Source organism: Prunus mume, linkage group LG5 (genome assembly GCF_029339155.1).
Source record: "Prunus mume cultivar Tortuosa linkage group LG5, ASM2933915v1, whole genome shotgun sequence".
Classification (NCBI taxonomy): Eukaryota; Viridiplantae; Streptophyta; class Magnoliopsida; order Rosales; family Rosaceae; genus Prunus; species Prunus mume.
The window spans coordinates 23,021,048-23,125,645 of NC_142702.1; the positions used below are offsets into that span (position 1 = coordinate 23,021,048).

Here is a 104,598-nt window from a genome sequence, read left to right on the forward strand (position 1 = left end):
GAGCCTAAAGGAACCTTACCATCACCACCACTTAAAGAGTATCGTCGCGGCCACACTCACCACCGCATTCATAACAGATATGGGGAAAACATGGTTTCCAACGATCTACCTACACATAACAACAAACGAATAAACGAAAACAATTACCTTTATAAAGAACAATTGGGTAATTTGCAGCAACCTCCGTCAAAGACAATGTAGACCCAAATTTAGAGAATATGAGTAGTGTTAGAGAGCGGGTTTTGGGAGAATGATTAATTTGAGAACGACTAAAATGGGTCATGGTGAACTTCAATATGAGCATGCTAAGAATAAATCACCACAAAAGGCTTTTTATTCAAAAAGCCCCAGTAGACTTATTCACTAACTCAGAAGAAAAATGTGAGGAGAGAGGAGGGGAGGAGGGGCAATGACACTTCTTCCTCATCCCCCTTCTATGGAGTTTTTCTTTGGGACTTACAAAAGGAAAGAGTGGCTAGGGTTCCTAAACAAAGACAAACTTTAATTTCATTAGAGCATCCACAATGAAGTCCCTAAATCACCGCCTTAGACGAATTTTAGGAAGAAATTGAAAAAATACAACTCCAACCATGCTTCCTATCCACCTCCTAAAATAAGGATAAGAGCCCCTTAATGTTGCTTTGTTTTATGCATATTTTAAACTTTTGATTAATGCTAACTATTTTATTTTTATATTTGTTATATAGATGGACTAATTATATTGAATTAAAAAATGTAATTATAGTATTTATTACTCTCTAAACTAAATAGTATGATTGAAGTTCAAATTTTATAGAGAGCTCATAAAATAAATTTTGTGTGTTTTAAACTACATTTTAACTAAAAAATAGGGAGCATGATTGTAGATACTCTCAGTATGTATCCTTTACTCTTTATTAATATTAATCTAATAAAATTATATCACTTTTTTATTTTTATTTTTAAAAAGGGATTGATTGACTCTTATTTTGTGTAATAAACAAAATTTGATGTATGCAAAAATCGCTATGCTCCATGCATATAGGGTAGGCATCTCATCTGAAAAATCAGTGTACCAACCGTACCGTATCAACGATTTGGTTTGGTTTGGTTTAGTTTGATTTTTTTTTTTTTTATAATTTATAATTTTTCTGTTCTGATCCATATCGAAGTGTTTTGTTAAAATATCAGGTAACACTCCCTAACTCGACAGAAATCCGTACTAAACCGAACTAATGTATGTGATCTATTTTTGGTTATAATGTTTATGTGCAAAAATATGTGTTAGAATATAAGCCTATAATACTACTATTTTGCATTTGTCATGGTGCTATATTCTATAGACGTTTCATTTGTTTTATTAAGTATCCAAATACAAATATTAATATATACAAGTATACCAAACATAGAGTATATATATTCCTTTAAGACTATATTCCCTGGCTAATATGTTTGTTAATAATAGTACATACATATAGTCAGCTTTGTAGCTATAGATGTTTATCTTTGTTTTTATTATTTAAAGATTGAATTATTATCTAAAATTACTTGTAGGATGACTAATAATGTCTACGGGGGTTGAATAGACCAATTTAAAATTATAATCAATAAATAAAAATAAACTTTAGTAGCAGGATTGATATGACTTATCAATCCTGAAATGTGCAGAATATAAAATAAAAGAACACACATTGAATTATTTTACGTGGTAAAACCTCATATTTGGGGAAAATCCACGGGACTCCTCAGTCCAGAACAAATCTACTATAGAATAATGATTACAAAAAGTACTCACAAATTTATCCTAGACACATTCTAGATAATGTTTACCGACTTCTTCGTAACTCAACTTCTATCAAAGGATGATCTTTCAACACTTTTTATGTTGAATGCAATACTGGTCACGATTGCTTCAAGCTTGTCGCAGTTCTTCCAACTCTCCTTATGTTGAATTCGATAATAGTCACGATCGATTCAAACTCACTGGATAAAAACCGCCACAACAGTCTTAGTGCCCTCAACCATACGAGTCACTGAATATACAAATGAATGCAATATGAATGATAAAAGGGTTTGCTAAATCACCAAGTAAACATGGAATACTTGATGATTTATCTAAACTAAAAACTCAGCCTTCCAAAATTTATGAACTGAAAATATGATCGTGAAAGTTCTACGAAGAAAGAAGACAAAGGTCTAGTTTATAAAAGTTTTTCTTCCTAAGAAGGAAAACCCATGTTTAAAGAAACTCCACGTTTTAACTTTTGACAAAAATCACAAAGATAGTTTTCCTATTTTGGAGTTGAGAAAAATGAAGCCAACTAATTGGAAAAGAGGAATGCTATTCACAATCGCTATGTATTCTCCTTTTTATTTTTTTATTCTTCTCTCTTTCTTTCTCACGGTTGCCTCACGCTCTCTCTTATTCTTCTCTCCGTCTTTCTCCGTCTCTTTCTTCTTCTACTTCTGTCTCTATCTCTACCTTTCTTCTCTCCTCCTCTTGCCTCTTCTCCTTCTTAACAAAGGGGCTTAAGCCCAAAGAACAGCTAAACACAAATCTTCCTCTTTATTTCCTTATCTCTTATCTCTATGTTCTCTTTTTCTTCCGAGTTTCCTCCTTATTCTCTCTCCTCTTTCTTTCTTTCCCTCCGCCAATTTTCTTCTACCATTTTTGGCCATATTCGCACTACCGTCCAAAATTTTTGGGGTTGTGAACCTTTCTGGGTTGTGAAATTTTGGGGGTTTCTATGTTCTCTCCCTCCAGTATCTGGCATTTGGCAGTTAACCAAATTTACACATAGATAGATATGGAGACTGAGAAAAAGAAGAATAAGAATAAAAGAGAGGGAGAGAATAAGAAGAACGAGAAAGAAAATTAAAAGAAGTAATTTTAATCATAAGAAGTATCATGAAAATCTGGGTTGTGTACATGCATCCAGCAAGTATCGTGAAAATCGCTTTAGAGCGATTGTGAATAGCATTCCTCATAGGAAAATAAAAGGGAATCAAGAAAGTAAGACATTGATAATCACACAATTAAAAACTAATTTTTATTCAATAGGATTCTTTCCAATTACCATCGTGATTTTCAATCAAAAATAATTGAGAGACAAAAATGATTTAATAATAAAAGAGAACAAGAAATAAACAAAAAAAAAATTGAAAAATATGCCTAAATGAGATGTATTCCTAAAGGGTTTTTAATTGATTAAAATCATATTAAATTTCAAAAAGCGTTATTATTATGAGTGCATGAAAAATGACATGTTTTACTATTCAGATCAAATGTGTCATACGTATTAAGTCACAATTCTGTAATTCGAGGATTGCTTAGTTGTTTCAATTTTACAGTGTTTGGAAATTATAGATAGCAATTTTGCTTCAACCCTCTAGTTAAATGACACTTCCAAACTTATACTAAGTTTACGGAAATGCAAACATAATTTCATACTAACATTATATCTGGTGAAGAAAGGATTCCTGAATTTGACATATCTTTGTCTATTGGGTTTTTTCTTGCAACTAGCCTTATTAATAAATATATTTTTTCTTCCTCAAGAGTTTTTATTAAACGATACTAGAGTTTTTGTTAAATGATATTACCGGCCTACTAAATTAATCCGAATCAAATAAGTGGTTAACCAATTCGAATAATTAAAAGTTCTAATAGTTAATTAATTAAAAAGAAATTGATCTACCAAAATTTTTAGTTTAATGGACGAAAGAGCCCTCTATCGCTCCAAACCTATCCACGCTGAGGATAATGCATGTAACTTGTAAGAGTGAGACCCGCCAATCAGTCACCGAGCCTCTCCCTTTCATTCCACGTGCTAGTGATACCCAATAGCGACTCTATCCCACAACCCTCCTACGGATATTGCCTATTAGGCTAATTTTTCTAACCAAATTAATTCTAAAATATTTATTTGCCTGGACTAATTGAATTATAAAATATTTTTTGGGCTAATCCAGTTGAAATGAATCTGAACCCCAGCAACACCACCAAACTTAAACCCCACATCACACTCACACTACTCACTCTAAATACTATAAACCCCCCCTCCCACCCCAACCTTTTTCTAACTCCTTTACTCCTCTCTCTCTCTCTCCCCCATGCATACTTTTTCTACCCTCTTCGCTGCCAAACTATTTATTGATTTGTGTCCACTAAATTAGACACTCATTTCCCCACAAACTTTGGTCTCATTACAATCTCTCTCTCTCTCTCTCTCTCTCTCTCTCTCTCAGATATTCATACACATATTCATACATATTCTATGGAAGAGCTAATAATCTCTCCCTCTTCATCCTCTTCTTTAGTATCTTTACCACAAGAAACCTCACCATCCCTACAACAAAGGCTTCAGTTTATTGTCCAGTCTCAGCCGGACTGGTGGTCGTACGCAATTTTTTGGCAACCCTCGAACGACCACCAGGACAATGGCCGTCTCTTTCTGACATGGGGAGACGGCCATTTCCAAGGCTCCAAAGACCCCTCCGCCAAACACCACAACAACCCCTATGGGATTCTTTCAGAAAGAAGGAAAATCCTCAAGGGCATTCAATCTCTCATCAACGACAACAACCCAGATCATCATCAAGACAGCGTCATGGATCACATGGGCTTGGACGCCGACGTCTCCGACGGCGAGTGGTTCTACGTCATGTCGTTGGCTCGATCTTTCTCCATTGGCGAGAGCGCCATTAGCGCTAGTGTTCCCGGCAAGGCCTTCAGCTCCGGCTCTGTGGTGTGGCTCACTGGCGCCCATGAGCTCCAATTCTACAACTGCGACAGAGCCAAAGAGGCCCAAATGCATGGGTTTCAAACCCTGGTCTGCATCCCAACCCCCACCGGAGTTCTCGAAATGGGTTCTTCAGATTCGATCAGAGAAAACTGGAGCCTGGTTCAGCAGGCCAAGTCGTTATTCGGGTCGGACCTCATCTGCTCGGTAGCAGACAAACCCGACCCGGAAACCACATCCCCCATCGACTTCATAAACCGAAACTTCTCTTTCGCCGATATCGGAATCATCGCCGGAGTAGAAGAAGAGGAAGACGACAAGAAGGAAGTGGCGCTGGACTTGACGATGATGAAGAGGAAGGGTGGAAACCCTGGAACGGGTCTGTACCCGGATTCAAACGCGAACCCGAAGCCAGACTACTCGGACTCCGACGGCCCGAAAAGGACACCTAAAAAGCGGGGCCGAAAACCTGGTCTGGGCCGCGACACGCCGTTGAACCACGTGGAGGCGGAGCGGCAGCGGCGGGAGAAACTGAACCACCGGTTCTACGCGCTGCGGGCGGTGGTCCCCAACGTGTCGAGAATGGACAAGGCGTCGCTGCTATCCGACGCCGTTTCTTATATCAACGAGCTGAAGACGAAGGTGGACGAATTGGAGTCGCAGGTACAGAGAGAGTCAAAGAAAGTCAAGGTCGAAACAGGAGATAATCTGGACATCCAGAGCACCACCACGTCCGTGGAGCAGATCGCGAAGCCCCTCAGTTCGTCTGCGAATGGGTCTGGGCTCGAAGTGGAGGTGAAGATTGTGGGCACGGACGCCATGATTAGGGTTCAATCGGAGAATGTGAACTACCCATCCGCCAGATTAATGGCGGCGCTGCGGGACTTGGAGTTGCAGATCCACCATGCGAGCTTGTCTTGCATCAACGAGCTCATGCTTCAAGATATTGTGCTGAAGGTTCCAGAAAACATGAGAAGCGAAGACAGCCTCAAATCTGCCCTTCTTAGAATATTAGATCAGAACTAAAAAGCAGGACCGACGGATCGTCCAAGGCAATGTGTGTGTCCGCTTGTATCGAGTTCAATCTCTCTTCCGGTACATTCTAATTGTCTAAAAACATGTTCGATCGTTCAATTGGGTAAACCTGATTTTCAGTTCGCCAAGTTTGAATTTATTTATTTATCTCTGTATTAATAAATAATTGAAGTTCCTTATTGGTTTTTTTTATTTGTTGTGTTTTGTAAAATATGTAATTAATTATGGAGATAAATATTTTCGTACGAAACGTTGATTTTTTTTCGTTGTTGGAAGCGTCATTACTAGTAACGTGTTCCCCATGTTTATGGCACAGTGGGACTTTAGGAGCAAGATAGTCCAACCATAGTTGGGTGAATCAAATGAATCCAGGGATGACAGATATTTTACGCACGTTCCTAAATGGACTCACAAGTGGGGGTGGGGTGTCTAATAAACGAAGGTGAAGAAAAACTCGTGAAGGGTACATCGTCCCTGTCGGAAAGAACAATTGCTTACGCGCGCAAAATTTATCTTTTAACTGTTGTGCATCACAACATAAACCTCCTCGCATCGCATCAACAGTACCGCTAGTTATGAACGCGCGATCGGACGACTGTTGTTAGCAGTTCTCAGAATTGATTAAAGGACAAAAAAATTCTGGTTTTTGCAGGGTGTGATTAATTTTGATTTGTTGGCCTGAAGTGTACCACTCGTGCCCTTTCTTTTGTGGACGAAATGAAATGGAATATCAACTGCGGATGTGTTTTTGGGGTCCTCGGACATGAGAATCTAGGACCCACCCACCACCACTAGAAAATACCATTAAACAAAGAAAACAAAACACACTAGGAAAATGTGCTTTTCATGCATCTATTATTATTATTATTTTTTAATGGATTTCTTTTTCGGTGGTAACGTGCGATGCAGGTTGAAGCCTAAATAGATTAGAAAAAAAAAGAAGAAGAAAAAAGGGGGGTTGTGGATTGTTATTGGATAGTGTTTGCTTGATTCTTTGCGCATAAAACAAAATGGCAAAGATTCAATCGATGAGACAATGAAGGAAAGCGAGAGCCACCACTATTGCTTTGTATTTTTGTTGTTGTGTGCCTTCTTTATTGGGCTTTGGTTGGTCTTCTGACTTTTTGGTTTTAACCCTAAAGCGGTTTGCTGAAGAGAGTTTCATTTCCTTCAAATATAGGAGGTTAATTGAGAAAGACTACCATCGTTGATTTTCTAGAAGAAGGGGATCCCAATGCTGTATTGCCTAAATGAACTCTAATGCTAACGTCATATAAATTTTTCAGCAGACTTTTCGCTGGTATAAGAAAATTGTGTTTCTCATTGACATGTCTTGATCGGCGGAAAAAACTTGTGTAAAATTTGAATATTATTGTTTTGTTATTTTCGACCAATCACGTTATGCTTAAATGGAAAGATTATCATGCGTGACAGAATGTAATTAGAATAACAAAATAATGCTATCTCCGTTTCACACGAGTGTTTCTTTTTATAGGATGTTAAGTTTGATGAATTTGAGACACCAAAATATTATACCAATTTTTTTTATATAAACACGAGTGATAGTCTAATCTACTCTACATTAATCAATCTACATAAAGAAATTCGAACTAGAATACAAAGAAGCGCCATTGACTACCATGATCAACTTTCATAACTCAAGTTTACATTATCCCAACTTTTTAGATTCCAAAATATGTGGCAACTTATCATTTATTGCTGTCTGGGCCTATGTAAACTTTAACCAAAAGGTGGAATAAATTGTTGCTTACTTTTGGCCATTCTAATTCGTGTAACTTTCAACTTGATTCCTCGATTGGGCTGAATTGGTGTTATAGATTCTAAATGAGTGATATTGGGCCCAGAGTGTTGGTATACCCTTACTTTTGGACTTGGAAAATGATCATTAACTCATGAATAAATATTAGGCTCTTTTGGTAACATTTTTGAAGAAGGTTTTCGGAGAATATTTTATGAGAATGAAAACGAGAAAACGAATTTATATTTTCAGGATTCGAAAATATATCTAGTAGATTAATTGGAAAACATATTCAGAAAATAAAAAATAGTGAAAATGTGTATGGAAGGACAATTTGAGAATAATACTTTGTGAGTTATTTTTCGAGTATATTTAGTTTAACATAAACACGAAATTGAATAATTTATGATGGTTTTATCATAAAATTAATATACACTGGTGTAGCAAAATAAAATAATGAAGTGGAACAAGAAAACTGAAATTTTAAAAAATTGACAAATTTAAAAAAAATTAAAAATGGAAAGAAGAAATAAAAATCAGACCAACAAAAAAGAAAAAGAAAAAAGAAAGCCATTAGACCAATACATTGGGTAGAAAATGAAAACAATAATTTGGTGTTTTCAGTTTTTGTACATGAGGTTGAATTTGTTTTCATAAAACAATTCCAGTGAAAATGAAAACGACATACCAAACGTGTTTTTGGTAGAAAATGAAAACGGGGCCTTAAAAACGTTACCGAACAGCTCCTTATTTATCTCAATTTTTTATACAAAGAGTAGTCTAAGAGGGTGTATCCAATTGGATCCCAAGCCTCTGTATTTAGAGACTACACATTTACCTGTATTTCACTAAATCTAAACCATTATAATAATCTAGCCCTTTAGAATGTGACACAACACATCAAGTTTTCTTTCTTTCACTAAACATACGTTAAGTTTTATTTGTGGTTAACTAAACTCTCGACTAGAGCATGTTTTATTTGTCTTTCTCACTGATTTCTGCTCTCTCTTTTCTCTCCGATTCAATAAACAATTTCCCATGGAATTAATATTCAAATCCAAATGAAATGGAAAAACCTCAAAAATTCTTATCACAATCCAGCCTCTTATGAATAGATAATTTCTTTGAAGACAAAATAAAGACAGATCCATTACAATCTGATTATGAGGGGAAGGGAGGAGATAACCGCATAAAAGAACAACTAAAAAACTATTTCTCCAGAAGATGCATGAATCAACACATGCGTGGTGGAAAAAAACAAAAACAAAAAACTATTTTTTACTTGATTGGGTTTGAAGATCACTCTGTAACTCACTTATCGATTTTGCTCACTAATGCGAAACTCTCAGTGGAAGAAATGTAAAGGGGTTTGAATGAAGAAGAGAGTGAGTGGTTCGCACTCTGTTGGGCATTCTGAAAACTAGGTAGTGAAAAAGACCGAGCCTTTATCGAACACCTCTGGTTCAAGAACTCTGAGGCAGATTGAAACTCGTCTAAACTATGAGGCAAATAAAAAAACTATGGTTCAAGAACTCTGAGGTAGATCAAAAAACTTGATGAGTTGTCGGCTAAGGCAGATCGAAACTCGTCTGCCTTAGCCAAGTAATCATAAAATTACTCGGTTGGGTTTTCCATTGAACCCAAAAAGGGAGGGGCATCAATTAAGCAGGGATAAAAGGAAGATGACCAAAACGTGAAAAAGAAAAAGCAACAAGAGGAGAGGGAAACACGAAAGGAGAAAAAAAAAAAACCACATAACTAACTGCAAAAGCTAACGTCTATTTAGAGAAAGAAAAAAAAAATTGATGATGTGTTATGTTCTAGAGGGTTAGATTATTATAATGGCTTAGATTTAGTGATTTTTTAAAAGTCACAACTGGATACCACCAAATTTTCACCAAAAAAATAAAATAAAAAAAATTAGCCAACAAAATTGAGTTTAAAAGTCATAATGAAATACAACTAGATTTTTATAATTGCGTTAAAATTTTAAATTGGATATATCCAAGACTTTTAAACTCTATAAAAATCTTTAAAAGTTTAAATTGGTTACACTCCTTGAACTTACTTTAAATTAATCTAATATACCAGAAAAGTGCTCCAAACTTGAGTGTAAGAAGACAGGCTCATTGCAAGCTAAATGGTCTAGCCCACATATGCTATTTATCTTATTTTTAGAAAGAATAAAGTTTACAATATCTTTAATTCACCGAACAAAAGATATAAAAGAGTAAATGATAAGAGCATCTCCAACTCATATGTCAAATTCATGTAGGATTTTGATTACTATGTTGGAGCAACTTTACCCTTTAATTTTTGCCATTTCATGTCCATGTGGTAATTTGACATATCGGTTTAAGATGCTCTTATACAAATACCCATATAGAGCTTATTTGAAGAGAAAATTCCAAAATTGGCCACCTGTCATTTTCTAATTGGTTCTTAAAAAATATTAACACACTAAAAAACAATTAAAAAACAACAAATGACTAGTTTTTAATTTTTCCATCAAAATAGACTTTATAAGGACTTTTGTATAATATGTCAATTTTAGCATATTCGATATGTCGATTTGATTGTATAATAGGGTTTAAATTCGATACATACCCATTACGAAAAAATAATAATTATGCAGCAACAGCCACACGAAATAAAACAAAAAATGTCACTCGTTGTTCTTTTCCAAGCAATTAGGTTCTAGTTTGTTTCAATCGCCACACCAATTCATCGAACACAAAAATGCTACTTTCATATTAGTTGTTACACAATCAAACATCAACCCATTAATAAAATATCAATCAAAGTGTCGTTTCCACATTAATTACATTATTAAACATCAAACAACGAGCAAGAAACAAAAATGTCACCTCAAATTTTATTACACTCTAAGATTTGATCATATTTATTTCCACATTGCAAGTAGTCAAACACCATAAGCCTCATCTATAAGATTTAGAATTTATACTAATTGAGTTTAATTAACTCGATTCAATCACCCAATGTTGCCCATCAAGCTTAATCTTGAGTCCGTAAACTCGGGCAAACAAAGTTACCGCCCTCCTCACCCCGTGGTCATCCGCTGCGGTAAAATAATCGTGCCCGAAAATAACCCCGCCGGGCCGCAAAATCCGGTAAGCCCGAATAATATCGGACCAGGCTGAATTAAAATCATGACCCGCATCCACTTCGATCAAATCCCCGTACACGCCCATCTTACAGAGCCAGTCAAGACCCGACCCGGTAGAGAACGGAATGGGCAAGACCGTCTCGGTTGCGTTGACCGAGACGACGTTCTGCATGAACTGGTAGAGCAGCAAAACGTCGCCGTTCAGGAGGCCGATGCCGCCGAACTGGTCACGGAAGCCCGGCCAGCCGCGGAAGTCGTCGACGCAGAGGATCTGGGTGTCCTTGAGGCCGAGCTGGCTGGTCAAGCCGGCCATGTGGATGGCGGAGGCGCCAAGGAAGGTGCCGATTTCGATGATGGTTTTGGGTTGGACTTTTTGGATGAGGTTTTGGAAAACGGGGCCGTTTGAGCCCCAGCCTTTGACGCGGCTGCGGCGGAGAAGGGGGGTGGCGTAGGGAGGGGGGAAGTTGACGAAGGGGGAGGTGGAGTTGAAGAGGCGGTCAAGGATGGTTTGGCGGATGAGGTGAGAAGGGAGTGGGGTGGCGCAGTGGGTGGTGAGTCGGAAGTGGTCGAGTTGAGTTGGGAGGTTGACGAGTTGGGGGAGTTGGGGGGTGGGAGGAGAAAAAGAGGGGGTTGTTGGAGAAGAAGGGGAAGAGAGGTATCCAAGGGTGAAGGAGAGGAGGAGGAGGAGGAGGTAGGCGATGGGTTTGAGTAGTTTGAAGGCGGTGAGTTTCTTTTGGCGGCCTTCTTTCATGGTGGGTGGTTTTGGGTTCATTGTGTTTGTAAGGCTAAAAGCTTAGGTTAGCTTGGCTTGGTTTTGAGAGAGAGAGAGAGACAGAGACAGAGACTGAGAGACAGAGAAAAGAGAATGGAGAAGAGGAAGAGAGGAAGAGAATTAGAGACTGCGTTTCTGTTTGGTTGGGTCATATTTGCGAGCTTAGGATGAGGGTGGTGTAATGAAAACGACTGGAAAACGCCCCAAGGCCTGGTCTTCATCTTTACGTACCTACTCTGAGAGGTTGAAATTACTCAAATCAGGATGCATGAAATCCTCTCTACACGTGTCATAATCGAAATTGTACATTTTTTGGGTGACCCATATGTATCGAATACATCAACAATTTTGATAACAATTAAAATCTTTATGATAATGTGGTTTATATATAGAGTAATGCTACATTTATCAATTTTTATTCCACATTTCTATACCACATGATATGATATGTCCATATTATATGTCACATCAATCAAATCAATGAAGTGTATTTTAATTAAGACAATTAGAAAAACAAATATTGGAATAAATCATAAAAGAAAAGAAAATATAAATAATTTTAATTGATGTGGCTGTCCACCTCAGCTGCCACATAAGATAGTATAGGGATGTGCTAAGAGTAATATTATTATTATATATATGATGTTAGCGAGATCGTAGCTTAATTAGGATATTTATTTCCTAATTTATTATAATTATATTTTTTTCCTTTTTGTACATATATTGTGTAATTAGGTTTTTATCTTGTTTCATAGTTTGACCCTACTAGGGTTACATCCTTGTACTATAAATACTTTCTTTTGGAGAATGAAATGTAACCTGAAAAATATTAGGGAGTTTCACTAAAACACCCAAAATGGGGGCTGAAATTATAAAAAAACCCAACACCCAAAACACTTTATAAACACACCCAAAACCCATCATTACACACACTCAAAACCCATTTATAAACACACCTAAAAAATATACAATTATTGATTTTGGGGTTGATTTTGGGTGTGTTTCTATGTTTAAATAGTGTTTGGATTTTTTTATAAATACATGTCTAGGATTTGGTTTATTTATAAATTTGTAAAAATATTATACCCATATTGTTTGACTTCGCATCATAGCCAACTTTTCTAGTGACCTGTGTGTTGTGCCCACCCGTGTTCTATCCCCACATTTTTTTTTTCTCTACCTGTGCCGTGTGTGCCCTCCTAGGTTTGTGTGTTGTGTTGTAGTATTCGTGCCTCTACTGTGTTCGTGTCATTCATGTGTTTGTGCATCTGTCGTATTTGTGCATTTACTGTGTTCTGCTGTATACTCTGTTGCATTCGTGTTTGTCTTCTTGCATCCTGCCGTATTTGTGCCTCTGCTATGTTTCGTTGTATACTCTGCCGTGATCTGTTGAGTTTCTGCTGCAATCATGGGTGATAACTTCATTGTTGCTTCTGTTGCTTGCCTCTACAAATTTGTGTGTTTCTGATTCTATTCCAGGTACTGGCTCTAATACTTGGATAATTGACACTAGTGCTTCTGATCATATGACTTATAATGCTAAATATTTTGATGAGTTGTCTAGTAACACCCGTGACCTATACATAACTAGTGCTAATGGCTTGCCCTCTCCAATTACTGGTAAGGGCACAATCTCTCTCACTCCTACTCTGTCATTGTCTCTTGCGTTACTAGTTCCCAATATCCATTGTAACTTGTTATCTGTTGGTCGATTACTTGATACACTTAATGTTTCTGCTACTTTCTATCCTACGCATTGCTCTTTTTAGGATCTTAAGACTTACGAGATGATTGGGCATGGTAAACGGATAGGGGGGTTATATTATTTGACATTGCCTTCTGCACCAATTCGTGATCGTGTCGTTAATACTGTTCAAAGTTACAGTGTTAAAGACAAACAACAAATTTGATTATGGCATCGTCGCTTGGGACACCCGTCATTTGGCTACCTTAAGCATCTGTTTCCATCTTTATTCCGCTCTTGTGATGAGTCCAGTTTTAAGTGTGAGACATGTATTTTGGCTAAGAGTTATCGTACTGTGTTTCCTTTGAGTGACAGTAAAGCTGCAAAACCTTTTGATTTAGTGCATTCTGATATGTGGGGTCCGGCTCGCGTTACTTCGAACGGGTTTCGTTGGTTCGTCATATTTATTGATAATTGTACCCGATTCACTGGGGTTTTCTTGTTGAAAAATAAACATGATGTTGCTTCCATCCTTCTAGAGTTCTATACTATGGTGTCTACTCAGTTTCATACTCAGGTCAAAGTATTTCGGACTGATAATGGAGGTGAATATGTGAATAACACTTTGACATCTTTCTTCCTTGCTCAATGTATTATTCACCAAACAACAACCTCATTTACTCCTTAGCAGAATGGTGTGTATGAACGCAAGAATCGTCAGTTACTTGAAGTTGCCTGCTCCCTTATGTTGGATATGTCTGTTCCCCATCATTTTTGGGGGCATGCTGTTTTATCTACTGCATATTTGATTAATCTTACTCCTAGCCGGGTTCTTGATTTCAAGACTCCACATGAGGTGTTTGGTGACCATGTTTCTCCTGTCTCAGTCTTCAAGTTGCCCCTTAAAGTTTTTGGGTGTGTTGCATATGTTCATGTCTACTCTCATCAATGGAGTAAACTTGATCATTGTGCTCTGCGATGTGTCTTTATTGGTTACTCTTCTACTCAGAAAGGTTATAAGTGCTATCATCCACCTACCCAGAAGGTGTATGTTACTTTAGACGTGACTTTCCATGAAGAAGTGTCATATTATGTTTCTCATTCCTCTCCAATTCAGAGGGAGAGGGGGAGTGAATTGGAGAGTCTTGAATTGGAGAATGATATGTTTGAAGATACTGCTCTCAGGAAGGAAATGACCTATCGCACTGAACCAAGTGACCGGCTGCCCATATCTGAAGATGGAACTTGTGGTCCCTGTGAAGAAACGAGTGATCACCCTTTGGAACTCGACCAGTCACCCATATTTGGAGATGAATCAGGTGCTCTCATTGTCAAACGACTGGTCACACTGAAGCAAGTGGACTAGTCGCTGTATCTAAAAACAATGACAGTGATTCTTGTATGGATGAGTTCGATGCAATACCCCCCTCTGCCCTACCAATGCCCCACTCTACTTGTGATAGTAAATCAAGTGAGGTAATTTCTAATGATCTATCTGTGTCAACTTATCAGTTACCCTCACGAACTACCCGTGGGAAACCTAAAGTATAATATTCTCCTGATATACATGCCAAGTCTAAATATCCCATTAGCCATTATGTGTCAACTCATTATTTGTCTAAGTCATACGCATCATATTTGTGTCAATTATCTAGTGTTTGTGTGTCAACTAAGCTGCAAGATACTTTATCTAACCCCAAATGGATGGATGTCATGAATGTTGAAATGGATGCCTTGAACAAGAATAAAACATGGGATTTAGTTCTTTTGCCATGAGGGAAGAAAGCTGTTGGATGCAGATGAGTGTTTACTTTGAAACATAAAGCTGATGGTTCCATTGACCGTTACAAGGCTAGATTGGTAGCAAAGGGTTATACTCAGACCTATGGAGTTGATTATTTGGAGACTTTTGCTTCAGTGGCAAAGCTTAATATTGTGCATGTACTATTGTCTCTGGCTGCTAACCACGACTGACTCTTATTACAGTTCGATGTCAAAAATGCGTTTCTACATGGTGACCTCAAAGAGGAGATTTACATGGATCTCATTCCTGGTATTTCTGTAACCTCTCCGGAAGGTGTTGTGTGTAAGCTGCGGAAGTCTTTATATGGATTGAAGCAGTATTCAAGAGTGTGGTTTGGGAGATTTGTAATATTTATAAACAAATTTGGGTATGTACAGAGTAACTCAGACCATACTTTGTTTTTAAAGCGTCATAAAGGTAAATTGACAGTTTTAATTATTTATGTTGATGATATGATTGTGACTGGAGATGATTAGGCAGAAATGCAAAATCTTCAGAAGTATCGCTTCGAGTTTGAGATGAAGTCATTGGGTGATTTGAAGTACTTTCTTGGGGTTGAAGTTGCCAGATCTAAACATGGTATCTTTCTGTCTTAAAGAAAGTATATTTTGGATTTACTTGCAGAGACTGGAATGTTAGATTGTAAACCAATTGATACTCCTAGTGAACAGAATCATAAGTTGGGGTTGTATCCTGATCAAGTATCTACAGATAAAGAGCTTTATCAACGATTTGTGGGGAAATTGATTTATTTATCTCATACACGTCCTGATATTGCATATGCAGTGAGTGTAGTGAGTCAGTTTATGCATTCTCCTAGTGAAGATCATATGGGTGCTGTGATGTGCATCTTGAGGTATTTAAAAGTAACTCCTGAAAATGGGTTAATGTTTTGCAAGTATGGTCATACAGATGTGGAAGGGTATACGGATGCTGATTGGGCTGGTTCAGTCACTGATAGACATTCTACGTCTGGGTATTTTACAGTTGTTGGTGGTAATCTTGTTACTTGGAGGAGTAAAAAGCAAAAAGTGGTGTCTAGGTCTAGTGCCGAGGCTGAGTACCGTGGGATGGCTCAAGGTGTGTGTGAGTTACTATGGTTGAGAAGATTGTTGAGAGATCTTGGATTTGGACCCTGGAAACCCATGAATTTGTATTGTGATAATAAAACTGCAATTGCAACATGATCGTACAAAGCACGTGGAGGTTGATCGACATTTTATTAAAGATAAGTTAGATGCTGAAATTATTTCTTTTCCGTTTATATCATCCGAGTATCAACTGGCAGATGTTCTTACGAAAGTTGTGTCTATTACGGTCTTTCTCAACTCGCTTGACAAGTTGGGCATGCGTGACATCTTTGCTCCAACTTGAGGGGGAGTGTTAGCGAGATCCTAGCTTAATTAGGATATTTATTTCCTAGTTTATTAGGATTATATTTCTTTCTTTTTGTACAGATATTATGTAATTAGGTTTTTATCATGTTTCCTAGTTTGACCCTACTAGGGTTACATCCTTGTACTATAAATACTTTCTTTTGGAGAATTAAATATAACCTGAAAAATATTCTACCCATATTGTTTGACTTATGAATCACTAAAACAATTTTCAATTAATTTAATTTTTGGAAGAACGATTATTATTATTATTATTATTATTATTATTATTATTATTTAAGAAGTGCATATTTATATAATACTTTTACAACTAGCCAATATATAACACAAATATATATTGACTTTATTATCCATGTGATTCGAACTAGAGGTGTCAAACGGGAGGTGTTGGGCCAGCCAGACCAGTTTAGAGTCGGCCATTTTAATAAACAGGCCATGCTGGACTTGCCCATTTAGGAAAATTATCAATTCCGGTCTAAGTCCATATAGACTCGAGCTGTGCTCATGTCGGGCCACTAAACGAGCCAAGACAAAATTTTAAGGGAGTTTCACTAAAACACCCAAAATGGGGGTTGAAATTATAAAAAAACCCAACCACTATTTAAACATATAAACACACCCAAAACCCATCATTACATACACTCACTCATTTATAAACGAGTTGACTTTGGAGTTAATTTTGGGTGTGTTTCTATGTTTAAATAAGTTTTTTTATAAATACATGTCTAGAATTGGGTTTATTTATAAATTTGTAAAATTTTAATTCGTCAATGATTGTCCTTTTCAAGATTAATTCAATATGTTAGAATTAGTTGACCGGAGAAAAATAAAAAAATTGAATGAAAGCTAGCACTTGGCTGAAACTTAAGGTTAATTGTGTTGTGATTACTTGGCGGAGAAAAATCAATAAGCTTACGTGGAATGTGGACTAGTAGGAGACGAATCGTGTTTTTGACAGGCGATGATCCGAAACTCGTTAATTTCTCATAAGAATTAATTATGATATCCAACAAGAACAACTGGTCCCTTATCAAGCCAGTCAACATAAGTAAGATTTGTGATATTGGGGGGATGAATGTCTTGGAAAATGGGAAATTTGCGAGGTAAGTTTCAAGTACATTTCGACAACATATGACCTATGTTGCACGGACACTCCAAATTGCTGGAGTGTCGGAGTGTCGGACACGCCGACACGTCGACACGGCTCTGACACGCATTGGACATGGTCAATGGTTGGGACACGGTCAAAACACGGCTCCGACACGGTCAAGACACGGTAGGGACCAGTTTGAAAATTTCAAAATAAAATCTGAGGTCTAAACGTGATTTTTGAAACTTTTGGTGGACTGATTTGAAATATTTTTAAAAATAGGGGCATTTTTTTTAAAGAGAAACACAACAAATAATAACAATAACAATGAAGACATAGATGCTTGAAGAAGATTCAGAGTTAGATCATTTATGTTTTATTTTGTGATCTATTAATTATTATGTATGGATGATAAACATGAGTTATTTGTTTTGTTTTATGAAATTATGTGACATTGAAGTATTAAGAATAAATTATTAATTTAATTGCCGTGTCCTAACCGTACCCCTATCCTAATTTTTTGAGATTTTCCGTGTCGTCATGTCCCCGTGTCCCTGTACTCGTGTCCATGCAACATATATGACTAGTATTTCCCCGGAGAAACTTGTGAAGGTGAGGGAGTAATTTCATTGCACGCTGCGGTCAAGTCAATTACAACCTCTTGGTCTTTGGTCTTGACTCAAGTCTACGGCTAGGATTTTTTTTATCCAAAACCCACTTCTCCTCATGCGCGCATCAGGCCTGTCAAATATGCATTTATCAAACACAAGCAGAGCAAGTCTCACCAAAAAATTAAAAAGAGAGTAAGAGAGCTATGATTTAAATGCAAAAACTATAGCCAAAGCTACCCTTTTACTATTATTACTATGTAAGCTTGCCAAGGCAAAATAAATAAGTTCCAATATTTATACTCCAACCTCGGCGGCAGCATTTAACAAGTTCCAAGTATTTGTCCCCTCTTTGGGTCTGAAAGTTCAAACATTTGTCACATGCAGTTTTTTTTTCCCTATTCTTAAAAAAAATAATAATAATAATCCAAAAACGAAGAAAATAAATGCCCACATACGGTACAGGGGGATGCGAGGGCGCTATTTAGCGGTAGGAGTATGACGGACCAGCAAAAGCATAAGGAGATGAAACTGGCGCACGCAGGCAATGCATCAGCCTTGGTTGCCTGGTAGTTTTCTGTCCGGTTATTACCGGATGCAGCATCAGCAGGAGCAGCATGCATTGAGTATAGTCTCTCTCCTTAGCACAGGATCAGTCTCAATCAGGTAGTTCTCTCTCCTACCACCAACAACATGTGTTGAGTATAATCTCTCCACATGATCAGTTTCTCTCCTCACAGGATCAGTTTCAATTAGATGATTCTCTCTCTGGGGTGCCAGATATGGGTCCAATGATGAAGAACCATAATAGGAGTAGCCGTATGGATCCCTTGCATACGCATCTACAGCAATAGCAGAAGTTGCAGGTGGCAACTCATGTCTAGCACTGTGAGTATAAGCGGGTAATCTCTATCATTCAAGTAGAGAGGATCGGAATGAACATTTTCTCGATGTGCAGGAACAGCCTCCCCGTAAATGAGGTTTGGCTGTCTTGCAAGATGCTCTCTTTCATACTCTCTATGAAGAGCTTCCAGAGCTGGAGGAACGATACGAGGAGACACGTTTCTTCTCTCTCCCGAAGACCATAAGCTCGAAATTCCTTTTCAGTAAGGTATAAATCATGAGAAGTTTCCTCTCTCCTTAAAGATGCCATATCTCAGTATGCAACACGCTGGTCCCTTTCATGAGCTAACACTGGATAACTCCTAGCATCACCATTGGCAGAAGGATATCTAGCGTGTGCATTCCTGTGGGCATGTGGCAGCTATTCCCTAGCTCCTTCATGAACTCCCTGATCCTGAACTTTAGCCTGGACTGGAGAATGAGTGGCTAGAGCAGTTGAATGGACTTGAGCTGGTCGGAAAAGTGATGTGAGCTTCCTGACCTGAAAGGAAAATATTGGATATTATTACTTTAGCATATGCAAAGAAACAACGATCGCTTACTCCAAGAAAACTTAATAGAAGGAAGGGAGGCGCATTATCTCACTTGTCGAACTGTAAGTTCTGTTTTGAACTTCTTTTTCTCATTATAGTTTTCTTGTATTGCCTTCTTGAAAACACTCTCGGGTAGAGGAAGACAATCTTTCTCTGCGTTGAACCGCACCTAAAGTTTTCAAGTCATCAGCATACATGTCTGGTTAACTAAACAAAGCAAATAAGGAGAGATAGATCTAAGAAAATGTGACCTGAGCAGGGAAGGCCCCGCCAAATGCTTTTGGCCACCTGAAGAGAAAAAGCTTCAACCCAGTTTTGATACCCAACACAAGGTCTGTTTTACCCATTGAAACACCCTTGATATGCCTTTATAATCACAAATAAGAGTTCCATACAAAAGCTCCCACAGCGTCCAAAGAAAAGTAAATTCAAAGGAGAAAGAAAAACCAATTCAGTCAAGATAAACTTTAACATCAATCCCACTATCAATGAGGGATTGAACAACTGCCCTAATCTTCCCTTCAAACTTGTCCCTGTCCCTGGGAGTATAAGAAGCAGTGTAGACATCAGCTTCTCTTGCCCTATCAGCCAAGATTTGGCCTACGGCCAAACAGGCTGGTATGTCGCACCGAGACTTGAGGACGGCCTTAATGTCTTTGGAGTTGGTACCAGCAACTGCAACCTGCTTGCATGTCACTCGGTGGGTGATTGAGGCCGAAACAAACCGCTTTGAGATGAACACATCAAGTGTAAATGGTTCAATGTAGGCTATGGTGCGCTGTTTGAATGATACATGTTTTTGTGGATTTTTGGATATCTTCTCTTTCTGGTAAGTGTATGGCCGGCTATTGTTATCATCAAGGAAATCCTCTACCCCGAAAAAACTTCTCTGTGCACAATGAACCTATAAATTGCATAATTAGATGGCAGTTGGCTTCATCAAAAAGTTTCGAAAGGAAAAACTAGCAAATCTTCATGGCATCATGCAAGCATAAAAAGATGTTCAAACGTGCTTCTTCAACCCAAATACAATCCAAAGACTTTATGATGTCAAAATTCCAGAACATAAGAAATATGGAAACTGGGAAATTGGGATTTGAAGGGTACCTGTCCACTGTGGAAACCACTGGTGGGCACATACAGGCAAGGCAGAACTCTGTTTCCTCCATACACATGAACCCCTTTGTTCCACACCTTCCCAAAGACATGCTTCAACATTTTTATTTTCCTTTTTACTTGCACGCAAGACACCTTGATGTAGAATGATCCTAGTTCTGTTTAATAAGCTGAAAAAAAAAATTACACAACCACCAAAGAAAGAAGCTTAGAACAACAGGTTACAGTCACTTAGTTGATGCATTACGTCCAAAAGGTGTTAGGCAATGGAAGATATACAAAAACGTCAAAAAGGAAGAAGCTTTGTTTCCAATTTTATTCCCATTTATGTGAAACACGCAAGAACCACTGTTATTACTTATGAGTATCGAGCAGGAGCAGCATGCATTGAGTATAGTCTCTCTCCACGATCAGTTTCTCTCCTTAGCACAGGATCAGTTTCTCTCCATGCGATTAAAATAATATAAATAGAAAAATTGATATTTCATCCATAATAAGTTCATAAAGGAGCATTATCATTCTCCTCATTCTCTCCATCATTATTATTACTAGTATTCCCATCACTAGAACTATAACCCACGCTATTTATTTCCTGTGAATCAAATGAAGTTTGATAAAAAAAAAAATTAATAGATATACAAAACAATTATACAGCCAAACCCACCCCAATTATATACACAGACAGCCATCCCCACCCCAATATTACGGAATACCCATATACCCATTATCTAATTAACAACACAGCAAGAATAAGAGAAAACCTTGAGGAGCGACGGCAGAGGTGGCGACGGCGACGGCGATTGAATCTGAGGTGGCGACGGCCCGACAGCGATTGGTGGTGGTGGGTTCTTCTCTTCCTTCTTCTTCTTCTTCTTTTTTGGTTGCCGTTGAATCCCAAATGACATAGCCAGGCAGGGTCTTTGAATTCTAGGTTTTAAGTTTGCATTTTAACCCCAAATATTCAAGATATCTTCGTTTTTCACCCCTTGACGTATCGCGACTGTATCGGTGGAGTATCGGCTATACTAATTTTTTTTTAAAAGACCCCAGTACAGCCGTGCGGCTATACTATTCCATACAGCCGTGCGGCTATACTAATTTTTTAATAAAAAAATCCTAGTATAGCCGTGCAAAAAAGGGCCTAGCGCTTAGCGATTGGGCGCCACGTATAAAAAACGTATCGCCGCCTGGCTATACTATTTATAAAAAATTAAAAAAAAACCCCAGTAACGCCGGGGGGCTATACTTAATTTTAAAAAATCCCGAGTATAGCCGCGCGGCTATACGCGGAACCTGCCAAGAGAGTTGGTGGCACGAATAGTATAGCCGTTCGGCTATACTATTTATCAACAAAACTAAAATGGAGGCCCCGGTAAAGCCGGTCGGCTATACTCATTTTTTTCACGTGGCGTATCGGTGTCGTATTGTATTGGCGCCGTATTCGATGATACTCGCATACCCCAGAAATCTGGTATATCGGTGCAACAGAGCTCCTTACTGATGGCACATCCCGGTATGCAACACGCTGGTCCCTTTCATGTGCTAACACTGGATAACTCCTAGCATCACCATTGGCATAAGGATCTCTAGCATGTGAATCCCTGTGGGCATGCGGCAGCGATTCCCTAGCTCCTTCATGAACTCCCCGATATCCCGAACTTTAGCTTGGGCTGGAGAGCGAGTGGCTAGAGCAGTTGAATGGAGTTGAGCTGGTCGGAAAAGTACCGTGAACTTCCTGACCTGAAATGGAAAATATTGGATATTATTACTTCAGCATATGCAAAGAAACAATGATCGCTTACTCCAGGAAAACTTAATAAAAGGAAGGGGGCACATAGCATTATCTCACTTGTCGAACTGTAAGTTCTGTTTTGAACTTCTTTTTCCCATTATAGTTTTCTTGTATTGCCTTCTTGAAAACACTCTCATCTCAGGTAGAGGAAGACAATCTTTCTCCACGTTGAACCGCACCTAAAGTTTTCAAGTCATCAGAATACATGTCTGGTTAACTAAACAAAGCAAACAAGGAGAGATAGATCTAAGAAAATGTGACCTGAGCAGGGAAGGCCCCGCCAAATGCTTTTGGCTCGAGTTTTAGTCCACCTTAAGAGGATGCTTTGTAAACCCCATACAAAAGCTTAAGATCAAAATCAAAGAGAAAAAGCTTCAACCCAGGTTTGATACCCAACACAAGGTTTTTTTTTTTACCCATTGAAACACCCATGATACTGTAATGGAAGCAGTCTGGCTTTGTCTTTCCACTGCACATGAAGATCAAACCATCAAGCTTTTCCCTCTTTTCATCATGTTTTTCGCTGTTCCTTTGACTCTTCACACTCTTGTCTGACCCACGTCGTTTTTCTGTACCCTTCTGTTTTTGTCGGCTCTTTTCGGATTTGTCAATCTTTCCTGGATTCTTTTGAGCCTGATGGCTCTTCTCGGCATGCTCTCCATTCGTGATATTCTGATTCTCTTGTTTCTCTCTTTTTGAATTCATCTTCTTGGCATCTTCTTCTCTTTTGTTGCTACTCTCGTTGTTACCCCTATTCCGCCTCCGTTTCCTCCCATTAACCTGTGAGCTAGTTGTACCTTTGCTCGTTTTCAAGCTGTTATGAATGGAGTTTTCTTCACTATTTTAGCTTTGCCCTTCAATGATCTTGGGGTTTTCTTTCCAGAGTTGGATGCTTCTGCAGGAGAGGCAATTTTCTTTTCAGTTACATCAGGTTTATTAGACACTTCTGCAGGAGAAGACATTTTCATTTCAGCTGACTCAGGTCCACTGAACGCTTCAGCAGAAGAGGTCTTCAGTTCAGATGAGTCATGGTTTTTTGGATGCTTCCGCTGGAGAGGGGATTTGTTCGGATGACTCTGTTTGTTGGATGCTTCTGCAGGGGAAGGGAATTACTCAGATGACTCTGAATTATTCAACACTACTGCAAGACTATTTATCTCCTTCCTGTTACCTGTTTCCATATAGTTATCATCTAGTTCCATAGTATATGCCATACGATCAGGATCACAAAGCCAAATGTATCCTGAAAACAATACTTTAAAAAAAAAAAAAAAACAATCACAGTAAAGCCGATCGGCTGTACTAGTTTTTTTTACAAATTCCGCGTATAGCCGGTCGGCTATACTACTTATAAATAATAAAAAAGCTTAAAAAAATAATGTATGTATGGAAACAGTATAACCATTCGGCTATACTATCTATAAAAAAACAAAAATACAGCCAAAAAGAACCCCTAAAGCCCGGCTGGTGTACTTTTCTTTTTAAAACCGAGTATAGCCGTGCAATTGTACTATTTATAAAAAGGCCGCCCGCCTCGCCTAGAGATTCGCGCACGTGTCAATAAGGGACTGGCTGGCGCTAGATTTAGCATGTGTTCAAAAGCGATGCAGCGTCTATACCCTTTAAATATATTATATTTAAAAGACATATAGCCGAACGGCGATACTATTTATGAAAAAAACTCTAAAAAAGGAACCTAGTAAAGCCGATCGGCTAGACTCAGTTTCTATATAAAAAATTCCCAGGTATAGCCGCGCGGCTATACTATTTATTAAAAAAAAAAACCCGTCTAGCTGTTAGCGATTCGGGCGACGTGTCAGAAAAAAGTAAAGCCGGACGGCGATACTATTTATACAAAAAATGTAGTGATTTATTTTGTTTTCTATTAAAAAGAGTAGGATGCAGGAACAACATAACTAGAAAGGAATCAATCAACATGAGAAAGAAAAGGAAAAGAAATGAATGTAAAAGCAGCTTCCATACTTCACTCTGTTCTGGCAATACATAAAAACTTAAAACGGCATTGAAATTATTTCTTTCAAAGGCAATACAGTAAATCCATGGAGGCACTTTAGCTAAGTGGGAAGGTATCAGTTTCAATCCAAGAATCACTGAAATTTAAATCCCCTTTTTAACATTTCGGTGCACAATACAGAAGAGGTTTCTACCTTCATGCCCTTGTCTTTTGTTTTTCAATTAGTTTCAATACTGAAAAAACTCTAACCGTAGAAGTACAAATCCTAGAAGGAAAAATGATGGATGGTCCTTTAGGTTCCAACCAACTGAAAACAAATACAAGTAGACCCAAATGCTAACTGGTTTGCAGGATGATCTTTAAATTGTGATTTAGACAATGAACGGTTCCAATTATGACACGTGCATGGTGAAGATTCGTTAATCGTAATGAGAGGGAAAAGAAATGTGCACTTGTTTGTATATAATAAGGGTTTCTTTTGTTATTCTTCGGCTTCGAAAATAAACAGAATTTGGGTCTAATGGATAGTTTGGGTATGGTTTAGGTCGCATTCATTCCTTGTCTTTGTTTCCTTTTCTGTTCTTAACTATCTATCCATGTCAATGTCAACCCCACAAAATGTGCTTAAGCCCCATTGTTATTCTATTTATTTTACCATGCTAGTTAACCCTAAAACTATCTAAGGGTCTAATTCATTTCAAAATATGTTTTTTTTATTCAGTCCTTGGGTAGTACCAAAATCATTATTGCCCCTCTCCAGAAAAATTCCTGGATCCGCCACTGCACTGTTATTCTATTTATTTTGGGGTTGAAGTTAGTAATTATAATATAAGCATCATGCCTAAGATAAATATGTTGTGCACAGATACATTTCTATCTTCCCAAATTAAAAAGGGCTTAAGTTCTAAATATATAAGCTCAACACTATTCTCTAAGTATATAAATTTGTGAGTTCAACATCTCAATTATAAAAAAGGGAAAGGAAAAGGAAAATCAAGATTTCAATGTCCATCAACTTTATTGTTATTTATCTTTAGTATTCAGACGTGACCACCACCTATATTCACCACCCGAGGGCTTTCTCTGTTTTTGCGAAAGGAAAGGATAAGTATAGAGGAAGAAAAAGAAACCAACGGTCGTAACTCTTCTTCCAAATTCAATATTGTGATTCTCTCTTATATCACAAGACGGCAGAAAACCAAAAAGATGTTGCTAGTGGACTGCCTCTACAATCCTGCATGGGAACAATGCCAAAAATTGTAGGCAATGAGGACTGAGAGAGTAAAACTTGAAAATTGAATTCTAATCGATCCTTTTGGACATTGCAAATGAGAACGCCCAGTTGACAAACCGGCGAGGCAATACAAAACCTTCAACGGCCATCTATGAGTTACAAATTGCTAAGAAGAGTTCATACACATACCAACAGGAAAACAAACTACCAGCAAAACTTGTAATAGGATCAGAATTTGTGGCGCATGCTGCACGCATTTATGAGTTACAAATTGACAGACATCCAAGTACACGTGTTTCCATCTCTAAGAGCCCTTAGAACCAAGTCTGTCTTTTCTTTCACCACCTGTTTCATCTGATGCCAGGATCCATTCCATGCAAAGGAACTTACAACACGACTCACCTACCTAATCACTTTAAAGACTAAGGAGAACTTTCGCTGCTGTTTGCAATCTGTCAAAGATTACTGAGCAAAGCAGCTACTTTAGGAAAACACCTACTATCAACAGGCACATGTTTCCATGTGGAATCATCCATAAGAACATGTCACTTTCCATCTTCTCCATCACCATTGCCATGCCCGCCGGCTGAGCTCCCCTGGCCATCACCACCTGTCCCAGCCTCTGAGTTGTCTTGCTTGCTTCCTCCACGCCCATCGTTTGGACCCCCTCCAGCTGAAGTTGGGCCACCACTACCACCACCTAGTGTGGCTTCAGTATGATGCATGGAAGGCATGCCATTGGCCCCTCCAGCTCTCATTCCCATTTGCCCTTGCATGGCTTGTTGGTGCTGCTGGTGTAGCTGCTGTGCTGCATCATGCATTTGGTGCGGGTTATTGAACTGCAATGGCATCTTTGGGGGGAAAATACCCTGTTGCTGAGCCATTGCTGCTGCCTGAGGATGTTGCATGTAATATCCTGCTTGTTGCATAGCAGGATGTGGGGCCATCTGCCAAGTGTTGAAACAAAGATGATAAACATGGATAAAAAGGTGAACGGCAAACCATCAAGGCATGCTTACTACCCACCTGAGCAGGCACCGTTGGTGCCTGTGGTTGTGCATCAGCAATAGCTGCTAAATACATCAGATTCTTTTGAAGCTGAGCTTGGTACCTAAATCATCAAAAGCGAAAAGTATACATCATACAAATATTGTGGTCTTGCATTAAGGAATAAAAATTTATATCCCGAATTCATAACATGGAGACCAGCATTTGATATTTATAATTGTCCATTAAAAACAAAAACAAGAAGGAGTCAAAACTCAATTAGTTTCTCCACTCAGAGCTGCTGATTGCATGAAATGCCTACCGAGTATCCCCAACTATATAAATAAATATGTAGGACAATCCACTGCCATACCTAATTTAACCATGAATTATTATAATTAATCCAGTAATTACGAGACATCAAACACCTTACAAGTTTTTAAATGGGGAAATATCAAAATAAGTCTGAAAACATTGCATGATAAAAGATACCAATACAAACATGAGGCTAGGTCAACATTCTACCATCTCTAAAAGATCAGACGTAGCATTCTAACCTAAATCAGACAAGTACAATCAATGTGATACAGGCCCAGCAATATAACTCAAGACACAATACAGACATAAAGCATGCGTGTGTGTGTGTGTGTGTGTGTGTGAGAGAGAGAGAGAGAGAGAGAGAGAGAGGACTTACTGGGCACACTCAGCAAGTTTTCCAAGGTTTTGATTATCCAATATTGCCAGAATCAATTTTTTGTTCTCGTCAAGGTACTACATCATAAATTAAGAAAAAAAGACATTAACATTAGATTTATTTTAATTCCCACATATCACATATCAAGTGAGATGTATATTAGACTATCTAGGTGGATATACAAAAATAACACTAGTAAAATAATTGAACAGTACAAAATCTATATCCAAGTTATATCAACTGTGCCAGTAGCCATCCGCCTAATTCACAGGAAAAAAGAAATAAAGTAAAACCATACGTGCATAGACCAACATTGACAATATAAGATACTAACACTTAATACTGGTAAGGATCATCTCATGTATCCTTAATCCTTATCAATTTTAGGTCGACAAAGTATAATTCAACATTTCATAATAGATATCCATTCCTTCAAAAGAGTCTCTGGCTTAGATGGGAATTTCTGCAATGGTGATTGAAAATGTAACCACCTACTCACTAATTTAGTTCAAGACTGATGAGTGTGCCCAAAATTTTGTTTTAAAAAATGATTTGCCATACATATCACCCATAAGCCATCCCACGTAAGACTTCGGCATATTTACCAACATTTAATTGCATTAGTTTGATCAATTTTGACTATACTCCTACTTGTGGCACTACCTTGGCAAGTGGCATTATTGAAATCCTATCCAGTAAATCTTTCTGTCCCGTACCATAAAAAATCCACTTCCATGAAAATGGACAGATGTCGTAGGTGACAAAGGGAAAATATCATGTGTGCCTTTATCTCCAATTCTTAGAGGAGACTGGGAACTGTGGTGGACCAATGGAGTAAAATCTGCACAGCAGTAGAGTAACTAGATGGTTCCCAACATGTAAACCTAGTGGCCTGAATCACCATTAGAAATAGGCTGACACAGGGAAAAATCTTAACAGATTAAGAAAGTACGTCGCGCAGATCAGGAGAATAAACTGCTAGAAAGGAAGAGCATCTCGTATGGTCATGAATTCTACATACTAATCAGATCCCATATTTTGAGTTAACATTTAATTTCCATGTTCTTTACATTATGAACATGTAGACAAACTCCATGGTCTTATTTATTTCATTGTTCTCTTCCTGGTCTTACCCAACACATCCATAGTCTACAAGTGGGCGACATAGTCTTCCAAAATTCTATAAATGACCACCAATTATCATACATCATTCGACCATAAAAGTATAGAACAATGGCTTCCCAGCTTTATTGAATTTCTCCCTTAAAAATTTCAGCTAAAGGGCGTTCTTTTCTATGTGAGGAAGTAAAATCTTACAAATTATAATCAAGTAATCACATATTCCTTAATCACCTCAGTTTAATATAGCCTTGTTTGCATCAAAACTTGTTTGGCTTGCAAAGGTTGTTTCTTTCCCCCACAAAAAAATGGCAAAAACCTCACTTTACACAAAAAGAAAAACCCAACAAACCCAGAGGACCAATTAGTTCCACAATCCATTAAGAGCTCCAAATAACCATAATACTAAAAACAGAGCAAAAAATCCACAAAAAGTAAGACAGAGAGAGAAAGATTGAGCAAAATGGAAAAAAAAGGGTACCTTCTGAATTTGCTCGGTGGTGATGTTAGTGGGTGGAAATGAAGTAGGCATCACAGGGATCATTTGCTGTGGCTGCTGCATCTTTTTCCCCCTTTCTTTGTACTTTCGGAGCACAAACCCTAACCCTAATTAACCCCAAAAGCGAAACAAAATAAAGCAAAATCAATTAGTAGCACACAGATTCAAAAGACAAGGAAATAAATTTAGGAGCTTGAGACAGAGAGAGACAAGGCGGTCGTGTACCTTTTTGAGTAGGTGGTGAGTGTAGGAGGTGGGAACAGAGATTTTTGAAAGCGGATTTAGGGGAACTACGGATCTTTTTGGATGACGACGAGGTTTCTGGATTTTTAAAGACAAAAGCCACCAACAAAAACAAAAACAAAAACAAAAAAGGAAAAAAGAGAAATTGTAAATTATTTATGTTTTCATTAAAAAGAATTTGTATCTATGTGTTCAAATTGTTACTTATCTCGTGTTATTTTCTGCTGTATTTGAAAATGAGGATTCAATTATAGAATCTAAATTTGGAAACCATCATTGTAGTTCAATAAGACTAATAAAAAATGAGATTTTCTATTTAAATCACGCACTTCTCTTTATTCACTCTAATACTTAAATTATTAAGTTATAAGTTTTATTATTGTGTAAAAAGACAAAATATGTTATCCAACTTAATAATTAACCCTAGTACACACATACCCCACTACTCTTCATATTAAATTTTAGAAATCTCCTTCCAACTTCCTGTTTACAAACTCTCTCTCTCTCTCTCTCACTCAAGTTCTCAACTCAAGTGTTAGAATTTAGTTAATCCTCAAGAGAGGTAAAGATGTTCTCTTCCTCTAGATATTAAATTTCGGATTTAGGGTTTCATTTGTTTGTGTTTTTTTTGTTGTTGGGAACAAAGAAAATTGTGAGGTTTAAATAGAAAATCTCTTTTTTTTCTTATTTTTTTAGTTTGGAGTGTATTTAAAGGTAGTTTGGGAAGATAGTGGGATTTTCTTAGAAATTGTAAAAATTTAAATTAAAAGTTGAGGTGAACTAAGAGAAGTGTGTGGTTTAAATAGAAAATCTCAAAAAAATTATGTCTTAACCTAAATCAATTATCTTCAATCTATTATTTGGGTTAAGATTTCCTATATATACCGGAAAGATTTGAAATTTTGAATCATCAATTTCCTAATGAGTCGTTTCATTAAAAGCCTCAACTAAAACAAATAGTGAAGTTATTAAATTTTTGTATAACAAAGAGCTTCTCTTGCGTTTATGAACACATAAAAAACAAAAAATTATGTGAATTTCTCTTTGTACTCCTAATTTTCACATTCATAATTCACAATTCGTGACTTCTCCCATTCTAATTGAGTAAACGTAATTCAACATAATAGAACCTCTAACAATCCATTTTCTTTGAACAAGAAATAATGAATAATAAATAAAAACAAAAGAATGATAAATAAAAACTGAAACGGTGCGCTGAGTTGATTATTGTGGCGCGCCCAAAGTACCAAACTGAGTTGATAACAAGTCCACTTCTCACTTGCACAGTCTCGAATTTATTTGACCCAAAAAAAAAAGAAAAAAAAAAGGAGAACGTCTCAAACTTCAAACGCCAATGAACAAAAACACATGGATCTCCAAATCCAGCAAGACTTCAAATACTTGAATCAATCCCACTCAGCAAGAAGAAGAAAAGCTTAAACCTGGCTCCTGATATCTGGAAACGCCTCTTCCCTCCACGAAGAACCAGAAGGCCAATCTTCCCTCTCAAATTTCCAACCGGGATAGTTCGGCCATTGCCAATCAATTCCAGAATGGAGATAAACCTGTTCAAGTTATGCTCCGGCCTCAAAGTCATCGGCTACTTCATGATCCTCTTGGTTGCCGCCATAATTTCCCTCTCCTACTACGCCGTCGTTGTGGTGACTTGGGGCCCGGAGCTGCTCAGCGGCGGGCTCCACTCTTTTCTAGCCTTCTTCATCATCATTATGTTCCACTTTCTGGTAATTCTCAACTATTGCAGCCATTGATGCTTCAAGTTTTGTTCTTTAATATATGGGTATTTGGGAAATTGGAAAATATAATCAACCCACTTTTTTTTCCCTTGCAAAAAGTTTGCTCTTCCTTCTTATTTGGGTTTTGTTTTTTCTTTGGTGGGTTTGTGTTCATTTTACTATATCATTGGGGTCTAAAAAGTTAAGTTAAAATTGAAGTGGTTAGCTTGCATTTAGTTCAATTAAGTAGATTAATACTGATAGCTGCTGCAATGAGCACAATTTAGAATAATTTGCAGAGGAATGAATAACATCATAACTATGGGGCAAATAGAGTAGTGAACTAAGTCTCATGCTATACACGTGAGTCCAAAGTTAATGGATGAACAAGAATGAAGTTGCCCGCAAATGCTTGACAAGCTAATAGAAGTTGAATTTGAGATGAGACCTGGGATGTAGGGACACAAATCAAAATTTAGGTTCAGATCTGTTGGCTGGTTTAGCACTGTTCTCAAAAACTTCAGTATTTAGGTAGAGAGGTACATTTGATACTTATATTGTACACCCTTGGGATAATTGCCTTTAACAAATATTAAAACGGTGCATGTTGATTTGTGGGTTTGATGACTATTCTTATTGGGTTTCTTTCTGTAACTGATTCAAGATTTTTATAAGAAAATTTATACAGAAAATAGTTTATCTGTGTAACGACATTGAGTAATAAGATTCATTTAGAAGAAAACTAACTCTTGAGTTTTCCCATTGGTTTCAATTTGCATTTGTCTTGCAGCTTATAATGTTATTGTGGAGCTACTTTATGGTTGTCTTTAAAGACCCGGGTTCTGTTCCCGACAATTGGAAACCCCTAACAGAGGAAGAAGTTTTGGAGGCTGGTAGTTCTCTGACTTTGTCAGAAAGTATAGAACCCGAGGCTTTCACTTCCACACACTCTGCAGATGGACGAGAAAGAAGACCACAAGTAGGATATTGTAGTCGATGCCAAAACGGCAAGCCACCACGATGCCATCATTGCTCTGTTTGTAAGCAAGTTGCTTTCTATTGTTGCTTGCGATGTATATTATGCTTGTATCTTGACATGCGTTTCTGTATTATTGCATATTCCCTCGGTGTGTTTCATCATCTTCTTCTTCTTTACTTCCACTTTGTATTTAAGAATTTTTTTCCCTTACTTTTTATATATCTTGGAGATGACATCGATTTGAGTGTAGTTGTGATAGAACGTATCTCCCTAGAAAAATCTTTCAAGGGTGGTACCATATATATGAATTTTCTTTCCATTTCTGTGTTGTTAACCCTAGATTAGAATTTTTATCAGTAGAGCCATCATGTGTCATTTGTAGTAGGATGTTTCCAAGTTTAAATTATTATGGCATGTATTCTTTTTGTGTTTTTGTTTTGTATATAACTCTATATATTGTCTGAAAGTGACACAGTCATAATATTTTCAGATGCACTTCACAACTTTAGAACATTGGTGGCAGCCTTATTTAACATTCGGTGAAATTGTCAGTTAAGTTAGAGAAAGTGATTTTGTTTTCTGCTATTTTCTGTAGGTCAAAGATGTGTACTTAAGATGGATCACCATTGTGTTTGGGTGGTGAATTGTGTTGGTGCACGCAACTACAAGTTTTTTCTTCTTTTCTTGGTAATCCTATATTTCTTTTTTCTTATTATTATAGTTGCAGTTACAAAACAAGAACTTTGTATAGCTTTCCTTAACCCCCCCTGAATTTTTGGTTCAAAGGCTGGGAAAGCCCATAGAAACTAAGGGATGGGAACTGGAGATGTTTGAGTAATTTTTTTATGTGTGTGTTTGTGTTGGGAGGAAGTCATAGGGTAGAGAGAGATGAGTAATAATAATTTATTATAAAATGAATACCTTCTGGTGTGCAAAGAACTTTAAATTTGGACTAATTGGCTAGTTTGTTTTATCTGTTGTTTTCTGCTGACTCTTTCCATTTTCTGTTATTGGCATAAAAGCTGTATACATTTCTGGAGACGACAATGGATACCTTCATTTTGCTACCAAGTTTTATCGATTTTTTCTCTGAAGCCAAGAATCATTCAACATCCCCTGGCAATCTTGCAGTTATTTTTTTGACTTTTGGTAATGTTCCACCTGTACGATCATTTGCACGTCCACATATTGGTTCTGCTTCTGCTTTCATTATTTACTTGTTTCTTACATATTGTGTACTTTGTCGCAGTGCTTAATTTAGCCTTTGCATTGAGTCTTCTTTGTTTCGTGGTTATGCATGTGTCCCTTCTGTCAAGCAACACCACTACCATAGAGGTAATAAAATCAACTCCTACTTTCTGTCTACCAGTTTTGAGATAATATGAATATTTGCATTGCACTAACCATTTGAGACCTGAATTACCTGATATAATTCATTTTGTTCAGTTGGCTACCTGCTGCTCGAGCTGTTATTCCAATTTATGAATTGATTTTTACATGAATTGCAAAATGAGATTTGGCTAAAGTTACCTGAAGTGATCCGGAAATTAGAATAACCTGAGTCTACTAAGAAGTTTATTATGTAGCACGTTTATCTTATATCTTATTAGAGTACAGATACAAGCTCTGCATGGTTTTGGTAGCCAAGCTCAAGGCATTAATTCATTACTGCAGATTTTTTATTGTGTAGTTTTATATAGGTAATTGAAAAATGTTTCAGGTTCATGAGAAGAGAAGAGGAATCAGATGGAAGTATGACTTGGGCAGGAAGAAGAATTTTGAGCAGGTGGTACTCTCTCTCTCTCTCTCTCTCTCTCTCTCTCAAATTGTCTCGTGAAGTTCATATAAACTGACACTTTATGCAAGCCCTTCTTCTGTCGCACCGTTGAGGAGTCTCACTTTTTGCTCTTTTCCCCCTTCCTGAAGGTTTTCGGCACGAAGAAGGCACTATGGTTCTTCCCACTGGTCTCAAAGGAGGATTTAAACAACATACCTGCTCTTCGGGGCCTGGAATTTCCGACACTTTCCGATAGTGAGGGTTGATGCTTGGTGAGGCCATTAATTTTTACCTCCTTCCAGCCATTCAAATACTTTCACGACTCATATATATTGGAAATATTGGGTCTGAAAAGGTGCAGTACTGTGTTTAGTTTAATCCATGTTTGCAATCTTTAGTTTAAGAGGATCTGTATTAGGCTCGAGTTTTTTCCTTTTTTACACACTGGAAATTGGGTTCAGAAGGATCAACCCAACAGGAAACAGATTGCTTGGGTAAAAAACTCAGCTAGCCACACATAAATTTATATAGAGAGTTTTTTCTAGTCCATTTCTTTTCCTTCATCCAAACTTAGAAGTGTACCGCAATTGCTTTGGTATCCAGAAGAAGCTGTTTTTGCAGTAGCTAAGTTAGCTTTACTCCCTCAACATATTCGTTCCCGGATATCTTGACTGCCATTGACTCATTCACACTGTATGGGATGCTAAATGCAGCAAACATGGTTTACTGCTTGTTGCCGTAGGCAACTCCATTTGACTGCCATTGACTCATTCACATTGTATGGGATGCTAAATGCAGCAAACATGGTTTACTGCTTGTTGCCGTAGGCAACTCCATTTTAAGGAGCCTGTGCCCGCCATGTAGACTTGGTGTGATAATTTTGGTTGGCCAGTTGGCCAAGACTTGGGTTTGAGCTTGTAAATCATCAAATACTGCCTAATCATAAATGAAGGCATGGGTGTCCTATAAATAAAGCTAGTTCTAAGATATTTTTTCACAATTTGTTATGTACTTTTCTTACTCTCTTTTTTATTTTCTTTTGTACTTTTCTTCCTTTGTTTCAGTATTTGAATCTTGCCACTTGAATGCCCTAGGTTCCAACTCTTACAGGCATAAAACATCGAAGTTTACATTATACGTGTGGTTTGTGGATGATTGCAGATGATTGTGTGTATTCTAAGTTATATTTTATATTCTTGTACATATAAAAGAAATCTTCATGAAGATTTTCCTTACCCGAAGATTCTGTTAGACTGATAGTTGACCAAATTTCGTGAAAGCAATGATACAGAACGTGGTATGTAAAATAAAAATACTTGTTAAAAGAGAACTAAATCATTATGAGGGCGGAAGACTTTTTTGGCGAAAAAAAGAACTAATGACTTCATATATGATGACATCCATCCGTATTATCTGGAACCATGCATACTGGGGAAGGCAACATTCTTGGCCTGCCTACCCCCATGGTCTTGATTCTAACAGCTTTATCCTTTTTAATATTGTTTAACAATAACAATATCATAATCACACGAATCTGATCCCTATCACAATCTTTTAAACTTGGGAAGAAAACAAACGTTTTTACCAACTGCCTCCTGGTCTATTAGTACTTCTCTTTCCAAAATTAAAAGGATTTCAAGTTCAAATTCTCTCTCCTCGCCGATTTAAAAAAATATATATATCTTTAAATTTATAGCTCAAACTATTAGTGATTAGCAATGGAAAACGAGATGCACTACATCCTATTAAAAACCAAGCCTTACAACCATTAGGCATCAACTAACACTGTAAACAGCTTGATAAATTCCCAAGTGCAATAGCAGGAAAAGACGTTTTTTCTTTCTCTAAATTGCACAGTTGGTTAAGCTTAAGACAATGTGTCCGCCTCTTTGCATCCGAATTTGATTATTCCGCCACATAAATTAGAATAATTTAGAATACCACTTTGTCAGAAAACATATTAGTAGTGTAAAGTTTTATAACAAAATCAAACCACAATCAATCACTCACCTGTAATTAAAACGCCTATGTAACTATGCTCCTTACATAATATATGAATCTTAATCAATTACTTGGAGTCCACATGGCGTTCACATAGTTCTTATAAATAAATAAATAAAACTCCACGTATGTAATTGACTAGATTGGTTGAATTTTTACATAGAATCAATCGTAGGCAATATATTTTAAAATCTATACATCATTCACATGGTTGCTCCATTGCCCATCTTTCTTGGCAGGAACCGAGTTACTGAGTTGACTCACCCTTGTGACATGATCATCATCCTTCAAATTACAGATGTCAGAGGCCATAACAGAGAACCAAACAATGACCGGGGTAGCAAAAAGGATGAGACCAAAGGGCACCATCCACAGTTGCCTATTTGTAGGATGATATTGATATTCCCACCATCCTAACATGAGCCCCCCTGCCACGCTCACCAAAATTGACCAAAAGCAAGCTTTCCTAGTCTTCACAACTCTTTCATGTTCCAGGTAACTTGCATCTTTCTCTTCCTTGTTCGATCCCATCAAACTACAATCAATTAAAAGTAAAAATCTAGTTCCGTCTCTGAATTCTAATTGTTTATAAGAAGAAATAAGAGAAATTGCATCTATAAATTATTGAATCTATAAGTATGATAATGCTCTTTTGCCATCACACGGTCTCATAAGAGAACATTTTCCCTATATCATCTTATATATGTTGGTAGAAAGTCTTACGTTCACAGAGTCTTACAAGAGAACATTTCTCGTACTTGTACGAGTTTCATGAGAACAAAACAACAAAGCATATATAAAGAATGAACATACCTTGGTGTTATTGGTGAAGAGGAACAAGAAGCAGATTGGGAGGCGTGGAATTAAATAAGTGAGATGGGTGGTGAAGATATAGAGGGAGAGGAAGGACAAAGACCCTGAGAACAAGAGTGAGATTGTTGGGAGCTAAGAGGGCAAGAGCCCCATGACTCTGGTGGAGTGGGGTGGTGGGGCAGTGAGGGGCTTTGGATTTTGCAAGTCATATACAATACAAGAACAAGCAAGTCTGATGGATTGAGCTAAACATCAGACGTGCCTTTCTCTCAAAGTGGTTACTTGTTAAAGAGAATAAATATATATAAAAAAATGAGAAAATGATTACGTATATATCAAGAGAAACGCAACGCATTTGTGAAGCTATCTGGGGTAGATTTGATATGAACCCTATTATTATATAATATTTGTATAGGTCATTGTCTTTTTTTTCCTTTGACGAGAGGCTTGTTTGGTTCCAGAAACTTCTGAGGGCAATATTGAAATTTTATTTTTACATATTATTTTATTTTTGCTGGGCATAACTGGCGGGGGGAGCCGAGGTTAATTTCGTCCTCAGATTTTATTTGAGGTGCAATTTCCATGTTAGTACAAAAAGTTAAGTGGTTTTTTAGGGGGAAAAAGAAGGTATAATATAGCATTTTTTATGAAATGACTTTAATATTCCATTTATTTACGATAGTATTTACAGTGAGTTTCTATTGAGAGATTTATCAAATAAGCTTATTTTAGGGACAACTTCATTTTGTATTTCACTAATCCAAACCATCTATTTTGTAGATATTCATTTAAAGATCATTTATACAAAAAATCACTTGAATCCAATATGATTTGACCACTCAATTGAATTATTGAAATTTTAGTACTTTCTTGAAACACCGTGTTCATTGATTTTGTAAGACACAATTAGATGTCAAAACGGTTTTGATTTGTCTAATTTTTTGCAATGATAATCTATGAATGTATACTTAAAAAATAGATGGTTTGAATCGTTGTAAAAAAAATCGTAGAGGACCCAAAAAAATGTCCCTCAAATAAAATTATTTGATAAATCCCTCAATAAAAATGACTATATATATAATATATAATATAGCATATACTAGCAGGTAGCATGCCGTGCAGGATGTTGATGGGAATTTTTAGGTCAACAACATGATAGATATAGATTGTGCAAGGTTTCACCTTCAAATTGGAAATTCAAATTGCAGGGTTTTATCTTGGGATGCATTGTAGTTGGGCAGGGCTTTAAGATAGGACCTATTGAGTGGCTCCCAGCTCTTGCCTTCCTGCTTCTGCATCTTGCACTTTACACTTTTGACCCATTTTCCTTCTTTAAAAATGAAAGAAAGTTTTGTTGTTGCAACCCAAAAGCAGAACTCAACCTGTCAGCCATAACTTGGGTTGGTTTTTTCTGCAATGCCAACAATGTATACCATACAACTATACAGTATAAAATATTACAACAACTTTGCTTTCCAAAAATATTCGTTTCGCCTCTTAAGAAAGTCCGTAACGAGATCATAAGTCTTGACTTAAGTGACATAAAGCTCAAGCTTTCTTATAATAAGTCGATAATCATTTAATTTAATGATATTTAATCTCCACTTTGTTAGAAAAAGTCATGAGAATTATGTCTTGGACAAATAATTATGTCTGGTGTATCACTTGGACATTTTCAGATCCAACAATACATCTGTTATTTTTCAAGCCCAAATGAGATTTTTGTTAGCTAGGGCTTGGTCTTGTAACTTGAGCTTTAAGCATTGTTTTGTTTCTTAAGGCTAAGCAGAAAGGGTTTGTGTTTTGACCCAAAAAGAAAACCTTGGGTGTGTTTGTTAAAGCCCAACCAACGCATGCATAGCATAAGAATTGGTATATGTCGACACCAACCGAATGTTTCAATGGCGATGCTCAAAGGTAATATGTCGTGTTGCAGCTACTGTGGTGCAGTTGGCGAAAAATTACTCAACAAAATATTGTCTTGATCAACCAGCCTAACAAGAAAAACATTTCACGGTTCACAGTCCCACTCAAAACTTGTGGACACAGTTTGGACGGTTACATGATAAGATATATTACATGGAGGAGGCATACATTCGATGAAAAGATAGGAAGCTTCCTAGAAAGCAAAGTAGTCCCCTTGTCAAAACCATTGAATCCATATATATTTGTGTGCTGAAAAACACTTGTATGAAATAAGGATAATATTGTTTTGTTATTTTCAACCAATCACAAGCTGTTATGTAAAAAAGTTATCTCACGTGACGTGTGTCCATAATGAGTATGAAATAACAAAATAATATTATCTCAATTTCACCTTTGCATGTCAATGCGGCTGAGTGAGTGACGCGTTTCTCAATTATTGCACGAGAGACCTCAAGTCTTGCTTATCAACATCTTTTGTCTCTCCTACGTAATTAGCAATCTGGTCTTACTCACAATTACACTATTGCCCTGGTCCAAACAAACTAATGAATTGAACACCAATAAATTGGGTGAGCACCAATACTACAATGAAAGGATGGTTCCCAGATTATACGTATAATTCATCTGATTGATTTGTAAAGTTAGGTTAGCATTTCATGTGGTGTTACGATCACACTCATCAACTTTTTATCTTTTAAATAATTACAATGAATTAATGGTGGATGAAACGTAACACAAACCATAAATAGGTTTAACTTTAATTCAAAGCGTCAGTTACGCTTTCCATTTTTGTTGTGTTTGGATGAAGCGCGAATAACTCTGCGACCAATAAAATAGGGTCCAAATTAACAACGGGCGTAAAAAAAAATTTACAAATTTATAAATAAACCCAATCCTAGACATGTATTTATAAAAAAATTCAAACACTATTTAAACATAGAAACACACCCAAAATCAACCCCAAAGTTAACAATTGTATATTTTTTTGGTGTGTTTATAAATGGGTTTTGAGTGTGTGTAATGATGAATTTTGAGTGTGTTTATAAAGTATTTTGGGTGTTGAGTTTTTTTTATAATTTCAGCTCCTATTTTGGGTGTTTTAGTGAAACTCAAAAAAATTCCTCTAAAGAAGGGTGTTTTTGGGAAAATATGAAAAAATAGACAATTATCTTTGATGAAATGAAGCAGAGAGGACAGCCATGGAAACTTGAGAATATCAGAAACATGTGGCTGATTGGTGGAGTCATGTGGTGGCTTTGCATCATCATCATCGTTATCATTCCCTCTGATGGGCCCCACACGTTCTCAACACGATAACGAAAACACCGTAATCTCCCAATTCCATTTTCATCTCTTCATCATATGCTACTCTCTCTCTCTCTCTCTCTCTCGCGCGCGCGCGCTCTCGTTGCCACCCAAACCAGCCCAACCCAACCCAAAGCCAGCAGACGCTGAAACAAACACCAGCTTATACTAAGTAGACCCCTTAACATTGAATACTCTGTCTCGGGACCGTGTGATCTTGATCGGACGGGGGATGGAGAAGATGAGTGCGGCGGCGAAGTCCCCGAGGATGAGAACCAGGGTTGGGAAGTACGAGCTAGGAAAAACTCTGGGGGAGGGCACCTTTGCCAAGGTCAAGTTTGCTAAGAACATGGAGACTGGAAAGTGCGTGGCCATCAAAATCGTAGACCGTGAGCAAGTCCTCAAGCACAAGATGGTCGAACACGTACGTATCTATGCCTCTCTCTCTCTCTCTCTCTCTCCCTTAAGCATCTCTGCTTATGAATGGGGTGGCAATGGGACCCACTCGAATGCTTTATGGTAAGAGATGGGAATTCAGTTTAGTTGAAGCTGGTGATCATTGTGTTGCGGAATATTGTGGTTGGTGCATGTGAATTTTTCTGGTTTGGTATTTGGTAATTAGACATGTTAATATGGTGGGTTTGATGGGAGGTTACAAGTTTTTTTAGTAGAAATCTGTGTTTGCAATTGCCAAACATGAGTTAGTGAAAGATTAATTTTGTTTTTATTTATTTTTTTATATACTTATTTATAACTTTTTATTGCCTTGGTAGGTGAGGTGATAAAAGAAAAGAATAATGAAATTTGTTCAATAATTTATTTTTTAATATATATATTATTTACCATGTGCTCAGCATGAGAATGAAGACAAGACATCGATCACAAATTGTTTTTTTGGGTCGAAGATCACTAATTGTTGTATTTGTTTTGTATATTGACAGATAAAAAGAGAGATATCAACAATGAAGCTGATCAAACACCCTAATGTTACACAAATGTTTGAGGTACCATCAGCAACAATCCCAATCACTTGTATTTTATTTTTGTTCAAGCAGCATTCTTTTATTGAAATCTTCATTTGGGTTATTATGAATATAGGTCATGGCAAGCAAAACTAGGATCTACATTGTTCTCGAGTTTATTGATGGGGGTGAGCTCTTTGACGAAATAGTAAGCAATTGTTGTTTGAACCTACATTCTTGGGGTTACAAAATACTCTTCTTATTTGAGTAGTTTGTTCTTGCTTTCTTACTTATGTGGTCAGTGGACACAAGTGTTATGTCTCTTTATAAAGCATTCCCTTATTATAAGCCTTTTGTTTGCTAGGCCAAAAATGGGAGACTGAAAGAGGATGATGCCAGAAGATACTTCCAGCAGCTCATCAATGCTGTCGATTACTGCCATAGCAGAGGCGTGTACCATCGAGATTTGAAGCCCGAAAATCTTCTTCTAGATTCGTGTGGCCGCCTTAAAATTTCAGATTTTGGACTGAGTACGTTCGAACAGCAAGTGCGGGTGAGTGAAACTTTTGCGAGAAAGCTTTATGATGTTTAATTCCTTGTTGTTAAGTTGATTAGAGATTTAAGTCAGACATTGTGTTGATACTGTGTAATGTTGTGTTTCATTTATATCATATCTTATTTGTATTTTTGGCAGGAAGATGGGCTGCTTCATACTGCCTGTGGAACTCCAAATTATGTTGCTCCTGAGGTATCTGCTTCTGGCTTTTTCATTGCAGGAAAATAGGTCATTGCAGTGGTGCTTAATTGTTTATAACTATTTCTCACATTTGTCATTTTTGTATTAGGTGCTCAATAACAAAGGTTATGAGGGTACATCATCTGATATTTGGTCTTGTGGGGTCATTCTCTTTGTGCTTATGGCTGGTTACCTGCCTTTTGATGAACCAAATCTTATAGGGCTGTACAGAAAAGTATGTAGCCAAGTTTTGCTTCCTCTGTTTAAATGATGGGAATCTCATATGACTAACTTATGAGTGCATTGCCTACTCTTAATTTCAGATCTGCAAAGCTGAATTTTTATGTCCATCATGGTTTTCATCGGGTGCAAAGAAACTGATACAGCGTATACTTGATCCAAACCCTGTTACAGTGAGCTCCCAAACCTTTTCTCAGTGCTGAAATTCTATAAGTACTAGCTATTTCTGCACATACGTTCTTGAACATCATTATTTGAGGCCATTTTGATATGAGAATGGGCATATAATATATAAATGCATACCATCTTTTACTAAAGATTTGCCTGGCTAGGTGTTCTTTAACTTCTTTTTTTCTGCGTGTGTGCCAGCGGATAACAATTCCCGAGATCTTAGAAAATGAATGGTTTAAGAAAGACTACAAGCCAGCACAGTTTCAAGAGGAAGAGGATGTAAATCTTGATGATGTAGATGCTGTTTTCGACAACTCGAAGGTTAGAATTGGACAGAAGTCAACTTATTCTCTAAACCATGCATTTCTTTAGTTCAATTTATTCAGAAGATTTTTAAAAATTTTGAGTGGTTGATCGCATTATTTTTTAGTTTTCACACTAAAATAGTCTCTCTCTTTTTTCTTTGCTGCAGGAAAAATTTGTAACAGAAAGGAAAGAGAAACCTGTATCAATGAATGCTTTTGAGCTTATTTCTAGGTCAAAGAGTTTCAATCTGGAAAATTTATTTGAGAAGCAAACGGTATGTAGCATAACATTTTCCTAATTTCTTGTTATGAATGTTTTCAATGCGGCGCTATAACTATAGTTGCGAAATACATGTTCTGTTCCAATTTTGCTAGCCAGGCAGAAACTAAGGAACCCTGTAAAAGTTAGGATCATCAGAAAATCAAGGGTGTGGGCAAATGGTGTTTTGGGACTTCTAGGTTTTGTTGAATTAAGAGCATGCTTAGTCTCAATGGGCCTTATAATACTTTATAGTGCCCAAAGTTATTCTGCTAGTGATTTGCTGCATTCTGATCATTTGGAATTCCGTACTATACAGGGTCATGTGAAACGAGAAACCCGTTTTACTTCTCAACGCCCTGCAAATGAAATCATGAATAAAATTGAGGAAGCTGCAAAGCCTTTGGGGTTTAATGTTCACAAGAAAAACTACAAGGTATGTGAATTTTACTCTTTATCGGACTTGACTTAATATGCTAGTCATCTTATCAGAACAAGCTTCCTGTTGTGTTTAGAAGTTCCAAGCAATATCTTTGCTAATTCCAAACAATTGCAGATGAAGTTGCAAGGTGACAAACACGGAAGGAAGGGCCACCTCTCTGTAGCCACTGAGGTGTTCGAAGTTGCACCTTCTGTGCACATGGTAGAGCTTCGCAAAACTGGCGGCGACACACTAGAATTTCACAAGGCAAGCCAACACTTTCGTTTTGACCTTTGTAGTTTGTGGGAAGATATAGGAAAAGAATAGAAACAAAAACCATAAAATGCAACAAATTTGTTATTGTTCTGCTTCAATTTGCCTTCCTTTTTCTCACAAATTTAACAAGACCATTTTAGGCACTCTTTTTATTTATCAAGGGACAAGTTGCCATTGACTGATTCTGTCTTCTAAATGTCTATTGCTGCAGTTCTACAAAAACTTCTCATCAGGTTTACAAGATATAGTATGGAAAACTGAAGAAACTACTGAAGGATCAAGGTTATCACCCCTCTCTTTTCTTTTTCCGTGCGCGTGCTCAAGCGTGTGTATGTGTGTGTGTGCGCGGGCATTTTCACGGAGAGCATGCTTGACTGACTGTTTGATTGTCTGTGCAGGAAATAAAACTCTCCTTTCGGGTTCATCTCTTCATTGTTTCTTCTGATCTGTTTGGCCTATAGTACTTTTAGTTCTGAGCCCTATACGATGTACAGGGAACTGCAGTAAGGAGATATGAAGCCCTCAAAATTGAGGTCTAGATTCTTTTTCCTTTTAACTGCCTCTATGAACTGAAATCCGTCAACGTTTTTGAAGAAGCTGACTACATTCAGTTCATAAGGGTGAAGTGAGAAAACTCTTCATTTGCTGCTGTAATGGGAGGTTGAACATTTTAAGAGACAATCATATGACACTTTGAAGCCAAAACAAAAAAACAAAAAGAGTTGCAATTTTTCCCTTGAATAAAAATAATGTGATTCTTATGCCTTAACCGTTTCATCATTCCATGCCACTTGAGTCAAAGCTCGTAAGCTTCTGTTACTTATTTATTTTATTTATAAATATAAAAAATAAAAAAATAAAAAAAACTTAGACGGTTGGGGAGGGGGACGTAAAGCCAAACACAGGAGCTTCTGTCATGTTGATAGTGGCCACTCGCCAGGCAGGCATTTTACTGATTAGACCTGAAAATGAAGGGTGTTTGGCTTGGAGAGATTTTTGATTGACCAGTTTCTTTGAAGTTGTGCATTTTTTATTTTGTAGGCGGGAGGTGGCCCTGTGTTAATTGAAGTTTTGACAGGAAATTATGTGGTCTCTTTCATGCTTAACACGATTTGAAACCAATAATGTCAACCCAACCACATATATTGTCGAAAGTCATGTTTAAGAACCACATATATTGTCGATAGTTTCATTATTTTTCTCATGTTTAAGAACCGTTCCTTCCATCCAAGGGGTTTGTAGCTAACTGGTTAAGAGTATTTGCTCTTGCACTTGAAGTCTTATGTTTGATTTTCCTCTCTCTCGATATCACTCGCTTATATTAAAACCTTTAACAAATCATGCATTTTAACACATATGGTGTAACATTTCGTGGACAACACGCGACATGTGGAGCCATGTACAATTAATTAACTCTGAATCTAATGATATATTTTCCTATCCATAAATGAAAAAAACTCCTAACCCGCACAACCGATGCCAAACCCTACCAAACTCCCAATTTATTAGATTTCTGCTGCAATTAATTGGGAAATGGCATGCTGTTATCAGGTCACAGTTGGCAATAGATAGTCCCCAAATTTTCCACTTGGTCATTGATTGGATTAGTTTCTAGTTAGCTGCTACAGTGGATAAACTTGTCATATCTCACGCTTGGTTGGTCACCATTAATTTTTGTACCAAAGAAGAAGACATCACCTGCACAAGTTTCTTTTTTTTTTTTTTTTTTGGGGACATTGACCAACCAAATCCAGATTTTGTGCATCTCAGCTCTCTGGCCCAGTATTAAATTTAGAACAAAAGTACCGGGCCATCTTTGCCTACCCAGTAGATTAGGGAAGCTGTTTAGTTTTTGGTCAATGTATATTATAAAACCTAAGCACTTATTACCTTACCTTACTTTGTTGGTTAATCTAGCTTATGGGTTGACTAAGATCAAGTAAACAATCTTGTTAGGAATTTTTTTATGAAATAGGGCCAGTCTATGTGCCATTCACTGAGTGCTACCATAGCTTTTAACAGGAATAATTGTTACAACTTTTTGCTTGTTTATTCTTCTGACTGTGACTGGAAGCAAATAAAAAATAAAAAATCACTTGCCGGCAAGTAATTAACGCTTTGAATTTGTGATATTATATTAATTATTCAACCAAGTAACCTTCGGAAATAATATTTTTTTCTAAATTTTGTGAAAGTGGGTAGGTAAATATAATAGAAAACAGCTAACATCTGGGTTTGATGTGGGATGCTATCTCCTATTCAGATTTGGATTATTACACATGTACGTATATATGCAGGCGATTATAGAATTTATAGTTGAAGTTATGTGGAATAATAGGTTATCATTCATAGTTCTTGGTGTAATGCAATTTATCTTTGTTTTTGTTTTTTGGGTTACGGGGATGGCCGAAGCCAAAAGAAGAAAAAGCAAAAAGTAATTTCTCTTTTCAATATTAGAAGAGATGTCAAAGTTCGAGTCTCTCTTAGAGATCTCCAACCGATGTGTAAAAGTGCCACATAGACATTTAACAGTTAGAAATAACATCTCACATCACTCCAACTAATGTGTCAAAGCTGATGTTGAATGAAGGCCGGAGGTTGAGATGTTATTTTTGACATCCGAAAAGAAAGATGTCAAATGAATATTTTATTATTTATTCTTTTCTTTTATTTTTAATTAAAAATAAATCAATATTAAAATGTAATAAAATATTAATTTAATTTGACATATCAAGTGAAGTGTAAAATTGTGTAAGATATCAAATTGCCACATCAACCATCAAATTTAAATTTGATATTTGATATTTGACATCTCCCTTGGAGATGCTCTTAAAACATAAGCTAATTAAGGAAATTTCTTAACACAATATTGTATGACTCACTTTTTACTATTTTCTTTGGGTTAATTGTTAATTTCTTCTTGTATTCATTACGGTGAAAGGGTCAAAATCTAACTCCATGAAGTTTTACTTGTTTATCAGAAGATAGGCAAATAGGACTGTGATTTTTTATTTTTTATTATCATTATTTTTTTGCTTGTGTTGGTGGTTGCTACTGTACTTTATTTTTGGTTGTGTTCATGAATTTACCATGGTGGAGAGTTTCTTTTCCTTTCAAGTTTTCATGGTTTATCATCAGTGCACCCATCTGTAATTAGTGCTTCCGTCATCAAAGTTGCATTCAATTACAAAAAAAATTATAATATGTGCAAGGGGAGCAAGGGACTTTTATCCACATCCAAAAAAGTGATCTCCACTTATACAAAAATTTCTCAAATTCATAGTAAATTGTGGGGTGCGACTCATTTGATTGAAAAAATGTCACATTAAGAATGAATTATATGACATGACTCAAAGTTCAAGTTAGTCCTTAATTAATCAGCCTCTTTTAATACTCAAACTGCAGTCTAGCATGCCCATAGCGTGCTCGAAGAGCTTTTTAAGTTCACAAAACCTGAAGTCGTCGATGGAAAGAGACAAGACAAACTATAATTGGTTTCTTATAAGAAAGTAGATGTATATCCAATTTATTGAAAACAACTAAAAGGATTTTCTTTTAAAAGAAGCTAGTTATGCAATTTGATCTTCTAAATGTAAGGATTAGGCGAGCTGCTCTGCATCAAGAGTTTAGTCATCAAATTGTCAAAGTAGTCTATCCTTTCAATGGCAAGTCGGAAAAAAAATCCTTGCCTGATATAATACTCCCGTTCTCCTAGGATCATATATGTAAAAACTACTAATTACCATATTCAAACAATACATAAAAAATAAGTAAATTTAGGTTTTAGCAAAAAAAAAAAATTCACTTTTGGAAAAAGCCAAAACTTTTTCAAAAAAGATAGAAAAACCTCTCAACTTTCAAATCAAAGACATGCAAATGTAAAGGATTTTTTAGGAAATCCAAATATAAATAAGGGCAATTTTGTCCATTTTGGCTTCTTTTACAAATTTTCTCTCTCCTTTGTGTTTTTTCAAAGTCTCCCTAAAAAATATCTGATTAATACGAGGGTGTTAATGCCATATATTATCTCATATTTATAGGAAAAAGAAAGTATGGTTTAGCAATTAGCACTAATTCTCCGAGTTGAAGTCCTTGTGGGAAATTGATATATAGTTGTAACTGACCGAAGAAAGAGTATTGTTGTTTAGCTAATTCATGGAAAAACGGAGTAAAAAACACAGCAGACGTGGCGAAGATTGAGACAGTCGTTGTTTGCATTTGCAATGTCTGTTTGGTTCTTCTCGTAGACCGTTTAGCGGCTTCTTGTGCTTGCTTTGACTCTTCCCTCCATTTAATGTTCTTTGATGGCTAGTCAGTCAGCTGCACCCACCGGGTCGCCACCGGCCCATGTGCAACTTCCCCAGAATACCCCTCGATTTGCCCCTTCCACATCTTCCACATTACCAATTATAAAACTAATATAATTTATAGCTTACCCTCCAAGTATTATTGCACAATCAAACAATTGGCCCCCACCAAAAGGCCAAAAGCAGTGCATATTTACATTTGCATAAGTGGAAATGTCAAGAATGTGCAACTTTTCAGAAAAGAAGGGGAAGAAGGACCTTTTAGTCTCCTCTTCCCCTCCTCCTCCTCCTCCTCCTGCTCTCTCTCTCTCTCTCTCTCTCTCTCTCTCTCTCTATTATCTCACATGGGCCGCATAGTAAATTTGCCCCCATCAACATATCCCCCCAACATTAATTTAGTCTAAACCCAAACGGTGGTTGAGCTATCTGCCTATCCTTCTCCTTCTATGAACTACTCACAATTAATTCAACATCATTCCAGCTTTCTTGCAGCACCTTACTATTAATTCCCATTTTCATGCCCCCCCCTTCCCCATTCTTCATCTTCACAACTTCATACCCCCCTCTCCCCCTCTCTAGCAGTGTTCGTTTTCGCTTCTTTTGTTCACACACACACGCAAACGACTGATGCTAGCATAACTCTTCGACTTATTAGAAACAGTGCTTATAATTTGGTGCTTTATAAAACACAGAGAGTGATTGTTTGAGAGAGACAATCAAATTCATTTCATCAATGGATATTGCTCATGCTAGTAGTAATAGTAGTATAGACATGGACAATGAGAGATTGACGGCGGAGATGGCTTTCAAGGACTCGTCCTCCGCCGTCATCAAAATCCGCCAACGCTTGCCGGACTTCCTGCAGTCCGTCAAGCTCAAGTACGTCAAGCTCGGCTACGGTTACTCTTGTAACGCAGCCACCATTCTCTTGTTCCTCTTCATCCTTCCTCTCTTCGTGTCCGTAGTGATACAGCTCACCGGTCTGGAGTTGAACCGGATCACCGAGCTCTGGACCAACCAGGCCGTCCGCCTCGAGAGCATCGACGCCGCCACCCGCCTCGCCGGTTCCGGCGTCCTCCTCTTCTTCCTCGGCCTCTACTGGGCCAAGCGGTCCAGACCGGTCTACCTCGTCGACTTCTCGTGCTACAAACCGGACGACCAACACAAGCTGTCGGTCGACTCGTTTCTAAAAATGACCGAAGACAGCGGCGCATTTGCCCAGGACACGGTTCAATTCCAGACCCGGATTGCGAACCGGTCCGGTCTAGGCGACGAGACGTACTTGCCGCCCGGAATTACATCCAAACCGCCTCAGCTGTCCATGGAGCAAGCCCGGTCCGAGGCCGAGACGGTAATGTTCGGCGCGCTCAACTCGCTCTTTGAAAAAACCGGAGTCAAACCGAGCGAAATCGACATCCTCATCGTAAATTGCAGCCTGTTCAACCCGACGCCGTCGCTCTCCGCCATGATCGTCAACCACTACAAGCTCAAAACCGACATTAAAAGCTACAACCTCGGTGGCATGGGCTGCAGCGCCGGTCTGATCTCCATCGACCTCGCCAAGGACCTCCTCAAAGCAAACCCCAACTCCTACGCCGTCGTAGTGAGCACCGAGAACATCACCTTGAACTGGTACTTCGGAAACGACAAGTCGATGCTGCTCTGCAACTGTATTTTCCGAATGGGCGGCGCCGCGGTTCTACTGTCGAACAAAAGCCGGGACCGAACCCGGTCCAAGTACGAACTCGTCCACACCGTCCGGACCCACAAGGGCGCGGACGACAGGAATTACAATTGCGTTTACCAGCGGGAGGACGACAAGGGTACAATCGGCGTGTCTCTCGCGCGCGAGCTGATGGCGGTTGCCGGCGATTCGTTGAAAACGAACATCACGACGCTGGGCCCACTGGTGCTGCCGTTTTCCGAGCAGGTGCTCTTCTTCATCACGCTGATCCGGAAGAAGGTGTTCAAGGCAAAGGTGAAGCCGTACATACCGGATTTCAAGCTCGCGTTCGAGCATTTCTGCATTCACGCCGGAGGGCGGGCCGTGCTGGACGAGTTGGAGAAGAACCTGCAACTCACTGAGTGGCACATGGAGCCTTCTAGAATGACTCTGCACCGCTTCGGCAACACTTCGAGTAGCTCGTTGTGGTACGAGCTGGCGTACGCGGAGGCCAAGGGCCGGGTCGGGCGGGGTGACAGAGTCTGGCAGATCGCATTCGGGTCGGGTTTCAAGTGTAACAGCGCGGTTTGGCGGGCGCTCCGGCCTATTTCGGTCGGGGACGGGTTGGGTAACCCGTGGATGGACTCGATTGATAGGTACCCGGTTAAAGTTTCAATCCGTTAGGATTTGTCTTTGGCGGCGCCATGCCAACGGATCAGGATGCCCCAGTTCCTCTCATGTGGAATTACATGTGGCTGGGTTTATTTTATTTTATTTTTAGATTTTCGTTTGTATTTGTAATATTTTACTGAATTTCTTATGATGGCACATTATAAAGTGAATTATTTAAAAGTAATTGGAAATTAAGGTCTTCACAAATACACACAGTGTTTTCCCTTTTCTTAATACTTTTTTGTTTTTATTAGCGAATTGCCCACTTGCTGGATTTAGAACATGTGTATTGAAAGGTTTCTTCGTCCAATTCCAATAGATGGGAAAGGGACCAAGATTCCAAATTTCCATGGCATTGACATGTAACTTCAATCCTCCGTTTCGATGCGTGAAAATAACTCAAAATTTAATTACAAATCAAAAATTTAAGATGAGAAATTAAGATAATGTTGTATAATTACAATCAATTTATTTTCTATTTTATCAATATAACTTCTTGTTCATATGTGAAATTCGAACTTAGCATATCTTTCAGATTCGATACTTTATGTGAATATGCATAGGTGTGTCTAGGGTTGGAAAACGCAAGTGGATTGGGTTTTCCCTCTTTTCTGGGTACTTGTTTTGAATCCTTCCCCACTTGACATGGCCATGCAAACTCACATGAGATGGGCATGTATGGACTAAGGATTTGTTGTGGATATTTAATTTGATTGGGAATATTACTTTTTCGTTTTATTGCTGAGCAATTTGATTGGGACATGTAACAATGTTGGTGCCCAAATCAGTGACCAAGAGGGTGGATTGGTTTCGACCAAAAAAAAAAAAAAGAGGGTGGATTGGTTGGTTTTGGGATTATCCACATGGGGCTTCAGTGGACTGAAGCCACAAACATGACTATTCATTATTATTACTTTTCTTTTTTTGAGTCAGTTCAAATTTATTTATTTATTTATGGACATTTTACATTTATTAGGTTTTGTAAGTTGCATCTGCTCGACACTGACTTGCAGGAATTGGGGGACTTGATTTCCTTTTATTTTTTTTTTTGGGTCAAGGGGACTTGATCTCAGTCCCATCCCATCAACAAAAATGACGTGTTTATCTCATCAATTTGCACAATTCAATCATTACTGGTTTGGTCTTGTAGGCCCTTCCCATTTCTCACAAGAACATCCATTGCGTTTCTTTCTTTGTTGCATCAGAATTTTCTGCTTGAATCTTTGCTTGAGTTAAATCTGAGTGTTCACAAATTTTCTTGAATACAAGTGATAGTTTAAACTAAGGGGAGGATGGGTGGTTTCTCACACATACTCACTACTAATGTGCCATAATAGTTGGAATATTAGAGAAACCACTAATTTGAAAATCAATGCCATTTTCATTGAGCGTTGACAAGTGTTCACAAATTTTATTGATTTGGGAAGGTCACGAAAGTTCAAACTAAACCTGCCCCTTCCCCAACAATGGCATTCATTATGATAGAGTTAATGAGTTAGCTTTTTTGAGAGAGGGATTTGTCGTCCGTTCACACTTACACTTTCATTTGTTAAGGAACAAAATCTCTCTCATTTTCAATTCCGCAACCCACTAAACAAACCCTAGGCAAGTGGGTTAGGTGAAGTAAGCCTCTTTACAAGAGTTCTTGCTTCCTTTTTTTCTTTTTTCTTTTTAAATCTAGCTTATTGTGAATGTATGACTCCCTTCACTCATTCTCTCTTTGAGACTTACACTGAGATAATTATGCAAATGGAATGTAAATGTGACTTTATATCCAAAAATTTGCATATGCAATGGGAGATACTCTAATTAGATATTTTAAACTAATAATATATGGAGAGGGGAATTGAACTCAAGTGCAAAGGTAGCAGGCATACTACCTTAGCCAACTATCCTAACTCATACTTGCATTCGTTATTTTGATTCAATGAACAAAACTTAATACTTCGTTAAACTTTATATTTTTAATTTAAGTACTTGTTTATATATTTTGATAATATTTTTCTGTAAACCGTGTATCCCTCTCGTATAGTGAATGGCTTGAATATGGACTAAGGTTAGGGCTTACACCTAATCTCCTGGTTGAGGCACTTACTGGAGGAGACCTGCACACTTCGAACAGTTATCAGAATAGGAGTGAATTGGGGTGTTTTCCAGTTGAACCCCCTCCGATGGTTAAGTAAGAAGTGAGTTATAGGTAGAGAAATGGAGAGACAAAGATATTTAAGGAGGAGATATTTATCTTCCTTCCCCTGGTGGGACTGGACCACATTAAATGACTTCTTCTGATCACCATGTTGTCTGACAGGTATTAGGTGGCAAAGCGACACTTGGCGTTGGATGGGAGGCACATTAATTGATCCCTCTCCACCACTTGGCTAATCATCAGGGAAACATGTGGTAAAGCGACACCTGACTTTGGATGTGAAGTATATTAACTAATCCTTTTCCATCGCTAAGCTATTGTATTAGATGGGTGGAGTGGCTGATTTGACAGGAGTCTTATCGTGCCTTCAGACTAATAGTGCGCCTCTGGGCATACACGGCATCCTAGTGGTTAGGTTGGTACTCGCGTGCCCGATCACTGTTTCACACTCTCCCGTCAGGCTCGGCTTGGAGGGCTTTGATCAACACCCAACAGTAACTCAGGTCGGGTCGGTATACCGGGGACCCAGTCTCTTATGACTACGTGGTGTTCTCTGGTAGGCTCGGTTTACAGTGATGATATGAACCATTAACATTTTCTATTAAAAAAGTCATGGGTTGATCCAACCTGACCCATCGATCAATCAAATAATCCACTTAATAAAGATAACCCAACCCACATTATATGTATGGCTAACATAAAAAGCAAAGCCAACCCATTTAGCAAAGAAGAAAAAAACCCAGAGTACCAAAAACCACACAGCAATGTGGGCAGTGTCGTACCTGCCCCCACCAACACCGCCATGCCACCCTCTCGTACGGAACCTCAACAAACCACCTCTCAATCTCAAGAGCCTCTCCGTCTCCGCCAAGTCTCAGCCACCAGGCCAAGACCTCGGAGGCTTAGGCCATTCAATTCTCACCAAACTCAAATCCAACCACAAACCCACAACCCCAATTCTCTCAAAGCAAAAGCAAAAGCAAAGGCAAAATCAAGAGGGTAAGCAGATGATTAGTGGGTCTGATGTGCTTTTCGCTCTCCAGAAAGCAGCTGATAAGAAAAGCAGAGAGATTGGTAAAAAAAAGAAGAAGGCAAATGTGTCGTCGTCATCATCATCATCCTATCTGGGAAGCCACGGGGAAGAGGAAGGTGTGGATGAGGATGTGAAAGTGAGGCCCTTGTGTGTGAAAAGTGAGTGGGGTGATAGGTTGGATGAATTGGAAAAGCGCTGTCAGGAGCTTTCTTCTAAGGTCGTTTGAGGGTTTGCCCATCTATGCATTCCAATTGTGAATAATATTTTATTTGATTCATGTCAATGTTTTCTTTTTCTTTTTCAACACTGGTCTTGTTATCCTTGCATTGTATAAATGAATCACATTCGGAGAAATGAAACTAATGTCACCTATGGACACTTGGCAATAGAGCAAAGAGGACAATTTTTTTAGTTTTCCATTTCACTTTCACCAGTTCTTCTCTATGCATGACGGTGTTTAAGCACAAGCGATTGGGGGAGAGGGGTTTACACAAATATTCATTGGGTGTTGGGATTTTGAATTTCTTTCCACACGGTGGAGGTGGAATAACCCTACCAACTAAGCTATACGTCATCGGCTCCATGTGCAGGAACGTTAATCTTTGGACATTATCGATACAAAATCCATCTTCTATTAAAGAATGAACGTCTTGTCCAGAAAGTTTCCGAGTCATACTTTAGTTTCCCATTGTAAGTAATATGGTGGCAGTGCCGTGTTTAATTATTTGGCTTCTTGTTTAAGCAGCATTGTCTTTCTTTGATGATCTAAGTTTGGTGTTTTAAAACTTATTTTCCGTGGGTCTTGTTTCTTACTTGCTGTCTTAAGAAAGATGAACCTAGACTCATTTAAATTGCCTTCAATAGGCTATGATTGTTGTGTTTCTTGATCGTTTAAAATATGCACAAGAAGATGTATATAAAATATGCAAACTACATAAGAGCAAATTACAAAGACTTTCTAGGTTTACAAATCTGAATTAATGGATACTCTATGGGACAGGACAGCTACGATTGGTTTCTTATAAGAAAGTAGGTGTTTGGCCAATCAAATTATATGCATATGAAATGCCTTTTCTTGAATTACAGTTTAGATTGATTACAAAGACCAATTGCTGATATTCGACTCTTAACATTTTATCATTTTATAAAGAAGTTGGTATGAAAAAGCGGATTACAGTGAGCAAACTTCCCCGCTTTCAATTTGTTAATTTATTTCCCTTGAATGTCAACTTTCTGGGACACTGATGCATACATAACATTAGTTTACTTGATTCTGTACAAATTTTGTTACGGACTAGGTTTCTTTTCTGATTTTTGTTATTATTCAATGGTTTTGATTTTTAAAATTTATTTTATACAAGCGATGGTCGAAATTATTCCAAATTAATCTAACCTACGGAAGGAGATATTCGAACTTGGGTGCCATAACCAACTGACCTAACTCATTTATGCCTTCATCTTTGACATGGTTCATTGGGATGGATAGATCATAGAACACAGAAGAGCTCTGAGTTTTGAGGGGATTGAGATGACCCTCCATAAAATGAAATTACTGTGAAAAGTTGAACGTCGAAAGAAACAATTTACATGTAGTGTGGGTGGACCGAGTCTAAGACATCCAATATCCATGATCAGTGGCCATACATTTTGTACCTAATAATACGTGTTAAGAATTTCCAGCAACGGAGAAGAATATGCCACGGCATTTGGCTCTGGTTCTGATGCTTACAGGTCCCTCAGAGTACCTGAGCAACCAAATCCATAAATTGGGTAAACCAAGATCCTCCTGTTATGAATTTTGATCCACAATCTGAGTTGTCCTAAAACAACTTTTTCTAGTTGACAAGTGTACAGAACACAAAACGTTAACTGGTCCCCTTGACTGGAAGATCCGAAATTGCGAAACATCATAATTCTACATTAATTGATATTCAGACCTGTTGTTCTACATTAGTTGATTACATAATCAAGCAGCTGATAATACACAGTTAATTAACACACTCAAACTGCCATAAACTAGCAAAATAAAAAAGAAAAAATATGCCACGTCAAAATTCGGATGCAAAATAAACTCTGATTTCTGCTAGATGTCAATGAACAAATGCCAACAAAATGCATTACAAGCTGATAAGTTAATACGTAACAAACAATTCCTAGACTGTCAATTATCTGAAGCATTTTTTTTTGGCCATACATCTAACAGCAATGAGACACCAACATTCAGTTATAAACTTATAATACCTCATTTTCCTAATCCTAGCAGCCTTTTTCTTTTTCTTTTCTTTTTTTGTCCCATCTTTTCCATTGAAAAGAGAAAAAAAGGGAGGGGTAGGTGGCTCTGTTATTTTCGTTTTCTGTCTGATGAAACTCGTCCTCCAACCAGTCACATGTTCCTTGTTTTACCCAAAAAACAACCTTAATCCTCTGCCACTAGTAAGGCCGGTACCTCCTGCCACGGTTACTTTCATCACTGCCACCACCACCTCGTCCAGGCTGTCCACTTGGACCATTGCTCCGATCCACTCTCCTAGGACGAGGAGTTGGGATTTGTGCACCAGGCTGCTGACTGCAAAAAAGCAATCTCTATGAGTCATTATTCCATAATTATTTACTCTCTTTTTTCTTTCTAAAAGAACCTCCCAGAAAACAAATGACAACTTACAGAACATAGCCAATTCGACCATCTGGTAGAACCATAGGCACCATGTGCATTCCTGCAGGCATTGGCCCTCTACCATATATCATTGGCTGTTCATGAATGGAATCCGTTATAAGACATTACTCTGATACAGGATTCATACCAAGACAAAGAGGAACAATATAAATTCGGTGATCTACCTGCTGAAAACCCGCAGGAACACTATATCCAGCCCCTACAGAGCCATATGGATTTCCAGCAAAACCACCACCATAACCTGGGTGTGGAAGGTGGTTTGCATGAGGGCCAGCATTGTAGGGATAAGCCCCATCAGATTTTTTCTCAGTTTGAGGCTTTGCAAGGACAACCTCCAGTGGCTGACCTGTAAAAAAATCGATGGACGAATTATTTTTGGAGACACTATGAGCTCAAAAAAAAAAAAAAAAGGAAGTTTCAGATCAGTGTCTATCGACCAACTCAAAATATTATACAAAATCAGATAAAGAAATATGTAATAGAAAAAACCATCCTCCCCATTGATTAATATTCAAATTAAGTAGCTTTACACAACAGCAGAAACATTTCAATGTAAAGAGGAACTTGCCCTGTGACAATAACCATGATATGTCCCGCAGAAGCTGTTATTTCAAAAAATTTACAATCAAGTTCATAAGGCCACCACCATTTTTCTATGTTCTAACATGTCGGGTTACAGTATAAATAATAGAAATCTAAGTTTGATATCTGACTTAATTGCAACAACTTTATATCACAATGATGAAAAGAATAGACCGTAATTTTTTTTAAGTACATTCCAGCAGCCATCTATTATTTGATGTCTATACCCAAATCATGTAGCATTGCATTCTACATACTGAATCTTGAAACAGAACTCCAAATCTTAAAACATTTTGAAACAGAACTCTATATAATTTGATTTAATTGCCTCATTTCACCTATCCACAGAGAAAATAGTTGTGCCACAGAATGGCTCGCCGCTTGCCAGCTTTGGAATTTCGGTTATAGAATTCAGAGTGCCGCCCCTACAGACATGATTCTTATCGCTTTCGAAGCTATTATTTTTGTCTGCAGGCCTGGGGCTATTTGTGCCCCTTGTAGTCATTTTCCTTGTGTTTGGGCCTTAGGCCCATAATCTACCCAAAGAAAAACAAAATAAGCTTAAACAAAATCAATCTTCCATGTACTTGATTTTAGAGGCACAAACCAACTGACAGAATTTTCACTATTATTTTGGTTTCATTCACTAATTTCTTTAGTTGAGGATTTCAAAAATCAGGGCACTGAAAATTGACCCTCAACTGTATATGCTTAACTTAGAACAAGCTGCATGTATGTTAAAAGATGAATAAGTCCCGTTCCATCAAACTAAAATCAGTAAAAACAACTTCTAAAAGAGAGGTGTATCTCACTGGATCTTAAATTCTCAAAAAGCTCCTGATGAGATGCAAAATACATACCATCAATTTCATATTTCTCAGTATCTTTGACGGCCTTCAGAGCACTTGACCTTTCAGCAAAATGGACGAATCCAAAATCCCGTTTTCCTTGGCCACCTTTTCCAGGTGGCATAACCACTTTTGTTACTTCACCATGGCGCTGAAATAGTTCCTTCAGCTTTTCAGTGCTAGTGTTCTCAGGTATGTTTTTAACATAAAGAGCCTTCACCTGAAAATTGCAAAAGCAAAAACATATAGTCAGTAGATGGGGCAGGGAAACATAAAACATAATTGAACATTTTAAACAGAAGATAAAAGGTCGCAATGAAACTAAACATGAGCTTTTAAATTCTCGTTCTGAGTTTGTCGACAAATTTTAATAAGTTCATATCAAGTCAAGCTATGATTCATATGAATTTAAAGATTTGAAAATATAACTAGAACATATATCTATACTAATATAGAAAGCCAACAGGCAACAATCCATTTAGGTTCTCCACTCTTTAAATTCTGAGAAAAATATCCCTTACTAAACTTAAAAATAAGAAAAAGGGGCAAACAAAATACACTTTCCAATCCACTAAACGTAAAAAGAAGAAAAAGAAGAAAATAAATCCTCAATAAACTTACAAAGAAGAGGAAAAATTCCAATTCACCCCAATATTCTTACAAAACTAATACGTTTCCATTGCGGTTACAAATTTAATTTTAAAAAAATCAACTACTTATCATTTCTTTTAAGATTTTATAGAAGGCCTTATGTGATACTTAAAAGTGTATTTTTAGGAATGATTTACAAGCAGGGTCACTGCAATGCCCCAAAGCTTGTCCCAAAAGCCTAGGCTATTGTATGACAGCTTGTGAGGAGTGTACCACCATGCTAGTGGTCTTCCTCAAGTGCCAGTGGGAAGATGCAGTACAGTGAGATTGACTAACAACCAAGATGCACGCGTATCCCCTGGGATGCAGCCCAGTGGACCATGGTGCAACGTAAAATCCCACAGATTCCTATAAACTAGTTGATCGTTTGCATCGACGTGGTACCAGATGCAGTTCAAACATAATCAGTTAAGCTTCTGATATACTTTTTATAAATAAAAAATCTGCAAACTGATAATTAAGGCCCTGAACCTAGAACTTCCATTCAATTGGAAATTGGAGTTACCTGAGCAGCAGCAGAATGATCTGAAGTACTTTTTGGATCAGCCCAGGTCACAGTTGGTGAATTTCCATCCAGCCTAAAATTTGAATTTGACATTTTCTGTCTTGAATAATCAGCGCAGGCATTATTATAATACAAAACAAAAGCAAAACCACGATTTCTGCTTGGATTTTGGGGATCCTGCAATTAACAAAAGATAATTCTGTAAGAACATTTATCCAAGCTGCCATTAACCTCCAAATTAACATAACAAAAGAAGAGTTTAAAGATCTAACCTTTATTAGCTCAATGTGCTCAACCCCAGGACCAACCTCCTCAATGACTTTTCGAAACTCATCCTCAGTCCAGATTTTCGGAACATTACCAATGAACAATCTATGCTTTGTTTCAGAAAGTGAACATCTTAAGTTTTTACCCTGTAGAGATGAAACACATTATAGATCACAATCAGGCTGGACATATTTTAAAAAAGAACGAAGGCAATCCTACACAGCACTGCAAAAGAGAAACATCACTACCTTGAATGCTTTATTGTGTAATTCTTCAATGGCTTTTTGTGCAACCTCTTTAGTCTTAAATCCTATAAATGCATAACCCTTGCTTTCACCAGTTTCTCTGTCTTGCATTAATCTTATCTGCAAAATAATTAACGAATCAAACCCTCACAGAAAATCAAACTACCACTCCAGACAGCCCCAAACAGAAAGCCAAAATGTCAGAAGAACAAGAGGTTGCAGTTCTGACCTCAATAATTTCGCCTATTTCATCGCATAGATCCCTCAGATCTTCTTCCAAGGTGTCTTTAGGAAGTCCACCAATGAAAACTTCAGACCCATAGGGAGGAAGGGCAAGAAGTTGGGCATGTTTCTCTTTCTCCTCTTCATTGACAGAAGCAGAAGGTTTCTCTTCATCGTCCACAAATTCACCGGCATTATGGCTTTCATCTGGTTCTGGTGATTGGTCTTTCTCACTAGCCTTAGTTGTAGGATCTTCATGTGCTTCTTCAGCATTCTCCTCCACATTTTCATCACTACCTCCATCTACCCCATCCACTCCATCTTCATCTATTTGCTCTTCTACATCATCATCCATCTCTTCCATGTAGTTGTCTTCGTCAAGATCCACCCGCTCCTCAACTTCCGCTCCTTCTGCCATGTCTGGTTCAAGCACCAACTTTTGTCATCCAATAACTAATCCAACTGTCAACTGAATGGGCTGCAGGCTCGTAAAATAATTATGGAAATTGCGCCGACCCCATGAGAATTTGCATGAAAGGCATACATATACACTAGTGAAGAACTAACAAATGTTAAGCTCAGAAGAACTTCCGAAGCAAGAAAAACACCTAATAGTTGTTTCTAAGCAAGAGGCAATGGAAAACCCAATGCCAAGGGAGACTTGTAAGAAATGCAACAAGAGACTGGCCAACTTTCCTGGACGCCCCATGGTTGCTGGTAAACAACACAGAGACCTTATAATTGGCAATCCAATTATAGAACATTTATCAAATCCAAGTTTTCTTTTCTAACCTCGTGAATCCATCAAGCAAATGGAGCACAAGAAGATAGTAGTAAACAATGTCTAAATATAACATAAGGGGTTATGCCTATTTTGTTCATGCACGAGTGTCAGAATAACTATAAAAAAATGTTAAGCCAATAGTTTTTGCATTTAAGGATTACCGCAACCTAAAAACAACTTAGATTAGAAAAAAAACACAATGCTTTCTTTCTAATATAAGTAGATAACAGATACTAGGGCTAACCCCTCTCTGCCTCCACATTACAGTTAGTTCAAAGGGGTAAACAAATTCATCTAAGTGAAATAGACAAAACCATTGATGAAATTGCCGTAGATAAAAAACCCAATAGAGAATACAACTACTTGGCTGAGAAAAACCCCTGCCCAACTGAACAACCCAAGCCAACCAATCCTATGCCTATAACAATGGGGAGAAAGAAAATCAATTAGCACAGAGAGAAGAACTACAGAACTAGACAAAGACAAGGCAACAGAACCCAGAAAAGGAGAGATTTTGTGGATGTGAGAGTTATGAGAACGCTCAAAAGCGAATCAGAAATACATGGGGCAACGCAACTAAGGCATATAAAAAGTCACACCACAACATCAGAAAAATTGAAACAGAGTGAGACTTTGCGTACCAGTGGTTTTGGGAACAAAGATTTGGTTGTTGGGTTTTTGGCGTCTGGGTTTCTCTCTCGTACTTGGGAAGAAGAAGAAGAAGAAGAAGAGAGGCTTCGAAGGGTGTGTTTGTGTTGTTATCCGACGAACCCCAAATGGGTCTTCTTTCCCGAATGCCCCTATTTGGGAAAGAAAGTGAGAGAAAACGCACAATGAATGCGGTTACACCTCATTCTTGTGAGGTTAGATACTTCTACCAATGAAAATACGCCATGACAGCGCCACATCACAATTATGTTTTTCCTCGTCACATTTTTGTTTTTCCACTTGTATTTAGTGTCCACTTGTATTTAGTATAAAAATTATGCTAAGGTAAAGTCGAAGGCATGAAAAAACTAGAGTGCTGCTAAATGATACTAAAATTAACTGAGTACATCATAATGTTTAAATTAAATGATAAATTACTCAAATGGTCCTTAAATTTGTACTCGATTTACATTTTGGTCCATAAATTAAATTATTAGTCCAAATGGTCCATTAACTATATATTAATCGCTCCATTGGTCCTATCGTCTAAGTTTCTGTTAAATGTAACCAAATTTTAGGGACAAATACGACTTTTCATAATTAACAAATAAAATAAATACAAAATTTGAAAAAAATTTGAAGAAAAAGATAAAAAAAATCATGAGACCCAAACCCCCTCCCTTCAATTTCTTCTCCCCCATTCCTATAGACCTCTCCAATTACTGTGTTTGTAAAAAAAAAAAAAAAAGGTTTGTCAATGGCTTTCAACCATCTAGCCCAACAATTAATATTCAAAATAATACTAACAAAGGTTGTTGAAGAGACACAAAGGAAGAAGAAAGCTCCTAAGGAGGTGGGCAATGGCGAAAATGGTGGGAGTGTTGTCCTTGGTATTGATGGCATAAATCCCCCAAACCCTCGTAGCAATTTCGACGTCTTGGCGAATAACTGGTACTTGTACTTGGAGGGTGAGAAATTGACAATTGCTGTGATTTTGGGAGGTGGGGTTGGCGGGTGATGAGGTGGGGAGGAGAGTGGTGGGTGGTGGGTGGTTGTCTCTCAACAACAAAGGGAAATCAAGGGGTAGGGGGAAAGGGTATGGGTGGTTGTTAAGTTGGGGTTCTGGAGGGGGTTTGTGGAAGAATTTTTTTCTTTTCTTTTTTTGTAGTTGCTGGCTTGGGTGGAGGGTGGGGAGGAGTTGGGGTTTTAGGTTTATAGGGCCTAGGATGGAGGGTGGTTGTTGGATGGGTTTGGGTGCAGAGTGGTTGTGGGATGGGTTTAGGGGTTTAGGGGTTGGAGCTTGAGGGTGGTGGCCATAGGGGAATGGGGAGAGAGACATAGAGTTTTTATTTATTTTTAATGTACGAAATAACCAATTTGCCCTCATATTGAACAGCAACATTGAGAATGTAACGATATGACTAATGGAGCGATTAATATATAGTTAATAGACCATTTTGACTAATAATTTAATTGAGGGACCAAAATATAAATCGAATACAAGTTTGAGGACCATCTGAGTAATTTACCCTTAAATTAAAATGTAAAATTAACTAAGTACACCCTATTTAACTATCAAAAATACCCATTGTACACCTTCTTTAATTTTTAATCTTTTAAAGTATTTAAAAAATAAAAAATTACAGTAAAATAATAATTTAACAAAAAACTCTCTCTCTCCTGCTTCTTCTTCTTCTTTTTTCTCTCTCTCCCATGTGGTACCACCACCACCTGGAATTGCAGTTCTCCACCACGACAACCATGGGTTTTTTAAGAAACATCTGAAGTGGGATTGGGATTAGATTGTTGCATTTGAGAATTGGGTTTTAATGAGTTGCCGTTGGAGTTGAAGGAGAAATGGTGACTAGGGTTGTTGAGGGGGGGGCGGCGCAGAGAATAGGGTCTCAAGGGAGTTGATATCTGCCGTCCCAAATTCCCTATCTGCTCCTGTCCTTTATCTAAAATTTTGACACGTGTCTCCACCTTTAACAATACACAAACACTGTTAACTTGCATAGAAAATAATGTAAAATAACAATAGGCATTTTGAACGCATCTTCTCCCTCAACCATGGCAGTCACAGACTCTCCTAGCCTCCAACATCCCAGCGGAAGTAAAATCTGTCACCCATCTCTCCTATCTTCAACCTCGCAGCGAACTCTTTGGGTGTGGGTTTCCAATATTTCAGCATGAACTGGTTTGTGTTATTGATTGTTTAAGTTTTATGCATACAAAAATCAACTTGGATCAAAACACTTCTCCTGGATTCTGTGTTGTTTGTTAAAAATTAAGTCAATTTGTTTGTGAAGGCATGGATTCAAAGCAATAGATACCAATATTATTTTATCTTTTTTGGTCATTTTATATTAGCATAAATTAGTAATTCAATAAATAATTTGGTAGAAATGTGTATTCATTTAATTTTAGGATTCGTTTAGCAACACTCAAAAATTATGAGCCAGTAATTGATATGAGTTTTGTCATAGTCTAACACTAATCAAGGGTTATCACGTTATCGAGCCATTAATTAAGATTAATATCACTACACGCGGGAACTCGTGTGAGGGGGTTTTTGTTTTTGCTTTTTTATCACATCGCGAAGCTTACACTAATCAACGACCATCACCCAGACATATGCGAGGATAAATGACCGTTGTGTTGTATTCTCGGTAATCTTGGTGTATTTGGTATGCTTCTATGGGACTACTGACTAAATTACAAACACCCACTACAAAGAGGTATGGGGATCCAAGTGAAACTTCTGAAAAAAATTTGTGTGAGGATGTGAACTGTAATACAGAGGTCAATTTGTCCACTATGTTTTGCGCATCAATCAGCTGTGCAAAACAAATTTGAATTCTCAAAAAAGCAAAACAAACTCATTATCTAATATTGATATTGTGAATTTTAAATCACCAAATTCCTGGCTACCATTATCAGAAAGGAGTTTGGACATGATAGTTGGAAGGCGAACAGAACCTATCATGCCCTCAACAATCTCCTTGATGAACCGAGAGAACAATTTTCTTAAGATATGAACACCTTTATGGAGCTTTAAGGCATTGCTGAAATGCTCAGTACGTCCAGAACCACTTGACACCAGAGTTCCCATAGCAGTATCAAGCTTGATAAATTTTCCATTGAGGGTGGAAAGTGTAAGTAAAAGAGCACTGCCATCATCACCAACCCTTCCCAACAAGAATGATGCAGCATCTGTTATCCCATATTTCTGGCACAGGCGTAAACAGTGTTCCTTCTACGCGATAGCTATCAAAAGTGTCTAGGAATTTGAGAACTCGATTGCGCTCATACTGACATAACAGCTGAAAAGGTAAAATGTGAAACAGGGTAGCTACGAAACACGCTCACTCAACTCTTACAAGTCTCGTATTTAAAATTTCGCCAAAATGAATATACTGACATGATAAGAACAATATTATCTCCCTCACCCCATTAAGGAAGGAATAATTGTTTAACTGAGCACTTGATTTGAAAATATCCATAAAAGAAATGAATCACAAAGAGAATATGATGCAACTGAAACACAGAAGCATTCAATAAAATCAAATTAAAGAGGAAATAAAAAAACTAGATATAATTGTACAAAGACCTCACCTCCAAATAAAGTTCAATCATATCATCGGTCACATTAACAGGATTGTTACGCAAAAGCTTTGGGAAATCAGAGATCCTTTCCAAGTAAGCCTCAACTGCTTTTGATTGATCCTTAACCCTCACAAGATCATCTTTTCTTAAACTTGAAAAGTCGAGGGCCAGATAAGTGAACCTCAATCACCGAAGAATAGGCTTTTTGGATGGGAACGAAGTTCAGAAAGGATATGCGAGCCTTCTTCACTAGTAAACTTGTTGATAACCAAGACGAACGTGCCTTCTCTGCATAGAATAAGAAAATAATTGAGATTGAATTACTGAGAAGGAAGACCTCCACTGAAGAAAATAACCTACATATTACTTAACATATGAAAGATGAAAAACAAAAGAGAAATTCAAGATAACTAAGGGATAACCAAGAGAAATTCAAGATAACTAAGGGATAACCTATTTAAGTAAAAAAAAACTCTGGAATTTGATAAATTACTTCTGATTGAAAAACAGGGGATTCATTGTCAGTCAGCCACAATAATATTTTGTTAATAAAGGAGAAGGCATGAACGGGTTCATCTATATCTTTCATGTAGCAGTCCAGAGCAGCAAGATACTGATGTCTGCTGGTATGAATTAGGCCACAAACCTAAAATACTCCAAGAGACCTTGTAATGAGTAATCTCAAACTGAATGAATTGTAACAACATGATTCTGAGACAACATTGTAAGATATTGGTAAATTTACATGGTAAAATCACGCTTTCTCATAAAATGAATCCCAATCGGTCTCAGGCACTACCTCAAGAAGGCCAAGAACCTGTTTCTCTCTTCTTTTTGGATTTATGCTATCTCCAGCAACCCATGATGGAAAGTTATTCTTTGACGTCAAATACTCCAAAATTTGAGACAATACACGTTTCGAGACATTAGCTCTTCCACATGCAACATAGTACGCAGTAAACTCAAACAGATGACCAATGTCTTTCTTTGAAGGCCAGTCTGCTATTGATGCAGTGTCATCATTGCCAGGAGATCCATCTATTAGGGAGATACCCTTAATAATAATATGAATGAGAGTATCTACTTTGAACCATTGAATTCTGACTTTGTGCCATTGAATTGTTCCCATCCGGCAGCTCCATATTTGCACTAGCTGAATCATGAGAATAAATGTTGGGTTTTGAGATTTCATCTTCAATGAAAGCGCATCTCAGAACGTCTAAAGTAGCTTCAGTATATAGCTCAAGAGAAAATACAAGTTAAGATATTCTCCTGCTGCTCTTGAATTAGGAGCATCAGAACCCTCCAATAAAAATTGCAGAAGTTCTGTTCTGACTGAGAGATGGCAAGCGTGAGAGAGGAATTGTTCCCTGTCCTGCAAATAGAGATATTTAATTCAAACTCTCTTAATCAGATTATGTAAGTTAACATCCAGCAAGAAATGAAGCTATGCAACTAATTCAAAATGTGTTCCAGTATAAAAGAATGTTAGTCTTCCTTCACCACTTCATATTTATTCTGCACGATTTATATCTCTTTTTCTATGAATAGTATAGTTCAAGACCCACACAACCAATTCTAGATGGGATTATCGCACAGAGGGATATACTGTGATATTCCAATTGAACAACTCCAATAAGTGAAGTCCATACCTAGTGGAAAAACAAGGCCTGAAAAGCAGTACTTCAAATAAACTAGCATCCTGTTACTGTAAACAAGAACAAACTAAAATAAGGCCACTTAAAAGCCTCCTTGGAAAACTGACAAAATGCAGCCAAAACTAACATGAAATGATGTGATACAACTCATTATATTCTCTCAGAAGGATAATAATAAGGGGTAGAGATGATAAAGGATGGAAGGAGAAGCAAACTAAAATACCAAAACACCCATGTCGGTGGAGTTGCAGTTGCTTCAAGCAAGATTGCATTCTTTTGAAAAGCACTTGCCACGTTTATGGCTGGATTAGTGACATACAAAAAAGGTAAAGCCAGTAACTTGACCAAAACCAGGGAGACAAATACTAAGAAGCATCTAATAAGCTCTCCTCGGTTTAGCCCGTATCTTTTTTATCAAGTAATCCTCCAAACCAATAGCTGCCTCCACTATTCTGGTGTTTGGCCTAATTTCCAACTTCATTACCTCTCTCAGAATTTCCTCCAATCTCTCTAGCTCAATCTCTTCGCATATCCCAGGAACTATTGTAAGCCAAGTATCTGTATGAGGAACCTCCCCGTGCTTTAGCACCTCCTCCAAAACTGCAAAGGCTTCCTCAACCCTACCCACATTACAGAATCCTTTAACTAAAGCATGAACAACCGAAAAATGTGGAGAAAACCCCTTTGATATCATTGTCTCCATATAACTCTTTGCCTCATCAAGCATCCCATGATCACATAACCCGCTAACCAAAGTCCGATAGGACACCAAATTTGGCAAGCACCCATTTGATGCCATATCCTCAAGAACCTTACAGGCATCAACTGGACGCCCTTCTCTACAAAATCCTAAAATAACAGTATTGTAATGCACAATATCAGGATTGCACCCCTTAACCTTCATCCTACAAAGCAGCTTATACGCCTCACGAAGCTTCTTCTTCCTACACAAACTATTCAACAAACTAGTGTAACTCAACGAATCCGGAACGAACCCTTTGTTCAACATGTCCTCCAAAAAATCAACCGCCGTATTCACCTGACCCTTCCTACACAAGCCCTGCATCAGAATCCGATACGACTGCACATCTGGAACAAGGTCTCTCTCAAACATTTTGTTGAACAGCTGGTAGGCAATGCTAAGATCCCCATTCAAACAAAAAGCACGCATCAAAATGTTGTAAGACTGAGTATTGGGCATCACCCCATGACGGTGAGCGTCCTTGAAGACGTCGAACGCCGGGCGGAGAAAGTTCCGGTGAGAAACGAGGATTTGAAGAATGCGATTCAGGTGTTTGACGGAAGGGCTGCAGTCAAATTCCACCATGGTGTAAAAGGTTCGGAGGGCTTTCTGTGGCAAATTGGCTTCGCCGTAAATCTTGATCAAGTGGGAAAAGAGAGCCGGGGAGACAGAGTAGTTCGAGGTCTTGAGGCGGATGAGGAGGTCGTCGACGAGAGAGAAGTACTTGGAGCGGCCGAGCTTGAGGATGAGAGTGAAGAAGGAAGAGTAGGAGTGGCGAAAATGGGGTTGGCGGGCGGCCAAGTCGAAGATCTCTTTGGCGAGGAGAGGGTCTGATTGTGAAGCGATGAGATTTTGGATCCTGGAAGGGGAGCCGATTGAGCCGATTTCGTGGTTCTGGTTATGGGGTTGCGATGAGAGGAAGAAGACGAAGGAGGAGGGGAATGGGGGTTTAGGCGGGAGGGCCAGAGAGCGAGTGACCGTTACTGCGGCTTTTGATGACCGCTGAAAGAGCAGATGCATTTTTTCTCTTTGGTTGTTTCGTGTTCTGTCATTCCCAATCCTAGCTACACAAGTCTATATGATATGAGAGTGGAAAATACAGAGGCAAACGACGTCAAGTATTAATACTAAACTAAACTATTTATGATTTTTTTTTTTTTCTGAATACAAACAATAGTCTAAACTACAAAGAGAATGAGTTTTTACATACACACGCTACCAAGGTGTCATGAGCTTTTGAACCTAAAATCATTGATCTACAAATTAATGCCATTTTCTATTAGGCTAGACCTCGTTAACATATCATTTATGATTATAATTCTATGAATTCACAAGTTTTTTGCTTAGTCCAATAATGAACTGATGTTTGTAAATTTGTGACCAAAAATATATTTAACTCAAAAATTAATGTTCAATAATACAATCAAATAAAAATTAAGTCATATCAAAGATTAATTTTACTCCAACCAAGTATTTAATTCGTCCAACTATCAAAGATTACATGAGTAGTAGTAGGATATCTAGTGAGTGAGCTTTTGAATGGACAATGTCAAGTTGCCCTAGCTATAGCTTCAAATTTCAACCGACGGAAGAAGAGCTCGAAGATCCATTTAGATGTAATTTGTGATCTAGACTAGTTAGCGGCACGGTTCTTAGCCACAAAAGTACAAATCCTTGCACCCTCAAAGACTTTCCCAGGTCTACACAAGTATCCCTTGCTAGGGGCACAATGGATGTCCTGTGAGCAAATGCACAACCCTTCTAGTGCACACCCCTCTTTCACTATAGTCACCCCACCCTTAAGACCAAGGACTTGGTCTGTCCATTCACTAGAGAAAAGCCCCATTGGATCATAAACATCTTTAACCCTCAAGAACTCTTTGGCGCGCTTGTACTTTTTCATCACTCCATCAAAGACTATGTTCCTGTTCTTTCCCCAATGTGGCAATGCTCCATACTTGAACACCGCCATCTGCTCTATTTCTTCAAGTATGCCTTGGTAAAGCCTAGGAGCCATGGGGTCTTTGCTTCGATAGTACGTGATATCGAAGTCAATTGCATTTTCTTGCTTGCCAAGGTAAGCGCTTGAGGCTGTAACGTAGCGCAGAAGGATGCCATTGTAGATATCTACTCCACACAGAGCTTTGGGTTCAATCTCCACCAGCTTTTTCACATCTTGAATGAAATTTTTAGCCACAGACAAGCTGATGCTGAATGTTGTTTGATGAAAAAACTCTCCCTTGATCCTGGGGTCCCATGCGCATGCCGTTATCCTTGCATCCTCAAGACTGTCTAGGCAGGTCCCGGATGCTTGAAGGCGGTTCTGATATCCAATAACAGGATAGCCAGTAAAGATCACACCTATAAATTCAGTAATTAATTAGATACTGAACAGAGCAATATGTAGTACAATTTTGATTGATGTTTTTGAAGTTTTTTCTTTTTTGCTTTTAGAAATGAAGTTGAGAATGATTTGGCAAGACAAGCAAGGCAATAATACCAGAAAGAATTAATGCATACCATTGTTTGTTAAACCATAAGCATTGTTTATGAGAGCAGATGTGACCAACTTTGCACCAGAGCATTTCCCATCAGCATCCCTAGTGGATTCTTGATTCTCCTCTATCACAATAACAAGAATTTTATTTTAAATGTAACTTTTAATTAGCTATGATGGCCATGCATATGCAAAACGTGCACTATATAAATAAAGGGTGCCATGTTGGGTTGTCAGACTTTGAATGAGTACATGAAACCATCTACAAGCATACAATTTTGATTCACAATCTGACAACATAAGACGTCAATTGTCAAATAGATCATCTCTCCAATGGACTAGTTTACAATTGATTCATCCTTCATACAAGATCGGTCCTCGTTCTTGCTAATGCAATTTGCTTGAACTGAACTAATTAAGGTAATTAAGCTAGCCAAACCTGTGGTTCTGATAATTGCAAGTTCAAGTGAAGATGTGGCTCGGAAAGGAATGAAGTCAAAGAAGCCATTGCCAGAGGTATTTGAGGAGACACGATCATCCATCCGATAGACTGCCTTGTGCTGGCTGGGGTACCATAACACGTCTGCAAACTCATGTTGCTTGCCAAACCCAACTACTTGATCTCCCAAGTCAGAATCGCTCTTGCGTAAATATGTAATGGATCGCTTAAACATGGGTTGCAAATTTAGAGTAACCTACCAAAGACAAAGTTGGACAAAATTTAGCTTTTGTCTTTGATTGCAAAATAAATCAAATTATAAAAATAAGATTGTAACTTTTTAAAACTCAAGTGAAAATCTAATTATTGAACTACGTGGCCACAAAATGAACATGAATGTGTGATTTGATTTACAGTCTAACAATATTGTTTAGAACCTAATGATTTGTGTTAGATGCCGTAGTACATATGGTACTCGACTATAAATTGTATTAATTTAAATAAATAAAAAAGTACCTGTGAAATTACTCCTAGAACTCCAAGTGAAACTTTGGCTGCATTAAGATCTTTATCACCATCACTGAGCCTCCGAATCTTGACATAACCATCTTCAGGCCCTCCTGGACTCGCAATTCTAAGCCCCACCACATAATCATGCACCGAGCTTCCCTTTCCCCATAATGTGCTGCCATGTGCCCCAGTCCCCAACATGCCTCCAATGGTCAAGCCCCACCAATATGGTGCATAAGGCAAGGCCAGCCCTACCTTGGCAGCCTCACTGATAAGCTGCTTGAGAGTCACCCCACTCTCGAATGTCATGGTCTTTGCTTCAGCATCAATCTCCACCACACGATTGAGGTACTTGGTGCTTATGATCAGCCCATCTGGGCCCCCTGGGCAAACCAGCTTTGGAATGCTATGAGAGAAACGAGTTGCCACCTTCATTTTGGTCTTGCTCTTTGTTGCATAGGCCACAACTGATATTAGTTCTTCCTCTGTAGAAGGGTACGCTACACTGCCTGCCCTACACACCGTTCGATCGGGGAAGATGCCATAGGAGTTTGTGATGGTGCAGTTTGTGTTGCTGGATGATGAACACTTGATGTGCTCTTCTGGAGGAGTTGAAATGCAGACATAGAATGACGATGAGAACAGACAAGTGAAAAAGAGAAGGAGCCCCAGCAAACCTGATTCTGTGTATAACAAAGACATGGTTGATGGGTCTTTTTCTTGATAGTGTGACATTGTAACATATAGTTGTTTGGGCTATATAAAACTTGTGTGTGTGTGTACATATATATACACTTTACAAGAAATGTAAAAGATTTAAGCTTTGGAATGCTTTCAAGTCAATGCATTATTAGTGACCAGCTATCAGTTATGTTTTCTACCAAAAAAACAAGACTAGCAAGTAATGGGTAATGGGATTTGCTATTTGATTGGGTTTAGATCATTCTATCTTTTTTCCCATTATTGATATTGTTGGCTGCTCGTGATCACAAGTTGACAGGTGTGGGGAATGTGGGTCAGTTTATTTTGTTTAACTTGAAATCAAGGAGTGTTTGTTGCTTGCAGGGACTGGTAGCTTCAAAATGAATAAATTTTTTGAAGTAAATAGACAGATAAAGAGTGGAGGAAGGGAAGACATATATAGGTGTTGGTTTTGTATTGTGCCACCCACCTGTTGAAATTCTAAACAAAACTCAACCTAATCCCTATCAAAAGTAACTCACATTTTCAAGCTAGTGGATTATGCCAGCACAAAGACTAGTTGTTTCTATAGTGTGGCACTAGTTAATGGACTGTCCTTTGTGGAAATGGCGGTGAATGTATATACCTATCTCATTTTTGGATACATACCTATCTCATTTTTGGATGCACCTTAAATGATAATCTAAAATAAACTATGGGAGAGAGGGATTCGAACTCGGGTGCAGAATGGAGAGCACATCTACTATAACCAACTTAACTAAACCCATGTATGCTTTCGATACACCTTAGTCACTGAAAAAAGCTCAGAGTTTGGGGTTTCCTAAATGCACCCAACAATTTGCTTAATGCAGTCAGCCCATCCCAGCCATGTCTTTGATTTTTCTTGTTTGATATTTTTAATCCATAGATGGAAAGCCCAATTGCTTGCAGAATCCATACGCAACCCTTTATTTATCTTAACATGAATTATAGTCCAACACCACATATTTTCAGAAACAAACTTATTTTGACAAGTTAAAGCTCGTTTAGAGAAACATTTTCATTTTGGGTTTTTCTGTTTCTTTATCTAAATTTAGGGTATTATCATATGTATATATATTTGTACATAACACCTATTCTATCTATGACCTGATATTAGCAAAACTCCTCTGTGTGTGTATACAGGTCACCCACCACCACACATAACACCTAATCTTCTCAATTTTCTTTTCTTACTATATATGAATACAATGAAGACCCAGAAAAAAAGTTAAAATAAAAAAATGCAGGCTAGAAGAAAATGAAATGCTTGTTCTTCTTCTCTAGCATTTATCCAATTGTAATTTGTATGTGTGTCTTGAAATTCTTCCCTCCACAATCAAGTGTAACCAATATATCAACCAAGAACTAAGAAAAAGAAAAAAGAAATCTATTTTTTTTTTTTTTAAAACTGCTATATTGTATATATTAAGAGTTGGGATAAATTTGTTTGAAGTGGGAGATAAAAAATCAAGGCATCATGCAGTTTCAATTTCCAACGAGTGTTATGCAAAGTCGTCAACTTGAGAGCACATTTGCAGAGACATAATCATACAGTAGGAAAAAGCAAGAGGTCACTTTTCAGAGGCAAGGCTTGTTTGCTGTACTGAGATGCACATGGGCACTGTCACTGGGAGTTGTGGTGAAGTCTAAAGAAAAGACTTTGGATAAGTCATTGCACCTTAGTGGGGTTGGAGTTTAGAAACACATGGGATATCACTGTTTCGTTATTCCAACTAATCAGAGCATGCATTAAGATAACTTCCCCATTAACAGTGCTGGTGTTGAGGAAGAGCTGAACATCATAAACACTTTTTTTTTGGGGTTAATTACCCAAAATAAATAAATAAATAAATAAACAACGCCAGCAGCTTCCAGGAAACACGACGCTTTTCTAATTTGTTAAATGCTTGGAAAAGCATATGCATAGTGATTCAAAACAAGAAGCAAAATCTCATGGGATCTGAGATGACATGATTTTTGTTCAGCTTCAAAAATGACCATTGCACAATGAAAAATGAACAACTTATTGTTCCCACAAAATGCATTGTGCCACGAAGTTTAAGAGTTTGGATATGTGGGTTTGTGGAAATTGAGTAAAAAGTAGAACACTGAAAGCAGGACTAGATTACAGAGTTCTGATGTAATTTCAGTGCAAAGAGAGTAAGAAAATAATCACCAAAGTTACAGAGTTTGTTAATAATGACACACTTACACCTTCAACTACAAGCCAATCATTAGAAAGGAGGAGGAAAAAAAAAACTTCAATCAGATTCATCCTACTATCTATGCAAATACTCACTACACTGCTCTCTAAATTACATCCCAATTGCCTCTAGATCATTATTTAATGGTCAAAACTACATCCTAATCACAATTCAAATCAGACTAACATTGTCACAAAGTTACAGCTCACACTCCCCATCAATTTCAGCCATTAATCACCTCAACCACCTTCTAAGGTCACTAGTTGAAGAAGGGGAAACCTCACCACCATGACTCTCAGTGCAACAAGAAGAATAGTTAGACTGTTGCTCCACTCCAAAATGCGATGCAGCCACACTCTTGAAGCTTGGGCTCCTCAAGCTATGTCCATAACTGCCATACCCCAACGCCACACCGTAAGGATCAGGAGCTGGGAATGAAAGCCTTTTCTTTGCTGATCCAGCTCCCCGTTCCCGGTCTGGTGTCGATGGTCTTTGTCGCGGTGCACTCTGAGAGCGTATCCGAGCTTTGGCAGACTCAGTTGCTGCCATGTAATTAGGCAATGTAGCAACACTATTGCCACTAGTGCTTGTACCACCACCCCTGCTATGTTGGTGCATAGCACCACTGTAGAAATAGTTTGACCTAAGGCTTGGAGTTTGAGATGCATTAGAGCTTCTATCTTCTCTAACACAATGAGGGCTGGCAGACCGGACTTGGATAGGCCGGGTTTTTGATGGGGAGGGTGTGACAGGGGACTGGTGATGAAAGGGTTGGCTTTGGTGGGCTCTATCTCTATGGAGTGGTGAACTAGGTCTTTGTTTTGGTGAACTGGGTCTTTGTTGTTGGTGGTATTGGCTTGAACTTGATCTTCGGAAGTTAGGTGCTAAACTTGAATAAGGCTGAGAGGTGTCGATTTCAACTGTCTTGATGGGGTCTCTATGGTCAGTTGAGGCTCTTCCTCTGCTGTCCCATGGCTTTGGGGCCATCCATCTATCTAACCATTTGGGTCTCTCTTCAAGCTCATCCTCATTTCCGATTGATGGGCTCCTACCATTCCTCCATATCTTTGATTATGCAGAGAAATTGAGACCAATTAGCTCATGAATGCAATAAAACCATTGAGAAAAAAACAGAGCACAAGGACTGAAGTGGATGATAAACCTGTTGAGAGAAGGCGTGGGACAAGGCTTTCTCACGCTTCATTGCAGCATCTTTTCTGTGTTGCAACATAGCTTTTACCTCCTCAATTGTGTGGGGGCGTTCATCCCAATCATCTGCTATGCTACTTCCCTCTCTAGACTGCTACAAACAACACCCAAATGCTTTTAATTTTGGAACTGTTTATTTGGTTCTGGTAGTGGAAGTACCAAAGGGGAAGACAAGTACTTCCACTGATGTTCAATTTATAAGACTAATCATAACAACGAAGTTATATTCTAACATTATGCACTAATTAAATTGCTTTCTTACTTCAAAAGCATGAAAAGTACTTGAGTGTTGATGATTGAAAAAATGGTTGGTATTTGAGAATGAATCTAAGTAACTCACCATGGACTTTCTGTCTGAAATGTCCTGAAGATACCTTGATTCCCAAACGCTATTGGTGTCACTAAATGCAGACTTTCTGCTGCCTTCATGAGAGAGCCTGGTGCGCTGATCAAGCACCCGAGCCTGCACACGAACCAGAGCTTGCATGCACTTGAGAGTCATCTTTGCTTGCTTTCTCACATTGTGACCTCTCACCAAAGCTTGCAACTTTACAAGTCCTTTAAGCGCACGAAGTGCCCTCCTTGCCTAGAATACAAACACAACCACAAAACCATCAAAACCCAGTTCCCCTTTCTTTCATTTTAACATTCCCAGCAGCCAAACAGAGCTTTAGATCTACACATGTACATGTTAATTGCTGTGCACCTACCAAGAGTCCTCTAAAGGCAGTCTGGATAACAATGGCATAATAGTGCTCTCTAGCATGATTAGAAGGCCTAGTTAGCCGAGCCACTTCGGCTGCTGCTTGGGCAGTTGCCATTGCAGCCTCAGCTGTGGCCACAGCCACAGCCAGCACATGCTTTTGCTCTGCAGCTGCTGAACTGTTGGCTGCTGATACATGGTCTGTGGCCTTTGGCGCTCGACCTTGTTGTGTAGCTGTTTCTTGTTGATTTAAATTTGTGGGTTTCCTGAACCACCTTCGCTTCTCTCTTTTCTGCACAAAACCCAGAAAACAGAAGTAAATTTTACCATCTCCTTCATCTGCCCAGTAACAAAAACAGAGATAAAAGAACAAAGAAACTGAAAGATTTTGGATTTTTAAGAAATAACCTTTTGATCTTCATCGTCTTTAGTGGGAGATCTGAAAGCCCTTTTGACAGCAGTCAACCAAGACGAAGTGCCTCCCTTCTTCCCCATCAAATAATACAGTAAAAACTAAAACGCAGCTGCATTTACATCAAGTATGAGGCTAGGAAAGAGCACAAAGTACCAGATAATGCGATGTGTGGGTGACCGTGGCTTGTACGAAAGTGCCACCTCTTTTAAATCTAAAGACAGAAAACGAAAGTGAGAGAGAGAGAGAGACTGAGGAACGTGACTTGCTCAGCCAAGCTTAAGATTCAATCAAATATTATATCTGAAAGGGTAATAAATTTGAAGGCTTTTTCTCTGAAAGGTTAAAACTTTGGTGTTTTTGGGGGCTCTGAAGGACGGTAATGGGTGGTGTCAGAAAGTACGTCCATAAAACTTTATAAAAATCTAAAATTTTATATAGAGGACGTGACAAAATGTGCCCAGAAAATGACTAAGTGGGTTGTGTTTGTATTTGTATACTGTTCTGTGAGTGTGATATCGAGGGGATGTTGAAGACCGAGAGAAAAAGAAAGAAAGAGAGAGCACGTTTAGGCGCACAAAAACCAACATTAATGCTTTTAACTTTTAAGCCAATAATTTTCCTTTTTTTCTCAATTTTTGTGGATAGAAATAGAACAGAAGAGGCTCCTGGCTTTTTCTCTTTAAAAAATAAACAACTGGGGCATGAACCTCTCATGCTGTCACGTGGTGGTAGCAGTGGTAGCAGCCAGCAGGTGGAGAGGAGGTGTTATAATGTGGTTGATGGACTACGATGGTCCCTCACACTCCACACTTAAAAATTGCATTAACATTGAGTATCCTTTTTAGTAAGCTGGAAACTGCATCTTCTGATCCAGTGAGTAAAATCTGGTGGTCCATTTTTTGGGTCTCTTGGTAGACTTGTGGCTGTAAGTGTACTGGGTTTTGACTGTATTTGGCTATAGAGCTTAATGAAACACATGGTCTTCTTAAGAGTCTTCAACTCTTGGAAGACCAGTCAAACTGTCTGATTTTGATTCCTCTATTCCTGTTTTGTGACCTCATTGTTCCAGAAACCCAAATTTTATAGCAGGCATATGGATCTAGTGTCTGTCCTGTACTTCTTCTTCATTAGTTTTGTACAGAGAGGATAAAAATTATTGCAGATAAATGCTAGGATTTGTTACACACAAATAAATTTATGGTTGGTGTTTAGCTTTACAAGTTTTCTGCTGATATCAAACTTGTTACTTGAGCAAGCTGAAAATTTTGGAGAAAAATAAGTGGGGCTTTGCATTAATGTAAAAAAGAGAGACCCCATGAGGATTTATGCAGTAAAATTTCCATCAGCTCCTTTCTGTGACAGGGAAAAGCCAATATGACATGGAATTATTGGATTGTGTCAGATTGGCATTCTGATTCTGGTTGGTGATTGATTATATATGGACCCTACAGCTGTAACTTGTAAATACCAAATTTATTTTTCTTTATCCTTTTATGTATGCATCTAGTCACAATGATATCAGAAGAACCATCACAAAATAGTACAAAGATACCATTGGTTTAGAGTTCTTGTTTCCTTTTTTGTTTTTGGTTCAAAGGGATTGAACCTACTGCATTTATAGATCTTGTTCCATCTTGTTTCTTTTTTCTGTTTTTGGTTCAACTGCAGCATGAGAAATTTCTTCTTGTTGCTTCTCTGATTGCCCCCTGCCGCTGTTGAAGAAGCTTGACAGTACCTCAGAGAGGACAATAATGTTCTTGAACTCTTTGGTCATCTGTAAAAAAAAGTAACAGAATGAAACTGTAAGTAAAGATTCACTTAGAAATGGAATGAGTTTTCCTTCTTGAAGATCACCAACAAAAATGTGAGAACCACAACTCCCCGGCAATGAGGAGACATTTTGGTGCCTTTTTTTCCCACAGGATGGACCACTTGACATAATATTATAAAGAAAGATCATGAAATTTGCATAATATGGAAGTCAGCTAGATTGCTTGCAGGTAAAGGCATCTGGCAATAAAATTGGAAGTCCCTTTTCTCTTTAAAAAGATTTCTTAAAACACAAGTGAGAAAGGTATGCAAGATCGGGAGGAGAGTAAGACCGAGGTCTCCGGTAGTAAAACCATGTGGAACAACATACAAATAAAAATCTTGACATCTGTTGTAGAAAGAAGCTATTACAGTTTTGCAAATCAACTCTCCCCAAACCATTTATTTCTCTCTGTAACGTTGAAAATTTGAAACAGTGGGTTCAATTTAAGAAAGAAAATAAAGAGGGGTTTGGTATCCTACTTGGATAGGAAACGCAAAAACTTGTATTTTTTTTAAAACCAAAGTGTTCTAAAATTCATTTTTTAAGATTCAAAAATGTGTTTGGTTGAATTTTAAAAACAAATTTTTTTTCTTTCAAAAAACTCAAACGACAATTGGGTGCCAAAACCTCGGGTTTCCATCTTGGCCTGAAATTCGCAAAACTCTCGAACAGTGGCGGTTCTATGGTTCAAAAGCCGATTGGGCAAAACTTACATACTAAACTCTACGATACGAGTGAATTTCATTAACCTAGTCATGAGGGACATAATGAGTCTTACCCTCAAAAATTTGTTTGGTTGAATTCTTAAAAACAAATTTTTTCAAGAAACTCGAACAACAGTTGGGTGTCAAAGCTTACCTAAGGTTTCCATCTCGGCCTGAAATTCGCAAAACTCTCGAAGGCATTGGGATCGAGTTTCTTGACGATGACGGTGTAATACTATATATGTCCATGAGTAACCTTGAAATTCGTAAAACCATTTATTTCTCTCTGTTAGATTGAAAATTTGAAATAGTGGATTCTAATTCAGAGAAAAAATAAACATCTAAGCTCAAAGAATATTCTCTTGAACTCTAGTTGGTACAAAGTAGGGCTGGGCATTTGGACCCGAAACTCGGCCAATCCGCCCAAACCAAACCGATGGAGTTGGGTTGGTTTAGTTTTTTTCAATTTTTTTTGGTCATTGGTTTGAACCCAAACCAAACCGAAATATATGGTTTGGTGTACGGTTTGCAATATTCAAAATCATGGTTTAACCAAACCAAACCAAAGATATTAAAAAATATTATATATAATATTATTATAAGAAATATATACATATAATACATAGTTTCAATCTTTTCTTTTTATTCTCTCTCAATCTCTCCTTTTGTCTTGTCTTTATCAGTCCATCTCTCTCTATTTTTATTTTCTCATTCTTCTTATATATGTCTTCTTCACACCCTCTCCCCGTCTCCCTCTTCTTCTTCTCTCTCCTTTCTTTTTCTCCTCTTATTCTTATTCTTCTCCATCTCTGCCTCTTTTTTTTTCTTCTTCTCCTCTCCATTGCTTTTATTTCCTCTCTCTCTCTCTCTCTCTCTCTCTCTCTCTCTCTCTCTCTCTCTCCTCTTCTTCTTATTCTTCTCCATCTCTCCCTCTCTTTTTTTCTTCTTCTCCTCTCCATTGCTTTTATTTCCTCTCTCTCTCTCTCTCTCTCTCTCTCTCTCTCTCTCTCAGAAAACTAAAAACCGAAACCGAACCAAACCAAACCACCAAGTCCGATTAACCGAAGTAATCGGTTTTCATCAATTATGATTTGGTTTCCGTTTTCAAAATAACCAAACCGAAGCTTACGGTTAGGTTTCGGGTTGAGCCCAAAACCAAACCAACCCAAACCGAGCCCTAGTACAAAGTAAGGAAATCTTCTATACATACAAAACCAAGCTCTCTCAATGTCAGACTATCAGTTGTATTGTATCCAATTACCAAACCTTTTCATGAAGAAACCCAATTTGGCTAGTCATGAGCTGAAGGCAGTCTAGGCCCAAAAGGAAAAAACAAAGAATGAAAAGCTACTGCTTAAAAAGCCTTGAAGATCCACCCTATTACTTGGGCCTAGCAATTTTAGCCCATGAGAGGCTTGTCTTGGTCTCCAACTCCAAACCAGAAAAACAAAAACAAAAACAAAAAAGTGGCACGACCAAATAGTCTCCTCTACGTTTGGAAGTTGGTTGGACCCTATGAATTTAGAATGATTAGGTCAAACAGTAAGTCAATTGAGTGATTAACAACAACATATAATATGTAGCACTCAAATGTCCTCTCTCTCTGGCCAAATTCTCATAGTACAGATATAGATACATGCACTTAATAAAACAAAATTTGAAAGCTAGTTTCCATCCATAGATTAAACAAGCACCAAACATTCTTTGTATTCTAGTTTTTGTTTGTATTCCGACATCCTTATCCTACCGATTTGAAGAAAAAATGTTTCCCCAACACAAATTCTGTTAAAAACTCACATCTCTATGCAGGACCGTTCTTGAGATTTTGAAGGACTTCTACGAAACTTAAACATGCAAATACTTTTTAAAAATTTCATAACCTAATGTCATAAAACAATCTTTTATGACTAAAATTCTTCATAAATTAGCATGTAATGACAATCAGAAATCAATTTAAAAAAATACAATCATTATACTATATCGTGCTAATTTATGATGAATTAACATGCTGGGGAGGGAGGAGAAAGCGTTTTGGGGAATATATATTGCCAACTCCGCTACAAACACTTTTTTTTTTATCAATACGTAGCATGCTAGAGTATATATACTATTGTTATAATATTAATATAATATAATACAAAGAAAACAAAATTTTGGGAGCCCTAAAAAATTAGGAACTCGGTGCGGTGACGCCACTTGCACACCACTTGAGGGCCGCCATGCATGCATATGAATTATGTAGGTCACCTCACCACCCGTTAATGTCAATTTGAATGCAACCATTATGAAGATTATGATCCTAAATCAAAACCATTACTCGTTTATAGTATTTGCTTCATGAAAAATGAGAAAATCTGATTTAAAAAAACAAAAGAATTATATTATAACAAACAAGTGGGGGAAGAAAGAAAGAACAGAAAGAAAGAAAGAAGAAGAAAAAATAAAGGAATATATCACAGAAGATTGAAAAACTGCAAATGATCGCGAAATAAATATTGGAGTCTCTCTCGCTTTTGATGACCTGATGATAAATTTATGAATTTCTTAAACATTAATCAGCTCATAAAGTTCAAAAGGAATCTCTTACAAATCACGTGTTAGATTGTTGTAGGGCATGGCTGCATGTCCCCTCTTTCCAACCACACCTCATGTTTTCTTGTGTTATCGAAGTTAGTGTTCGTTTGACATTATTTATTTAGGGTGATAAATAATTTTAAAATTTTTTTGAGAAGTTCAACCCGTTTAGTAAACTATCACTTATTGTTAAAAATTGATGCGAGAGAAAGTTACAAAGGAAAGCAACTAATAAGGTGCTTTTATTTTTTGATTATGCGGGAATTAGTTTCAAAGAGGGGCTGAGTTTAATGAAATTTACAAACTTCTAGAAATACCCCAATCGATTTCACGCAATCTCTTCTCTTTGTGTGTCTTCTCCTTCGCATCCCTTTACTTCTTTCACACCATCTCCTTCACATAGTTCTCCTTCTCTTGAGTTTCTTATATTCTTCCTATTATTATTTTTTATTGTTGACTCAATTGAAACACACTCCTGAGAAGCCACAAGACTTAGGTAAGAGGCATATTATGTTTATTTCTTCTCAATTTCATTCTTCCCTCTTTCTCTTTAATTTCTAGTGTTTTAGCTATAAATTTCATTTTTCACTCTCTTTTTAATTTCTAGGGTTTTAACTTCAATAGTTGTTGTTGTTGTTGGTTTTTTATTTTTTATGTGTTCCTATTTTTGTTTCTTTGACAGAATATTTATTTTAATAAAATATATTGAATTTAATCTGAAACATTAGTTTATAGCATATGGATACAAATATTTAATTTTCAACATAACACTTTATTTATTTTATAATTAAAATAATTTTTAGGGTGTGATGGAAACATATTTCAATATGTTTAATAGAAAAGCCATTTTAACATAATGCCCTTTTTAGTCATTATACATATCTCACAACACTTTCACAAAAAAAGTTACCAAACACTTAGAAATTGATTATTGTACAACAACACTTTTAACAAAAAGTTTATCAAACGCCAAATTGTTTCTCTCACAACACAACAAATCTAACAGCGATTATTTTCATAACACAGCAATGCCAAACTGATCCTTAATAAGGGGAGAATGTATACATGTCTCTAAATTTTCAAGTTTATTAGAAAACAATAATGTTATTTGTGCCATTTTTATTGACGTCATTGTTGACCATCCTTTAATAAAAGTGGACTCTACCAACATAAGATGTATGTGAGACCTACTTGTATTAGATAGGTGATCAACAATGTAGTAATTAAATGCGGTCCAAATAGCAACACTCATTAAATAATAAATAATAAAAAAAGAACAACATAGAAAATGTTAGATATATAAAATAAATAATCAATCCAAGAAAATAGAAGGCTTTATAGTTTGCCACCATAAAAATCCCATCAAACTTTGCGATTTGATTCTCATACATATGGCCTTGTTTTTCAAAAAGTGAACTGGCTTTCTAGAGCTGACCTCTCAATTCATGATCAATCTACAAATGATATTTATTTTATGTGCTTCTATTTCGATCTAGACGTAACACCTTGGCTCCATTTGACTGCCCCACTTCACCTACCGTGATTCTTCCTCAGTAAAATTCTTTTTTTTTTCTTCTGGTGTTTGTTTGACATTACATTAGTTGTCCCATTTCATTATGATTATAAGTTCGGAAAATGATCATGGATGAGCTCGACAGCAATGGAGGCTCACTCCAAAGTCTTTCCCAACAACCATTTTATACCTGGAGAGCATGATGGCATCAACCATAACTAATAGCCAAAGCCAGTTGTTATTGTGTGGGGCATGTCGGCTAATCCCCCAACCCCAGTTAATAATCTGCACCTTGGTTGTGGCCCTTGCGGACTAATCCTGTAATTAATTAGCCGGTTAATTTCTGTGCCATAATACACATTATGTACCTTTATGACTAATTGAACCTATTAAGTCTTAATCGAGTCACTGTATCAATAGTTCTTGGTCTGGAAATAGCTGTCTCCACTAGGTCTTATGCGCGCTCTATCTCAATACTTTTTTGTGCGTCAAGTTTTGGTTTTCTTCTATACCTATTTCATATATTTGATATCTTCACAGTATATGAAGAAGAAAATGTGACAACTTTTCTATTGGCCATGAGTTTCCACGGCATGCGTCAGAGTACATGATCAGAAAAAAAGGCTATATTCATCCATGCACCAGAAAGAAATTTGGCCAATGAAATTATTATGGTAGGCCGTCTATGGATTGGCCTACGGATAAAAAGGTACGTACATAGGCCTTCTTTCTATGGTTGGCCTGTCTTGATGAAAAAGTTGATGGAAAAATATCACCCGAAATCTGATTAATGTCAAGAGATCAAGATAAACACGGAGAAAGAATTTGCTGCATTTTCGCTGTTGTTTTTGTACGAAAGAATCTATCAGTCACTGTTTTGGATGTAGCTAGCGCGAAGTGAAACGAGTTCATAATTTATATGCAAGGAGGAGAAGAATCTCCTAAAGGAGTTTCTGAATTTGACTTTTCAATCTTCTTTTCGAAATTAATTTTTGCTTGACATATAGAGTACAAGAAATGGAAAAGGTAATGTCAATTGTGACAAGAATTCTGATTAATCTTGCATAAACTCATGACTTAACGCAATACCTACATGCATGCACACAAAACTACATTTACATGTATAGTTGATGATGCCATATCCAAGTACATATATGTATCACATCTATAACTGATTTTTTTGCACAAATAATTATTGAAAGAGATCTAAAAATTGTATGGTTCTGATCGTTGAATTACATTTCAGAATTGAATGTCCTTATCCTTAAAAAAGAAAAGAAAATAAGGGCATCCAATTACTGTTATATTGATTTTGGATCTAAAATAAAAATAAAAAGATTTTCTTCTTGATTATTTCCTTAAATTATATTGTTGCTAATGCTTTTACGTTTAAAAAATCTAATGCTCACGTTAAATCATAAAGGAATGATTGAGATGCACAATAAATCAATGGAAATGTATCAGATGTGCACATGAACTGTTCCTGACTATCTAACGAAATCATGATCCATGAAGAAACTAAATCTTGCATGGTCCCATTTGGTTTATATAATAAATCAAATTTAAAAATTCCTTGATATCCAATTCGCAAGTTAAATCATAAATGAATGATTGAGATGCACAATAAATCAATGGAAATGTATGAGATGTTTATATCATGTTTTATCTAATTATGAAATCTTAATTTTACAGCACCTTAATTCTCTGTTTGGGTGAGAGAAAATAACTCAAAATTTAGCTAAAAATCGGAGAATTTAAAAGGAGAAATTGACAATTCCCTTATTTGATAACTTAAACGCGAAATTTATTAAATGAAAGATAATACCTAATACAATTGACAATTTATAAGTATATGAACTTAATTCAATGATTAGGGACGGTTCAGTTTTAGGTTCCCTCTCAAGGAATATATCCTTTGTGGATGGGGGCGGTCCTATACCTAAGGAAAGGTAGGCTACTGCCTACCTCAAAATTTTCAAAAATAAAAAATACCCATATAAAATACGCTAACCCATGTGAAACATACAAACCAATGCTCACCCAAAAAGTAAGCCATATGTTATGTATGCATAACCTAAAATTTCTACTCTTTAATTACCTCCTCTTTGATTTTTGAAATTTTGTTGAGATATTTAATTTGATATTGGTATTGTTGAGATGTTTTGATTTGTTGTTGGCATGTTAATGTTTGATTAAAGGCATTGATGTTATTATGATAATTTATTTGATTTTTTGTTGGGATGTTGGATTAAATAGGTTATCTTTTGTTATGTCAGTTGAATCCCAAGAAAATAAAGAATTTGTTGGAATTTTTTTTTTTAAGAAAAAGAATAGTTTTTTTTTTTGCTATACTTTTATTTATATATAGAGATGCATTTGAAAGGCATTATGTCCTCATACTAGGTGTATATTTTTATGTTTATTAATGAGATTCACTCATAACCTCGAGTTTTTAATGTGAGTTTCGCCCAGTTGGATTTCAAATCCTGGATCCGCCACTGTTTATGGAGGACACATGATTATGAATAACGTCCCACAAACTAGGTACAAGGCTCTCTCTCTAGGCGAGTTATGAAATTAATGATGATCATGAGTAATAATTTATCTCCAGGATGAGATGCCGACTTGACGATATATATAGATGCCATGTTCTTTGTCCCCCCAAATTAATCCTTCCTTTTTGTTGTACCTTTGTCTGTTCGAAGCTGCTGGTCATAATATGATTCTATTTCATTTTCTCTGTCATGTTTGATTGGTCCCCTTTTAGGTTTTAAAGTACGGCATAAAGCTATAGGGACAGACAGTGGAAGAGACAAGTAAAACTAAGCATTAGTTTAAGGAGCAGTTGGGATACGAATATATGGGATAAGTGTCTTAACCAGCAGAGATTTGGACATGAAACCTCTACTTAATTGTGCCTCATATTCTTTGGGGGATTAATTAGTCCCATAATCCTATCCAACCATCCCAGTTGGGTCTAATTAATATGACCCCACTAAAAAAAAAAGTAAGCAATGGTCACCATCTTCTCTTTTCTAATTAATACACACAAACCACATGAGAATAAAACAATCACACACTCGAAGTAAAACAAACACACACAGAGAACATAAGAATTTATAGAGGTTTGGCGTTGTATCTATGTCCTCTTAGTGATCCACCGGAGAAATTCACTAGTATGTTAGAACAACTTTAATTTGGTTATAATGAAGACGCTCTCTTTTCTCTCACTCTTGCTCAAACCTAATTTGATGCCCTTGTTTTCTCTTTCTCATGAAAATCAGCACTAATATGTCTATTTATAGCGTATAAGACTTTAGTACAATAATTAAGGAATAAGAAACCTAAAACTAACCAAAACTCGAGGAAAAACCATCTTAAAACGAGTATGATCCGAGACCTCGTGACTTATGCTTGAGTGCACTCAGTGGCGAATCCAAGATTTTATGTGTGTAAAGGCATGTCACAAAATATAGACAATAAAAAAATTCAAACTCAAGACATACCAAAACATCAAAAATAATATTGTCTATTCATTACAATCATAATTTTGACAACAACAAAAAAGTCATTACAATTCATAATTGCCCTTGACAAGTTTTCATATTTTGAAATCGTTGCACAACAACCACGTCACCTATACTATTAAAAATGTTTTTCTCATTATATGCAACCAAGCAATCATTCATCTATAAATTAACCTAATTTTAAAACTTGATAATATAATATTGAGTTTGAGAGAAAAACTCACAAACAATGAGAAAGTTTGCTTCCGCCAAGAAAATAGAAAATGGATTAAAATCTCTTTGCTTTTTAGCAATTTGTGTACAAAGGTAATATTTGTGTTACAAGGTAATATAATAATAATAGTAAACTTTTGGGAATGATTTGCAAAAGAAGGCGTAGTCTTGGAGGAAATGTAGGTTTGGCTGGGTAGGGCTCCACGTGGTAAAATAAATATGTTAATTAATATGGATTATCCTAACAGCATACTACCTTTTTTTATTTATAATAAAAATTCAGTGAGGGCTTGGGACTACATTGGTCTCAACGTGGCTCCGCCCCTGAGTGTGCCTCGAGTCTGCTCGAGCACTTGGATTTTTACATTTTGCTGCTTGAGCGTCGCTTTCGCTCGAGCGGCAGATCCTAGTCACTGGGTCTGCAGCCCTTAAACTGATCGTCTCCTTCGTTTCTTCCATAAGTAGGCCAAGTTTAAAAGTGTTTGTGAGTTATAAAAATTTCAATCGCTTCTAACAAAAACACTTCCAACAGAATTGCTTATGAGCAAGGTCTAAAATATTGATGGCTTTGGAAATATTGGTAGTCCAAAAACATGGAAATTTCTATGGAAATATCGGGATATTATCAATATCGATAAAACTTGAATAAAAACCACAGAAATTGTTAGAGAAACTTGGAAATTTTTCTTGAAACCTTGGAGAATGTTTATTTAGTCAATTATCTATTGCTTTATCACAAAAAATTGGAAGAAAATGCATTGCATGATGGGTTTAACTAATTTAAGTTGATTAAATAGCAAGCTGACAAACATTGCAAGTGTAGAAAATATGTAGTAATTAGTGAGAGAAGATTAAGCACACCATAATAATTTATTTATAATGATTTACTACAATATTTTATACTTTATACATTACATGGTAAGATACATGAGTGACTTAGTACCACATAGAGTTTCTATAAGGTTCAAATTTGAGTTATTTACACTAACACCTCTTGAGGTTTTCGGTTTTTCACAAAACTCCTTAAGGTTTTAGAAATTACAATAACACCCCATGAAGTTTTAAATTGTTTTCACAAAACTCTTTTTCATTGATTTTTCATCTAAAGATTGATGATTTTTTACAAAAAAATTCTCCAAATGACAAAGTTGGCCTTTAAGATTAGATTGCATATACTTTATTGAGGTTAATTTTGTCATTTGCATAGTATTTTTTCAATGAAATCATCAATTTTTGGACAAACAATATCAATGAAAAGTTTGTGAAAACAAAGTGAAACCTCATAGGGTGTTTGTGTAATTTTTGAAACCTAATGGGGTTTTGTGAAAACACAAGAAACTTCAGGGGGTGTTATTATCAATCACTCTTCAAAATTTTCGTTGTCTTCATCATCTCGATATTATAGCAATATTTTGGCCAAATGTCGCTAAAGTGTGAGAGAAATTATAGATGTCAATATTTTTCGATATTATCGATATTTATACGATATGTGTATGGATACGTTCCAAAATATTCTTAACTCGAAAAAAAAAAAAATTATCCTCAATATTTTATTAATATTATCGATATTTTAACTATAGTTACATTACAAGTAGAAGTGCGCATGTATAGGGCCTTGAGGTAATTAATTAAAGAATAAGGAAAGACGTACACTGAGAAGGAGAAAAGAAAGTTTGTAGTTTGTACGTGGGAGGTCGTTATCGAGTTTAATAAGTATAATAGATAAAGCTCCTCCAAGGTATCCCATGGTTGGTGGCATGGCCTTGAATCCCGCTACATGTTGCCCCTCAGTTTCCTTTTTTCTGCGTCACCCTTTCTTAACTTATACTTATCTTTTGGCTTTTGCCCATTTTATTCACATGGCACACTACCAAACCTCCACACGTGTGCGTCTCATTGGATATGCATGCATATGCAGTGGCACACTACCAAACCTCAAAATCACACTAGGTTTTTAATCTTCATCTGGGAGGGCCATCACTAATCTAATTGCAGTTTTTGTATTACTATATCATATATTTTATAATATATTCAAGAGATTAATAATTTGGATAGGCCTGGCTGTGCTCCACCACTGTGCATATGCATGTATGATGGAGGGCATTCAAACAAGGCAACTTGCTTATGGGCATGCATATGCATGTATGATGGAGGGCATCCAAACAAGGCAACTTGCTTATGGTCTATCTATGAGGAAATGGTCAATCTTTTTTTGTATTTGTCTAGTAAAAGAGTTATTCGTGTTCGACATTAACATATGACTTATTTGTTATTCATGTTAATTTGGGTCTTAATTTCAAATAAGGATTAGCCTGGTGAACTTGCTAATTATTTTTTAATCAAGTTGAAGTTGTGATAAAATAAAAATATATTTGAGTGTGACGGTAACATCGTCAAGTAAAAGTGGATCAAATTCTGCTAAATCCAGAAGCACATAAGCTAAGAACTAGGACCTAACATCGTAATACCAATCGTAAGACAGCATAAGCAAACAAAAGGAATGCACATAAGTTTACTTGCAAGGATCGACGTACATTTTTCATGGCCATGACCAAAAATTTGGAAACTTTCATAGCAATGATCGGCATAGAATGCGATAATAACCCAAGACAACGCCACAATATTGGTGTAATGCATCAAAGGGAAATAGTCAAAATTAAACAAACTATCGTGCACTTATACCCACTATACACAGGCCTCTTGTCAACCTATTTTCATTACCAATTCCTTTTTTTTTCCCTTCCCTCAGATGACGAGACAAATATGCAAAGCTTACGCGTGTTTCTCTCTATATGATTCCATTCCCTTTTGACTTCTTGAAAAGTAGGGCAACCTTTTTGCCCTCTCTCTCTCTCTCTCTCTCTGTGGGTAGTGAGTTGTGATCATGTACATGCAGCCTTGAGTTTTGAGTGTGATGAGATGAGATGATTAATTGGTTGAGCCATGGGCTCGGCACCTTCCTCAAACAAACCGACAAGCCACGTGATCTCACAGATAATAAATTGATGATGATGATGATGATATATATGTATATGGTCCATCACCAACTTGAATATCTTCCACCTTAGAAGATACAAAAGTTAGGATTATAATTGCATTTGGAATTATAAAGAGATAATAATAATATGAGTGCTAGTAGAACTCCACTTAACAAGCTCACACACTTTGCCAATATATACAGATATTCTTCTAGACATGAACAGTAATAAAAAAATTTAATAGTAGACATGGTGATTAACCTAAGATAATGGTACTTGACAATGCCAACCCATCTAAAAAAACTTGTTAACTAATAATTAACCTTTATTTGTCTAACATATATTACTGTGCTTGTAATTATATTCCTCTGACTTTGATGGACTAGATAACATTCTTATATGATATTGGGTGGTTCCGTTATATAGGACCGTTCGACACGTGGCACAGCGCGTCGGAGGACGACAGAGATGATGATTGCCGAGCAAAGCTCCAGAGGTTGATCTCGCCGTTGTTGTAGTCTTGGGTGGCATGGTAGGATTTGTTGGATGAAGATGAGGATATTGATCGTAGAGTTGTTGGTAATTGGAGCTCATGATGATCATCATTGCAATCATAAGGGTCACTGAAGCAAGCCAATTGCCTAGAGGTCTCGGCTTGGCCATTCAGTTGTGAGGCCACAAAGCGATCGAGGGCTGCCCAGTTGGTGAGCCCTGAGTCCATTTGGTGCTGAAAATCCTCATCAATATTATTCTCTGCTGCCATCATCTCCTCATGAATATTGGGTTGGTAGCAGTCTTGGCTGCTGGTGGAGTTTGGGCTGTCTAGGCTTGGAAGCTTCAAGAACCTCTCATGGTAGCCATTGTGATTGTTGACGCCTGTGTTGATGGGTTGGAGGTTGAATCTTGTGCTCATGTTGTTGCCTTCATTCTCTTCTTCCTTGCAGGTCCTTCCAATGTATTGAAGCATTTGCTCCAAAGCTCCCTCAGGGCATGAATCAAACAGAGATTGGGCACTTCTTGTTTCTGTTGTCATGGATGAAGTGGTGGTGCTCATGATTGTGCTGCCCGAACCAATTTTATGGAGGTTTTTCTTCTTGAAGATTCGGCAAACCACCCATCCCTCCTCTTGTGCTGCCTCTCCCACAATCATTGGCACCTAAAATAAACAAAACATACTTAAGCATAGGTTTGTATTGTCGTAAATTTTAACCGCACATTCAGGCAAAAACGCAATCTGAGAAAAGAAAATTTCACTCTGCATGCTGTTCAAAATAGAACATAATTAAGAATGGTGTGATTATTGAAGTACACAAAGTGGCTTACATTGGTGATGCAATTGCTAGTGTTGTTGTCATCAAGTCTATATTCATGCATGATCCAATCGGACTTTTGGCCATGTGGAGCTCGGCCTTTGTAGAACACAAGAGTCTTCCTCATACCGATCCGCCTGCAGTTACTGCTTATCACCTTATCACGGCCAGTGGCCTTCCAGAATCCGGCCGCAGTTGCACGATTTGTTCGTGTTCCGGTGGGGTACTTCTTGTCCTTATGGCTGAAGAAATACCAATCATTTTGTGGTGTGGTTCCTATTTTACACTTCTCTGAAAGGAAAAAACAAAGGAATTTGAAAACTTATAATGGGTCATATAGGAATAATTAATTGGTTCCAAAATCCAAACTTCATTACTAAACAAGGACCAAACAATAGAAAACAGAAAATAGAAATGGTCTTTTTATGTACCTTGTATATCCCATGGCTCAAGCTTATTGAGATCAACATCTCGGATAACATCCAGATCAATACTCTGATTTGAAACCTTCTTCTTCAAGTAGTATTGCAGGAGCTCCTCTTCTGTTGGATGAAATCTAAAGCCAGGAGGAACTTGGGATTGCCCATTTACGGATATACTCATGTTCTCAGGCGCCATTTTGATTAGTGAAAGATTTCTGATCAAAATTAATGAAGTACTAGTGGTGAAGAGGGTACACGAGAGAGAGAGAGAGAGAGAGAGAGAGGACTAATGAGAGAGGAGCAAATAACAAATGGTTGTGTACGCAAACAAGTATGTAGGAGGACTATATATATGTGTTGTGGGACGAAAAGGGCAAAAGATACATGAACGAATTCAAGCTTTTGGTTCTCATGGGACATGTGTTTACACAAGATTGAATTTTTATTTATTTTTACTGTTTCTCCGAGAAGGGCCACCCACCTTACATTACTAAGATGTAGAGAGTCGTGGGGTCCAGTATCAATAAAAGGGTCCCACAGAGAGGACCCTGTGTGAAACTAGTAGTGTAAGGGCGCAAGCTCACATCCACAACTATGACCCTCGACCTTAAAATCTCCTTAGAAAACCACCTCTTAAACAACCATGGACCACACTCATTCTCTCTCTCTCTCTCTCTCTCTCTCTGTGCTTTGTGCAACCACCACAACAAAAAAACAGATGGTGGGGTACGTAGGGAAAGCTCTTTCATGGCCCGTTAGATGAGAAGAGATGAAAATGTGACATAAAGAGATGACACTAGCCTTCTAGAGAAAGCCCCTTTGAGTATCTCTAGTCTCTAGAGGCTAAAGCTACCTTTCTTTAGCCATAGCACTGTGCACATGACATGAGGCAAACCCTTTTGCAATTTGTGAAAGAGAAAAAAGCTTTAATTTCCAAAAAACTTGTCTTCCCTTGAAGAGAAAAAAATTATTGTATCTGTCTTTCCTACAATATAATCTCCTAATTTGCTGTAATGTAAGTGAATTATGTAAAATATTCTCTTGACAAATATAGATATGATAAGAGAACATTATTTTGTGAATATTACGTCAATATACGTACTAATTCATGTTCTGCAATATGATGTGAGAAAGATCACATACATGTGCATATGTGATTACGAAAATTAATCTTCAACAATAGGAGTTATATTGAGGCTCCATTCGATCGACTGGAAGACCAATTAAGCTATTGGGTTAACTGGTGATTTGCGCCTTGAACTAATACCTATGTTTCAATTTACTCCCTTTTTTTTTTGCCAATTTGCCCCCGGACGTCAAAATCTACCACTTCCCATCCATCCTGCCATCAAATTGGAGGTTACTTTTGTCATTTTGTGTCTCCACCAAAATACCAACTTGATGGCAAAATGGATGGGAAGTGGTAGATTTTAACGTCGCAAATTGGTGAAAAAAATTAGTTCGGGTCCTTAATTTTCTTTATATATAAAAAAAGAATAGAGAGTAAAATGAAACTTATGTACAAACTTCAGTGGGCAAATCACCAGTTAAGCCTTAAATTATTTTGTTGGAGCTGGAAATAATGAAGTACAGCTCAAGTACTTGAACTAATAACCATGGCTCAGCTTTTTTTAATTTGTTTTTTCTTTTGTTGGGGGCGCATAAAGGTAAATGTCTTTCTAACACTGCAGACCGATGGGTAGACTAATGGACTTGCATATGCCTCTAAAAAGGATGCACAAAATTAAACAAATAATTAAAATAACGTTCCAATATTTTCTAAGGATATATAATAATAATAATTTTTTGTTTGCTAATGCATGTACGTACTCTCAGCGGACGACCTTTTATATATTCTGTCCATATTAAATTGAATGTATATAATTAAACATCCCACCTGGCCAATTTTTATTTTCAAAAGGAAAAAAAAATCCACGTGGCCAGAGTGCCAAGTAGTTATTACTAATTAGATTTTATTATTATTTTTATTTCGGTTACTAATTGCGAAATAAAAAATAAAAACAAACAGATGTGCTATAAGTTGTTGCCAACGGACAATACAAAATATGGGTAGATATGCATGAGTGATCACATGCCTTTCTTGCTATGAAATTTTCCAATATTTTGTCCCTAGCAAATTTTATTGCAATACAAAATATGGATAGATATTGTTGGGTTAGGTGTGATATGTTTATATTGCAAATTTTATAGGGAGTTTCACTAAAACATCCAAAATGAGGGCTGAAATTATAAAAAAACCCAACACTCAGAACACTTTATAAACACACTCAAAACCCATCATTACACACACTCAAAACCCATTTATAAACACACCCAAAAAATATACAATTGTTGATTTTGGGGTTGATTTTGGGTGTGTTTCTATGTTTAAATAGTGTTTGAATTTTTTTATAAATATATGTCTAGGATTGGGTTTATTTATAAATTTGTAAATTTTATATATACATGTGAATTAATGTTGACGCAGTTTGACAATCATTATGAGGCAATCAAATGATTACCTAAGAGAACTAAGTAATCGACCATAAATGAGAATACCTTATGGGGTGTATTCAATTGTGATTTTAATAGATTGTTTTGAAGCTTAAAGTACGGTGGTATTCAATTAGGATTTTTAAGTAATCAATAAAAATCTAGTGGTATTCAATTAAGATTTTTAAATAATCAATACAAGTCCGGTGATATTCAATTAGGACTTTTAAAAGGTAAGAAAAAGTACTGTGGTATTCAAAAACTTACCGATTTTGAGGTATTTCATTAAATGATGTATTGTGTGAGACTTTTGAGTATGTGATATAAATACCAAATCACATAACAAATCTCATCTTCCTATGCATGATTCTCATATATGCTCTCATACTCTCTTTTTTTCCCCACTATTCGACTATACATAAAAAAAACCTTTCATAAGAGAGACGATAAAGAAACATTAACAAGAAAGACGATATTGCCTCTCCTGGAGCTAATGGGCATTTTCCAATAGCTCTTCTTTCCTTGTAGACAAGTTTATTTGGAGCAAAATTATATTTTCGATACTCTTTTTTTAGAATCTCCTGCTCATTATAGACATTTCCTAGCAAGGAGTTGCAATTCTGTCGGTGTGCCCACAAGTTGCTTGATCTAATGCCTCAAATAGGCTTTTTCTTTTTTTTTTTTTTTTTTATGTGTAGCTGCTACGCATACAGCACATATGGCTAAATATTTTTCTAATTCCCTGTCCCAAAATGTTTGAGACCAGGACAAAACAAAAAAAGGAAGAAGCCTTACCCACAATCTAGAAGAAACGTTGATAAGGTACAGGGTGTATTTTTACTCCATAGTTTTGGTCCAAGCTTTGATAAAAATTAGGAGTAGTCATGGGATTGGGCTAGAAGTTTTCACTATGTTTCTTTATTTTGTATTTCTGGTGCTATATGTTTTGCATTAGGTGTTGGTAGTTTTGGATGTAGCTTCTAGCCTCTACTTATGCTTTTGTATTTCTATTGTTGGTTTCTCAATTGTGTTGTGTTTCTTTAACGTATTCATTCTGGCCATGTATGGCTATATTGGGAGTTACATTGTTGATGTCGGTGTACTCTCCCTGAACTAACCATTGATGGTTACTATGCCTCCATCTTTGTATTAACCCTAAAAATTGGGTATATGTATCCTAAAAATTGGGTACATTCCTTCAGGTTATGTATTTAGGTGAATGATGATGGGTGATAGAGTTCAAGCTTGTACAGAAATATAAGTAAAATCATGTAATTGTAATTTATTAAAATCATAAGTAAAATCATGTATTTGCAATCTATTAAAATCATGAGTAAAATCATATAATTACAAATCCGGCTGAAATCCATTACATTAAAATCATATAATTACAATATATTAAAATCTCAATTGAATACACCCCCCTTAATTTTATTAACTTCATAATAATAACATAATGTCCTAGCCATGGACTAAAATTGGTTTAAATACTCCTAAAAACCCTAGGATTACAAAAGGAAATTAAAAGAGAAATTAACCAAAGTTTCTAAAAATCTGGAAAATATTAAAAGGCTTGTTTGGACTGCTAAACGACCTTGAACGCCCAAAAAGTGGTTTTACTCGTAGCGCCATTTTCTTTGAAAAGGTGGGTTATGGGCCCAAATTGGAGCTCGGGGCCCAAACTCGTAACTTGCCGGTTTTGCCTTTGCGTGCGCGTCGCTCCAACTCCTCCTCTATCGCTTCAGCCATATGTTCAACATCATATGTAAATTCAAAATAAGATGGATCATACGGTGTACATATCTTTTAACTTCAAACTATAAATTAAAATTCCCTAATTTTTAACCCCATAACCTATATCACTCATAGAATCCTCATAAAATAAGCATTCGCCAATTCAAAATACTAGCAAATTTAAAAAAGAATCGCATAATTCTAGTTAAACACGCTTGTCGTACTAGAATCGGATTATCTTGTTTGAAGCCAACTTAATCAGTTCATTAATTTGATTTGACTTTGAAAATGTTAGATGCAATTGACAGTACTATATATTGACTAAAAGGAGGTGTAATTTTAATATAAAGATATTTGGTGGAGGAACAATTTTCAATATAGTTTGGTAACGAAATATATATTGACAGTACTATCCCCAACTAAGATTTCATGCGATTTTTTTGGTGCTACCTGATATTAAATAAGTAATTAGGGTGGAATCTTTTATCGTTCAAATCGTAGACTTATTGTTTAAGAGTTCAAGCATTGTTCAATTGGAGAGTGTATGGAATGGACCCACTTCTTTAATCAAATGAGACCTCTACTGTAATTTGGTGATGATTTGTATACTGATTTCTTGACAATTTCCCCTATTTTAAATGTTAATTACTTAATCACCGTCACATACAAAAATTTCTTTGTTCGAGTTGTACGATTTTGTGCTAAAATGACCATTCTAACTTATTAACCAATAAATAAATAAAAATTCAATTTGGAGAAACTATAAAAGTTGAAGAAATAGTAGAACTATATGCCAATTCCTATCTAATCTCATTATGCGTAATGCTTCTCTTATCACATTTGTATACCACGTTTCCATATCCCACCTTATGTGGCAAATGAGGTGGACATCCACATCAATTAAAATTAATTTAACATTTTCTTTTCTTTTATGATTTATTGACACTTTTTAATTGATGTAGCTCTCCACTTCATTTGAAAAGAGTAGCATTACTCTTATTAATATATTTCACTTTCTTGCTATCGTCAGCTAATGGTTGAACTATAAATTAGTTAGGGAAACTTTTAGAGGTCTCTGTGCTAATGATTTTGAAGCTAATTCTCTGAATTTCTTAAACTCTAATCATTATATTTGGCTGATTAATGACAGAGCAACCACTTCATACTTTAGTTACTAACCGGCATTTATTTTTATTAGGGTTTTGATACCCATATCTTTTTCCTTCCTTTTCAAATTTTGCTATTGCGGTTGTCGTTGGAGAAAGTAATATGTTGAATATCAACATACATGAATAGTATATTAAACAACTTTTTGTGTCGGTAGTGCACATATATAATCATAAGACGGAAAGCATGGAGGTAAATAATTAAAGACAACTAATTAATTATTAATTAAGTATAAACTTGGGATTTATTATCCAAGACGTGTTTTACAAATTAGCGGATTAATTCTACGCTTGTATAAGAAATTTAATGAGTTCCTCTTCAAATTTATGCGTTAACTATATCCGGCTTGAGTTTAATTTATTGTTCATGTATGCATAAGACTTTTTCTTAAACTTACATATACTAACGAGTTAGTCTCACTCACATCAACAGTTAACTTACATATATAAACGAGTTAGTCTCACTCACATCAATAGTTAGACAATCACGTACCCTTCGTGTACATTGACAATTGGAGCTTAGAAAAGTGAGAGTTCCAAATTCCCACTCCAAATAGACTAGAAGACAAAAATAGTGGCATTTCGCTATATTTCACGTTAGTCTTATGTAGAAATAATGAGCACACCAGCCTTGACAAAGACCTCCAATTCTCTGAAAATAAAAAATATCGTTAGTCTGGTAAATATGTGACAACATAAACCAAGAGTGACAGCAAGAGACGTTTTCATGAACATTATTTAATTCTTGTAGATACATGTTGTGATCAGTTTACGTCGTAGTTTTCTAGTTCATGGTTACATACATATGACATCATCTGTAAACAAAATCCTGGAAGTTTGCTTGAGAAGCAAACGCAGGTGGCCATGCATGTTATTTGTTGTTGGCATGGTCTTAGTAGAGGTGAAATGTCAACATTCGAGTCACAGAAGATTAGATTAGATACCAGCAGCACGAAGATAAAATCTCACCTAGCTAGATTGTCATACGGTTTTGTCATTATTATAACATTCTTTTGTAGAAAATAATCATTTTTCTCATGAAAAATTCCCATGCTTCTTTGAAAATAAAGCCAAAAAATTCCCACTTTGCATAAAATTATTAATTTCTTTTATTCTCATTTTGAATTCAAGACCATCCAATCATTTGACTGCAAATTACGGGTCATACTAAATAAATATTCATGCTTATATATAACCCCAAAGTTATCTTGTACGATTATATGAAATTGTATTGTCAGATGACCGAAAAATGTAGTTTTCCGTAATAAATTTAATTAGAATTAAAGTTTCGAACTCAAAATCAATTGAAAACGAGGCAACACAAGCTTTCATTTCTCAACAGAGGACACAAACCCTTAACATGCCCCATCATGCGCAGCATCAATCAAGCCAAATACATGACACAAACATATATATCCCACCCCTGTGAGATATATCATAGACAACTTGTGGAACCAATGTTGTAACCCAAAACAAAAATATACATTGAGAAAAGACATACTTTTATGTTTGTTGCATGTCAATGAATAAATAAAACTTGTGAATTGTCGAGATATGCTGCGGACACTAGCTGTTACATACTTATACTTTCAGCTTATTTAACTTGTATAAAGGACAGCACGTGTTCCATAATCCATATCATAACAAATTATAGTGGTTCCATCTAATTCTAATACAGACTACTATACCACGTATAACGTGAAACGAAAGCTGCTTATTTCTCACACTTTAGCTAAATGGTAAGGAACTCAATAAATTTCTCCTTCTGCAATAAAAAGCCATTATAAGTTATATGCTCGCAATGATTGTTTCATTAATCCTGTGACATCATCTTAGTAGATAAATACAAATCAAACATATATAATTTGAAGTGAGAAGGAAGTTAGTGGCCAAAGCTAAGGCCCGTTGTTTGATAACCATTTCTTTTCTTCTTCTTCTTTTGCTTTTTTTGTTTTTTGTGTGCTAGAGTATAGAGGGAAAAGAGGGAGAATTGATGGGATTAAGAGGAGCAGATGGGAGGGATGACTAAGAAAAGTGAAACCAAAAACTAAAAACTGAAATCTATTTGAAATTTTTTTCACGTTCAAGTTTTTGTTTTCACTTCTGTTACTCCTCCTTCCCATCTCATCCTCCTCTCTCATCTCCTCTCCCAATCTCATCACACTCATTTTTACTCTCATTTTCCTCTATAATCTAGTAAAAAAAATAAAAACTAAAAACTAAGAGCCCGTTTGATAACCATTTCAATTTTAGTTTTTAGTTTTCATTTTTTGTGCTAAAATGTAGAGGAAAATGAGAGTGAGAATAGGAGTGAGGATGATATTGAGAGAGAAAGAGAAGATGAGAGGGAGGAGTAACAAAAATAAAAACAAAATCTTGAAAGTGAAAACAATTTGAAATAGGATTTCAGTTTTTAATTTTTATTTTCACTTTTGTTACTCCTCCCTCCCATCATCTCTCATTTTCCATCTCCACTCTCATTCTTACTTCCATTCTCCATATTTTTCCTCTATATACTAGCAAAAAAAATGAAAAATGGAAACTAAAAACTAAAATTGAAATAGTTATCAAACGGGCCCTAAAATTGAAATGATTATTAAACGGGCCATAATTTATCGACAATATATATTCTTCACCAAGGTGAAATCTGATTATAACTTGTCTGTCACTAACCAAAATGACAGCTAGTGAGGATAGATCCAATCGTGATTTGCATGTTGGTATATGAATTTTCTGATGGTTTTTTTAAAAAAAAAATTGTTGGTGTATACATTCTCTGCTTAGTCAATGTACCAAAACAAATATGGCAACCAAAATACATCACTCACTACACCGTTCAAATAGGATCGGCCCACAAAAATAAATAAGAAAATCATAATTATTGTAGCCACTTTTTTGTGTAGACAGGACATAAGAATTCCGACAAAGTTTAAGAAAAAGACATAATTACAAAGTTGAAGAAGAATATTGGATCAAAAGACCACCTGAAAACAACCACACAACTTTCTATTTAATACAAGATTTTGTGAGGGAGGAATCCTCTTTTAATTCGAGAAATTCCAATGCCATGCAGCTTCCTGCAATATTGGACGACTCTGTTAAATGTTTATTATCGCTACAAGTTAATATCCTAACCTAATCTTGGTCGTATATTACTTGCTTTGCGTGCATGACGTATGATTAAATCCCTATTTTATACAGTTATGAATTAGAAAACAGTAGCTATATGCCATGATAATTAAGAGAAAAAACTGATTATTAATATTGTAGGGCATGCGAAAATTCTTCATGTAATCTAACAGAATTTTGAGTACGAATCAAGTTACTGATCGATTTATGAGAGAATCATTCTATACATAAGTTGTATTGCAGTAGAGAAAATGTCATTTGTCCAAATCATGATATAATAGAGTTTGAAAGAGTGAGATGCCTTTGGGGTAAGATTTTCTTTCCTCAAGTTGCTAGAAATTAAACCCATGATAGGAACTCACAAACCGAAGATGTGATATCTATGTTAATAAGACTCTAATTTTTTTATTTTTTTATTTTTTTTTGGGGTGGGGGGGGGTGGGAGGTTGGGGTGGTGAGGGAGGAGATGAGAAAATAAATAATCGTTTTCTAAATTGCATGCATGTATTACACGTTCATCCAGTAAATTATTTAATTGCATGCATGTACGATTGTATTTTTGTCTTGCTCTTATAAAATTTATACGTCAAAGTATTGATCGTTGAGGATGTGAAAGATGTTTTCATATGTCTTGCCATTGTTTGTATATAATTCAGATTATTGAGACTGATTAACTCAAATACATACCTAATCATTTGTCAATTAACAAGTACTGACAGGTTAAAAGGCAATGCACCTTTTTTTGTTTACATTAAAAAACATGGTGACACGACTACTTTTTTTGGTTTATTAGTGCAGTTGTGTGTTGAATATATAAGACCTTATTAATGAACTTTTTTTTTTTTTTTGGTTTAGCACATGATTAGAGATAACGACGACTGAAAATACCTAATATGCTGTAGCTTTGCTCAAGGTCTAACAGTATGTAATAGTTTATTCGTGCAGAAAACGAACGTGGTCTGACAAGAAAATTAAACTTCTTTAATTAGTTTTCTTTTAATCATCCCTGGAGTTCTTTAATTTAACAAATGTTAATGTGGGGAGTTTTGTTAATTAAAAATATTGATACATCATTATTCATTGACGGATTCAATAATTTTCTTTAATAGGAGGGGTAAGGAAATAATACTATCAAGTCACTAATAGTGAGGGATCAATAATCGACTCTTAAATGTTTAAAAAAACACGTCAAATATAATCATGCACAAATTAGATGAAACACAAACTCTACACCTTCTACATATTGCAAGGCACAAAGAAGAATGGAAAAAGTGAGTCTAGAGAATAAGAAGAAAAACTTGTGTAGAGGACTAGAGCAGATTGCCCTCCTTTTCCTGCCTTGATCTTCTTCGAGGTATTTATCAAATAGTTTGCTTCCATTCAAAACAAAATTTCATGAAAACTTGCCATTATAAGTGAAGAAGATATATAATTGAGTGGAGGCACATGCCTTCATTGGACCCTTAATGGATCCGCCTTTGAATCTGCAACTAAGGACACAATCTACGTCTTGAATTACTTTTAGATACACCTATGACATGTTTACTAATCCACAATTGGATTATGAGGAATTGAATTGAGGAGAATTAGCCATATGGATTGAGGAGAGTTATTTTCCAAATTCCTATTGAAGTTGTTTATTAAACCATATGGATTGAGGATAGTTAGATTATGGATTCCTATTGAAATTAGGGTATGAACTCTACTAATTTCTAAAATATCCTTGTTGTTGGGTTAAAGTAGATGACAAATTTTAAAATTTTAAAATTGTGTGAGGATATAATGGGTAAAAAAGATGAATTCCTAATGGGTTAGTTCACAATGAATTAGAATACCATCTCCCACCCAAGAATTAAATTCCTCCAAAATCAAGTTTTCAATTCCTAATTTTGTGTAGGCCCTACTTACTTTTTAATTTCTTGATGTGAAGTAAACATAGAAATCTTCCATAATTGAAATTCAATTCATGATTAGTAAACACACTATGAATATAATCGCCCTCTTACTGGCCAAAAACAACTAATTACCTAACCAGCTTAACATTAACACTTCAAATCATCCTCAAACAATAACAACATGACGCAGAAAAAAAAACAAAGGAGTTTCCATCCCAGAAACAAAAACCTCGGCACATCATCAAGGTCGAATCGGTATATTCATTTCTGTCTTGTTTGTGGAAATTGGGTATATCATATATGAGCTTTAGATTACACACACACATATATATAAGTGAGATCGTGGGATTAGAGAAATACATGTTGTTGCACCAAAACCCGAAGACCCCAATATTAATATCCATTTTTATAAATATATTGAGATGGTGCGATTCAGGTGATCAATTAGAAATAATACTGCCATCAACAACAAATTAATAGTTTTAATTAGTAGTTGAGAGTGCTTGAACACCTAAGTATATAATTAACTAGTTAATTACTTGTAGATTAGAAATTAATGACTTCTTTTGATAATAAACCCCATATAAATATTTTTCTTTTGTAAAAAAGTTGGATTGAAACCTGCGAATCCAAAATGGGAAACAGTACTTATTCTTAGCTAGTTCAGAATGATTGGGTGAGCAGAGCAACAATATTAATATTATTCCAGCTAATTAGATCCTAATGTATATATATTAAATATGATTTAGCGACGTGTCAGATTTAATTTATATTTTACAAATGTTTAAGTATTTTATGGTTTTTTTGATCTTGCTCTTGTATTTTAGTTTTTGATTCCCTCTGGTTGTTGGGGGGTGCAATTTGAAGGGCTGCTTAACGACTAGCTAATGCGATACGATTTATTTATACCCGAATCCAGGAATACAGGGCCTCAGCTAGATTTTTTGTTTCTAAATTATAGAGTCCCTTGAGATTTATATAAAATAAGGTTTGAACTAGAATGCATACAAAATTCAACTTTTCAACTCAATTATATATAATATTGTTCCACATATCCTTAATCAAGATGACACTTTATAAATCATTGGGGTTAATCACCAATCAGAAAATGAATGAGGGGAAAACTGGAAGATAATTAACCGCATGTGTTAATGGTTAATTGCATTAGTAAAGATAGGTACATTACTACTCAGACACTTTATTTTATTTCTTATTCACTCTCCTCCTCGGATAAGAAATCTGTGTATCCCTCTCACATGGTTAACTTGGTTTCCGAGCTAGAAACACATGTTGGCTCCGTCTGTGTTTTCAAGTAAACAAAATCTCTCCCATTTGGTTCTTAAGCCTTAGTCAGATTCTCATTAGTTTCTTGAGACATGGGGCATTCAGTAACACCTTCTTGTTCTTCTTGCGGTTCAACCAAATCTCCATAATTCTTTAGAGAAATCATTCTGTCAGTACAACTAAAAACTTCCATACTATACATTGGACCTTTGAGTAGTACATTCTTCATGGAAATGCGTGTTAGATCGACAAAGAATATATTGTTACTGTCATAATTCTATTGGTTGAAAAATATGTTGTGCTTCCATTCGCCACACTCAGAGAGACTAAGATTCCCAAGAGGAAGAGAAAGAAGATATTGTCCTGCATCTATTTTGTAATTTAGCACCCATTCTTTGTTACCATAATTATTTTTCAATGCCCATATCTGCATATATTTATCTTTTGATGAAGAAAATTCCACTAGAGCCAAAGATCCCTTGAAATTAAGCACTTGAAGAAAATTCCGAAGACTCGGCTTTTTCTCTAAGGCCGCAGGATGAGGAGTCCAATAGAACTTCTCTTTCTTGAAGTCGAAAGAAAGTATACGTATAGACGAGGAAGAAAAGTCTTTTGTATCTCCATTAACCAACCAACCAATGGCTGGGAGTTTCGAAGGCCAAGTGGTCTTCTTGTATGAACTTTTGATGCTTACACCAAGAACGTACAAGTGTAATTGTGATACGTACAAAGTGTAATTGCCAACCCTTTCCTCAGTTTGTGTTTTCCTTGGCAAGTGTTTGGCATCACCATTTTGCAATTGTGTGCTTCCATTGCTATCACTTTCCTTACTATAAATTTGAGTGTAAGACATTGAATCTGTTCATAGAATAACTTAGTGCCAGACAAGCCAAGTATACCAATAAGCAACATGTACACTAGAAATACAAAGGTAGAGATATAGTTAACAAATGCAAATTCCCCCCAAAAACTTGATGGCTCATGTTGGCTAAACCAGCAGCAACATGCGCTGCGTCATTTGCTCTTCTCGACATCCATTGCCATTGGATAGTAGAGAAACAAGATGCATATATCCAAATTTCCTTCAATATAGGATAAAGTCTCCAGTTTCCAGTGGTGGTTCCTCCTGGGAACACACTCAATGACACTTTTAGCATCAGTTTCAATGATAACACTACTAAGATTGATCGTCTTTGCCAAGAAAACCCCAGCTAAGATAGCCTCAGTCTCAGCTTCTTCAACGGAACATCGTAACGGATACCGTGCCTCATCTGAGGCTATTTTGTCTATTTGATGTTAACAGAAATTCTTTTCTTTGAATAGTCTTGGCCGGTTAAGAACATTAAATTAATATGTCAGAAATTCCAGGCGAGCGATATGTCAGAAATTCCAGGCGAGCCTTCCATTGCTTTTGAGTTTTAAGTGTGGTTGATGATTTGTCCGAATGTTTCTATACCATGAATAAATTTTTTATTTAAGCTTTGGTTAGCAATCCTTGGTTTCGCTAAAATGAATAAATTCTTTCCTTCGTTTTGAGTCTTTCAGCACCCATAGCAAACACAAAGATTGAAGAAAATTGGGCTAGCTGTCTCTGGCTATGTTGTCTTATAGTGATCATATATAATCTCATGCTTTTATGTTATATATGATTACTATAAAATTTTAATTCACTTTTCTATAATTGGTTCTGATCTCACCCTGGTTTCATATGAGAGGATCGATGTTTCCCATTTTGACCATGGCCTTGGCAAAGTGATTGAAGAATGCGAAGGTGTTCTTTCGCAAAAGGTCAATAGTGGTACAATAGTGTTTGGTAATTAGCGATCTTGAATATGTTTGGTGTTATGTAATAGAGTGACTATGGGTATTTTTGGTAGTTAAATAGGGTGTAATTAGTTAATTTTATATTTTGTTTTTAAATACTATGGTGTAGTCAGTTAATTTTAAAGGTTCATTTAACAACACCCTGTCATAATACAGTACTTAGAGTTCGGAAAGTAAACACCATTAACCTCTATCTCTTATAGCTTTCCGTATCCTAAGTTGCCTACGTGTTTCAACAGTGATGTGATTAATTGTAAGTTTGTATTTGGCAATAAAAAGTAGTCTAATCAGTTTGAAGAACGAGCCCATTATTAATTATAACGGTGAATTTGGGCCTATCGCAACCCAACATCAACTCCCCATATCCAACTTCTACGCGCCTAAAAAATCATATGGACTTAAGTGGGGCTATTGTAATTTTTCTAAGAAAGGCCCAAACTGGAGACTGAAGCCCAACAAACGAAAACAATGATAGATACTAGAGTCGTTCTTAGGGGTGTACATGATCCAATCCAATTCATCCAAACTGACCGATCCAATCCGATTCAATTTAATTTTAATCGGTTTGATGATTTTAGCAGATTGGATTGGATTCGTAATTTTCAAAATTGACATGATTGGATTAGATGACGGATTTGCTTATGAGAATCCAATCCAATCCAATCTTGTTGGTTTTATGTTTATTTTGCTCTTATATATATATTTGTAGTTGAAAAAGTTATGAATATTTTAAGTCATTTAATGAAGTTATGTTAAATATATTATATAATCAAAACAATTTTTTGTAGTATTTCATTTATATTTTACATTTACGTCTATTAATATGTTTGATTAGATTAAACATAAGGATAAATGTTTAATATTTCATTATTGTCTTTCTTCATTATCAAAACCGATCCTCCAATCCAATAGATCGGATCAGATTAGATTTAAACATCTAATATAATTGAATCGGATTAAAAAAATCACAATCCAATCTATTTTGGATCAAGTGCAAATGGACTAAATTATATTGGTTTTGAACTAGTGTACACCCCTAATCGTTCTGTGGTGAGAGTGCCATATATGGA

General features: G+C 36.9%; 14 protein-coding genes and 1 pseudogene across 24 annotated transcripts; 5 read left to right on the plus strand and 10 right to left on the minus strand.

The window, feature by feature from the left end:
- The first annotated feature begins 4,061 nt into the window (after window positions 1–4,061).
- On the plus strand, window positions 4,062–6,006 carry LOC103332152 (basic helix-loop-helix (bHLH) DNA-binding superfamily protein). The gene has a single exon (XM_008234854.3). The coding sequence runs from the start codon at window positions 4,257–4,259 to the stop codon at window positions 5,745–5,747; it is 1,491 nt and encodes a 496-aa protein (XP_008233076.2). The 5' UTR covers window positions 4,062–4,256; the 3' UTR covers window positions 5,748–6,006.
- Window positions 6,007–10,305: 4,299 nt separating this feature from the next.
- Window positions 10,306–11,601, minus strand: LOC103332151 (S-adenosyl-L-methionine-dependent methyltransferases superfamily protein). The gene has a single exon (XM_089051541.1). The coding sequence runs from the start codon at window positions 11,412–11,414 to the stop codon at window positions 10,494–10,496; it is 921 nt and encodes a 306-aa protein (XP_088907667.1). The 5' UTR covers window positions 11,415–11,601; the 3' UTR covers window positions 10,306–10,493.
- Window positions 11,602–18,207: 6,606 nt separating this feature from the next.
- Window positions 18,208–23,558, minus strand: LOC148917367 (uncharacterized; annotated as a pseudogene). Its single transcript, XR_016127439.1, has 3 exons — window positions 22,603–23,558; window positions 19,486–19,602; window positions 18,208–19,381 (listed from the first exon to the last, which is right to left on the minus strand). The product of XR_016127439.1 is annotated as an uncharacterized LOC148917367 (transcript).
- LOC103332149 (uncharacterized) lies at window positions 19,747–21,473 on the minus strand. The gene is made up of 3 exons (XM_008234851.3): window positions 21,311–21,473; window positions 20,541–20,719; window positions 19,747–20,337 (listed from the first exon to the last, which is right to left on the minus strand). Exons 2-3 carry the CDS (start codon window positions 20,649–20,651, stop codon window positions 19,885–19,887), a joined length of 564 nt encoding a protein of 187 aa, XP_008233073.1. The 5' UTR covers window positions 20,652–20,719; window positions 21,311–21,473; the 3' UTR covers window positions 19,747–19,884.
- Window positions 23,559–25,590: 2,032 nt separating the features above from the next.
- Window positions 25,591–29,205, minus strand: GIF3 (GRF1-interacting factor 3). Its single transcript, XM_008234850.2, has 5 exons — window positions 29,075–29,205; window positions 28,832–28,956; window positions 27,232–27,308; window positions 26,577–26,661; window positions 25,591–26,497 (listed from the first exon to the last, which is right to left on the minus strand). The coding sequence occupies exons 2-5, from the start codon at window positions 28,910–28,912 to the stop codon at window positions 26,096–26,098; spliced, it is 645 nt and encodes a 214-aa protein (XP_008233072.2). The 5' UTR covers window positions 28,913–28,956; window positions 29,075–29,205; the 3' UTR covers window positions 25,591–26,095.
- Window positions 29,206–30,419: 1,214 nt separating this feature from the next.
- On the plus strand, window positions 30,420–34,775 carry LOC103332147 (DHHC-type zinc finger family protein). Of its 3 annotated transcripts, none has more exons than XM_008234848.2 (8): window positions 30,427–30,834; window positions 31,616–31,865; window positions 32,400–32,491; window positions 32,827–32,953; window positions 33,054–33,139; window positions 33,525–33,590; window positions 33,731–33,853; window positions 34,646–34,775. In XM_008234848.2, exons 1-7 carry the CDS (start codon window positions 30,646–30,648, stop codon window positions 33,845–33,847), a joined length of 927 nt encoding a protein of 308 aa, XP_008233070.1. In that variant the 5' UTR covers window positions 30,427–30,645; the 3' UTR covers window positions 33,848–33,853; window positions 34,646–34,775. The 3 variants fall into 3 exon arrangements, with proteins under 3 accessions (XP_008233069.1, XP_008233070.1, XP_088908871.1); XM_089052745.1 differs by having other exon boundaries at window positions 34,676–34,775; XM_008234847.3 differs by lacking the exon at window positions 34,646–34,775 and having other exon boundaries at window positions 30,420–30,834; window positions 33,731–34,581.
- A 4,895-nt stretch (window positions 34,776–39,670) lies between these two features.
- CIPK9 (CBL-interacting protein kinase 9) lies at window positions 39,671–43,765 on the plus strand. Of its 2 annotated transcripts, none has more exons than XM_008234845.3 (13): window positions 39,671–40,050; window positions 40,568–40,630; window positions 40,725–40,796; window positions 40,953–41,141; window positions 41,283–41,336; window positions 41,434–41,559; window positions 41,648–41,737; window positions 41,934–42,056; window positions 42,208–42,315; window positions 42,619–42,735; window positions 42,856–42,987; window positions 43,208–43,278; window positions 43,395–43,765. In XM_008234845.3, exons 1-13 carry the CDS (start codon window positions 39,859–39,861, stop codon window positions 43,399–43,401), a joined length of 1,344 nt encoding a protein of 447 aa, XP_008233067.1. In that variant the 5' UTR covers window positions 39,671–39,858; the 3' UTR covers window positions 43,402–43,765. The 2 variants fall into 2 exon arrangements, with proteins under 2 accessions (XP_008233067.1, XP_008233068.1); XM_008234846.3 differs by having other exon boundaries at window positions 39,680–40,050; window positions 40,725–40,776.
- A 3,767-nt stretch (window positions 43,766–47,532) lies between these two features.
- KCS1 (3-ketoacyl-CoA synthase 1) lies at window positions 47,533–49,845 on the plus strand. Its single transcript, XM_008234844.3, has one exon. The coding sequence runs from the start codon at window positions 48,037–48,039 to the stop codon at window positions 49,648–49,650; it is 1,614 nt and encodes a 537-aa protein (XP_008233066.2). The 5' UTR covers window positions 47,533–48,036; the 3' UTR covers window positions 49,651–49,845.
- A 2,631-nt stretch (window positions 49,846–52,476) lies between these two features.
- On the plus strand, window positions 52,477–53,203 carry LOC103332144 (death domain associated protein). Its single transcript, XM_008234842.3, has one exon. The coding sequence runs from the start codon at window positions 52,549–52,551 to the stop codon at window positions 53,041–53,043; it is 495 nt and encodes a 164-aa protein (XP_008233064.1). The 5' UTR covers window positions 52,477–52,548; the 3' UTR covers window positions 53,044–53,203.
- A 1,668-nt stretch (window positions 53,204–54,871) lies between these two features.
- LIF2 (RNA-binding (RRM/RBD/RNP motifs) family protein) lies at window positions 54,872–60,399 on the minus strand. 3 transcript variants are annotated; one of them, XM_089051787.1, is made up of 9 exons: window positions 60,237–60,399; window positions 58,819–59,231; window positions 58,593–58,709; window positions 58,350–58,490; window positions 58,078–58,254; window positions 56,934–57,141; window positions 55,656–55,837; window positions 55,480–55,565; window positions 54,872–55,383 (listed from the first exon to the last, which is right to left on the minus strand). In XM_089051787.1, exons 2-9 carry the CDS (start codon window positions 59,227–59,229, stop codon window positions 55,248–55,250), a joined length of 1,458 nt encoding a protein of 485 aa, XP_088907913.1. In that variant the 5' UTR covers window positions 59,230–59,231; window positions 60,237–60,399; the 3' UTR covers window positions 54,872–55,247. The 3 variants fall into 3 exon arrangements, with proteins under 3 accessions (XP_088907913.1, XP_088907911.1, XP_088907912.1); XM_089051785.1 differs by having other exon boundaries at window positions 58,819–59,289; window positions 60,237–60,382; XM_089051786.1 differs by having other exon boundaries at window positions 58,819–59,280; window positions 60,237–60,380.
- A 2,597-nt stretch (window positions 60,400–62,996) lies between these two features.
- On the minus strand, window positions 62,997–64,978 carry SETH5 (transducin family protein / WD-40 repeat family protein). The gene is given in 6 exon segments (XM_089052412.1): window positions 62,997–63,496; window positions 63,498–63,566; window positions 63,859–64,015; window positions 64,017–64,043; window positions 64,045–64,170; window positions 64,608–64,978. Coding segments are annotated over 6 exon segments (1,143 nt in total). The 3' UTR covers window positions 62,997–63,103.
- LOC103332141 (oligomeric golgi complex subunit-like protein) lies at window positions 63,712–67,339 on the minus strand. 3 transcript variants are annotated; one of them, XM_089051789.1, is made up of 4 exons: window positions 65,731–67,339; window positions 65,502–65,557; window positions 64,595–65,224; window positions 63,712–64,137 (listed from the first exon to the last, which is right to left on the minus strand). In XM_089051789.1, exon 1 carries the CDS (start codon window positions 67,267–67,269, stop codon window positions 65,884–65,886), a length of 1,386 nt encoding a protein of 461 aa, XP_088907915.1. In that variant the 5' UTR covers window positions 67,270–67,339; the 3' UTR covers window positions 63,712–64,137; window positions 64,595–65,224; window positions 65,502–65,557; window positions 65,731–65,883. The 3 variants fall into 3 exon arrangements, with proteins under 3 accessions (XP_088907915.1, XP_088907914.1, XP_088907916.1); XM_089051788.1 differs by having other exon boundaries at window positions 64,649–65,224; window positions 65,502–67,339; XM_089051790.1 differs by lacking the exons at window positions 63,712–64,137; window positions 65,502–65,557 and having other exon boundaries at window positions 64,937–65,224.
- A 352-nt stretch (window positions 67,340–67,691) lies between these two features.
- Window positions 67,692–70,469, minus strand: LOC103332140 (L-gulonolactone oxidase 2-like). The gene is made up of 4 exons (XM_008234836.2): window positions 69,702–70,469; window positions 69,186–69,441; window positions 68,770–68,871; window positions 67,692–68,610 (listed from the first exon to the last, which is right to left on the minus strand). Exons 1-4 carry the CDS (start codon window positions 70,428–70,430, stop codon window positions 67,883–67,885), a joined length of 1,815 nt encoding a protein of 604 aa, XP_008233058.2. The 5' UTR covers window positions 70,431–70,469; the 3' UTR covers window positions 67,692–67,882.
- A 2,070-nt stretch (window positions 70,470–72,539) lies between these two features.
- On the minus strand, window positions 72,540–75,356 carry IQD17 (IQ-domain 17). Of its 3 annotated transcripts, none has more exons than XM_008234834.2 (5): window positions 74,943–75,356; window positions 74,542–74,826; window positions 74,172–74,417; window positions 73,785–73,925; window positions 72,540–73,687 (listed from the first exon to the last, which is right to left on the minus strand). In XM_008234834.2, exons 1-5 carry the CDS (start codon window positions 75,027–75,029, stop codon window positions 72,857–72,859), a joined length of 1,590 nt encoding a protein of 529 aa, XP_008233056.2. In that variant the 5' UTR covers window positions 75,030–75,356; the 3' UTR covers window positions 72,540–72,856. The 3 variants fall into 3 exon arrangements, with proteins under 3 accessions (XP_008233056.2, XP_008233057.2, XP_088907910.1); XM_008234835.2 differs by having other exon boundaries at window positions 73,785–73,922; window positions 74,943–75,347; XM_089051784.1 differs by having other exon boundaries at window positions 74,542–74,821; window positions 74,943–75,097.
- Window positions 75,357–88,419: 13,063 nt separating this feature from the next.
- NST1 (NAC (No Apical Meristem) domain transcriptional regulator superfamily protein) lies at window positions 88,420–90,587 on the minus strand. Its single transcript, XM_008234833.2, has 3 exons — window positions 90,013–90,587; window positions 89,595–89,872; window positions 88,420–89,427 (listed from the first exon to the last, which is right to left on the minus strand). Exons 1-3 carry the CDS (start codon window positions 90,197–90,199, stop codon window positions 88,690–88,692), a joined length of 1,203 nt encoding a protein of 400 aa, XP_008233055.2. The 5' UTR covers window positions 90,200–90,587; the 3' UTR covers window positions 88,420–88,689.
- Between the last annotated feature and the right edge of the window lie 14,011 nt (window positions 90,588–104,598).

Excerpts from the sequence above, each read along its gene's own strand:
- LOC103332152 (XM_008234854.3), top strand. The coding sequence starts at position 4,257 with ATGGAAGAGCTAATAATCTCTCCCTCTTCATCCTCTTCTTTAGTATCT.
- LOC103332151 (XM_089051541.1), bottom strand. The coding sequence starts at position 11,414 with ATGAACCCAAAACCACCCACCATGAAAGAAGGCCGCCAAAAGAAACTC.
- LOC103332149 (XM_008234851.3), bottom strand. The coding sequence starts at position 20,651 with ATGTTGAAGCATGTCTTTGGGAAGGTGTGGAACAAAGGGGTTCATGTG. Across the intron at positions 20,338-20,540 it reads GTGGTTTCCACAGTGGACAG|GTTCATTGTGCACAGAGAAG; the intron begins GTACCCTTCAAA and ends TGCAATTTATAG.
- GIF3 (XM_008234850.2), bottom strand. The coding sequence starts at position 28,912 with ATGCAGCAGCCACAGCAAATGATCCCTGTGATGCCTACTTCATTTCCA. Across the intron at positions 26,662-27,231 it reads AAACTTGCTGAGTGTGCCCA|GTACCAAGCTCAGCTTCAAA; the intron begins GTAAGTCCTCTC and ends TTGATGATTTAG. Across the intron at positions 26,498-26,576 it reads CACCAACGGTGCCTGCTCAG|ATGGCCCCACATCCTGCTAT; the intron begins GTGGGTAGTAAG and ends AACACTTGGCAG.
- LOC103332147 (XM_008234847.3), top strand. The coding sequence starts at position 30,646 with ATGGAGATAAACCTGTTCAAGTTATGCTCCGGCCTCAAAGTCATCGGC. Across the intron at positions 32,492-32,826 it reads AGTTTTTTCTTCTTTTCTTG|CTGTATACATTTCTGGAGAC; the intron begins GTAATCCTATAT and ends TTGGCATAAAAG. Across the intron at positions 32,954-33,053 it reads AGTTATTTTTTTGACTTTTG|TGCTTAATTTAGCCTTTGCA; the intron begins GTAATGTTCCAC and ends ACTTTGTCGCAG.
- CIPK9 (XM_008234845.3), top strand. The coding sequence starts at position 39,859 with ATGGAGAAGATGAGTGCGGCGGCGAAGTCCCCGAGGATGAGAACCAGG. Across the intron at positions 40,051-40,567 it reads AGCACAAGATGGTCGAACAC|ATAAAAAGAGAGATATCAAC; the intron begins GTACGTATCTAT and ends GTATATTGACAG. Across the intron at positions 40,631-40,724 it reads ATGTTACACAAATGTTTGAG|GTCATGGCAAGCAAAACTAG; the intron begins GTACCATCAGCA and ends TTATGAATATAG.
- KCS1 (XM_008234844.3), top strand. The coding sequence starts at position 48,037 with ATGGATATTGCTCATGCTAGTAGTAATAGTAGTATAGACATGGACAAT.
- LOC103332144 (XM_008234842.3), top strand. The coding sequence starts at position 52,549 with ATGTGGGCAGTGTCGTACCTGCCCCCACCAACACCGCCATGCCACCCT.
- LIF2 (XM_089051787.1), bottom strand. The coding sequence starts at position 59,229 with ATGGCAGAAGGAGCGGAAGTTGAGGAGCGGGTGGATCTTGACGAAGAC. Across the intron at positions 55,838-56,933 it reads TGAGAAATATGAAATTGATG|GTCAGCCACTGGAGGTTGTC; the intron begins GTATGTATTTTG and ends ATTTTTTTACAG. Across the intron at positions 55,566-55,655 it reads TTCCTGCGGGTTTTCAGCAG|CCAATGATATATGGTAGAGG; the intron begins GTAGATCACCGA and ends ATTCATGAACAG.
- LOC103332141 (XM_089051789.1), bottom strand. The coding sequence starts at position 67,269 with ATGCATCTGCTCTTTCAGCGGTCATCAAAAGCCGCAGTAACGGTCACT.
- LOC103332140 (XM_008234836.2), bottom strand. The coding sequence starts at position 70,430 with ATGTCACACTATCAAGAAAAAGACCCATCAACCATGTCTTTGTTATAC. Across the intron at positions 68,872-69,185 it reads TGCAATTATCAGAACCACAG|AGGAGAATCAAGAATCCACT; the intron begins GTTTGGCTAGCT and ends TTATTGTGATAG. Across the intron at positions 68,611-68,769 it reads TTATGGTTTAACAAACAATG|GTGTGATCTTTACTGGCTAT; the intron begins GTATGCATTAAT and ends CTGAATTTATAG.
- IQD17 (XM_008234834.2), bottom strand. The coding sequence starts at position 75,029 with ATGGGGAAGAAGGGAGGCACTTCGTCTTGGTTGACTGCTGTCAAAAGG. Across the intron at positions 74,418-74,541 it reads CTGCCTTTAGAGGACTCTTG|GCAAGGAGGGCACTTCGTGC; the intron begins GTAGGTGCACAG and ends TTTGTATTCTAG. Across the intron at positions 73,926-74,171 it reads TTTCAGACAGAAAGTCCATG|CAGTCTAGAGAGGGAAGTAG; the intron begins GTGAGTTACTTA and ends TGTTGTTTGTAG.
- NST1 (XM_008234833.2), bottom strand. The coding sequence starts at position 90,199 with ATGGCGCCTGAGAACATGAGTATATCCGTAAATGGGCAATCCCAAGTT. Across the intron at positions 89,873-90,012 it reads TGAGCCATGGGATATACAAG|AGAAGTGTAAAATAGGAACC; the intron begins GTACATAAAAAG and ends TTTTCCTTTCAG. Across the intron at positions 89,428-89,594 it reads CTAGCAATTGCATCACCAAT|GTGCCAATGATTGTGGGAGA; the intron begins GTAAGCCACTTT and ends TGTTTATTTTAG.